The sequence below is a fragment of the Heptranchias perlo genome, chromosome 4 (genome assembly GCF_035084215.1).
Source record: "Heptranchias perlo isolate sHepPer1 chromosome 4, sHepPer1.hap1, whole genome shotgun sequence".
Classification (NCBI taxonomy): Eukaryota; Metazoa; Chordata; class Chondrichthyes; order Hexanchiformes; family Hexanchidae; genus Heptranchias; species Heptranchias perlo.
In genome coordinates, this window is record NC_090328.1 from 100,872,330 (window position 1) to 101,016,508 (window position 144,179).

The 144,179-nt window shown below is 44.8% G+C and overlaps 1 protein-coding gene across 2 annotated transcripts; it reads right to left on the minus strand.

Annotated features, from left to right (window-relative positions):
- Positions 1-9,690: 9,690 nt before the first annotated feature.
- On the minus strand, positions 9,691-94,893 carry npffr2a (neuropeptide FF receptor 2a). Of its 2 annotated transcripts, none has more exons than XM_067982250.1 (5): positions 94,778-94,893; positions 30,047-30,384; positions 16,801-16,900; positions 12,816-13,666; positions 9,691-10,078 (listed from the first exon to the last, which is right to left on the minus strand). In XM_067982250.1, exons 2-5 carry the CDS (start codon positions 30,372-30,374, stop codon positions 9,825-9,827), a joined length of 1,533 nt encoding a protein of 510 aa, XP_067838351.1. In that variant the 5' UTR covers positions 30,375-30,384; positions 94,778-94,893; the 3' UTR covers positions 9,691-9,824. The 2 variants fall into 2 exon arrangements, with proteins under 2 accessions (XP_067838351.1, XP_067838352.1); XM_067982251.1 differs by lacking the exon at positions 94,778-94,893 and adding an exon at positions 94,493-94,627.
- Positions 94,894-144,179: the final 49,286 nt, after the last annotated feature.

Sequence of the window (144,179 nt, forward strand, 5' to 3'; positions counted from 1 at the left end):
CCAGCCCAACATCTTTCACCTGCTTGCACATTCGGACCCTGGTTAGAAAGATATTAAGGAATAATACTACAAGGCCCTGCTCCCAGCATTGAGCCTAGTGGACAGGGACATGAGTCAGAGATAGGGCTAAGATGGCATAGGGCAAATTCTGCGACTTGTGCTCCTGTCTAATGAGGCTCTGAGTCGGGACGGTTCCTTCGAGAATTCCCCCTGTAGAATAATGGGCTCGAAATTGCTTAAAAAGGAACGGTGAGCTCAATAGTTGTCAGTGTCGAAATCGAGGAGCAAGTTCTGGCGTTCGCACATACACAATAAAGGGATATTGCCGTCTGCAATCAACAGAATAAATGGACCAGCGCCAACTTGCTCTTCTGCTCAGCTGGAAAGTAACTAATGTCGCCACAAAACAGGTACGCTTAAAAATACCAGGTCTAAACTAAGTTTTAACAGCGCAAATCTTAATGGCTGCCAAGAAACCAAAAATTAACTTTTAAAAATGTGGCCTCTCATTACTCCTTATTATAATAGTTTTTGGAAATTAAAAAACAATTTTTAAAAAAGCATTAAACATTTTAAAATATGTTTTTACTTTTTCCTTCCGTCTTTTATTTAATTCTATTATTTCTTACCTCTTTTCGCTGTCTACAACAGTTTTTACAAATTATTTTAGTGTTGTACCTTTCATTTCCTGGATTTTATGTTCCAGCTTGCAGTAACTGTTTGCAATGTGTCAAAAGTGCTGCAATCTGATTGGTCGAAGGGAGAGAATGATCCTCTTGCTTCTCCCATGGGGTCCTAGCTTCGCTGGAGCTAATGCTGGGCTTTTCTCCGCTTCCTAATTAGAGGAAGTGCACCCAGAAAAGACTGTGGTAAGTTAGTGGGTTAGTATAAATCTATGGAGCGGAGAGCACTGTCGGTTCGCCACTCCGAGCAATTTCTGGGCCACCTCACACACTGCAATTAAATGTTGTACTTTAACTTCTTTCCGAATTTGTTCACCTCTGAACTAGGTAGGTAAAATGATTCAAATTGTGCCCACATAGATGCAGAAAGTTTTTTTTAGCGTGGGAATAATCTTTTCACATAGCCTTCCCCTCCGAGGGAACCTCATTACCTTGGGAATAGCAAAGGTATTTATTGTTGCATCCAATTAATGAGAAGTACAGTGCATGATATAATACAATGAGCTGAGAGTATTTTATAAACACAAACAGCACAATCAAACTCCATTATTCAAACTGGTGGAGACTGACGAAGTGACTCTTTTGGGAGGGTTTGAGTTTGTGCTTCTTTGCAAACAGAAGACCCCTTACAAGGAAACCATTTAAAATAAAATCTTGTGTTAAAATATGGAGTTAGATCACAGATCAGCCATGATCTTATCAAACGGTGGAGCAGGCACGAGGGGCTGAATGGCCTACTCCTGTTCCTATGTTCTTATGTTAACAGTTTGTAATATTGAGGTCTACTTTACATTCATTGGCCATTGCCAAAATGAATATAATGCAGCATGACTAGGTAGCTCGCAATGCTCTCCTAATTCATGCAGAAATACCTTTTAAAAATGCAATAACCTTGCGAAAGAACAGAACAGGCATTATTTATGGTCATGTCACGTTTGGTGTTGGAACAGGTCCATGCAGTGAGTCTTTCTAAGATGCCATTGGATGCTGCACACTTCAAGATTTGATGTCCCTGTTTCTTCAGAGTTCTCACTGACATAATTAGTGAATTTATGATCAAAATGTTTGGCATGATGTAGTAATGGAGATTGTTCTGTTTTTTACAAGACATTCACATTTTTTAACTGGAATATTTGAGGTAAATAAAATATGAGATGGCACAGAGGGAATAAATCCAGAATATCACTTCAAATGTAAACAGAAAATAATGACCAGAAGGCATCATTTTAAATTACTGAAAAGTTCATCTTAATAGGTATTAGGAAAAAGTTCTTCACTCAATTTTTTTTTCCAGGCCAAGGAGCAGAGAGAAACAAGGAACATTCAAAATACAGCCAGATGTGACAATGCAAGAATGACATACTGGAGGGATGAGTTTTGATGGGAGATTTCGGGTACTGGAAGGATGGGGCTTCACTGGGAGAGGTAGGGTACCAGAGGAATGAGCTTTGATGGGTGCGAGGCTACTGGAAGGATAGGCTTCGATGGAGTACTAGAATGATGAGCTTGATTTAAAACTTATTAACTGTTTGAAAAGGAATTTAATTTCCGATTTTCTTACTAAAGCGCCATTACTCATGTTTCGGCAATTGCTTTATGACAATGAGTTAGAAACAATTTGTTGGAATTTGTACAGTTTTTTTCTCCAAAGAGGTAGAATTTACAAACCTGTACACCTGGCCCAGAGACTTACATGACTGGAGAGCATATCAGGGATGAATAGTAAATCCTATGGCCCATACTGACCTCCGTACTCAAATTCTCATCCCGTACTTCCTTCATGTGAAGCTTTCTGCTAGGAGTGCTAATTCGTAACCTCTACCTCAGTATTTATTTTACATAAAACGTAAATTCTGGCATTTCACAAACCAATTATTAAATAGCAGAAGTTATAAGTCACAGAACAAGGTGATCAAGTGTGACCACGGATTGGAACTCTGACCGTGCACCTTTAAGACCACATATCCATCCCAAAGACAACACATGATGGTCTCTTTCATATTACTTTGTAAAGGCTTTAAGGTGAACTTGCTTCGAGTAGCCTTCAATCTAGTTCCCAAAGAATATTAATTCCTTCACAAAACCAGTACACAGTTTGATCACAGGAAAGATATTGTAAATATATTAGGGCCAATATCGCAATCTGTAGTGCCAGCAGGGAGCCACTCTCATTCAGAGCGTTGGTAAGAGAATTTGGACTGTAATGTTTAAGTCCTATCTTTGACTCACGTTCCTTTGATTGCACCTTGCATGCTCGGAGCATGGAAGTACACATGCGATATTAACTTTAGTTTTGAAAGCAGAGGCAATCTGAGAGCATTTGGGGTGAGGTTAAGGATAAGTAGTGAAAGGGAGCACAATCTATAACAGTAAGCTTAAGGAGGAGAGAATATGGAACAACATATCTTAAGGCAGCTAGAAGAGAGGTTAAGATGAAGGATTGTGACGGAAAGGAATAGGGAAAAGCAAATTGAGGGGTAGGGAGAGTGTCAGGGTTGCTTATAGTGTTAATTCTGTGATCGTGACAATCAGTGATACAGTGTTGTAGTCCTATCTGTAATCTGCATCCTAAGGGAGCATGGCTTCCCTCCTGGGAGTACAAGATGCAGATTTAACCTTTTTATGCAAATATGGAAAACATTAAAAATAAAGTTAGGGAACTAGAGGCATTAACTGGATTGGAGGGACATGATAGAATTGTAACCTTTCAGAACAGACTCACAAGAATGACACCAGAGCTTAAAGAGTTAAATTATGAGGACAAGTTACGTAAACTTGGTTTGTATTCCCTTGAGTTTAGAATATCGAGGTGCAATCTAATCGAGATGTTTAAAATGATAAAAGGATTCAATAGGGTAGATACAGAGAAACTATTTCCTCTGGTGGGGGAATCCAGAACAATGGGGCACAAGCTAAAAATTAGAGCTAGGCCGTTCAGGAGTGAAATCAGGAAGCATTTCTTCTAAACAAAGGGTAGTGGAAATCTGGAATTCTCACATCCAATAGCTGTGGATGCTAAGCCAAGTAATATTTTCAAGACTGAGAGGTAAGGTTGGGTGAAGGCTTCAAGGGAAATGGAGAAAAGGTGGGTAAATGGAGTTGAAGAACAGATCAGCCACAATCTAATAGAATGGCGGAACAGGCTCGAGGGGCTGAAAGGCCTATTCCTTTTCCTATGTTCCTTGACAGAAATGTTGCTTCAGTTAGGGCAAGATTATGAACTAAATATTTCCAGCTATAACGTTTTCAGTAGAGATAGAAAAAGAAAAAGGGAGGAAGATTGGCCTTATTAATGAAAGACACAATTACAGCCATAGAAAGGATTTTTTTTATTGATGGTGATGCTCAGTAGGAGTCTGTCTGGGTTAAGAAGTAATAAGGGATCTGTTACCATTTTGAGAGTATTTTATAGATCAAACAGTAGGAAATAAATTAAGAGTGAGGCAATTTAGAGAGGTCTGTACTAGTAATTGTGGGGGATTTTAATTACCTTATCGTAGACTGGAATAAGAGAAATGTCTGTGGAAAAGGTTTTTAGAATGCATCTCGGACGATTATTTTGCATATCTAACAGGAATCATGAAGTGCTAGATCTGATAATGAAGCAGGATCAGAAAATTACCTAAGATAGGAGAAATGAAGGGGGTCTTCATTTTCCCCTACCCAATCTTTTTCTTTGTGCTCCACTCATGGAATGCTTTTTGCCCAACTGATAAAGAGGAAAATCTGCCCCTAGACTCCATTATACAGGATGGAATTAGTGAAGATTTGGAAAGGCAGGAGCTAATCAGGGGCAGTCAGCCCCATCGTGTCAATCACGGAAAAGGCCATCTCTGATCACTTCCTTATATTCCTCTCTACCCGTATCCCCCTTCCCCCTCCTGATCCTACTTCCTTCAGTGTTCGCCCTGGAAAAAACTCTCCCCCAAGTCACTTACAACGGCACTTTCAAATTCCCAACTGTCTAGCCTTTGGCCCTCCATTCACCACGACATTTCTGCAGCTACCGATCTGCTCAATCACCTCCATCTTTGATGCCCGTGTCCCGTGTCCCCATTAAAACCATTACTCTCTCTCACCATGGTCGTTCCCTCTGGTACGGCCCTTATCTCCACTCCCTTAAGTCCAAGGGTCGCAGACTTGAACATTTATGGCGGAAAACTGGTTTAGCCATTCATCGCCAGGTGTGGCTGGATCACATAAAGCACTATCGGGTCCTGCTCTCTGCCAAAACTGCTCACTATTCCAGGATCATCCTGGAATACAAAGATAACCCCCGGCTTCTCTTCTCCATTACAAACCAACTTCTTAAACACCTCTTCCCTGCCTCCTGCATCTTCGCCTCCAACATCAAATGCGAGGAGCTCATGGACTTTGTCACTAAGATTGAGACCATCTGTTCAGCTGCCTCTGCCGCTTCCCTCCCTTCCCATAGCCCATCAAGCCAAACTTCCCCTAAGGTTCCCCCCTGCCCTAGTCCTGAACTCACAAGTTTCTCCAGTTTCTCTACGATCTCCCCTCATGTCCTCTCAGAGCTTGACCATGAGACCCATCTCCTGCTCCCTCGACCCTATTCCTACCAAACTGCTGACCACCCATCTTCCCCTCCTGGCCCCCATGTTAACTAATATTGTTAATGGTTCCCTCTCCTCAGGTACTGTCCACCTCCCCTTTCGATGTGCCATCATCACCCACCTCCTCAAAAAACTCACCCTTGATCCCACTGTCCTTGCAAACCTCCCTTTCCTCTCCAAAGTCCTTGAACGTGTTGTCGCTTCCCAAATCCATGCCCACGTTTGAATCCCTCCAATCAGGTTTCCGCCCCTGCCACAATACTGAAACAGCCCTTATCAAAGTCACGAATGACATCCTATGTGACTGACCACAGTAAGCTATCCCTCCTCATCCTTCTTAACTTGTCAGCAGCCTTTGACACGGTTGACCACACCATCCTCCTCCAACGTCTCTCCTCTGTCCGTCCAGCTGGGTGAGACAGCATTCGCCTGGTTCTATTCTTATCCATCCAGTCATAGCCAGAGAATCACTGAAATGGCTTCTCTTCCCACTCCCGCACAATTACCTCTGGAGGCCCCCAAGGATCTATCCTTGGCCCCCTCCTACGTCTCATTTACATGTTGCCCCTCGGTGAGATCATCCGAAAACACATCAGTTTCCACACGTAGGCTGACGACACCCAGCTGTACCTCACCACCATCTCTCTCGACCCCTACACTATCTCTGATTTGTCTCGCTGCTTGTCCGACATCCAGTACTGGATGAGCAAAAATTTCCTCCAACTAAATATTGGGAAGATCGAAGCCATTGTCTTCGGTCCCCACTGCAAACTCCATTCCCTAGCCACCGATTCCATCCCTCTCCCTGGCCACTGTCTGAGGCTGAACCAGACGGTTCGCAACCTTGCCGTCCTATCTGACCCTAAGATGAGCTTCCGACCTCATATCGGATCCCTCACCAAGACCGTCTAATTCCATCTCCATAACATCGTGTGTGTCCGCCCCTGCCTCAGCTCATCTGCTGCTGAAAACCTCATTCATGCCTTTGTTACCTCTAGACTTGACTATTCCAATTCTCTACAGGCCGGTCTCCCATCTTTCACCCTCAATACACTTGAGCTCATCCAAAACTCTGCTGCCCATATCATAACACGCAGCAAGTCTTGTTCACCCATTGCCCCTATGCTCGTTGACCTACATTGGTTCCCAGTCCACCAAAACCTTGGCCCCGATATTACCAGGGAGGCGGGATGGCAGCGGGGAGGGGCGACTGGGTGCGTGGATAACCCGCCCAGTGAAATCCGTCCATTCCCCACGCGATTGCGGGTAAATTGAAGTCACTTACCGTGGTTTCCGGGTTTCCCGTTGGAAACCTGCGCAGCGGGCAGACTGCATACCCGCATCACAGGCTGTCAACTGGAGGAGCCCTATTTAAAGGGGCAGTCCTCCAATGCTACTCCTGCAGCAACCAACCAAAAGTGCAGCACGGAGCAGACCAGGGGAAAGGCTGCCCCCAGGTTTAATGATGCCTCACTCCAGTTCCGACTGGATGGGGTGAGGAGGAGGAGCGAGATCTTCTACCCGGCGGACGGGAGGAAGTGGCCTGCCTCTGCCACCAAGAAGGTGTGGCTCGAGGTGGCAGAGGAGGTCAGCAGCAGCAGCAGCAGCAGCAGCAATGTCTCCTGCAATTGGGTACAGTGCAGGAAGCGCTTCAATGACTTAAGTAGGTCAGCCAAAGTGAGTACACTTACTCATTCTCCTACACTCCGTCTTCCACATCACCGCCCCCACCCTACAACTCATTCTGCACTGCCAACACTACTCTATCACATCACTCCTCACACCCAATCAAACCTCATCCTCAACTTACCTGCACTTACACACCTCCCCAGTACTCATCCCACCATTACCACTCAACCCAATCCTCATACAATGTCATGGCTCTGTCTCATACTCACCCTCTAATGTATTTCTTTCACGGTCAGCCTCACCCAAACCAATGCATTCAGCAGTTGGCCACGTCACCCTCCCTCACTCACGCCTCTCTACTTTCTCCCCTTATAGGAGAAGAGAGCTCAGAATGCACGGGAGAGGGCGAAGACCGGAGGGGGGGCCGCAACATCAGGTCATCCTCATGGACGCGGAGCAGGAGGCTCTTGAAGTGAGCTGCAACCTCGAGTGCCTGTCCGTCGGGGATTCCGAGACTGCCACCCGACAAACAGCTGGTGACAGAACTTTAACATTCAGCACTCACAATAGCAAATGATGTTAACATGCCTTGCCATCTTCAGCACCTCAACATCTGTCATCATGCTTGATATTGCCTTCTGTTCTCTTACAGGGCCTTCAGCGACTGCTGTGACAGCGGAGGGCGATTCCTCAGAGGACCTGTCGGCCTCTAAGGGGGCACCGTCACATCTGAGCGAGCCATCCACCAGCGCAGATACACACACCTCGGTGGGTCCCCGTCCTCAGTTAGTTGGGGTCGCACATGGTGAGTCACCACACACATGTGAGCACGAGCAGACACTGGTGGCAGGGGCAGCTGTGGAGAGTCTGCGTCAGTGGGAGCACTCTTCTCCAGGCTCTGCTCAGCTGAACACAGATGCTGAACCCTGGGGGCCATCCATGAAAAGGAGAATGATCGAGGGGCAGCAGCACATTTGCGAGGTGCTGGAACAGGTGCCATGCGCACTCTCCACAATCGCGCAGAGGATGGAGGAGTCCAACTCCTGCATGAGTGGAATGGTGGCACAGGTACAGGAGGGAATCCCTGAGATACTGTCACAGGGACGTGAGGGCATCTCTGAGAAAGTGTCATGGGTAAGTGCGGGAATGTCTGCGATGGAGGAAAGGCTGGCCTCCATCGAGCTTCAAGCACGGCTCACCAATGAGTCCATTGAGGCCCTGACAACGGCCCTTCGGACTCAGGGTGAGCAACTTTCTGCCACCTTAAACAGGCAGGTAGATACACTAGCACTGGCCATACAAGGCTTCACACATGTCCTCCAAATTGTCATCCAGCAGGGTGGTAGGAGTGATGTGGACTTGGCCCAGGAGAGGGATGATGACGAAAGGGGACATTGAAGTGGGGACGCCACTCAAAGCGCTCTCACGGCTCACCCATTGCCCCCCTCTCAACCAGTACTCGCAATGCTGCCTCCTCTCCAGGTGGTCGAGTCTGCCCCTACACAGGTGCAGGTGGAGCAGTCTTTGGAGGGGCCCTCATGGGCACCGAAACCCAGAGGGCGTCGGCCCAAAGCATCTCATCGGTCAGGGCATGAACAAGAGCAACCTACCACTACCTCTGCTGCAGCCACAGGGGCAGCATCAATGTAGGAGTAGTCGGAAGCGTAAGGCAAATGTTTTGTGAGCACGAAGGGGATGCACAAAGGTGTTTGATGGTTTGTCATGTTTTTTATTTATATTTGATTTTTGTTAATGGCACATTAAATATTATTATTGTCACCACTACTGCCACGTCTTGGCCATTCTTGGCTAATGTAATAAGGCCCTTTCATGAGGTTCACCATGAACGGCGACACTTGATGCCACCCATTGGGTCACTTTACAGCGGGTGTATGTGTAGTTGCACGACTATTTTGTGTAGGGGGCGGGGGAGGGGCTGGTGTGGCCGCTCCTGAATCCAGGTGGTGAGGAATGGACTCTTCACACTGTCTGATGTTAGGAGAACTGTTCATATATCAGTGACTCCCTGGCCTCACGAGCAGCCAGGTGAGCCGCTGTTCTGCCCATGGGTTGCTCCTCCTCCTCTGCCTCCTCCTCTTCAATGTGGGTGGCAGATGTGGATGGGGCTTCCTCCAGCGGCAGGTCACAACACATGACTATAATGCGTCCCACTCTGTCTGGTGCATATTAAAGCGCTCTCCCAGAACGATCAAGGCACCTGAAGCGCATCTTGAGCAGCCCTATAGCATGCTCAGTTTTAGACCTGGTGGCGATGTGGCTGTCATTATATCGACGCTGTGGCTCGGTGGTGGGGTTCCTCAAAGGTGTCATGAGCCACGTGTGTAGGGGGTATCCCTTGTCCCCGAGGAGCCAGCCCTTAAGGGTATTCGGTGTGTGGAAGAGGGGCGGGATGTTGGACTCCCGGAGGATGAAGGAATCGTGGCAGCTGCCAGGGTATCTGGCGCACACGTGAAGGAATCTCTTGTGGTGGTCACAGATGAGCTGAGTGTTGATGGAGTGATAGCCCTTCCTATTGATGAACAGTCCTGGCTCGTGTGGAGGTGCTCGTATTGCTATATGGGTGCAATCGATTACACCCTGTACCCGTGGGAAGCCAGCCACAGCGTGGAATCCCACTGCCCTCTCCGTCTGGCTGAGGTCATCCAAGGGGAAGTTGATATAGTGCGAGGCCCTGCAGAACAAGCTGTCGGTGACCTGCCTTATGAACTTGCGTGCAGACGACTGAGACACCCCGGCGATGTCCCTGGTGGCACCCTGGAACGATCCGGAGGCGAAGAAGTTGAGGGCAGTGGTGACTTTGACAGTGACAGGTAAGAAGATACTGCTCGGGCCAGCCGGGAGCAGCTCGGCATGAAGGAGGCTGCAGGTGTCTGCGACTACCTGGCGACTGACTCTGAGCCTCCGTACGCACTGCTCCTCAGAGAGGTCCAGGAAGCTGGGCCTTGGTCTGTAGACCCTGTGGTGAGGGTAGTGCCTCCTGCAACGTCGTTCTCTCTGTTGTTGCCCTCCATGCTGTTGTGCAGGTGCCTGTGGCGCAGCACTGTGTTGTGGAGCTCCACATGGTGGAGGTGGTTGGCATGTCTGGTGAGGCTGGTGATGTTGCTCGTCCTCGGATGAAGTGATGAATGCAGCCATGGCGCCCCCCATCCTGACGGTGTGAGTTTGAGGGGTCTGCAAAGTAGGTAAATGTGTTTGCACAGCTGAGTTTAGGGTATAAATTAAGAATTTTGAGTGGAAAGACAAAGGTGTTGCAGCCAAAACTTTGTCTGAAGTGACAGAGTGCCCTGCTGCAATAAATGAGGTATTCTCCCCACCTGTCAAATAAGCATTTGCTTCTCCCACTGGCTGCTGGCTGAAACACGTCTGCTCCAACAGGGAGTGTTTCCCAAGGCACGGGATACACGCTGAGGATCCTTCAAAATTGAACCCCTGCCAAAATCTCCACTCAATGAGGTCTGTCAAGTAACTCAACTCCCTAAATAACTATCTAAATTATCATCCCGCCGGCTTTAATTGCCGGTTGGAGTCCCGCATGTGGGAGCTGCGCGTGCACCCGAACGCGTCATTGGGGAACCCAAAAGTGAGCGAGCTGGAGCTGGGCTCCGAACCTGCTCTGGGATTCCGCCATTTTTGGAGGCCCCCCGCCTCCAACGCACCCGCTCGGCCATCCGAAAATCGGCCCCCTTGATTTTAAAATTCTTATCTTCATGTTGAAATCCCTCCATGACTTCAAACCTTCTTATCTGAACTCAGAAGAGTCAGTCCTGTGCATTTTCTGAACTCGGCAGTGTTAGCGCTATGCATTCTCTGAAGTCGGCAGTGTTAACGCTGTCTATTCTCTAAACTCGGTACTTTTAGAACTGTCTGTTCTCTGAACTCATGATGTGGAGATGCCGGTGATGGACTGGGGTTGACAATTGTAAACAATTTTACAACACCAAGTTATAGTCCAGCAATTTAATTTTAAATTCACAAGCTTTCGGAGGCTTCCTCCTTCGTCAGGTGAACGATGTGATACCTGACGAAGGAGGAAGCCTCCGAAAGCTTGTGAATTTAAAATAAAATTGCTGGACTATAACTTGGTGTTGTAAAATTGTTTACAGTTCTCTGAACTCAGTCGTGTTAGCGCTGTGCCTTGTCTGAACTCTGTAGTCTGCCTGACAATGACTGGATCAAATGGCACATTCCAGACAAAGGGTTGGATGAGTATTGTCCTCCCACATCCTGTCAGTGGCAATACCAGAATGTGCTACTGCCACCATAGTGGTGGCAGTAGATGCAACCGTATTGTTGTACCATGCAACTACCAGGATGGTAGACAGCGAACCAGATGGACATTAGTCCTTTTTTTGTCTAGCAATTCCTATATTCCTAGATGTACAGAAGAGGAGACGAAGGAAAGGAGAAACTTACAAAAAGAATGTGAAAAAAAGTTGAAGACAGATATAGGAAGGACAATAGAAAATGTATGAGAGTCAAATGGAGAAAGAAAGAAAAGTAGGGGGACAAAGAAGAGAGAAAAAGAAACAGAGTAGGAGGTAAGAATAGGAAAAGAGAGAGGCTTTTTTGTTATCATCTATGAGCAATGTTGCAAGAAACCAACTAGCAGTTTATAAATCATTGACCAAATCATCTTCAGAATCTCTGAATGTGCTTTTCCTCACACTGGGCACTACAAAGACAATTAATAAAAACATTATAGTGGCATTTTATCCACATTTAGTCTTATCATCTCTCAATTTTCTCCCACATGATTAAAACTGTTTAGCTTTGTTGGTCAAGAGGGTGGAGAGTAAGGGTGGGCGGGGGAAGGATGACAAGGGACTGCAGTCTCATTAAGTAAGCAAGTGCCAACATCTAGTTCAGCATGCATTTGAGCAAAGCCTCAACAACTGAATATCTAACAGTTGTTGAGATCTTTAGATCTGCAAATTGTAACAATAATCAAATCCTCATGAATCCAGTTGTGAAATATATTAAAGCATCGCTATTTATTTATGCTTAATTCAATGGCCCGGAAATTGCACTGAGTGGTGAACAAACCTCGCCCGCCACTCGTTAGTTATAAATTCACCCACAAACTATTCACGGGCTTCTGGCCACCAACTTGCTCCAATGATGAACTGCAAAAAATGCAGCGTTCTCTCCCGGGCTTCTGTCAGCAGTGAGAGCGGAGAAAGGATCTCTCTCTCCCCTCATCCAATCAGCTAGCAGAATCCTTGACAAGCCATGCAGTCAGAACCAGGAAGTGAAAGCTACAACAGTGAATTCAATTTTAAAATCAGTTAGAGACAGCAAAATAAAGAGAGGGTAAGAAATATCGAATTAAAAGACAGAGATAAAAGAGACAGAAAAAGTTAAAAAAAATTAATAAAAAAATTTTTTTTTTATAAATGGCCAACACCAATTAAAATCAGAAGTAATGAGCCTCCACATTTTTAAAAGTTAATTTTCAGTGCCAGAGAGGTTGTTTGGTGATCATTAAGACTTATCACGCTGTTATGGGTTAATTTAGACCTAAAAAACTCTGCAAACCTTTTTTATGCAGAGATTAGTTAATTTCCAGCTGGGCATGAGAGCAAGTTTGCGCCGGTCCATTTATTCAGCTGGCAAGCTGTCCTTCCCGTGCAGCTTACAAATGAGCAGGGCAAACGGTAGAGCAATTTCCGGATTTCTGCGTTTGACTGCGCATGTGCGCTCGCCGGAACTTGCTCTTCCGTTTGCCCTGAAATAACAGTGAGCCCTGCTAGCCTCACCGTTACTTAATAAGCAATTTTCAGACCATTGTGCACATTTACAAGTGGTGCTTTTTTTGCCTTGCAGGGCTTATTTTGTTTAATACAGCGCAAAGAGCATTATATACTCTTAGCAATGATACTCAACTTTGTACAATTAGTTTAGAGCGCACCTTTATGAACACCATTCTTCATTCTTTTGTCCAACTCTTCAAGAACAAAGTTTTCACTCTGCTTACAGGTATTTTTGTTGGCTCTACTTGTGCTGCAATAGTCTATAGCCTCCGAGTTTGTAGTTACAGGATCTTGACCGATTTTGTTCTGTGCTGTCAAAATTAATTTGTTCGATTTCCGATGAGAATAGGTCTCTTCGTGCTTGACTTCAGAAGAGCACAGCTGAAACTTGAAGGCAGCCTGAAACCCTCGCTGAAAATTCTCGTTGAAATAGCCGTAGATGATGGGGTTGACACTGCTGTTGCAGAAGGCTAACCAATGGGCAAAGGGGTAGATGTAGAAATTGATTATTCTCAACTGACTGTGTGAGAGCCTTGCATAGTCGGACAACATCATCAGAGTCCAAAGCGGGAGCCATGACAAAGTGAAGAGCAGGGCTACAATGGCCAACATCTTAATCACCCTTCGCCTTTTTTTAGACACGGTATTGGCATGACATTCCTGGCGAGGCACTTCGCCAACAGGTATGCTGATTTTAAACAGCGTAATTCCTATCCTTGCATACATAATAACTATGAGTGATAGAGGGGCCAAGTAAATGTTGGAAAATAAAACAGTGGTGTAAATCTTTCTCATTTTCTGGTTTGGCCATGCCTCGTAACATTGATAGTAAGCATACATTTTCTTATTACTTCGGACAACCCTTACATTGTCATGCAGTTTGGTTACTTGCAGCATGATTGCAGAAGGACACATTATCGCGACAGCAAGAACCCATATCACAACGATAATGATGGTTGCAATAGATATGTTAAGTTTTTGTTTGAAAGGGTAGACGATGCACCGGAACCTGCAAAATAAATGATTAAAAAAGGGATACATTTGTTTTATATTTAAATGATTTCCACGATTTGTATATTTATTTGGGGTATACATTGACATAAGAACTTAGGAACGTATAGGGCTGGCAGATCAATCCATATGGCTAGTTCTAGGGCTGGACTGGGTCCCCCGGAAAGGGTGAGGGATTCTCACACATACAATGCTATGGAACCATTCACGGAGCCATATGGCCAGTCTGCCCCTGGCTGGTAGCAAAAACTAACATCTTGGCCAAGTCCCTCATATAAAGGCCTTGATGCTGTCCTGTTAGTGACTTCTTGACCTAGAGATGATGCAGGAATTCTTACGCTTAGTATTTTTCAGTGGTGGGATCCATTTCTTGAACAATGTTCGAAATCATTTAAAAAAAATACTGTGGTAATAGTGAAATGCATCATGGTCGTAGATCTGATTCCAAAGTAAATAGCCCTGACAATTTAAGGGAGTAGTCATGTTAATGAGCTCAATTAAAAATAAAAATGAAAGTCAACCTTTCAGAAGGGAGTGCTTATCAGGAGTCTGAGCGTGGAGGTCATCCAATCACAGATAACCCCGACAGGACTCTGCTGACCTCTGAGCCTGAATTCCCAACATGTACCTGTACCAAGCTCTGCACTAGGAGCACGGATTGGTAGAATCTATCCTTTACTGTCCTGAAGCGTAAATGATCAGAACTGGAATTGTTCTTGTCACGGAGGCAGCTCTTTTACAAGGAACTGTATAAGCTGTGGTGCCAAAATGGTTTTATATTTCAGGATAGCAGTCATACACCAGCAATCACAGGGCACTTTGAGATAGCTGAAAGAATTGGAAGTGTGGCTTTTAGGCATAATGAATAATGAGGTCTTAAATTGAGTTGGGTAGAAGAATGAAAATAGATTAGCATTTGCAACATTGAGTATTGGAAGCACAGCTCTATTATTCTCATGTGCTTTTCATGGTTGGATGCTAACCTGCACATAATTTAAAAACCTTACTATTGAGAGATAAAATTTAACACTCCATTTATTTTACAGAGCTGCCATCAACAACAGGCCCAACTACAGTGGTAGGTTGATGAAGTAAACAAGGCGGTGCTGCCTTTTCTGAAGCCGCTTTTATGTTGCGCTAGCTCCTTGCGAGTCCTGCTGTGCAGGTCTGGTTCCAGTGCCCAGATTCTCTAAGGACCAGTGGCCAGGAAGACCCATTAGAAAAAGAAAAACAGGAGCCTTTGAGCAATGACTCACTGCTTGAAATCTTCCATAGAGCAGATCCACTATTGGGCCAGTTTCTAGGATTTTTTACTATAGCTGGTTTCGCAATGCTGGTTTACAAGCTGCTGGGACTGCCTCAGGCGGATTGCTGTGCGTGAATGGACGGTAGGGGCTGTGCTCACTGGATATCTCATGAATATTATTTACAAAAGCTCGCTGCACAATTAGTGCCTTAGGGATAAGGTACCGGGGTCATGTGATCTTACAGCGGCTAATCAAAATTAAAGGGATGCAGTCACTAAAAGGAAAATGGATGCTTACGGGGATAAAAAATGTTGGAGCATTCCTGGCATATCAGGGCACGGAGGGAGTAAGGAAAGGTGTACCTTCCTCCAAGCTCAGCCTATTACTGTCCCGCTCTTATGTCTTATCCCCCAAGTCACTCACTCACACACAGATGTCTACAGAACTACATGAATATGACACACAGTATCTTGCAATGTAAGCTCTGTTTGAAGGCATGCCTTGGAGTCAGTATTTGTCCCTTTTCTGTCATTTTATAGGCACAAAGAGCAGCCCGTTCAAATTTGCCCTTGGCCCAGAGCAAGGCAGCATCATGTAACCCTCTCATGACAGTTTGCAAGCACCAACACAGCTACACGCACCCTATAGAGGAAAGTTTGTTCAGCTAGTGAACACGAGGAGGTACCACTGATTGAAGCAGAGCGAACAAGTGAGAAGGAGCAAGTGATGGTGGCAAAGGAAGAGTAGAAGCCTGCTAGCCAGGTGGCCATGTGGGTGCCATCTACAATGTCCTGCACTTTTAGGAATGCTGTCAACCAGTAAAAATTCTTGTTATGCTGATGGCTCCTTTCTTTAGGAAAAGCAACGAATGTGTTGGCCCATGTAAACAAGGCCTCGGTCACTTGCTTGATACATCTGTGGACAGCTGATTGACTAATTTGGCATACATTGCTGGTGGTGGCTTGGAAGGATCCAATTACAAAAACAGGTAAACTTGACAGCCATGGGAGGAGCTATCTCTGTGATAGAAGTTCTCTGCACATCAGCCTCAAGGAGATGGTACAGTGCAGTGACAGCTTCCATAGTGAACCTGACACAGTGAAGATATGCCTCCTCTGAGATGCCCAGGGAGGATGATCTGGGTCTGTAAATGTGAGTCCTGAGGTAAGGATGAAAGAAAACTTGTATTTATACAGTGCCTTTCATGACCTCAGGAGTCCCAAAGCACTTTACAGCCAATTAAGTACTTTTGTTTAGTAAACTGAAGTGACAGTCTCGACAGTCTCTGGAATGGGGCTTGAACTTACAACCTTCTGACTCGGAGACAAGAGTGCTACCACTGAGCCACAGTAACCAACAAAGCCAATAGGATGTTGAACTACATAGCCAAAGCAGTAGAATACAAGTCAGACGAGGTAGTGATCAGATTGTACAGTGTTCTGGTCCGACTGCACCTTGGACCCTGTGCCCAGTTCTGGTCACTGAGATACAAGAGAGACATTCAAACACTGGAGACAGTGCAGAGAAAAGCCATGGGATAGCACATTCACATCTGAGTCCTGGCCAACATTTTAACCTCGACCAACATTAAAGCAGATTATCTGGTTATTATCTCGTTGCTGTTTGTGGGACCTTGCTGTGCGAAAATTGGCTGCTGTGTTTCCTACATTACAACAGTGACTATACTTCAATACTTGGTTGTAAAGCGCTTTGGGACGTCCTGAAGTTGTGAAAGGCACTAAATCAAAGCAAGTCTTCCTTTCTTCTTTAGGCCCCAATCCTATGTTGTGTAGTCTATTCTGAATGACACCACAATACTAATACCGGTGGTGGGTCATGGATGTAAAGTGACCTGAGTGCACCAAATTCTTCCTGTTCAGCTTACCTGTCCACTGCGATTGCAACTAGGGTAAAAACTGAGGCTGAAACAGAGATTCCTTGAACCAAGCCACTCATCTTGCATACAAAGCTTCCAAAGGGCCAGCCTGTAAAACAGAGTACACTTCATGTCATTCATTCCAGGGAGAAAAAATAGCAGAAATGTTTGTTGTGGGATTATTTCTGTACAAAATTAATCAACAGCTGCAACAATCTTTTCACCCCAAACCTTACCACATACTGGGGATAGACACCAAACTAGTTCATTAAAATATTGAATTCTAATTTGTGCAGGGTAACTCCAGATGGTCCAGCTCTGCAGAGTAAGTGATCCCAATTAGGGAGCTGACACCCAGGGCTCGATTTTAGGGTCGGGTTACCTGCGGGTTTCCAGCGGGGGGGCCCCGAAAATCCCAATCTCCGATCACGTGACCGGATTCGGACGAAATCCCGGCCACTTCCGGGTACCGCGCTGACGTGCGGGGCTACGCGCGAAAGCCACGCTGGTGGGAATCCCGCAGGCAATTAAAGCCAGCGGGGTTCCACTTGAGAGTACTTACCTTGCTCGTTGTGGTCAGTTAATGAGCTGAAGCAGCTGTCAAAAGAGGAAGTGTGGGATTTTACGTTCAAGGCAGTCAGTTTCCCACACTGGGGGAAACAGGACCCTTCAAACCAGGCGTGTTGCAGCCAGCAGCCTGTGGCAGGTGCCAAGGTGCGCTCCACGGGGGAGAGCCCTCACCCACGCAGGAGGCCACCGCGTCACATAGGGCAACCCCTGCCCCCCACCAACCCCCGGCCAAGCCAGAGGACAGACCGACACGAAACCGCAGCCCCAGTCCGAGGACCCACACACCTACCCTGCACAACCCCTCAGACCAACACCTGCCAGTTGGGTGGTGTGTGGACACCCTCGGAGGACGAAGAGCATGACCAGCACCAGCAGCCTCGCAGTCCACGCCGTCCGCCGCAGAGACGTGGATCCCCCCAACACGGTGTGGTTGCACGCCCACCTGCACAGCAGGAGGGAGGGCTACCGCAGAGAGAGACGCGTCGCAGAGGGCACTACCCTCGCCACAGGGTCCACAGACCGAGGCGCAGCTCCCCGGACCTCTCTGAGCAGCAGTGCACAGGGAGGCGCAGATTCGCTCGACATGTAGTCGTGGAGATCTGCAGCCTCTTTCATGCCAAGCTGCTCCTGGCTGGCCCCAGCACCAACTGCTTACCTGTCGCTGGCAAAGTCACCACTGTCCTCCACACCTTCTCCTCCGCATCCTTCCAGGGTGCAGCCGGCTACACCGCCGATGTCTCTCAGTCGTCTGCACGGACGAGCCCTGCAAATACACCTGCACCTACTCTGCAGTAACACGATGGGTGGCATCAGTGGTGGGTCCTCATAGTGATACCCAGGAGCGGGCATTATTGGACACAATGGACAGGATTCGCGGAGACATGGCAGTGGTGGTGTCAATATAATGTGTGCTGTTTGTGGCTCTGAAATTCAATATGGGTAACACCCATGACAAACCCTCAGACACCCTTGTGCACCCCCTTCATGCTGACGAGACGTTTGCCTTACCCTGCCTACTGCACATATGTGATGCATGCCCTGTGGCTGCAGCACAGGTGGTGGCAGGTTGAGTGAGGCTGGCCGTGAGGGAGATGCACGAGAGGGTGAGTATGGGATGGAGCCATGAGATTGTATGAGGATTGGGTCGCGTGTTAGTGGCAGGATGAGTACTGGCGAGGTGAGTAGGTGGAGGTAAGATGAGGATGGGGTGTGAGTGGGCATGAAGGGTGATGTGACAGAATAGTGTTGGCGGTGCCGAAGGAGATTTGGGGTGGGGGCAGTGTTGTGGCAGACGGAGTGTAGGGGAAAGACTTCGTGTTCTCACTGCGGCTGACCTACTGCGGTCATTGCAGCGCCTCCTGCACTGTATGCAGGTGGGCCATATGTTGGTGGCGCAGGTGACCCCCTCTGCCACCTCGGGCCAGGCCTTCTTGGTGGCAGAGGCAGGCCGCTTCCTCCCGCCCGCCGGGGGGAAGATCTGTGTCCTCCCCCTCCTCCTCACCCCATCTGATGATACCTGGGGTGAGGCATCATTAAACTGGGAGCAGCCTTCCCCCTGGGCTGCTCCATGCTGTAATTTGTCCCATTGGTTGCAGCATCTGTCAGTGGAGGACTGCCCCTTTAACGAGAGAGCCTCCAGCTGACAGATCGTACTGCGCATGCGCAGCCCGACCGACGCGCAGGCCAGTGCCGTGGACCCCGGAGGAGCAGGTAATTGGATCCTATTAGTGGATTGCCTGCTACGATCGCGTGGGCAACCCACTAATTTCGCCGTTCGCGTTTTCGACGCTCCCGGAGGACCACCCGCTGGGAACCCGCAGGCCTGCTAAATTCGAGCCCCCAGTGTCATGGGACAGTCGTGGGATACAAATGCCTTTAAATTGCTCTTATGAAGTGAAAAATGTGCAGAATCTCTTCCCAAGTGACATTTTTTCATGTCCCCTCCATCCAATCTTTCAGATGCATTTGCTCATGTATTTCCAGTGCCAACTTAGCTAATACTACAGGAATTGAGAGCAGCCAAACTGTGCAAGGTTGCACCTTAACTATCTGTTAATCTAACAGTGAGCTGGTTTCTTTTGGCATTTATGCTGAACATTTCAGCTGAGGACTGAGGAATATTGCTTCCCAACGGCAGGCACCAGCAAAAAGTGCAAGGGATACTAATTGGAGTAAACCCTCCAGTCACTTGTAACAGCTACATGGGGCCAGAATGGACATTTTAGAGGCTCTAGGTCCGAAGAAAATGCGACAAAGTGGAAAGCTATGACTGAGAGGGATAGATTTTGAGGCCACCCATCCCACGGAAACAGGGTGGTAGCACCCCAAAAATTACCTACTGCCCCATTCCCACTGAGACAGTGGCCACCATAAACTCCCCCACCCCCGGCCTACCGCTGGGCGGCCGGAGAGCCTATTTGGATCAGGCAGTAGGCCCATTTAAAAAACAAATCAGGGTACTTTGATGTACCCGTTTGCTAGGTTATGACAGTACTGATGGAGCGTGCGCCTTGCATGCTCCGCCCAGTATCAACTGGCGCAGTCCTGCCGAAGAGTTGCTGCTCCGGGCTCCACAAAACCAGCCTGGGCCACCACCACACCAGTTCCCCCCATCCTCCCCCCCAATCATCCCCACAGAACTACCTTCTTCTTGTCCAGAAGCCAGCTTGTTGGGCGGCCTGATATTGCTATCAACTCATTTTCTGCCCACCAGCCAAATGCAATAGAGGCCCAGCCCTGAAAATGGACTGGGCCTCCCACCAGGGCTATTGCACGGTTGGCCGGCCAAAGTCCACACCCGGGGAAAAACTATCCCACAGAGTCAACGCAGCGCCCAGTACTCTTCTAGCTAGGAAAATGTGTCTACATACTGGAGATGGCATTGGGCAACAGCAGCCACTTGTTCGGAACTTTTAATGGACATTCTAAGAACTGAGGCCTTGGATGCATTGGGCGATGAGAATTTGGAGACAGAGCAGAGCCCCTGATTTTGATGGTTTTGTGCACACATTGTAATGTACATTTGCAATTGGGAATTTGTTGCAGACACACTTATCGAGAGCACAAGTTGTGATGATTGCACCTTCTTTAAGCTGCGGACATTTAGATAATCACGTGTATGTACTCATTTCTTTTCTTTACACAGAGGCACCAGAGCCTAGGAGGCTTTAGTAGGAGCTTCCACTGGTGAATCAGCACCATATCACACAACAACCACACTGCAACATCAATATAGACACACCATGGAGGCTTTAGATAGCGATATTAAGGTCGGATCACCAGATGGTGCAACATATGTAAGTGGGGCATGGGAAGTTTTACATAGAAACATAGAAAATAGGAGCAGGAGTAGGCCATTTGGCCCTTTGAGCCTGCACCGCCATTCAATATGATCATGGCTGATCCTTTATCTCAATTGGAGGCTGTGGCAAGGCCAGGTTTCATGATTCAAAGGTACCGTCTGGTGACTGGCAGAACAGAGGAGCTTCAGGATTTCGACCTCATGGGAACTTCTTTCAAAAGGCGAACGTTGCCACAGACCAACCATTCACTTGCACTAAACATTGCAGCTAGTCTGGATAGAGCGGAAGAGTCTGCCACTTAGAACTGGACAACCATAAACAGTGCGAGTGGTGTGTAGAAAGACCAATTGTCTACCCTGAAAAGCATCATTGATCGTCTCTCAATTATTTGGCAGCATTTCCCATTAATGCTGCCTCTGCTGTTTATGATGTACTGGAGGACACTCCAAGACATGTAGTGGCTGCTTTAGTGAACTTGGAAAAAAGTTGTAGACAACTATTTTCCAGAGACACAGAAACCTTGTGCAAGTGCTTGCGCAGAACATGGGGCAATGTGAGGACTCAGGATTGGGCAGTGCCAAGTTTGCAGCAGCACCAGGACAGGCATTTATCCCTCATGTCAACATGAGGCCTATACTAGGCTTTGAATAAGTGAACAAGGTGCTCCTGGGCCAACAGCAAAGTTCTGGCATATTTTCTGGGACTTTAATGGCAGAAGGTAGAGGTTAGATGCCAGAAGAACCCTAAAGCCATACACAGGTCATGTTGCAATCAACCTCTATACTTACTCCTCATAATGATACATTGAAAAGTAGCTCATTACACAGAACAATTGATAGACCATCACATTACAGATGGTAATGTCATAATACTGCATCACAGTTACAAACACTGTAAATACAGCTACGCACACTATAGACACTAACCATTACTGCTAATAAACACTCATGACCGAATCATTTTAGTAGTATCTTTATTTAAGGCTTGTATGTACATTGTGAATGTCTGCACCGGGATGAGTGGCTATGCTATGGTGAAAATAAAAAGCTAAACAGAAGATTATTACAGACTCTAAAACTGGACCACTGCTGGGACCCTGTCGTGGTCTACAGCAAAAAAGTGAATGAGTTCATGACACACCAGTCTCCCATGCGGCAGTGGCTGCGGAGCTGCTGCTTCATTGAATGCACATTCCTTCTCTTCATCTGCCTGCTGCTCCTCATTCAAGTCCATGTGTAAGGCCTCGAGGACCATTAGGTTGATCAAGCAGCATACCTGAATGATTTTGCAAACTGTTTGAGCCCTACTGCCAGCCCCCTACCTGAGTGGACTAAACATTAATATACCAAGGTTCTCTTCAATGATATTCCAGTCCTCACATGTGCCTTGTTTGCAGCTGGTCTCTGCTGAGTTTTAGGGATTGTGCTGAGGTGTAGGTAATCATCTTGCAGCAGGTAAGCCAGACACCCCAACAGCCCAACCCTCCAACCTTTATTCTCCCTCAGAGTCCTGGCATACATAGCAGTCACAGGATGAATGCATTATGTGAACATCTTCCTGTTCATGCACATGACGCTCACATGAACATTGCAAACAATTTGATCGTTCAGTGAAAAGGATCCCCTTTTCTTCATGTAGCCCATTACAGGGTGGGCGGGCACATAGAGGGCAACATGGGTACAGCTGATCACATCTTGTACCCTGGGGAAGCCGCCAAAGGGAAAAATGGCTTTATGCTGCTGCTGTTGCAGTTGTAGGACTGGTAAAAGAAATTGGGTGTAGGTGGCTGCATGTTTAAAAAAGGGCATCTGTTACATCCTCAATAACAAATTGGCTCAGGACACTATATCAAGAAAGAAAGAACTTGCATTTATATAGTACCTTAGCATATCTCAAAGTGCTTCACAGCCAATAAAGTATAGAGCCTTGGTTAAACCAAACTTGGGAGTACCATGAACAGTTCTGGTCTCCATATTATAAAAAGGATGTCGAGGCACTGGAGAAGGTGCAAAAAAGATTTACTAGGATGCTACCAGAACTGAGAGGTTATACCTATCAGGAAAGAGTGAACAGGCTGGGGCTCTTTTCTCTGGAAAAGAGAAGACTGAGGGGTGACTTGATAGAGGTTTTTAAGATTATGAAAGGGTTAGATGTAGAGAAGATGTTTCCACTTGCGGGGGAGACCAAAACTAGGGGCCATCAATATAAGATAGTCACTAATAAATCCAATAAGGAATTCAGGAGAAACCTCTTAACCCAGAGAGTGGTTAGAATGTGGAACTCGCTACCACAAGGAGTCGTTGAGGTGACTAGCACAGATAAATTTAAGGGGAAGATAGATAAACACATGAGGGAGAAAGGAATTGAAGGATATGTTGATGGGGTTAAATGAAGAAGGGTGGGAGGAGGTTCATGTGGAGCATAAACACCAGCATGGACCTGTTGGGCCGAATGGCCTGTTTCTGTGCTGTACATTCCATGTAATTCGATGCAAAAAGGTTAAAATAACCCCCTTTGTCTTTTTGTATAAAAAATGGCTATGCTGCATCAGAATTTGTTGCTGAAAATGGCTGCAGTTCATGGTGGAGGCTGTGTTCAGTAAAGTGCTGAGACACCCCATCCTCCTTCGGTGATATGGCTTTTTAAAAATTCGTTCATGGGAGGTGGGCGTCGCTGGCGAGGCCAGTATTTATTGCCCATCCCTAATTGCCCTTGAGAAGGTGGTGGTGAGCTGCCTTCTTGAACCACTGCAGTCCGTGTGGTGAAGGTTCTCCCACAGTGCTGTTAGGAAGGGAGTTCCAGGATTTTGACCCAGTGACGATGAAGCAACGGCAATATATTTCCAAATTAGGATGGTGTGTGACTTGGAGGGGAGCGTGCAGGTGGTGTTGTTCCCATGTGCCTGCTGCTCTTGTCCTTCTTGGTGGTAGAGGTCGCGGGTTTGGGAGGTGCTGCCGAAGAAGCCTTGGTGAGTTGCTGCAGTGCATCCTGTGGATGGTACACACTGCAGCCACAGTGCGCCGGTGGTGAAGAGAGTGGATGTTTAGGGTGGTGGATGGGGTGCCAATCAAGCGGGATGCTTTGTCCTGGATGGTGTCGAGCTTCTTGAGTGTTGTTGGAGCTGCACTCATCCAGGCAAGTAGAGAGTATTCCATCATACTCCTGACTTGTGCCTTGTAGATGGTGGAAAGGCTTTGGGGAGTCAGGAGGTGAGTCAGTCGCCACAGAATACCCAGCCTCTGACCTACTCTTGTAGCCACAGTATTTATATGGCTGGTCCAGTTAAGTTTCTGGTCAATGGTGATCCCCAGGATGTTGATGGTAGGGTATTCGGCGATGGTAATGCCACTGAATGTCAAGGGGAGGTGGCTAGACTCGTCTTGGAGATGGACATTTCCTGGCACTTGTCTGGCGTGAATGTTACTTGCCACTTATCAGCCCAAGCCTGGATGTTGTCCAGCTCTTGCTGCATGCGGGCACGGACTGCTTCATTATCTGAGGATTATTTGGAGGCAGACAAGGGCAAGCAAACAGAAGCCTCAGTGACAGCTGGAGAGATTTGCTATTGATTCTTAATCACCCTCTGAAATGACCTAGCAGGTCACTCATTTGTACAATCTCGCTTCAGAAAGTCACAATATGAATAAAACTGGATGGACCACCCGGCATCGGACCACTAGGCACCGGACACAACAAAGGCAAACCAAGCCCAGTCGACCCTGCCAAGTCCTCCTCACTAACATCTGGGGACTTGTACCAAAATTGGGAGAGCTGTCCCACAGAATACTCTAGCAACAGCCTGACATAGCCATAGTCACAGAATCATACCTTTCAGCCAACGTCCCAGACTCCTCCATCATCATTCCTGGGTATGTCCTGTCCCAGCAGCAGGACAGACCCACCAGAGGTGGCGGTACAGTGGTATACAGTCAGGAGGGAGTGGTCCTGGGAGTCCTCAACATTGACTCCGGACCCCATGAAATCTTATAGCATCAGGTCAAACATGGGCAAGGAAACCTCCTGCTGATTACCACCTACTGCCCTCCCTCAGCTGATGAATCAGTGCTCCTCCATGTTAAGCACCAATTGGAGGAAGCACTGAGGGTAGCAATGGCAGAAAACGTACTCTGGGTGGAGGACTTCAATGTCCATCACCAAGAGTGGCTCGGTAGCACCATTACTGACCGAACTGGCCGAGTCCTGAAGGAGATAGTGGCCAGACTGGGCCTGCGGCAGGTGGTGAGCGAACCAACACGAGGGAAAAACCTACTTGACCTTGTCCTCACCAATCTACCTGTTGCAGATGCATCTGTCCATGACAGTGTTGGTAGGAGTGACCACCGCATAGTCCTTGTGGAGACGAAGTCCCGTCTTCACACTGAGGACACCATCCAACGTGTTGTGTGGCACTACCACCGTGCTAAATGGGATAGATTCAGAACAGATTTAGCAGCTCAAAGCTGGGAATCCATGAGACGCTGTGGGCCATCAGCAGCAGAATTGTATTCCAGCACAATCTATAACCTCATGGCCCGGCATATTCCTCACTCTACCATTATCAACAAGCCAGGGGATCAACCCTGGATGAATGAGGAGTGTAGAAGAGCATGCCAGGAGCAGCACCAGGCGTACCTAAAAATGAGGTGCCAACCTGGTGAAGCTACAACTCAGGACTACATGCATGCTAAACAGCGGAAGCAACATGCTATAGACAGAGCTAAGCGATTCCACAACCAACAGATCAGATCAAAGCTCTGCAGTCCTGCCACATCCAGTTGTGAATGGTGGTGGGCAATTAAACGAATGGGAGGAGGAGGCTATGCAAACATCCCCATCCTCAATGATGGCAGCGTCCAGCATGTGAGTGCAAAAGACAAGGCTGAACCATTTGCAACCATCTTCAGCCAGAAGTGCCGAGTGGATGATCTATCTCGGCCTCCACCCGATATCCCCACCATCACAGAAGCAAGTCTTCAGCCAATTTGACTCACTCCACGTGATATCAAGAAACAGCTGAGTGCAGTGGATGCAGCAAAGGCTATGGGCCCCGGCAACATCCTGTCTGTACTGCTGAAGACTTGTGCTCCAGAACTAGCTGCGCCTCTAGCCAAGCTGTTCCAGTACAGCTACAACACTGGCATCTACCCAACAATGTGGAAAATTGCCCAGTTATGTCCTGTCCACAAAAAGCAGGACAAATCCAATCCGGCCAATTACCGCCCCATCAACCTACTCCCATTCATCAGCAAAGTGATGGAAGGTGTTGTCGACAGTGCTATCAAGTGGCACTTACTCACCAATAACCTGCTCACCGATGCTCAGTTTGGGTTCCGCCAGGACCACTCGGCTCCAGACCTCATTACAGCCTTCGTCCAAACATGGACAAAAGAGCTGAATTCCAGAGGTGAGATGAGAGTGACAGCCCTTGACATCAAGGCAGCATTTGACTGAGTGTGGCACCAAGGAGCCCTAGTAAAATTGAAGTCAATGGGAATCAGGGGGAAAACTCTCCAGTGGCTGGAGTCATACCTAGCACAAAGGATGATGGTAGTGGTTGTTGGAGACCAATCATCTCAGCCCAGGACATTGCTGCAGGAGTTCCTCAGGGCAGTGTCCTAGGCCCAACCATCTTCAGCTGCTTCATCAATGACCTTCCCTCCATTATAAGGTCAGAAATGGGGATGTTCGCTGATGATTGCACAGTGTTCAGTTCCATTCGCAACCCCTTGGATAATGAAGCAGTCTGTGCCCGCATACAGCAAGACCTGGACAACATCCTAACTCGGGCTGATAAGTAGCAAGCAACATTCGTGCCAGACAAGTGCCAGGCAATGACTATCTCCGAAAAGAGAGTCTAACCATCTCCCCTTGACATTCGACGGCATTACCATCATCGAATCCCCCACCATCAACATCCTGGGGGTCACCATTGACCAGAAACTTAACTGGACCAGCCACATAAATACTGTGGCTACAGGAGCAGGTCAGAGGCTGGGTATTCTGCAGCAAGTGACCACCTCCTGACTCTCCAAAGCCTTTCCACCATCTACAAGGCACAAGTCAGGAGTGTGATGGAATACTTGCCACTTGCCTGGAACACTAAAGCTCCAACAACACTCAAGAAGCTCGACACCATCCAGGACAAAGCAGCCCACTTGATTGGCACCCCATTCACTCCCTCCACCAGTGGCACACTGTGGTGCAGTGTGTACTATCCACAGGATGCACTGCAGCAACTCGCCAAGGCTTCTTCGACAGCACCTCCCAAACACGCGACCTCTACCACCTAGAAGGACAAGGGCAGCAGGCACATTGGAACAACACCACCTGCACGTTCCCCTCCAAGTCACACACCATTCTGACTTGGAAATATATCGCCGTTCCTTCATCATCGCTGGGTCAAAATCCTGGAACTCCCTGCCTAACAGCACTGTGGGAGAACCTTCACCACACGGACTGCAGCGGTTCAAGAAGGCCGCTCACCACCACCTTCTCAAGGGCAATTAGGAATGGGCAATAAATGTTGGCCTTGCCAGTGACGCCCACATCCCATGAACGAATAAAAAAAACCTCTTAAACCACCACGCAATATTTCCCTGCCACTGAGCAAAAATCCTCCCCACCCCAATCATACAATTACTTAATTCCACTTTGAATAAAATGAAAAGCCTCCCATTCAATGCAGCATTTTCCTGTTGCCATACCATCATTCTTCACTCTGACACTTGCTCTCCCTGTTTCTCCACCTATTGCTCATCACCACAGTACTCCTCTTTTACCACTCACTCCAAGACAGACTGCAGGGGTGCCTCGACTTCACCTTTCCCTACTCCCTCAGTGCTCTTGTATTCAAGAATATGTGAAGGATTTTCCTCCCATTTTCCTAAGGGATTATAATTTCTGAGGCCTCATCCGGTTTAGGTCTGTTCCTTTGTATTAGGACCATCTTGTTCTGAAATCAAAGAAATATTCTTGCAATGTTGTAAGTTGAAGGAGCACATACACAGCCACAGCCCATCCTCGGTGTCAGTAAGTGGCCATGCATCATGCAGCTAGGTTGTGTTACAATAATTTTAGATGTGTCAAGGGTTTCAGTTGTAAGTTGCAGCTTGAATACGTGCCCAGTTGGAGTGTGCACATGCGTGGTAAGCAACGAAGAAGGTGTAAGGGTGCATGATGACGACGTGGGCCATCAGTAAATGTGGAACAAACAACACTTTGTGGCATGCATACTTGGACCGCCTTCCTGGTAAATAACATTGTTTGGCAGTCTTACTTTGGTAGTTCTATTAAAATGTGCCACCTTCTTCCACTTCCGTGCTTAATCCTGCTGGTACTATCTTTCATGTTGATCATGGCTATCAACTCATACCGGCTTGATGCACTGCTGTCCCTTGGGAAGAGTGGCTTGGAGGGTCGATTATGGCAAATCCCCTTGCATCCATCTTGTGCAGCAACACTTTAATTTCTCCAGCCATCAAATGGAGGGTGGGGTACTGCCCTACTCCATCATTTGCCCACAGAATTTGCTTCCTACCTCCACATTTCTTTTGCCTTCCCTTGATTTGTACTAGTCACTTCTTCTCCTCCTCCCTCCATAACCTTCGAAAAGGCTGAAAAATAAATTTGATGTCTTTGCAGCCTTTAGAAAGACGGAAGTGCATTTTGTTCCCATATGCAGCGATTTACCTTTAAGCGGCCCGCATCCTTTTAATTGTTCGCTACAGCCCTTTAAGGACTGCTGACACATTATTTCTTGCCCCTCCACTGACTTCAGCAAACCCCTGCCTGCAGGTCCAAATTGGTTTGGGACGCCTGATTTGATGGAAAATCTGACTTAGTCACAGCCCTTTCTAACTTGTGTGACTGCAAATCTCATCATGCTGTGCTCCAACTGCCTCAGTGCCAGGTCTGGCCAACTCTCTTTTATAGTGGGAATATTTTCTTCAGGAGTCCCACTGTCTGGCAACATTACAGTTTCCTAAGCTTCATGTTTTGGTGTCACTATGATAAAAGAGTCCTTAGAAAACAGATATTTTCCCTTCAGATCCCAATGTTAGGTGTAGTATGGTACTGTTCATAAATAGCCAGGTCACCACCTTTGTGATCTCCACTCTGCAGCTCTCCTGGGGACAGGAAAAATTCCTGACTACACTCTCCCTCACTTAGCAGCAACTGCAGAGTTATTTAGAATGAAGAAAGGGGGCAGCTCTGTAATTTGTCAAACCACACAGTGAAACCGATGAGTCTATCGGTAAGAATTTTTATTACGCTCAGTAGGTTATCTCTGCATCAGTTCTCTGGCTTTGAATGAGTCATCACCACTGTGTACAATCCAGAAATAACTCTCGCCCCTGAGTCAGAAGGTTGTGGGTTCAAGGCCCCCTCCAGAGACTTGAGCACGTAACCTAGGCCGGTACTTCGGTGCAGTACTGAGGGAGTGATGCACAGTCAGAGGCACCGTCTTTCAGATAAGACGTTAAACCGGGGCACCGTCTGCCCTCTCAGGTGGAGTTTTTTTTAACTGCATGATGAAACATGCTGTACCTGAAAGAATTATTGATGAAATTTGTTCAGAAAGCTTACTGATCTTATCAGATCTTCCATGGATTCATATTTAGAACATAACCTACTGTAAATTTAGCTCCAGTTCAGCACTCACTGCTCCAAGAATCTTTAGAGCGGCAAATTAAAGAGTGGGGACTAGTTGAGAACACCGTCCCAACACCTCTGGGAGTTGAGTTTACATCCATCTCAGAATGAGGTAGTGAAGTCTTCCCCTCTCCAATGGCTATAGGTGATAAGTGGAATGAATTTGGCCAGTCACATCACTATAGTTTGTTGCTAAAGTTGTCAGTGTTCCTTGGATAGTTTACATAGATTATTGGTGTGTTAAATTAAAATTCACGCTGAAGCAAATAAAGTGTGCTCCAGTTTGGGTTAAGGCTCACTGGGGTAGATCTTGAATTTATGCAATCTCTCCGATTGACTTCAATGGAAATAAAAATCGGGAGAGATGTAAAACGGGCTGCCGACTCGCTATCATCCGTTTTACACTGTCACACAAAGTCAAGATCTACCCCATTGTGGGGGCAAAGCGCAGGAAGTCGTACCTTACATTACAATATCACTACATAAATGAGTTTCCTAGAACCTCTAGCCCTCATTTTGATGAACACATTTTTTTTCTCCCAAAAGAAACAGCGCAATTCAATCAGAAATTGTGGAGTTTTCTTCCAAAGCTGGAATTTAGATGCGCTGCCTGAATGACACTGGAGAGGCCACTTCTGACTCATAATACATGTATCCTTTCTTCCCAGGAGTGCTCAGGATGATGCTCACAATTAGCTTATTGAAAAAATAATCAGTGTTCCCGCACTTACCTGTCAGGATATTGTCCACGAGAGTTGTAGGCATACAGAATATCCCAACAAGGAGGTCGCTAATGGCAAGGTTAAGGATGAAGAGGTTGGTGACTGTCCGCATGTGTCGGTTCCTCACCACAATAAAACAAACCAATCCATTACCCAGCATACAGAGTAGGAAGATTAGAAGGTACGAGATTATGAAGACTGTGGCAACAGAAGGTGTGTGCTGGTAGAAGGGAAGATATGTAACGTTGTTCTGAAGGTGAAAATATGAAGATGATCCATTTAAAAAGAATGAGTAATACTCGTGGGCTGAAACATTCTGATCCATTTCTTCATTCATTGCTGTGACTCTACATTAAGTAGAAAGGCAACACAGTTACTGATATTAATTAGCACATCACAGCTACATTAATACATCGACAATAATTTCAGCATTCTCTCTCCATTATTTATTTATATATAGTACAAGTTGTGTGCATTTCCTATCTATCATGTCACACTTCTGATGTCACATCTTGGCATCATACTTGTGTATATGCAAATTTCTCGGAGTCGACTGACTCAAATTTCACAACTGCAGCAAATCAGAACTTAGCAGTGAGAACAATCTACCAATAAAAGGACTGAAACTGTCAAACAAGTCAAAATATTTATTCAAACATTTTTTTGGAGTCACTATTCTTCATCTAGTCCCCTAGGAAAAAACGATGAAAGTAACGTCTATAGCACAATAAGGATAAAAATGAGATATTTCACAATAACTTAATTAAACCATTCTCTCTACCTTGAGTACCTTGATTAACATTTGACTTTACAGGCCTTAACCTCTCCGAGGAGCTTAGTGCTGCAGTTGATACCCTTCCCAGAACTATCACTTTGTCAGGGTTTTGAAAGAGGTGGCTATAGAGATAATGGATACATTGGTTGTCATCTTCCAAAATTCTATAGATTCTGGAATGGTTCCTGCAGATTGGAGGGTAGAAAATGTAACCCCACTATTTAAGAAAGGAGGGAGAGAGAAAACAGGGAACCATAGACCTGTTAGCCTGACATTAGTTGTAGGGAAAATGCTAGAATCTATTATAAAGGATGTGATGACAGGACACTTAGAAAATATTAATAGGATTTGGCAGAGTCAGATTTATGAAAGGGAAATCAAGTATTGACAAACCTATTGGAGTTCTTTGAGGGTCTTTTTCAGGTTGGCAGACTGTGACTAGTGGGGTACTGCAGGGATCGGTGCTTGGGCCCCAGCTATTCACAATCTATATCAATGATTTGGATGAGGGGACCAAATGTAATATTTCCAAGTTTGCTGATGACACAAAACTAGGTGGGAATGTGAGTTGTGAGGAGGATGCAAAGAGGCTTCAAGGGGCTATAGACAGGCTAAGTGAGTGGGCAAAAGCATGGCAGATGGAATATAATGTGGAAAAATGTGAAGTTATCCATTTTGGTAGGAAAAACAGAAATGCAGAGTATTTTTTAAATGGTAAGAGATTGGGAAATGTTGATGTTCAAAGGGACCTGGGTGTCCTTGTACATGGGCCACTGAAAGCTAACATGCAGGTGCAGCAAGCAATTAGGAAGGCAAATGGTTTGTTGGCGTTTGATACAAGACGATTTGAGTGCAGGAGTAAAGATATAGGGCCTGGTGAGACCACACCTGGAGTATTGTGTACAATTTTGGTCTCCTTATCTAAGAAAGGATATACTTGCCATAAAGGGAGGGCAACGAAGGTTCACCAGACTGATTCCTGGAATGGTGAGGTTGTCGTATGAGGAGAGATTGAGTGGATTAGACCTGTATTCTCTAGAGTTTAGAAAAATGAGAAGTGATCTCATTGAAACATTCAAAATTCTTACAGGGCTCGACAAGGTAGATGCAGGGAGGATATATAGCACCCACTGCAACATTAACCTGTCCACTAAAGGGACAGTATATAACATCCACAACAACACTACACTTTCCCTTGAAGGGACAGTATATAACATCCACAACAACACTACCCTTTCCATTAAAGGGACAATATATAACATCCACAACAACACTACCCTTTCCATGAAAAGGACAGTCTATAGCAACCACAACATCACTATCTTTTTCATTAAAGGGAGAGTTTGTAGCATCTATTGCAACACAAATCTGTCTATTTGTTATTCTTGTTTATAGTGCTCAATGTTAACATTAGTTGACGTGAGTAAATCATCACATCACTAATTGTGTCTGCTTACCCAGTGTACTGTTCTGCAAGACCACGTCTTTTTAGCATTAATTTGCTTATTTATTTATTGATTTTATTTAAAATATTTTTGGAAAATTTTTGTGCTCACCAAAGTAAGAGGCACCTTGGAAAAGTAAACATTTTTTTCACTCGTTTATAGGGGTGGATTTTATGAATTTGTGCTATTGGTGCAGATTTCGGGAATTCATCCATGAGGGTTTTTTTGGATGAAAAACCGATGACCTCTGCTCCTGAGTTGTCGCTATCTATTCCTGGTTTGTTGGTTGAGACTGGTATGTTAATTGAGGCTTGTATGTTGCTTGAGACTGGTATGCTGATTGAGGCTGGTATGCTGATTGAGACTGGTATGCTGATTGAGGCTGGTATGCTGATTGTGACTGGTATGCTGATTGAGACTGGTATGTTAATTGTGACTGGTATGTTAATTGAGGCTGGTATGTTAATTGAGGCTGGTATGTTAATTGAGACTGGTATGTTAATTGAGGCTGGTCTGCTGATTGAGACTGGTATTTTAATTGTGACTGGTCTGCTGATTGTGACTGGTATGCTGATTGAGGCTGGTATGTTAATTGAGACTGGTATGCTGATTGAGACTGGTATGTTAATTGAGACTGGTATTTTAATTGTGACTGGTATGTTAATTGAGACTGGTATGCTGATTGAGGCTGGTATGCTGATTGAGACTGGTATGTTAATTGAGACTGGTATGCTGATTGAGGCTGGTATGCTGATTGAGGCTGGTATGCTGATTGAGACTGGTATGCTGATTGAGACTGGTATGCTGATTGAGACTGGTATGTTAATTGAGACTGGTATGCTGATTGAGGCTGGTATGCTGATTGAGGCTGGTATGCTGATTGAGACTGGTATGTTAATTGAGACTGGTATGCTGATTGAGACTGGTATGTTAATTGAGACTGGTATGCTGATTGAGACTGGTATGTTAATTGAGACTGGTATGCTGATTGAGACTGGTATGCTGATTGAGACTGGTATGTTAATTGAGACTGGTATGCTGATTGAGACTGGTATGTTAATTGAGACTGGTATGCTGATTGAGACTGGTATGTTAATTGAGACTGGTATGTTAATTGAGACTGGTATGCTGATTGAGACTGGTATGTTAATTGAGACTGGTATGTTAATTGAGACTGGTATGTTGATTGAGACTGGTATGTTAATTGAGACTGGTATGTTGATTGAGACTGGTATGTTAATTGAGACTGGTATGTTGATTGAGACTGGTATGTTAATTGAGACTGGTATGCTGATTGAGACTGGTATGTTAATTGAGACTGGTATGCTGATTGAGACTGGTATGCTGATTGAGACTGGTATGTTAATTGAGACTGGTATGCTGATTGAGACTGGTATGTTAATTGAGACTGGTATGTTGATTGAGACTGGTATGTTAATTGAGACTGGTATGTTGATTGAGACTGGTATGCTGATTGAGACTGGTATGTTAATTGAGACTGGTATGTTGATTGAGACTGGTATGCTGATTGAGACTGGTATGCTGATTGAGACTGGTATGTTGATTGAGACTGGTATGTTGATTGAGACTGGTATGTTGATTGAGACTGGTATGCTGATTGAGACTGGTATGTTGATTGAGACTGGTATGCTGATTGAGACTGGTATGTTGATTGAGACTGGTATGCTGATTGAGACTGGTATGTTAATTGAGACTGGTATGTTGATTGAGACTGGTATGCTGATTGAGACTGGTATGCTGATTGAGACTGGTATGTTAATTGAGACTGGTATGCTGATTGAGACTGGTATGCTGATTGAGACTGGTATGTTGATTGAGACTGGTATGCTGATTGAGACTGGTATGCTGATTGAGACTGGTATGTTAATTGAGACTGGTATGCTGATTGAGTCTGGTATGTTAATTGAGACTGGTATGTTAATTGAGGCTGGTATGTTGATTGAGACTGGTATGCTGATTGAGACTGGTATGCTGATTGAGGCTGGTATGTTGATTGAGACTGGTATGCTGATTGAGACTGGTATGTTGATTGAGACTGGTATGCTGATTGAGACTGGTATGCTGATTGAGACTGGTATGCTGATTGAGACTGGTATGTTGATTGAGGCTGGTATGCTGATTGAGACTGGTATGTTGATTGAGACTGGTATGCTGATTGAGACTGGTATGTTGATTGAGGCTGGTATGTTGATTGAGACTGGTATGCTGATTGAGACTGGTATGCTGATTGAGACTGGTATGTTGATTGAGACTGGTATGTTGATTGAGACTGGTATGTTAATTGAGACTGGTATGCTGATTGAGGCTGGTAAGTTGGTTGGGTATCCAAACTCATTTGAAATTGGCCAGCAGAGAGAGGAGGCTTTCATAGCATGAAAACCAAACCAATGCTGAAAACGCAGTTGGGTACAATTTCCAACTAGCAGGAATGATCCCACAATTCATCCAAGAAATGGTGAGATGTCCAATTTCACCAGCTTCCCATTGGATTACCACGTGTGATTTTCTGGATTGCCAAGACTGGTGTATAGTGCACAAGCTAAAAATGTACAAGAGCTGCACATTAACGTAGGCAACTCAAAGTTAAGAACATCACCTGGAGAGCAGGTCCCAAAAACTAATACCTCTCAATCGCCCACTCCCTCAAATATCTTTCCAATTCTCCGTCAATTTTTTCCACAATATCTGCTTCCACTGATAATCCTTGGTTGGCTAGTTCCACATATTCACCACCCTCTGCATAAAGTAGTTAAATCAAAACGGTCTCTACAATTCCCTCTTCTACTTGTCCCATTACCACCCTCCTTGCCTTGAACCATCATCCCTTTTGTCATTTAATCAGTCCTGCCCTCTACCCTATCACAGACCTTTCCTTTTGTTCTTTCCTCATTCCCATCCCTCCCCCCTTTCCCTGGCTCTGTATTTGCTTAAAATCTGTTAAATCTTTAACAACTTCTAGTTCTGACGAAAAGTCATCGACCTGAAACGTTAACTCTGTTTCTTTCACCACAGATGCTGCCTGACCTGCTGAGTATTTCCAGCATTTTCAGTTTCTATTCCTTCTTCTAACCTTGAGCCCTAGTTCCCTGGTTCTAGAGTTTGTGGAAATTTCAAACCTATTGTCAGGGTTCAATTTATTGATTTGCTTATGAATTTTCTATAATATCCCTTCACTTCTCCAGAGTAAACAATCCCAGGGTTTTTCACCCTCTCCTCATAGCTCAGATACCTTAAGTTTGGTTGCCTGTTCTGCAATGCCTCCAGTGCCTGGATATTCTTGCTGTAGTACAGTGACCAGAATTGCTAACAGTACTCCAGGTGTGGCCATAACAGTGCCTTGCACAGTTTCATCACCTTGTGTTCTATTCATAGATCCAGTTTGCTTTCCTCACTGTTGCTGCAGACTGCACTGTTAATTTTGTGAGCTATTCATCAGCATCTTCAGATTCCTCTACTGCATTGCAGTGTAGAGCCATTAGGTTAATGTTCTCACTGTTCGTTTCCTTTCCTTAGTCTCATTACCTTCCATTTGTCTACATTAGGTGGTTTATGAGACCCCACTTATTTACCTCCCAGTAAATGCCATTTCTCACTATTCAGCCAAACTATCTAAATCCTACCGTATGTTTTTTATTTGTTCCCGGGGTGTTGGCTATGCTGGTAAGGCCAGTATTTATTTCCCATCTCTAGTTGCTCCAAGAAGGCGACTGGAGTGAGGGACTGGAGTCACTTGTACTCAGACTAGGGAGGGGAGGCAAGTTGCCTTCTCTGAAAGACATTCGTGAACCATTTGTGTCCTTGTTATAATCCAGCCACTTTCAAATCTTTGGATTTGGTTTGTCTGTCCCCTGTTGTGTAACGCCCAATTTGATGACATCTGTAAACTTAGCTTTATTTATGTCCCCATCTCCAAATGATTCATGTACACTGTAAATGACAATGATCCCAGCACCGATCCCTGTGGCAATCCAATAGGTGGCACCTTGCCATGTCAATTCAGCTCTTTGCTTTCTCTGGTTAACTAATTTTCAGTCCACCTCAGAAGCTTGTCTCCTACTCCATGAGTTTCTATCTTGTGGACTAATCACTTGTGTGGCACGGTATCAAAAGCTTTGCGGAAATCTAAATATATCACATCCACAAAATTTCTACTTTTAACAAGGACCACCTAATGAGCATTTGTTTACTTTCCTAAGTTTCATGCATGGATTGTGCTGTGCGTTTAGCCTGCCCATTTAAAATTAACATTTGTAAGTCAAGTTCTGGCCTTTCAGGAAGTAATCTCTTAAATTGAATGGCTGGAATTTTGATTGCTGCAAAATTGTGTAAAGGGGTATTGCATACAGTGTTCCCCTATCCCTGAGTCTTTTTGGAGGAAGAAGGGGATGAATGAAGGATAACAAAGACTTTGTCTGCACCAAGAGTGCACCTGCCCTTCTCCACTGAACCCTTCCACAGACCCAGGTGCATTGATCTGGGTCGGTCAGAAGAGAACTACCTTTGCAGGTATTGTGCCACCTGCTGCAAGCTGTCCTGCAAAGAACCTCGACCATAAGTTCAGAACTCTCAGTGTTAGTCAAGGTCACAACAGTCCTGAATAATAGGCCAGAATGAAAAGGGTCAAAAGCAAAATACTATGGATGCTGGAAATCTGAAATTAAAACAGAAAATGCTAGAAACACACAGCAGGTCAGGCAGCATCTGTGGAGAGAAACAGAGTTAACGGCCTCGATGTTGATGGGGAGGTGGTGAGGGATGTGTCGAGACTGGGAAACCCAGAAATATAGGTTTCCCGGAGATCCTGCCGAAGTTAACGGCGGGACTTGATTTCAATTTTTGGACTTCGTCTCCCGGCCGCAGCCGGCCAGATTGAGAGGTTGACTGGCTGTTGGACGGGAAGGTCTGCGGTACCAGGCCGCAGCCGGGGAGAGGAGGAAGGGAGACCGTGGGTCGGGGGGGGGGGAACATCGGGGGGGGGGGGGGGGTGGAGGGCGTGAATAGATCGGTGGGGGGGGGGGGGGGGTGACCGTAGACACTGGGGGGGCCGGAGACATCATGGGGTGGGCCGGAGACATTGGGGGGGGGCCGGAGACATCGGAGGGGCGGGGAGGGACATCGGGTTGGGAGGCCTGGAGCCATCGGTCGGGGGAGACATTGAGAGGGAGGAAACATTAGGCGAGGGGGCCAGGAGAGATTGATCGGAGGCTGGAGAGGTGGGTCGCCAGTTGGAGAGATCACGGGGGTTGGGGACATATCGTAGGGGTCCAATTGTGGGGAGGTTAACGGGTTTGCTTGGTGGGCTGGGGGAAAGCACTCCTGCTAGTCCTGGCCCACAAACAGCGCTGGAAAGGCACTTACCTGTTGGATCGACCATTCTCGCCTCCCTTCAGCTGCCAGATGTCCCGGGCAGCATTAACTCTGAAACAAAGCTAAAATTTGAAGCAAGCAGCTTAATTTAAATATTTAAATGAGGGACCCGCTTCTGGGCGAGCAGGTTATTCGCCTGCCCCCCGCAACCTGCATCCGTTAAACTGAAAGTGGCCGCAATGGAGGCAGGTTGGGGACGGGTTCCCCATTTTTGAAATTTTAACCTCCCCCTGCTTCCCCCCACCCCCCTGCCTAAGATGGAGGTCAATAAACCTTTGAACTGAAATTGAACCCTACACCAATGACCACTTTAATTGGGTTCCTTGTATGAGCTAAACACCTAATTGAGGATGAACTTTGATGGTGTAGGTACGAGGATTTTTAATTTGATCATATCGGTGTAAACTAATTCCCCAGTTTAGATTAAAACTGATGTACTAAAATACAGAATTGTGGTAGTAATTGTTTTTCTCAAGTGAATCGGTAGCTTGAGTTTGGCTGAGGCAAAATAACTACTTTATTTTTAAATTAAATCATTGAACTGTTAGATTTATCATCACCATCAGTAAAGTAAATGGTGGAAATAAAAGCATATCAGTGGATTTAGGCAAGGACACATCTGCCTCTCCAAGATTTATGAATTTGTATCATTAAAATCTCAGCCGCTAAGACAGTCTTCCCCTCCAACCCCATCTTTCAGCAGTTCCCCTTTATCAGACCCTTCACTATTTGTCATGAAGTCATAATAATTGTGTAGTTGTAACAAAATCACTGATAAATCAGCATTTTTCTTCAAACTGCAGAGTGCAACTCCAGCATTATGTGTATTAATTATTTGTTGAGGTTTCTAATTCCTTCTCTCTTGCTCTCTCTCTCTCCCACTATCTCTGGATTCTATTTCAAAGAGTGGGCTTATTGGGCTAAGTTACTTCAGCTCAGTTTGTTCTCGATGGTCTTACTTTACAAACTCACCTTTTCCTTTCCTTACTCCTCCAAATGAAACAAAAAGGGAAGTGCCCAGGAGTGTAGTGTGCTGCTACTCTGACATACTGTACAATACCTTGCTACTTTACTGTACTATGGGATCCAGATGGAACAGGTGGTCCCCTGCATCAGCACACCTGTAGAACCCACCATGATGCAGCATCTGATGATCGATGTCACAGCTTCCATTGCAGCACAAACGTCTGTCATCCAAGGTCTGACTGCTGCTTTGGAAGCTCAGACTGCTGCTATTGTGGTTCCGGGTTTCACTGTGGAGCGGGGCATCCAGGGCATCACAGCACTCCAGCAATCTGTTCTCTAGCAGATCACCTGGACTGCTGAGGCTCCATCCTGGGAGAGTTGCACTGGAGCCATGGAAGATAAACCTGCTGTCTTCTCTCAGGATGACAACATTCCTTCTCCAACCCCTACCACTCTGCCAGTGCCCTTGCTGATGCCTGGCAGCCAGCCAACCCAGACTGCTGTAGCCCAGGTCGAGATGGTGCAGTCTGAAACCGGGCCCTCCCGGCTGCTTCAACTCAGCATTGCACACTGATTTACGTCATAATCTCCCTGCTCTACATGCTGCCGCCGTTCGTTAGGCGCGTGTGCGCAACCACCTTCACCAAGATGGCGTCCTGTGCACGTCACCCCAGAAGTGTGCACGGGCATCTCAGACGCTTTTTTCAGGGCTTAGGTGTCTGCTTAGCACCTACAAAATGGGCACAACGCTGCCCAATTTCACCCCCATGGAATCATGCAGCACAGAAGGAGGCCATTCAGCCATCGTGCTTGTGCTGGCTCTTTGAAACAGCTATCCAATTAGTCCCACTCCCTTGCTTTTTCTCCTTAGCCCTGCAAATTTTTCATTTTCATCTATACATTCAATTTCCTTTTGAAAGTTACTATTAAATCTGCTTCCACCACCCTTTCAGGCAGTGCATTCCAGATCATAACAACTTGCTGCATAAAAAGAACTTCTCCTCATCCCCCCTTTGGTTCTTTTGCCAATTACCTTAAATCTTTATCCTCTGGCACCAACCCACCTGCCAGTGGAAACAGTTTCTCCTTATTTACTCTATCAAAACCCCTCAATTAAATCACCCCTTAACATTCTCTGCTCTAAGGAGAACAATCCCAGCTTCTCTAGTTCAGAGAACATTGAATCTCTCACAAGACTGGATTGTCTCCTAACATTGTGATGCTGCATTTATTCAATGTTATTGTGGAACATTTATTCCAACACAAATCTTAGTGAAATTACTTGGCTTGCAATGTTGGAATAAATGTTCCACAATAACAGAGAATAAATGCAGCATCACAATGTTAGGAGACATTCTCCAGTCTTGTTAGAGATTCAATGTTCTCTGGACTAGATATAGTGAGTGCAGACTACATGTTTCCCAGAAACAGTGGCTTCTGGTTTTGCATCATTTTCTATGGTAGATTAAACTCAGTGTAATGATCAGTACCAAATGGACAGGCTGAAATTCTTTCTGCTTTTGAGAGTTTTCTACTCTTTTCACACTTAAGTCAGCCTGCTCTCTTATCTTGAGATTGCCTCACAAAACTTAATAATTCAAAGCAAAAAAAAAGTAATTTAAAATACAAAGCAAGTGATATTGTTTGTGCTGTGAAAATACCTGTATGAACTATGGCCCCCAGGTTCCTTTAACTCTGAGAACCATCCATCCATATCACCTCAGTAACAAAGAGCACCTCGGTGAGCATGGGTAACTTTGATGAATCACTGAGGACTTTAGATTTGTAGATTGGCACTGTGTCCAAATTGATATAAACTGTTTCAAAATACTTTTGATAGGTAAAGTGATTTATATCCTCAACTAATGGAACACTTGCCAAATGCGTCTGGTGCTGATCCCTATACACCAGGAGGTTCCAGGTTTGATCCTGGTGCATGCTGATTAGGGTGATCTCAACCAGGGCACAGTTTGGGCCTTACAATTTGCATTAGCGTCTTGTGGAAGAGAAAAATTCTCAGGTTCCCATTCCTGATTGTTGCCAAGAAAGCGGAAGCTAGAAATGTGTATCAATGCATGGTAGGTGATGGCGGGGGCTTGCTGGCTGCCTCATAGGTGACTAGTCCACAATTCCCGCATAGAAATGGCCACTTGAATAAGAACTTGGAACCAGGGGACATATGCACAGGTTTAGAAGAGGGAAGGCGCACTCTCAGTTTGCGCTTAACTATTTTATGGAGAGGATGGTGACTGTGTGGAATAGACTTCTCAAGGAGGCAGATAGTATGGAGTATTTAAGGGAGAATTGGATAGATATTTGAGGGAGTGAGCAATGAGAGCTATTAGGTTTTGGACTGTCCAGACGTCTTTTATGGTTCTGTACTTTCATAAAACCATAGAAGTTTACAGCTTAGGAGGAGGCCATTTGGCCGACAGTTTCTGTACTGGTTCTTTGCGAAGGCAATCTAAACCTAATCCCACTGACCTGCACTCTCCCTATTGCCCTGTATCTGTTTCTGCTTTACATACTTATCCACTTTTCTCTTATAAGATGCAATGTTCTGTTCCTCAACCACTCCATCCGACAACTGCCTGCATAAAGAAATTTCCCGTCCTTTCCTCACTCACTGTGAGACAATTTTTAATTGATGACCCTTCGTCACTGACTCCTCAACCAGAGGAAATAGTCTTTCTTGTTATTAATGGCACTAATCAAAAGAAGGAGCAAGGATCTCCCTGGTGTCCTGGTCAATAGACCTCCCTTAATTCGCTGCTGCAAAACAATAGTGGCATGCTCTTCAAAGATAATTCATTGGCTGTGAAATGCTTTGGACACCTTGAGGATGTGATGATGTACTATATAAATGTAAGTTCTTTCTTTTTATTATATTATGCCAAAACTGTTGGACATGAGTTCTCCTTGGTGTCCTGGCCAACATTGATCCCTCAACCAACATCAATAAAACAGATTTTCTGTTCATTAACACATTGCTGTTTGTGGAACCTTCCTGTGCGCAAATTGGCTGTCACATTTCCTACATTACAACAGTGACTACGTTTCAAAAGCACTTCATTGGCTGTAAAGTTCTTTGGGATGTACTGAGGTCGTGAAAGGCACAGTATAAATGCAAATTCTTTCTTTCTTTTAGCATTGTGATTGGTTCATCTTTCTGGTTCATCTTCCTGATCTTCCTCAGGTTCAGGCTTTGGCTGATTCAATGCTGATCACTGCTGACCTAATAACAAGCTTCAGGCCAGAATTTTCACTCACATCTCTCAAATTTCTCTCCATTCTCCCCACTTCCAACATTTGACTTGTCAACTAACTGCACTTCATTCGTCAGTATAAAGGTTCCTAAGGAATGGCACATGATCCCAACTAAATGTTCAGCATACTGGTTCTAATCTTTCTTATTGAATGACTGTACTAAATAATCCCTTCATGCACCCGTTTCCTCCCCATATTACACCCAGTCTTTTAAGTTCTATTTATAATTAACTATCTCCCAAAGATGCTTTTATTTTTTTCCCAGTTACAAATGCAAACCTCTCACCTCACCAGACTTATGGACAAATTTGGCTCTGCCCCTCACCTATCTTCCACTTCTGCATCATTTGGCATTCTTACCCCCACCACCTCCCCAAAAGAACAATCTATTGGATTTTCATTTTCACTTTCCATTGTTTCTTAAGGACTTAAAAGGACAGAAAGCAGAGAGTAGGAATAAATGGATCATTTTCAGGTTGGCGGGCTGTAACTAGTGGAGTGCCGCAAGGATCAGTGCTTGGGCCTCAGCTATTTACAATCTATATTAATGACATAGATGAGGGGACCGAGTGTAATGTATCCAAGTTTGCTGACGATACAAAGCTAGGTGGGAAAGTAAGCTGTGAGGACACAAAGAGTCTGCAAAGGGATATAGACAGGTTAGGTTAGTGGGCAAGAAGGTGGCAGATGGAGTATAATGTGAGGAAATGTGAGATTATTCACTTTGGTAGGAAGATTAGAAAAACAGAATATTTTTTAAATGGTGAGAAACTATTAAATTTTGGAGTTCAGAGAGATTTGGGTGTCCTCGAACAAGAAACACAAAAAGTTAGCATGCAGGTACATCAAGCAATTAGGAAGGCAAATGGTATGTTGGCCTTTAATGCAAGGGGGTTGGAATACAAGAGTAAGGATGAGGAAGTCTTATTAAAATTTGGTGAGACCTCACCTGGAGTACTGTGTTTTGGTCTCCTTACCTAAGGAAGGATATACTTGCCATAGAGGCTGTGGAATGAAGGTTCACTAGATTGATTCCTGGGATGAGAGGGTTGACCTATGAGGAGAGATTGAGTAGAATGGGCCTATACTCTCTGGAGTTTAGAAGAATGAGAGGTGATTTCATTGAAACATATAAGGTTCTGAGGGGGCTTGTCAGGGTAAATGCTGAGAGGTTGTTTCCCTGGCTGGAGAATCTAGAACTAGGGGGCATAGTCTCAGGATAAAGGGTTGGCCATTTAATACTGAGATGAGGAGGAATTTCTTCACTCAGAGGCTTGTGAATCTTTGGAATTCTCTACCCCAGACGGCTGTGGATGCTGAGTCGTTCAATATGTTCAAGGCTGAAATAGGTAGATTTTTGGACTCTAGGGGATTCAAGGGATATGGGGATCGGGCGGGAAAGTGGAGTTCAGGTCGAAGATCAGCCATGATCTTATTGAATGGTGGAGCAGGCTCGAGGGGCCATATGGTCTACTCCTGTTCATATTTCTTATGTTCTTATGTTCTTAAACAATTCAGCACAACCCTGCAACACCTCCTGTAGTACCCCAGCTATATCCCACCTTGGATGAACTGGCCTTCTCCCTTAAATAAAAAGGTAAAGTTCTCATCATCTCCTTCCAATCCTTTCCCAGATCCCTCACACTCGTCAGGCAGCAGATGACTTTTGTCAGTCACTGAACATCAACGTCAGCTGCTCATTCATGAGTTTTTCTCAACTAAAAGTGACATTTCTGAACAAATGACTGAAGGCTTAATCCTTCCTTTCCCTGTTACCATTCCATCTGTGCCACCCTCACTGTAGGCATATGGTTCTGCGCAATCTAACTACATACCCTGTTTTCCCAAAGCTTAGCTTTCATCCAAGTACAGTCTATTCTGTGCTCACTGGTAGCACTCTCACCTCTGAATCAGAAGGTTGTGGGTTCAAGTCCGACTGCAGAGATTTGAGCACATAATCCAGGCTGACAATCCAGTGAAGTACTGAGGAAGTACTGCATTGTCGGAGGTGCCAACATTTGGATGACATGTTAAACTGAGACCTGGTCTGCCCTTTCAGGTGCATGTAAAAGATCCCATGGCACTTTTCAAAGAAGACCAGGGGAGTTCTCCCAATATTTATCCCTCAGCCAACATCACTAAAAACTGATTATCTGGTCATTTATTGTGTTGCTGTTTGTGAGACCTTGCTATGTGCAAATTCGTTGCTCTGTTTCCTACATCACAACAGTGACTACACTTCAAAAGTACTTCATTGGCTGTAAAGTGTTTTGAGACCTCCTAATGTTGTGAAAGGCAACACATAAGTTCTTTCTTCCTTTTTGACTCTAGGTGAGAGTGCTACCACTGAACTAAGGCTGACACAGAAAAATCCTGATTAAAAGAAAATGTATACACCAATTTCATGTTAATTTACACAAAAAAATCATTGGGAATCCATTAAAGATAAAATTTCACACCTGTGGGCAAGACCCACAGATTTTGTTCCGTTTCTCTTTCCACGGAGCATATGTTCCATATTTATTAACTTATCATTGTTTATTGTCTAGATATGATACCCAGTGCTGTAAAGCAGAGTCTGACAGCAGGTATCAACCCGGAGGGTAAATTTTAAAGTAGCACAGAATATTTTATGGGCAGATTGGCTGTGTTTCTTTTTGTATCATGGCAACATTGTAGAGTCAAGCTGTACAGAACTGTTCCCGGGCTCGAGTAAAGGAGCCAAGCATCTAGACACCACTTCAACCAGACAGATCCGGCGAGGATCAAAAACAGCCACAAAAATGAGAGCTTCTTTTAAGTACCTGACTGGTTTAATTGATTAACCTTTGTGAACCGTTTCAAGACTCCAGACACCTTGCCTCTACTTCTGTCTCTACAAATAACTCTATCGGTGGAAAAGATCTGTTTTATTGTTTAACCTACTTTGAGAAGTGTTTACATCTGGCATGGCTATTATAGGTCTTCTGAAGTGATGCAAGACGTAGTGAAATCCAAAGTATTATCCGGTCGCAAGTTTACACTAAATGGGAGGATTGTTCACTTGCTGGCATGTTACACTAGTCTAAACTCATCTTTGGAAACTGTAATTTGTAGTGAGGAGGACAAAAAGTACTGGGAACAAGTTGAATCATAACATCGATAAATAATATTAAAATGGCAAATCTTTGTTCCAGTAGCTCTAGCGACTGATGGCACTCGCTTGCCCACCAATCACCATGACAGCAGAGATTTAATAGCTGAATGTAGAAATTAATGCTGCATTTGCACAGCTGGGTATTTGGTCTCTTTATGGACATACATTAATTTTTAAAGAGTGAAACACAAACATCCAAACCCAAGCGTCTAAATTAGGCTAATTAGTCATCTTGTCTTTGGAACAAAGATTTGCCATTTTAATATTATTTATCGATGTTATGATTCAACTCGTTCCCAGTACTTTTTGTCCTCCTCACTACAAATTACAGTTTCCAAAGATGAGCTTAGACTAGTGTCTTTGGGGAAGATGGTGTGTGAACTTGCACCATCTAATAGATGAGGACAAGGGCCATTGATAGGCCTGATTTCTTTGGTCACCTATCTTTTTGTATGTTGTAACCTGGTGCAATGTACATCCCTAGCAATCATTGTCTTCAGGATATAGTTAAAAATATCTGCCTCTACATGAAACACAGAATCACACAGCATAGAAGGAGGCCATTCGGCCCATCGTGCATATGCTGGCTCTTTGAAAGAGCTCGCGAATTATTCCCACTCCCCCCGTCTTTCCCCATAGCCCTGCAAATGTTTCCTTTTCGAGTATATATCCAATTCCCTTTTGAAAGTTCCTATTGAATCTGCTTCCACCACCCTTTCAGGCAGTGTATTCCAGATCCAAAAACTGCACAAGTTGCCAATGTGCAGAAGAAATCAGATCCATTTCCAATCACAAAGCCCCAATTTATCTTTCTACCATTTAACATTTTATCACCTTCCCAGAGAGATCTGCATTATTAAAATTGATCCTTCAATTAATTGAAATTTGCAACAATTTCATATATACAGCCCTGTGTTAATTCCAAAGAGTACTGTCTTGCCACAAAACATGGTGCATTACAGATTAATATTTTACAAAGGCAGAAGAAAGTAAAAATAATTTTAAAAGTGGACTTAAATTTCTGGTTAAATGTAAGGGGAGTAGGGAAAAACCGGGGAACTACAGGCCAGTGAGCCTAACATCAGTGGTAGGAAAATTATTGGAAAAAATTCTGAAGGACAAAATTAGTCTCCACTTGGAGAAGCAAGGATTAATCAGGGATAGTCAACATGGCTTTGTCAAGGGAAGATCATGTCTGACTAATTTGATTGAATTTTTTGAGGGGGTGACGAGGTGTGTGGATGAGGGTAACGCAGTGGATGTGGTATACATGGATTTCAGTAAGGCCTTCGATAAAGTCCCCCACAGGAGACTGGTCAAGAAGGTACGAGCCCATGGAATCCAGGGTGCCTTGGCACTTTGGATACAAAACTGGCTTAGTGGCAGAAGGCAGAGGGTGATGGTCGAAGGTTGTTTTTGTGACTGGAAGCCTGTGGCCAGTGGGGTACCACAGGGATCGGTGCTGGGTCCCTTGCTGTTTGTGGTCTACATTAATGACTTGGATATGAATGTAAAAGGTATGATCAGTAAGTTCGCTGATGATACAAAAATTGGTAGGGTGGTAAATAGCGAGGAGGATAGCCTCAGTCTGCAGGACGATATAGATGGGTTGGTCAGATGGGCGGAACAGTGGCAAATGGAATTTAACCCGGAAAAGTGCGAGGTGATGCACTTTGGAGGGACTAACAAGGCAAGGGAATACACAATGAATGGGAGGACCCTAGGCAAGACAGAGGGTCAGAGGGATCTTGGTGTGCAAGTTCACAGATCCCTGAAGGCGGCGGAACAGGTAGATAAGGTGGTAAAGAAGGCATATGGGATACTTGCCTTTATTAGCCGAGGCATAGAATATAAGAGCAAGGAGGTGATGATGGAGCTGTATAAAACACTGGTTAGGCCACAGCTGGAGTACTGTGTGCAGTTCTGGTCGTCACACTACAGGAAGGATGTGATCGCTTTGGAGAGGGTGCAGAGGAGATTCACCAGGATGTTACCAGGGCTGGAGCGCTTCAGCTATGAAGAGAGACTGGGAAGATTGGGTTTGTTTTCCTTGGAGCAGAGGAGGCTGAGGGGGGACATGATTGAGGTGTACAAAATTATGAGGGGCACAGATAGGATGGATACTGAGGAGCTTTTTCCCTTCGTTGAGGGTACTATAACAAGGGGACATAGATTCAAGGTAAAAGGCGGGAGGTTTAGAGGGGATTTGAGAAAGAACTTTTTCACCCAGAGGGTGGTTGGAGTCTGGAACTCACTGCCTGAAAGGGTTGTGGAGGCAGGAACCCTCACAACATTCAAGAAGCATTTGGATGAGCACTTGAAATGCCATAGCATACAAGGCTACGGACCAAATGCTGGAATATGGGATTAGAGTAGACAGGGCTGATGGCCGGCGCGGACACGATGGGCCGAAGGGCCTCTATCCGTGCTGTATAACTCTATGACTCTATGACTCTAACTCACAGTCAGGATCTGTAACTCATAGAATGATACAGCACAGAAACAGGTCATTTGGCCCATCGTGCCTGTGCCAGGTCTTTGAAAGAGCTCTCTAGTTAGTCCCATTCCCCATAGCCCTGCAATTTTTTCCCTTTTCAAGTAATAGGAAATTCAGGAGAAACTTCTTTACCCAGAGAGTGGTGAGAATGTGGAACTTTTTACCACATGGAGTGGTTGAGGCAAATAGCAGAGATGCATTTAAGGGGAATCTAGATAAGTATATGATGGAGAAAGGAATGGAAGGATATGTTGATAGGGTTAGATGAAGTATGGTGGGAGGAGGCTTGTGCGGAGCATAAACATTGGCATAGATCTGTTGGGCCGAACGGCCTGTTTCTGTGCTGTAATTCTATGTATGTCCGACGTCCCGGAATTGGCCCTCATTATGCCCATTTTACGGCCATAAAACAGGTATAAGGTCCAATTTTTACATCTTTCAGTACAGATCAGTGGAAAATTCAATTCTTACTCTTTTTAAAGCAGCAGAGTGATCGATCTGTGTAAATTGACCATGCACACATTATTGATCCATAAAGCATGGGAATCCCCAATGGCAACAGTTTAAAAGGAGCAGCAGCAGAGAGCAGCAGTTGATAAGAAGAATGGGAAAAGCTCAGAAAAGATTATCATTGTTAACACAGAGTGAGGAGTGGCAGAGCCTGAGGAATTAGAGCTAAGCTCTTATTTTATCGTTTATCTTAAGTATTAAGAGGATGATATCCTTTCGGTAAACAAATGGGAGTAAGAGGCTAAATAACCTAAATTGATTTAAGGGGATCAAATAAACTAAGTGGAGGAAACCAATATTAAAGGAATCCAATTTGCTTTAAATAAGTATCTGCTATACATTAATAAATAATAAATAATCAGAGTAATTAATTACTAATTAATTTGAAATCAAACTAATCCATCAATGAATTAATACTGGACCTCAAATGATTCCATTAGCTCTGGAAAGAAATTACTGCTAACAATAAATAAATAAATAAAAACTAGAAATGGCAGCATAGGCAATGTGTCAGGACTGCAATATGTGGGAGTATATCCCAGTTTGTCACATCTACAGGAAATGTCTCTATCTTGAGACACTCCAGCTCAGAGTCATTGAACTAGACTGCGAGTTAGGGACACTTTGACACATAAGGGAGGGGGAGGAAAATTTGGATAGTTTTCTCCATAGTACAATCACACCTCAGAGGAAAGCACAGGTTCAAGAAGGGGAGAGTATGACTGCCAGTCAGCAGGATAAGGGGGAACCAAGGCAAGGTAGAGAAGAAGGTCCCACAGACATTGGTCCTATCCAACAGGTTCAATGTACTTGCTACCTGTAAGGGTAAGGATGAAGGCTGCAGGGATGATGGCCAAAATGCTAACCATGGCACTGTGGAGCAGAAGGCAGTCCAAGGGTGGGGTGGATCAGAATAGAAAGGTTGTGGTCTTGGGGGATTCAATAATTAAGGGGATAGATGGAGTCCTCTGCAATCATGACCGAGAGTCCAGGAGAGTGTGCTGCCTACCTGATGCAAAGGTAAAGGAGCAACTGGAGAGGAACCTGGAAAGGGAGGAAGAAGATCTAGTTGTTGTGGTCCACATTGGGACCAATGACCTGGGTAAGAAAAGGGAGGAGCACCTGTTAAGGGAATATCAGAAGCTAGGAATTAAATTAAAAAAACAGGACCTCATGGGTGATATTCTCAGAATTACTTCCCGAGCTATATGTTAATTGGTATAGGGATAGACAGATCAGGAAGGTAAATGCGTGGCTGAAAGACTGGTGTGGGATGGAGGGGTTCCGTTTTATGGTACACAGGCAACAGTATTGGGACAGGAAGGAGCTGTACAGCGGGCTGCACCTAAACCGGAATGGGACCAGAGTCCTCGCGGAATGGATAAATAGGGCTGTGGATAAGACTTCAAACTAAGAAGACGGGGGGAGGGATTCAGTGAAAATATCATAAGCCTGAAGGTAAAAGAAATAGGAGATGAGAATAAAGGTCAGACCAAGGTAAGGAATAAAGGTAACATAAACGGTCAAGGAACAGATACAGTTATAGAATATAAGTATAAAATCACTGTTGATAATAAAGTGAGCTAAACGATTAATTAAAAACAAATGAAAATGCCTGAACAGCGAAGTGCACAGCATTCAAAACAAAACAGAAGAACTGGAGGCAATAATATGTAATGAGGAGCCAGATGTAGTAGGAATAACTGAAACTCAAAAAAGATATAAAAACATTTAAGATAGAAAGGGGAAAAGTAATTGATAAACTGATCAAACTTAGAGAGGATAAAACCCCTGGCCCAGAAGGATTGCATTTGTGCATATTAAAAGAAGTTTGAAAAGAGATAGCAGTGGCACTATTATACATATATAAAAATTCATTACAAAAGGGAATAGTGCTAGAGGACTGGCGGAGAGCTAATGTCATTCCTATATTTTAAAAGGGAGATAGAACAAGTCCATAGAGCTATAGACCAGTTAGCATAATGTCGGTCGTAGGACAGATGATGGAATCCTTACTCAAAGATGCCATAGCAAAACATCCAGAAACCGAAAATATAATAAAGAATCGTCAGCACAGACTTCAGAAGGGAAAGTCATGCTTGACCAACCTTATTGAATTCTTTGAAGAAGCAACAGAAAGAGTAGATAAGGGTAATGTACTAGATGTAATATATTTGGATTTTCAAAAGGACTTTAATAAGGTAGCCTCATGATTCAGATCAGAGCATGTGGAGTCAGGGGACAAGTAACAGAATGGATAGCAAGCTGGCTACAAAATAGAAAAGAGAGTAGGGGTTAAGGGTAGTTATTCAGACTGGCAAACGTTGGAAAGTGGTGTTCCACAAGGATCAGTGCTGGGACTACTGTTTACTGTTTACATAAAAATTTGGACTCGGGAATTGGAAGTACAATTTCAAAATTTGCGAATGACACCAAATTGGGGGTATAGTTAATACTGAGGAGGACTGCAACAAAATACAAAAAGATATTAATAAACTTGCAGAATGGGCGTGTAATTAGCAAATGAATTTCAATATAGATAAGTGTGAGGTGGTGCATTTTGGTAGGAAGAATATGGAAGCCACATACTGCTTGGAAAACAAGAGTCTACATGGGGTAGAACAGCAAAGAGGTCTAGGAGTACAGTTACATAAATCACTAAAAGTAGTGACACAGGCTATAAAAAAGCAAACAAAGTACTGGAATTCATTTCTAAAATGATAGAATTGAAAATCAGAGAAGTTATGTTAAACTTGTATAGAACCTTGATTAGACCACACTTGGAGTACTGTGAACAGTTCTGGTCTCTATATTATAAAAAGGATATAGAGGCACTGGAGAAGGTGCAAGAAAGATTTACAAGGATGATACCAGAACTGCGAGGTTATACCTATCAGGAAAGATTGAACAGGCGGAGGCTGTTTTCTTTAGAAAAGAGAAATCTGAGTGGTGACCTGATAGAGGTCTTTAAGATTATGAAAAGATTGGATAGGGTTTCCACTTGTGGGTGAGATCAAACCTAGGGTCCATAAATATAAGATAGTCACTAATAAATCCAATAGGGTTTTCAGGAGAAACTTCTTTACCCAGAGAGTATTTAGAATGTGGAACTTGCTATAAGGAGTAGTTACCATAGATGCACTTAAGGGGAAGCTAGATAAACACATGAGGGATAAAGGAATAGAAGGATATGCTGATAGGTTTAGATGAAGAGGGGTGGGAGGTTTAGATGAAGAGGGGTGGGAGGTTCAGATGAAGAGGGGTTGGAGGTTTAGATGAAGAGGGGTGAGAGCAGGCTGGTGTGGAGCAGGTGGGACAATTGGCTCGTTGCTGTGCTGTACACTTTATGTAATTCTGTGTAATAAAATGTGAAATAGAAACAGATTGCTTCACTGGAGTGTCATTAAATTGTCATTATGACCTTTTTTCAAATGTATTTCTTGTCACATTCTTCATTAATATATTAATAACCAAAACAAAGGAAATAATGTTATGAAATAAAGGTTCTGATAGTACAAAATTACCAAATGGATGCCTTCCAACATCTGGAATGCTGCTCAGGCACGTAAGCTGCATCATGGACAGGACCTTAATTTATATGAAATGTGTCCTTTACAAGCCTTGTGCACAGTTAATGTGTAGATTCCGTGCATTCTAAGCAGTTCCTGTCTACATTGCCTTGGATATCCTCTTGGGTACAGCACTGCTGGTCACTCCCATAAGCGTTCTGAGCATTTTATGTTCATGGGTGTGCCCATACTGCCCAATATCTAACTAGCCAATAGTGTGACTCCGGGATTTAACAACAGTAGCTCAGATTGGCTCCATGCAAAGCCTATGAACAATACAGAAGTAGAGTAGTTTCAGGCATCATAGGATTGGCAAAATGTCTCCGCCAGGCAGAGGAAAACAGCTGAGTTTGGGCTTGCTGAAGTCGGCTTGTAATCCATCGTGGATCACCTCTTCTGTAAAGATAATTCAAATTAAGTAACTTTGAATTAAGAGGGCTAAACTGTAAGTAGGCCTGTTAAGGCACCTTTGATTATTTTCAAACAGGCTACCTGCTTATTGGTTGATTTTTGGCTACTAACAGAAGTGGCACAAGGATCAATTTCTGTGGCAGTCAACCAGGTTCACACTAGCAGCCAATCATTTTAATTACTGGGTGCTGCATGCACTTAGCTCCAGAAATAAGGGCGGTGAGGCTGTTACAGTGATGTGCGACACCTGCAGCGCAACTGTGCATCCGGTGCAGACAACCCTTATCATTTAACGCTGAGGTCTACTGTGTGTCCATGGTGCCAAGGGCCAATGTGCACCAGGTGTGCGCTGAGCTCGCTAAAGCCTCAAAAAATGTTAATGAGGTCCTTTCTCCATGATGGCTGTGAATTTCCTTGGAGCTGCTCCCGCTCGGCCACCGTAACTCCGCGGAAGTGCGTCGGAAACCCCTCTTATGCGCGTAAACTGGGTTTCCGCTGCACTTCTGGCAAAGTTACGGTGGAAATACCCGACCAACGTGTGGTGTCAGTGCCTCAGTGGTACTGCTGGAGCTCAGTACCCATTCAGTCTCTTCCTTAAGGAGGAGTCTGCTGAGTAGTTGCTTTAAGCCGATGTACCAGAAAGACGTTAAAAAAATCATATTCCTGGCCCTAAGCTTGGGGGCGGGGGGAGGGAGGCCTCTCCCCTCCCCCTCTGCCACTCCCTTGATTCCCTCCCATCTGCAGCTCTCCCTCCTCTGAAAAAAATTGTATACTAATCCTGGTGTACACTAATCAAGGTCAAATTTCGGAAGTATTTTCTTCCCTTTTCTAGTTGCTACATACTATAAACCATAGCTAGCCATAAGCCCAAAAGATAAACATGTTTCTAGGTTTCTGCCTATTTCTCTTTGAATCCAAGTGTTAGGTGCAATAGCCTAGGATAATACTCCCTTCAAGTTTCACTCCACACGGAGAAGCCTCCTAGACTCCCCATCACAGCAGAGTCGAGCTTGGCAATTCACCACGTGAGGGATTGTGGGCTTAAAACTACATTCCACTGTGCGACGTAGTGAGTTGGATTCCAATAGTCTGCAGCACCATATTATGTGTCAGCCATGGCTCAGTGGTAGCACTCTTGTCTCTGAGTCAGAAGGGTAGTGGGTTTAAGTCCCACTCCAAAGGCTTAAGCACATAATCTGGACTGACATTACATAACTGAGAGAGTGCTGCACTGATTGGAGGTGCTGTCTTTCAGATTAAATCAAAATCCTGTTTTCCCCCATCAGGTGGCTGTAAAAGGTACTATTCATGTCTTATTACCTAGCAGAATAGTCTGTCAGGAGGGGATCAAGCAATGCCCATGTGCTAGAAGCAAAGTATCAGAGACAAATGCCTTTTTAATGGAATATTTACATGAATTTTATTTTTATATCCTAACTGGGAGAGGCATTCATCTCTATCAATGCTGTGATGCTGCTTTGCATGACCTCTGCTTCAGCAATCCTTTCTGGCCTAATGGTTATTTGCTTTGATCTTTGTCAGTCTGTTGAGTGAGCGATTGTGGCAGTACCTCTTACAGTTCAAGTAGGACTTTATCTGACCAAACAGTGTATTTTTGATCACCTTCACTTTGTTAGGGGTGTAACCATGTGTTATGAATTTGGGTCTGCCATAGATACCTTTTGAAGTCAGTGGTGTCAATTGTTCCCGTAAGCAGTCTGAGCATCTTACCTTAATGGGGGTTGACTCACAATGCCTTGTATCTATTTGTATAATAGCAGGACTCTACGGCGTAACAATGAAACCCCTTGTGGCCTGAACCAGATATCTGTGTCTTCTGCACGTGTGTTCCTTCAGACTCTTTGGAGGTGAAACGGCTTAACACTGGATGTAATGCGGCTTGGTTTCGAATCATTACCAGCTTTATTCCACAGTTCGATGAACGCACAGAGCACTGGTTATGGTCAGGGTCATTTATCTCTGCATTATAACATAATAATGAACATGCTGCACTATCCCCTTTTGATGGGTAACCTTGCTTGATTTAAACAGACTAACTGCTCAGCATTATGCCCTTCAGCTCAGGGTAGGACCTCTCTCCCTTTAGTTTCCTGTATCTTTTTGAACTTCTTGCAATATTTTTGTTACCTGACTGCCTTTTAGTGCCTGTGTTCTATTTTTAAAAGTCTAGGTCTGTCAAATAGTCTGTCCCTCTTCTACTTCCCCCTCCCCTCACAGACAGACAGAAATCAAAGGGTTTTTTAAACACAAAGTGAGAAATGTCTTTCCAATTACCCAGACAGGCGAACAAATCATTTATTTTTTAGTCTCTGGGAGAAAGATCTCCCATCCCCCAGTTACCTTTCATCACGGCTATTTTTAGATTTGTGAGAAGTTTTATAAAAAAACAGCATTAAAAGTGACTCTTTTGCCAAATCCCTTCTGTGGAAAAATGATCAAAACATCCAGGAACATTATGATATATATAAACCCCTGTGCTTGCTGACCGACATTGGCTCCTGGTTGACCAATGCCTCGATTTTAAAATTCTCATCGTCATGTTCAATTTGCTCCATGGCCTCGCCCCTCCCTATTTCTGTAACTCCTCCAGTCCTAAAACCCTCCAAGAACTCTGCACTCCTCCAACTCTGGTCTCTCGTGCACCCCCCACTTCCTTCACCTCACCATCGGCGGCCATGCCTTTAGCTGTCTTGGCTCTAAGCTCTGGAATTCCCTCCCTAAACCTCTCTGCATCTCCACCTCTCTCTCTTCCTTTAAGATGCTCCTTAAAAACCAACCTCTTTGACCAAGCTTTTTGGTCACCTGTCTTAATGTCTCCTTCTTTGGCTTGGTGTCAATTTTTGTCTGATTACACTCCTGTGAAGTGCCTTAGGATGTTTTACTATGTTAAAGGAGATACATAAATGCAAGTTGTTGTTCTTGTCTATTTTCTGATTTTTTTTCAGCAGGTTTTCATAGGGCCTAAGCTATTAAGCCTTGCCTGGAGCTTCAGGATTCACAAATAAGGACATTTTAGGATTCCTTAAGACAACGATCAAACCTCAAGGAACCCTGAAGCTCCTCCCTTGTTGACTGGTGGAATTGGACTGTGCATCTGGAAAGCAATGTTCCTCTGGCTTTCCCTCCAAACTGCCCTTTGTGGTGTAAGCCAATCATGTGCATACCTGCAAGTTGTGCATGAACACATTTTACACACACTAACTAGAACTAAAACAATGCCATGATATTCAATTCAAATGTATAGGTGCAAGCTTCTAACTGTATGGTGTAAAGCAGTGAAGGTTCTTGTCCCAGTTGAATATACCTTTGTTCACTCACCCAGATCCTGGTTTATCCTTACGATTACTTCAGGGAAAGTTTCATCTGCAAGTTGATGATTTTTTTAATATCTCATTGCCAATTGACTGATAGACTTGTTTTTTTATAAATCCGTGAATTCAGTCAGTGCAGCCTTATAAGGAAGATCTGGGGGAGGGGCGGATTTGTAATAGACTCAAAACAGGCTCTGTGAGGATCAAACTTTAAATTAGGCATCTTGCTCATTTTGAATTTCTGTCCCTGACATTCAAGAAAGAATTTGCATTTATATTGCACCTTTCATGACCTCAGGATGTCCTAAAACGTGCTTTACAACCAATGAAGTACTTTTGAAATGTAATCACTGTTGTAAAGTAGGAAACGCGGCAGCCAAATTGTGCACAGCAATTTCCCACAAACAGCCATGAGATAAATGACCAAATAATCTTTTTTATGTGTTGGTTGAGGGATAAATATTGCCCATGGCACTGGGGAGAGCTCCCTTGCTCTTCTTTGAAATCATGACATGGAATCTTTTACATCCTCCTGAGAGAGCAGACAGGACCTTGGTTTAATAACTCATCTGAAAAATGGCACCTCCAATATGCAGCACTCCCTCAGTACTGCACCAAAGATATCAGCGTAGATTTTGTACTCAAGTCTCCGAAGTGGTGCTTTGAACCCACAACCTTCTAACTCAGAAGTGAGAGTGCTACCGACTGAGCTAAGACTGACACCTTTTGCCTGTTCCAGTGCATCAGCTGAATGTTAAAGATTCCATGGCACTATTCGAAGAGCAGGGAATTCTCCTGGTGTCCTAGCCAACAATCATCTTTCAACCAAATATTACCAAAAACAGATTGCTCTCACATATGGTTGTCTGTGGGATGTTGCTGATGCAGGATGGCTGTTAAGTTTGCCCACGCTTTAGAATTCTATCCCTCTAGAAATGACTCCAGTGCTTTGTTTGCTTTATTTATGGTTTTACTAACCTGCTACTTTTAGTGATTTGTGTATCTGTACCCCTGGATTCCTTTGATCCGCTACCCCATATAGACTCTTATTTTCCAAGCAGTATATGGCCTCCTTATTCTTCCTACCAAAATGTAACACCTCACACTTATCTATAACCGTTGCTTGTATTTAAGCTGATAATCTATCAAGCCACATACTTTACCACCTATTCCACTGCATCCTTACCTTAGCTGTTAATCACCCACGTGGAACCATATCAAAAGCTTTCTGAACATTCAGGTATACAGTTCCAACTAGATTTCCTGCCCATCAAGCTAGTAATGCCTTCAAAAAAAGCTCCAGCAGATTAACTGAACCTGACCTTGCTTTCTGTGCTGACTCTTCTTTAATAAGTCATGCTTTTCCAAGGGTTTACTCACAAGGACTCTAAAGATCATTTCAAAGTCTTTCCCGACAGCAGCTGCTAAACTGATTGTCAGGCAGTCTCCAGTGTGTCTCTCAATCCTGGTGGAGTTCATTGCCTCAGAATGTGGCTAATTTAGGAAAATGTCAGTGACAGTTTAGCTACTTACAGAGCCCCATCTCCTGGATGCAGCTTGTCTAGACCATTTAATTTGTCTGCTTTAAGAGCATCAAACCTTTTTATAACCTTTCGTTATTTGCTTATTATTGTCGAAGTACAAGTATGCTAGCCTTACACAGGTTGGGAACTGTATTAACCCACCTCCCTCCAACAGTAATCAATGTAAACAATTTTACAACACCAAGTTATAGTCCAGCAATTTTATTTTAAATTCACAAGCTTTCGGAGATTTTCTCCTTCCTCAGGTAAATGTTTCAAGATCTTGAAACATTTACCTGAGGAAGGAGAAAATCTCCGAAAGCTTGTGAATTTAAAATAAAATTGCTGGACTATAACTTGGTGTTGTAAAATTGTTTACAATTGTCAACCCCAGTCCATCACCGGCATCTCCACATCATGACTAGTAATCAATGTAACAGCTGATGCAGCAACAAACAGATCTCTGCTTTTAGGGAAATTTGATACCTGACTTTTCTTTCCCTTCCTGAGGAAAGAGACGATTTTACCATGAAAACCTAGTTCTAGCCTGGGACCAGCGTTCAGATTTGGATGGGGTTCAATTATTGCTGTAGCTCTGGGTTCATGTTCACCTTAACACAAAAGGGACAGTTGTCTGAATGTGGGCTCCTGGTGGGGAGCTTCATCCGCCAGTAAATCAGTCCAACGCTGTGAAATTAAAGACAGAATTGGGCTTTGAAAGCTATTTTTAAAGAGGTGCTGCTTTCTGTGATATAAATCTACATATAGTAATTGTGGGAAGTGACAGAAGCAAGTAAAGGTCATGATTATAAACTACCCTGCAAAAAGTATTGAAGTACAAAGATCACACAAGTATAAAATGTTAAGTAACTACTACAGACTTTTCTTTTGCGATACGGATGCCTACTTATCAATACATCCCTTTTCAAAAAGTATTACATCTGTGATATTAGTAACAAAATGCTTAAATTACTCCTATGACATTCCACTGGCCACTATTCCAACACAGGTGTTTAAATGGGTTAACAGGGTAGATTTTCAACTTGCCGCCCGGGCACGGGTTGCAGATCGGCCGCCCATTATAGAAACCACGCGATTTTCATTTCCATTGAGATCAATAGTTTTATGCTGGGGCAACTCTGTTCTAGCAGACAGCAGACGTGTTTGCTTACTCATATCACAAAGAGTAATCTCTAGGCTATAATCTCATCAAATAATGATTAAATGAAGCTGAAAGAGTAAGATCTATTCCCAGCAGCAGTCAGATGTCATGGTGCTATCACTCGAAGCATAATCAACTGGACAATTGCTGCAGTGGTCAAAGGCCAAAAAACCTTTGCAACTGTAATGACTGTGATCGACAGCAGGGAAAAGAGTTGCAGCAACAAACAGATCTCTGCCTGGTAAGTTGTGAATAGATGAAAATTAGACACATCTGTTCAGAGATGATTTCAGACGTCACTAACTGGAGTAGGATAATAAGCTTGGAACTTTCCCAGTTATTTTCTAAATTTGTAGCCCGTGTTAATAACGATGCAAATGCAACAACATTATCCCTTAAAAACAGAGAATATCAATATGAAAACAAAATATGACGCAATTAAAAAAAAACTTACAAAATACAGAAACAATAACTTGCCTTCAAGATAATAAAACATCCAAGGCAAAAAATAACTAGACATTAAGAAATGGAGGGAGAAGGTTAAAGGGAAGTGTTCAAAAGCAAGATCAAAGAGGTGGGTTTTGAGGGGGCTTTTGAAGGAGAGGAAAGAGGTATCAAGGAGAGATTGCATAGGGAGACAATCCCAGGGTGCAGGCCTGAAGACACTGCAGCTAAGAGTGGAGTGAAGAGGAGGGGGTGAGACTGCAAAGGAAGTCAAAATAGGAAGGTTGGAGGGCACGTACAGGAACTCAGGGCTGAATGAGGCTGCAGAGGTAGAGAGAGGCAAAGAGGTGACTTGTAGGTGAGGATTTTAAAATTTATTCATAGATGAATAGGGAGCCAGTGAAGGTTGGCAAGTTTTTTTTTATTCGTTCATGGAATGCGGGCGTTGCTGGCAAGGCCAGCATTTATTGCCCATCCCTAATTGCTCTTGAGAAGGTGGTGATGAGCCGCTTCCTTGAACCGCTGCAGTCCGTGTGGTGACGGTTCTCCCACAGTGCTGTTAGGAAGGGAGTTCCAGGATTTTAACCCAGTGACGATGAAGGAACGGTGATATATTTTCAAGTCGGGATGGTGTGTGACTTGGAGGGGAACGTGCAGGTGGTGTTGTTCCCATGTGCCTGTTGCCCTTCTAGATGGTAGAGGTCGCAGGTTTGGGAGGTGCTGTCGAAGAAGCCTTGGCGAGTTGCTGCAGTGCATCCTGTGGATGGTACACACTGCAGCCACAGTGCGCTGGTGGTGAGTACAGAGGAAATAGAGAAACGGGACTTAGCATAGGATTCGGTGTGGACAACACAGTTCTAAATGAGTCACAATTTGTAAAAGGCAGAACTCGGGAGGCTAGCAAGGAGAATGTTAGAGGAATAGACTCTGGAAGTGACAAAGGCTTGGATAAGAGTTTAGCACTAGTGAAAGTGAGGTAATGGCGGAGGCAAGTGATGTTACAGGTGGAAATAAGTAGTCTTGGATGTAGGGTTTGAAGTTCAGCTCTGGGTTGAACTCCAGGCTCAATCTGAGGCTACTTCCAGAGAGAAGGCGAGGGAGTCAGGTGCTAAGGCGGTAATGGCTTTGATGCTGATGTGAAAGCATTTCTTGCCCAACCAAAGACTTGATATCATCCAAGCAATCAGACATCACTATGGTGGTTGAGGTGGCAAGAGCGGTGGCAGAGAGGTAGAGCTGGGTGTTACCAGCATACTTTTGAAAACTGACCCCATGTCTAAGGGTAATGTTGCCAATTTGTAGCATGTAGACAAGGAAAATAAGGGAGCCGAGGATGGAGCTTTGGGGTAAGCATTACCCTTAGACATGGGGTCAGTTTTCAAAAGTATGCTGGTAACACCCGGCTCTACCTCTCTGCCACCGCTCATGCCACCTCAACCACCATAGTGATGCCTGAGGTGGGAGAATAAATCATTTACAGGAGATGTGCTGGCTGCTTTGGGGGTAGAATCAGACAAGGGCAGTACCAAAGAGGTTTTTTTTTATTCGTTCACAGGATGTGGGCGTCGCTGGCAAGGCCGGCATTTATTGCCCATCCCTAATTGCCCTCGAGAAGGTGGTGGTGAGCCGCCTTCTTGAACCGCTGCAGTCCGTGTGGTGACGGTTCTCCCACAGTGCTGTTAGGAAGGGAGTTCCAGGATTTTGACCCAGCGACAATGAAGGAACGGCGATATATTTCCAAGTCAGGATGGTGTGTGACTTGGAGGGGAACGTGCAGGTGGTGTTGTTCCCAGGCGCCTGCTGCTCTTGTCCTTCTAGGTGGTAGAGGTCGCGGGTTTGGGAGGTGCTGTCGAAGAAGCCTTGGCGAGTTGCTGCAGTGCATCCTATGGATGGTGCACACTGCAGCCACAGTGCACCGGTGGTGAAGGGAGTGAATGTTTAGGGTGGTGGAATGGGTGCCAATCAAGCGGGCTGCTTTATCTTGGATGGTGTCGAGCTTCTTGAGTGTTGTTGGAGCTGCACTCATCCAGGCAAGTGGAGAGTACTCCATCACACTCCTGACTTGTGCCTTGTAGATGGTGGAAAGGCTTTGGGGAGTCAGGAGGTGAGTCAGTGGTTTTCTCTCTTCTGGTAGACCACGGAGGAAAGAGTGTGGTGAAGGATGGAATGACTGACTGTCAAATGCAACAGAGGGGGTCAAGGCAGATGAGAGGGGATGACATACTGTGGTCACAACCATAAAGCTTATCATTGGTGAGTTTGACGAGGGCAATCTCAGAGCAATGTGCAGGACCGAAACCAGACTGAAGGGCTTCAAAGTCAGAATGGTGGGAGATGTGGCTATTGACTTGGGGAAAAGTCACCTTTGAGGACTTGAGAGAGGAGGGGATGTTGGAGAGAGCAGAGGGATCGAGGAAGAGTTTTTTTCTGAGGAGAGGGATGGTGACCACAATCTTGAAACTTGTGGAGACAAAGCCAGAAGAGAGAAAACCACTGAATTTGTCATCAAGCAAAGGGCACAGCAGTGGTAGATGTGCAATGAGGAGTTGAGTTGGAAAGAAGTCGAGGGTACCAGAGGTGGATGTCAGGGACAGATGAGCTTGATGACGGCCAGAGAGAAATGGAAGAGAAGCTGTAGAATGATATAGGCTTGAGGCAATGGCTTAGAGGGGGAAGATCGTCTTTAAGATCTTTAAGATGAAGACATTCAAGAGCACCTCACATTTGATATCTGAGATGAGCAAAGAACATGGTTCAGAGGAGACAGTTTATCATTGGAAAGAGAAGCATAGGGAAATTCTCACTCTCCAGAATAATCCAGAAGTATTAAGAGGATTTGGATGGACTAATAAAAGAATAAAAGAGAGACATGCATTTCTATATTGCCTTTCATGACCTCAGGACGCTCTAAAGTGTTTTAAGCCAATGAAGTAATTTTGAAGTGTCGTCACTGTTGTAATGTAGGAAATGCAGCCACCAATTTGTGCACAGCAAGGTCCCATAAATTGTAATGAGATAAATGACAAGATAATCTGTTTCGATGGCGTTGCAATGTCGTAGATGCCACCTTCCTACCCGTCTGGCTGGATTAATGGATGTAATTGGCCACTGAGACTATTTGTAGAGTATGGAGTTCTCCCAGTGTCCGACCAACATTCCTCCTTCAGCTAACATGATAGCAAACAGATCATCTGGTCATTTATTCATTTCCTGTTTGGATGACCTTGCAGTGCGCAACCTGGCTGCCATATTTGCCTGCAAACAGTGAGTGTACTTCAAAGATAAGTTACTCGATATCGGATAAGGTGCTAAATCAGTTCTATCTTATTATTTGCAATTTAAACTCTGTCCGAAAACATTTTGACGACAGTTTGAGGTTTGAGTTTTTTTTTCCGATCAGGTTTAAAACAGCAGTTAAATTCCCCTAACAGATCAGTTTGTGGGTTAGGGATCTGACGATTACCCTGACAGATCAGTATGTGGGTTAGGGATCTGACGATTACCCTGACAGATCAGTATGTGGGTTAGGGATCTGACGATTACCCTGACAGATCAGTATGTGGGTTAGGGATCTGACGATTACCCTGACAGATCAGTCCGTGGGTTAGGGATCGAATGATTACCCTGACAGATCAGTCCATGGGTTAGGATCTGTTGATTATCCTGACAGATCACTCCATGGGTTAGGATCTGATGATTACCCTGACAGATCAGTCCATGGGTTAGGGATCTGACGATTACCCTCACAGATCAGTCCATGGGTTAGGGATCTGATGATTATCCTGACAGATCAGTCCATGGGTTAGGGATCTGACGATTATCCTGACAGATCATTCCATGGGTTAGGGATCTGACGATTATCCTGACAGATCATTCCATGGGTTAGGGATCTGACGATTATCCTGACAGATCAGTCCATGGGTTAGGGATCTGACGATTATCCTGACAGATCAGTCCGTGGGTTAGGGATCTGTTGATTACCCTGACAGATCATTCCATGGGTTAGGGATCTGACGATTACCTTGACAGATCAGTCCATGGGTTAGGGATCTGACCATTACCCTGACAGATCAGTCCATGGGTTAGGGATCTGACGATTATCCTGACAGATCAGTCCGTGGGTTAGGGATCTGACGATTATCCTGACAGATCAGTCCATGGGTTAGGGATCTGACGATTATCCTGACAGATCAGTCCATGGGTTAGGGATCTGACGATTACCCTGACAGATCAGTCCATGGGTTAGGGATCTGACGATTACCCTGACAGATCACTCCATGGGTTAGGGATCTGATGATTACCCTAACAGATCAGTCCATGGGTTAGGGATCTGACGATTACCCTGACAGATCAGTCCATGGGTTAGGGATCTGATGATTATCCTGACAGATCAGTCCATGGGTTAGGGATCTGACGATTACCCTGACAGATCAGTCCATGGGTTAGGGATCTGACGATTACCCTGACAGATCAGTCCATGGGTTAGGGATCTGATGATTATCCTGACAGATCAGTCCATGGGTTAGGATCTGTTGATTACCCTGACAGATCAGTCCATGGGTTAGGATCTGTTGATTACCCTGACAGATCAGTCCATGGGTTACGATCTGTTGATTACCCTGACAGATCAGTCCATGGGTTAGGGATCTGACGATTACCCTGACAGATCAGTCCATGGGTTAGGGATCTGTTGATTACCCTGACAGATCAGTCCATGGGTTAGGGATCTGATGATTACCCCAACAGATCAGTCCATGGGTTAGGGATCTGACGATTACCCTGACAGATCAGTCCATGGGTTAGGGATCTGTTGATTACCCTGACAGATCAGTCCATGGGTTAGGATCTGTTGATTACCCTGACAGATCAGTCCATGGGTTAGGGATCTGACGATTACCCTGACAGATCAGTCCATGGGTTAGGGATCTGTTGATTACCCTGACAGATCAGTCCATGGGTTAGGGATCTGATGATTACCCTGACAGATCAGTCCATGCGTTAGGGATCTGACAATAACAATGTTATATTCGGTGACCTGTGTTGATAAGGGTTTAACCGCACTTGAAGCCTAACTAGTAACTCGTAACTATCATGGTAAAACCCAACGCACATCCATCATTGGTTGATTATAAAAGGTCAATAATAGAGGACTTAACATTCAATAGAAAAATAGAAAATGGAAATACCTAGCACATCTGTGATCATCTGCAAAGAGAAAAGGCAGGTTCACATTTCAGGTGTGTGGCCCTTTTTTCAAAACTCAGGAGTTTTGGGTAAGGGGTTACAGCTGGAACATTAACCTGTCTTTCCTCTTTACAGATACTAATGGACCAGCTTGGGGAAGGAGGGAACAAGTATAGTTACACTGAAAAGAGGAAAGATCCTCTCTCTGCCATCAGTAAGTGCGTTTGGGTAGAATCAACACAGTTCTCAGCAAAAAAGCTGCTCACTATCCTTCACAAGTTGGCAGCTCTCACTCAGAGAGCCCATAGGACAGCTGGTATGGTAAAGAAAAAAATCTCACACTGGCATAAAATGTAATGCTCTTTTGAGACTGGGGGATAATGTCTGCGGTCTAGTGAGTGAAGAGAGTTTCAGTCTGCATCCGTCCTATGTTGTGCATGGCAGTGATCCCAAATCTTTATCATACTTTTGCCAAAAAGGGTTTGTGCAGCTTTGAAATGCTTCCTATGTGCTTGCCTGTGTAATGATGTGTGAAAACATTGCAAATATGGTGCTGTTTTGCTAAATAATAAATATAATCTATCATGTGTTAATATACAGAAGTAAGTTTGTTTATCAATGTGTAAGACATCACACCTGGTAGCTCTCTCGCCTCTGAAGTCGTAGGATTGTGGGTTCAAGTCCCACTCCAGAGACTTGAATACATAATCCAGGCTGACACTTCAGCGCAGTACTGAGGGAGTGCTGCACTGTTGGAGGTACCATCTCTAGGATGACCCATTAAACCAAGGCCCCATCTGCCCTCTGAGGTAGATGTAAAAGATCCCACGGCACTATAGAAAGAAGAGCAGGGGAGATCCCCGGTGTCCCGGCCAATATTTATCCCTCCATGAATGCCACCAAAAGCAAATTATCTGGTCAATTATCTCATTGCTGTTTACGGGATCTTGCTGTGTGCAAATTGGCTGCTGAATTTCCTACATTACAACAGTGACTACGTTTCAAAAGTACTTTGTTAGCTGTGAATTGTTTTAGGACGTCCTGAGGTCGTGAAAGATGCTACCTAAATGCAAGTTCTTTCTTTTCTTCTTTATTACACAAGACGTATGGGGCAGAAATTGTTTGGAGCGGCGAACCAACAGATTTGTACTAATCCACTAACTTATCGCGGACTTTACTTTGGCCACTACCTCGAATAGGAAGTGGAGAAGAGCCCAGCGTCAGTTCAAGCGAAGCTAGGACCCATGGGAGAAGCAAGAGGAGCGATCTCTCCCCTCGACCAATCAGATTGCAGCATTTTTGACATGCTGCATCAACTGTCTCTGCAGGCTCGGAACGTGAAAACCAGGAGGTGAAAGGTACAACATTATAATCATTGTAAAAACAGTTATAGACAGCGACAAAAAGAGAGGGCAAGAAATAATTGAATTAAATAAAAGAGACAGAAGGGAAAAGTAAAAAAAATGTTTTAATTGTTAAAATGTTTTTTTAATGATCAAAAACTATTAAAATAAGGAGTAATGAGACGCCATATTTTTTAGTTGTTCGGCAGTCATTAAGACTTAACGTGTTATTAAAACTTAGTTTAGACCTAGTGGGCTAGAAATTGGGGCATTGTTTCGGCACTATGCGGCCACTTGAAGTGCCAAAATGGTGTCTTGGCTGAGCATGCACGTTTCTAGCTTGACGTGGACAGGACGCCATCTTGGTATAGGATTTAGCGCTTGCGCCTGGCATTCACTTTATCCCCCGTTGCCTTTTGGGCATATGTCTGGAGGGCCTTGCGCCCCACTCTGCGGATATAGGATGTCCCTCCTTCTGTCCACCTCTTGCACCAAGGCCTCTATTGCATCAGCAGAGAACCTTGGCGCACGCACTCTCGCAGGCCTGGTACAAATTCAGATCGGCAGATTGGTGAGGTCTGGCATGCAGATTGGAGGATGTGAGATTTAGTGGTGCGCAACCTTTATTCAATCTGTTAACATAACTCATCAGTTTGTAAACATAGGACTGGACCTGTATTTCTGTTTTATGTGCGATATCTGATCTCCGTTCAGACTCCGAGCACCAAGCACACTGTTATTTTTAGCAAATAACAGGTACCGGCTACGTTTAAGAGATTTTAAGAACATCCTCCCTTTAAGAGATTGGGGCTCCCCCTGCTGGTGGAAAGTGCGCATTTATTTGAATCCTCATGTCAGGCTGATCACGATACCCGTGCCCGGTTTTGGGTGTTATCCAATTTAAACCCCATTATTTTTAAGCGTTTCTGTTTTGTGGCGATATTAGTTACTTCCCAGCTGGGCAGATAAGCAAGTTGGTGCTGGTTCAATGATTTCTCTGATTGCAGCAGGTGACATAACTTTAATTCGAAGCTGTGATATCGCCGGCGAACCAGTAGAAGCAAGTTCCAGATTTCCACATTTCACTGCGCATATCCAAATGTCGGAACTTGCACCTCCATTTCGCCACTAACAACGATGAGTGCTGTTGAGCTCACCATTATTTTGCAAGCAATTTCTACCCCATTAGCGTAAAAATATATAGGTTAGCGATCTGGGTGTAGACCTTCCCATGTCAGGAATTTGGGCATGGACAAACATGTAGATTGTAAATTGGGCATCCTATCTGTGTACCCAAATTGCCAATATTCACTTCCATTACATGAAGATCTGTGCGGGGTTTGATAAACCTACACCATTTTGCATTTATCACTCTCAGGCACAGCTTTCCATGACATTTTACCATGAGATGGGCTGGCTGTCTATAAAGAAAGGATTTTTGAAGTCACTTATGCACATGTGTGCAAATTGGCTGCTGCATTTCCTACATGATGAAGTGACTACACCTCAAAAGCATTCAATTGACTGTAAAGTGCTTTAGGACATCCTGAGGTTATGAAAGATGCAATATAAATGCAAGTTCGTTCTTTCTTTCTTCACTCTGGTATCACCATGGATGGGAAAGGGTCCTGGAGCAGTTTCACAGGAAACAGCAGAAGGTTATGACTATGAACCAGCCCGAGAGTTGCAGGACCCCAGGAAAGAATACGATGTACTGAGTATGCACCATTTGTGTGGGTACTGTAGCTGCAGACTGCCTCTTGGGCTGGTTTGAAGTTATGTCCTCCAGACCACTCCTGCTTTTCTCTATGGAACTGTTCCAGGCCGTTCCCCATCAGTGATGTCAGTGAAGTGGCCCAGAGAAGGGAGGGGGGCTGATCCAGCTCGAGGGTTGATTTCATACATCAAAAACAAAGCCCTCTGCTCGTACTATGATTTTCTTCTATAAAATGAAGTGCTTTATCCCTGGTTCCATTCCTAACTATCCAGTCATAGCCAGAGAATCACCTGCAATGGCTCCTCTTCCAGCTCCCACACCGTTACCTCTGCAGTCCCCCAAAGATCTATCCTTGGCCCCTTCCTATTTCTCATTTACATGCTGCCCCTCGGTGAGATCATCCAAAAACACAATGTTAGGTTCCACATGTACATTGACGACACCCAGTTTTACCTCACCCCCACCTCTCTCGACCCCTCCGCAGACTCTGATTTGTCACACTGCTTGTCTGACATCCAGTACTGGATGAGCAGAAATTTCCTCCAACTAAATGTTGGGAAGACAGAAGCCATTGTTTTCTGTCCTGGCCACCAACTCCATCCCTCTCCCTTGTCACTGTCTGAGGCTGAACCAGACCTTTCTCAACCTTGGCGTCCTATTTGACCCTGAGATGAGCTTCCGACTCCATATCTGCTCCATTACCAAGACCGCCTACTTCCACCTCCGTAACATCGTCCATCTCCGCCCCTGCCTCAGCTCATCTGCTGCTGAAATCCTTATCCATGCCTTTCTACCCCCATCGTGTTAATCACTGATAAGGCCATCTCTGATCACTTCCTTGTATCCCTCTCCACCCACATCACCCTTCCCCCTCCCAACTCCACTTCCTTCTTAGTCCACCTCTGGAAAAAACTCTCCTCCAAGTCACTTACAACCGCAGTTTCAAATTCCCAACTGTCTAGCCTTTGGCCCTCCATTCACCATAACATTTCTGCAGCTACCGATCTGCTCAATCACACCTTCAGCTCCGCTTTTGATGCTCTTGTCCCCATTAAAACCATTTCTCTCTCACCCTAGTCGTTCCCCCTGGTATGGCCCTCATCTCCACTCCCTTAAGAACAAGGAAGACAGAGTTGAATGTTTATTGCAGACAATTGGTTTAGCCATTCATCGCCAGGCCTGGCTGGACCACTTAAAGCACTATCGGGTCCTGCTCTCCTCTACCAAAACTGCTCACTATTCCAGAATCATCTGGAATGCAAAGATAACCCCGGGCTTCTCTTCTCCACTACAAACCATCATCTTAAACCCCTCTCCCCTGCCTCCTCCACCTCAACCTACAAGTGCGAGCAGCTCATGGATTAATTGTCACGAAGACTGTGACCATCTGCTCTGCTGCCTCTGCCGCTGCCCACCCTTCCCATAGCCAAGCCAAACTTCCTCTGAGGTTCCCCCCTGCCCTAGTCCTGAACTCACATCTTTTTCTAGTTTCGCTGCTATCTCCCCTCATGCCCTCTGTGAGCTCATCTTGACCATGAGACCCACCTCCTGCTCCCTCGACCCTATTCCGACCAAACTGCTGACCACCCAACTTCTCTTCTTGGCCCCCTGTTAGCCGATATTGTTAACGGTTCCTTCTCCTCAGGTACTGTCCCCCTCCCCTTTAAATCTGCCGTCATCATCTCCCTCCTCAAAAAACCTACCCTTGACCCCTCTGACCTTGCAATCCTTCGCCCCATCTCCAATCTCCCTTCCTTTCCTCTCCAAAGTCCTTGAATGTGTTGTCGCCTCCCAAATTCATGCCCATCTTTTCCGCATGTTTGAATCCCTCCAATCAGGTTTCCGCCCCTGTCACAGTTCTGAAACGGCCCTTATCAAAATCACAAATGACATCCTATATGGCTGCGACCGTGGTAAACGATCCCTCCTCATCCTTCTCAGCCTGTCTGCAGGCTTTGACATGGTTGACCACACCATCCTCCTCCAACGCCTCTCCTCTGTTGTCCAGTTTGGTGAGACTGCCCTCACCAGGTTCCATGCCTATCTATCCAGTCATAGCCAGAGAATCATCTGCAATGGCTCTTCTTCCTGCTCCTGCACTGTTACCTCTGGTGCCCCAAAGTATCTATCCTTGGCCCCCTCCTAGGTCTCATCTACATGCTGCCACTCAGTGAGATCATCCGAAAACACATCAGGTTCCACATGTACGCTGGTGACACCCAGCTCTTCCACACCACCACTTCTCCCAACCCCTCCGCTGTCTCTGATTTGTCACGCTGTTTGTCGGACATCCAGTACTGGATGAGCAGAAATTTCCCCCAAATAAATATTGGGAAGACCAAAGCCATTGTCTTTGGTCCCCGCTACAAACTCCGTTCCCTATCCACTGACTCCATCCCTCTCCCTGGCCACTGCCTGAGGCTGAACCACAGAGTTTGCAACCTTGGCGTTATATTTGATCCTGAGATGAGCTTCCGACCACATATCCACTCCATCACTAAGACTGCCTATTTCCACCTCTGTAACATCGCCCGTCTCTGCTCCTGCCTCATCTCATCTGCGGCTGAAACCCTCATCCATGGCTTTGTTACCTCTAGACTTGACTATTCCAATGCTCTCCTGGCCAGCATGCCATCTTCCACCCTCCATAAACTTGAGCTCATCCAAAACTTTGCTGCCCTTATCCTAACTCGCACTAAGTTCCGTTCACTCATCACCCCTGTGCTCGTTGACCTACATTGGTTCCCGGTCCGGCAGCACCTCAAATCCCTCCATGTCCTCGCCCCTCCCTATCTCTGAAACCTCCTCCAGCCCTACAACCCTCTGAGATCTCTGCGCTCCTCCAATTCTGTGCATCCCCAATTTTAATCGCTCCACCGTTGGCGGTTGTGCCTTCAGCTGCCTAGGCCCTAAGCTCTGGAATTCCCTCCCTAAACCTCTCCGCCTCTCTACCCTCCTTTAAAACCCTCCTTAAAACTTATCTCTTTGACCAAGCGTTTGGTCACCTGTCCTAATATCTTCTTATATGGCTCAGTGTCAAATTTTGATTGACAACGCTCCTGTGAAGTGCCTTGGGATGTTTTACTACGCAAAACGCTATATAAATGCAAGTTTTTGTTGTTGTTGTGAACAGAAATAACTCTCCCCCTAAAACTAGCCTTTACCTTTAAGTTCCCTAATCTTTCTTCAAAGCCAATTCACGTTTCACTTGGGATCAATCTTGTTGTTCTTGTAAGGAAATGGTTCATTCTTAACTTTTAGCTTTTGCCTGCTAATTGAATTTCTGTTCGAAGGCTGGAAATATCAGTTTTGTTTCCTGTGACATGTTCAGTGGGAATGAAAGGGTACCAGGCACAGACTTTAGCTGATAAGCATTCAGGTACAAGCTTTTTTTGTCCCAGCCTCATGTACATTTCAGCAGTCCTCCTGGGGATTAATTCCTCCAAGGACACCACGATAGAGTGTGGGGAGTGATTTCTGTTAAAACTGAAGTTATTGCAGTTAATTGGTTGAGGTAATACTTTGAAACGTGGATTCTCACATAGCTAGAGTGAAAGAAAGGTATAAAAAGAGGGGTGTTAGAATAGATGAATTCAAAAAGGCTTGGCCAGCTGATCATCTCGAGCTCGAGAGCTGTAAACATGTGAATTCTCTGGTAATTCGTATTATCATAAGTGTAATCTTAAGTATATGTGTAATTATTATTAATAATAGTTATCATTGTATGCTTAATTCCTATGAAACCCAATAAATGCCTTTGAACCCTATTATCTTGTGGAATAACTTATAAACTTGTAAGTAAAAATATCCATTCCCTAACGCTCTGTTCTGGGCCCTTTAATGTAAATATAATTTTTTTGCAATGCTGGTGATCAAAAGTGAATATTGTGGAATCTGATCATTGTGTTGTGCAGCCTCAGCTTAACCCTGGAGACTTGTACATGAGTGTCCTGGCTAAGTATCCCAGATTTCTATTGCATCACTGTGTTACATGACCGATGAATGGTCCACCATCACTCCCAGATCTTCGAGTCTCCCTGTGTTAATCTTGTCCCATTCATCGAGCCCTTGATCTGTTCAATGTGTAATACTTCATATTTGTCAGTGTTAAATTTTTTTTCAATGTTTCTACACAGTTCTAGAACCTGACCCTTTTTGCTGTACTGTCTTTCTCTACTACTGTCATTGTTTTTGTCTCTTCCTCTCCAAATCTCTCTCCTCCTTTAAGATGCTGCTTAAAACTTTGACAAAGCATTTGGTCACCCGTCTTAATGTTTCCTTTGGCTCGGTGTCAATTTTTGTTTGATTACACTCCTGCAAAGCACCTTGGGATGTTTTATTATGTTAAAGGCTCTTTATAAATCCAAGTTGCTATTGCGTCAGAAGCAAATATTACAAACTTAATTTCAATATCCAGATTATTTAAGTAGATCAGAAATGTCACAGGTTCAACATTGATCCTAGTGGGACTCCACTCAACACCTCCCCCTCCAGTCTGACATTACACCTCCTACCAGCACTGACCCTAGTGGGACTCCACTCAACACCTCCCCCTCCAATCAGACATTACACCTCCTACCAGCACTGACCCTAGTGGGACTCCACTCAACACCTCCCCCTCCAATCAGACTTTACACCTCCTACCAGCACTGATCCTAGTGGGACTCCACTCAACACCTCCCCCTCCAATCAGACTTCACACCTCCTACCAGCACTGATCCTAGTGGGACTCCACTCAACACCTCCCCCTCCAATCAGACTTTACACCTCCTACCAGCACTGACCCTAGTGGGACTCCACTCAACACCTCCCCCTCCAGTCAGACATTACACCTCCTACCAGCACTGATCCTAGTGGGACTCCACTCAACACCTCCCCCTCCAGTCTGACATTACACCTCCTACCAGCACTGACCCTAGTGGGACTCCACTCAACACCTCCCCCTCCAGTCTGACATTACACCTCCTACCAGCACTGACCCTAGTGGGACTCCACTCAACACCTCCCCCTCCAGTCTGACATTACACCTCCTACCAGCACTGACCCTAGTGGGACTCCACTCAACACCTCCCCCTCCAGTCTGACATTACACCTCCTACCAGCACTGACCCTAGTGGGACTCCACTCAACACCTCCCCCTCCAGTCTGACATTACACCTCCTACCAGCACTGACCCTAGTGGGACTCCACTCAACACCTCCCCCTCCAGTCAGACATTACACCTCCTACCAGCACTGACCCTAGTGGGACTCCACTCAACACCTCCCTCTCCAATCAGACATTACACCTCCTACCAGCACTGACCCTAGTGGGACTCCACTCAACACCTCCCCCTCCAGTCTGACATTACACCTCCTACCAGCATTATCTACATCCTAAGTTTTTGGTGTTGCTAATTTTTTCTGCTCTACTCCTGTAGGGGCGCTCTTTGCTGGGGCACAGTTTCATTGGTGCTAATCGCTTTCCTGTATGTTGCCCATGTCAGCAGATCCTTGAACCACACAGAGCACTACCCAATGACCATACGTGAACATCTCCAATAGGGATCACTGCTTAGTGACCAGATATGGCTAATTTCTTTCTCCTAACCCAGGCCATTGCCACTCAAGTTCAGATCAATTAATTCAGATCAGTGATTGTACCTGGGAACATCCTCGGATCTGTGTGGATAATCTGCCAGTTGTTGGATAAGCTCACTTAGCTGCTAGGGAGCCTAGATTCCCAGTTTTTAAATCAGAGTCTTATCCAATCCCATGTTGTATTCTGGATTCCAGTTTAATTAGAAGTCTTTCATCTGGAACGAGGCCGAAAGATTTCTGAGACAAGGGGGTGTGAACTTCCTTGGGACTTCTCTAGGTCTGCCATTGTAACTTTGGCGGAAACCACGTTTATACCTGAAACAGGGTTTCCACTGAATTCCACCAAAGTTATGGCAGTGGAGTCGAAGAAGACCCAAGGAAATTCACCTCTGGGGACTCACACCTAAGCACAATACTGTCCTCACCACGCACACACACACACACACACACACACACACTCTAGTAGGGTCATTGGATAATAACCAGGAGTGGGAATCTTGGCTGATTTTTTTCCATTCCTTGGATTAAAGTCACTGAGGCCAATTGTTGCGATCCCATCACTGACCAAAGATGAGATCGTATAACTCAGCATTGACCCGAGATCATAGAATCATAGAATCTTACAGCACAGAAGGAGGCCATTCAGCCCATCATGCCTGTGCATGTTCTTTGAAAGAGCTGTCCAATCTCGTCCCACATCCCAGTTTTTTCCCCATAACCATGCAAATTAATCCTCTTCAAGTACATGTCCAATTGCCTTTTGAAAGTTCCTTTGGAATCTGCTTCCACCATTCTTTCAGGTAGTGCATTCCAGATCTTAACCCTGTATGTAAGAACATTTCTCCTCATTTCCCCTTTAGTTCTTGTGCCAATTATTTTAAATCTGTGACCTCTGGCTACCAACCCACTTGCCAGAGGAAACATTGCTTTGTAAAGGTTTAGCATGATTTCCTTGTTTTTGTATTCAATGCCCCTATTTACAAAACTAAGTACCCCATACACTTTCTTAACCGCCTTATCAACTTGCCCTGCTATCTTCAAAGATTTGTGAATATGCACCCCCAGGTCCCTCTGCTCTTGCACCCCCCTCAAAATAGTACCATTTAGATTACACAGCCTCTCCATGTTGTTCCTCCCAAAGTGCATCACTTTACACTTTTCCGCATGAAATTGCATCTCCCACGTGTCTGCCCATTTCACCAGTCTGTCTACAGCTTCCCGAAGCCTGCTACTATCCTCCTCGCTATTTACTATGTTGCCAAGTTTTGTATCAATTGCAAACTTTAAAATTGTACTCCCTAAAGTCCAGGTTGTTTATATATAGCAAGAAAAGCAATGGTCCTAATACCGACCCCTGGGGGACCTCACTGCATACTTCTCTCCAGTCAGAAAAACATCCATTCACCACTTCTCTCTGCCTCCTATCCCTTAGCCAATTATGTACCCAAGTTACACCGTCCCTTTAATCCCATAAGCTTCTATTTTCCGAATAAGTCTATTATGTGGTATTTTATCAAATGCCTTTTGAAAGTCCATATATATACACATCTACTGCACTACCTTCATCAACCCTCTCCGTTACTTCATCAAAGAACTGAATCAGGTGAGTCAGACACAATTTGACTATAACAAATCCATGCTGGCTGTCCCTTATTAACCCATGCTTCTCCAAGTGAGAATTAATTTTGTCCTTGACAATGGTCTCGAGAAGATTTCCCACCACTGACGTTAGACTGAATGGCCTGTAGTCACCAGGTTTATCCCTCGCCCCTTTTTTGAACAGTGTAACATTTGCAATCCTCTAGTCCTCTGGCACCACTCCCATATCCAAGGAGGATTGAAAGATTGTGGTCAGAGCTTCTGCTATCTCAACCCTTGCTTCCCTCAGCAACCTAGAATGCATATCATCTGGACCGGGTGATTTGTTAACTTTGAGTGATGCCAACCTATTTAGCACCTCCTTTCTATCTATTTTTATCCTATCAAATATCTCAACTCCCCCCTCCTCATTAACTTCATCCTCTCCTTTTGTGAAGACAGATGCAACGTATTCATTCAATGCCTCAGTCGTGCCCTCTGTCTCCACGAGAAGATTTCCTTTTTTGTCCCTAATCGGCCCCACCATTCCTTTAACTGTCCTTTTACTTTTTATACGTTTATAAAAGATTTTTGGGCTCCCTTATATGTTACCAGCTAATCTTTTTTCATACTCTCTCTTTGCCCTACTTATATTCTTTTTCTATTTCCTCCAACACTATCTGTATTCTGCCTGATTTTCTATTGTATTTTGTAACCGACATTTGTCATAAATCTCCTTTTTCAGTTTTATTTTAAACTCTATTTCCTTTGTCATCCAGGGAGTTCTGGCTTTGGATGCCCCATCTTTCCTCCTTATGGGAATATGCTTGATTTGTACCCAAACCTGGCAATTTTCTTGTTTCGTATGTCTGATACCATACCAGGCAACGCATTACCCACCGAGTCATCAGACAAGCTGGTGCTGATTAACCACCTGTACTGTGAAATGAGCTTTTGGCTTTGTGGTTGCATTCATGCTTCTGAATCAGAAGGTGCAGGGTTTGAACCATGCTCCAGACAGTACTGGCAAGCATTTCTTACCTCACACAGCAGTCAGAGCAGATCAGGCTAATTCTGTATCTCCTCTGTAGAGTGGAACAAATTTACCACACAAGTCAAAATTTAACAGAAAACCCATGAAATGTAATTGACTGCCTGCTGTGTACAGTGAATTTGATGAAGGTCTTAATACAGTAAATTTCAACTCATGGGGAGCCAATTATATAGAAATCATGGATTTTAGCAAGGCTTTTGACAAGGTTGCCACATAGCAGACTGATCAAAAAAATAAAAGCTGATGGGATCCGAGGGAAAATGGCTAGTTGGATCCAAAATTGACTCAGTGGCAGGAAGCAAAGGATTGATGGGTGTTTTTGCAACTGGAAGGTTGTTTCCAGAAGGGTCCTGCAAGGCTCAGTACTAGGTCCCTTGCTTTTTGCGGTATATACTAATGATTTGGACTTGAATGTGGAGGGTTTGATCAGGAAGTTTGCAGATGATACAAAAATTGGCCGTGTGGTTGATAATGAGGAGGAAAGCTATAGACTGCAGGAAGATATCAATGGGCTGTTCAGGCGGGCAGAAAAGTGGCAAATGGAATTCAATCCAGAGAAGTGTGAGGTAATGCATTTGGGGAGGGCAAACAAGGCCGAGGATACTGTGAGGTGTAGAGGAACAAAGGGACCTTGGAGTGCATATCCATAGATCCATGAAGGTAGATAAGGTGGTTAAAAAGGCATACGGGATACTTTACTTTATTAGCTGAGGCCTAGAATATAAGAGCAGGGAGGTTATGCTAGAACTGTATAAAACATTGCTTAGGCCACAGTTTGAGTATTGCGTACAGTTCTGGTCACCACATTAGAGGAAAGATGTGATTGCACTAGAGAGGGTACAGAGGAGATTTACGAGGATGTTGCCAGAGCTGGAGAATTTTAGCTAGGAGAAAAGATTGGATGGGCTGGGGTTATTTTCTTTGGAACAAAGGAGGCTGAGGAGAGATTTAATTGAGGTATATAAAATTATGACAGGACTAGATAGAGTGGATAAGGAGGACCTATTTCCCTTAGCAGAATGGTCAGTGACCAGGGGGCATAGATTTAAAGTAATTGGTAGAAGGATTAGACGGGAGCTGAGGAGAATTTTTTCACCCAGAGTGTGGTGGGGGTCTGGAACTCACTGCCTGAAAGGGTGGTAGAGGCAGAAACCCTCAACTCATTTAAAAAGTATTTGGATGTGCACTTGAAGTGCCGTAACCTACAGGGCTATGGACCAAGTGTTGCAAAGTGGGATTAAGCAGGATTGCTTTTTATCGGCCGGCACGGACACGATGAGCCGAATGGCCTCCTTCTGTGCCGTAACTTTCTATGATTCTATGAATCTATGAAATATGAGGCAACTTTATGATTTTGCACACCTGCCATGGTGCCTTGACTGCCAGGCGCCAATATCAGTCATTCATAGGCACGCTCCACAATTTTTAATCCTGTAAAATAAATGGATGGAAATTAATTTGGAGCGAGTGTCCAGATTTCAGGCACTGTAACAAATTTAAAAAAAATCATTCTCAGGATGTGGGCGTGGCTGGCAAGGCTGGCATTTATTGCCTGTCACTAGTTCCCTTGAGAAGGTGGTGCAATTTTGATACAACTGAGCGGCTTGGTAGAGCACTTCAGAGGGCAGTTGAGAGTCAACTATGTTGGTGTGGTTCTGGAGTCAGACCAGACCAGGTAAGGACGGCAGATTTCCTTCCAAAAAGGACATTAGTGAACCAGCTTGGCTTTTACAACAATCCGACAGCTTCATGGTCATAAAAACTTATGCAAAAAGTCGTAAAATTTCCCCAATAAAGCAAATTCTAAATTGACAGTGGAAATTTTTTTGATTTACAGTTTAGTATTAATTCTGATTTTGCAAAATATGCTAGCTCTATGCGAGACCTTGCAGGCAGCAAGGGGCTCTGCAAAATTTACCTTATAATTGAAGTCTTTCAATCTTATAACAAACACTTTACATCATTAAAAATTAAGTAAAATAATTGTTGGAGCTGATTGGAATAGGCTGGGGACAATACACATCTTTGTATATAGCGAGTCACTGTCTGTAACTCGAAATAATTGGTGACAGCTACCCTGATCCACAATGGCTCACATTTCATGTAACAGACGATCTGGAGCTAACAATAAGAAATTGTTGCTCAGGAGGACATCCTTGTAACTGCTTTCTACCTGCTGAGGAGATCAAACCCAAACAAGTGCTTGTCAATTATCTAAGAACCAAAAAGTAACATCCTTAGTCCCATCTCAAAATCTTCCGCAACCCTTCTTAAAAGGTAGGTCACATACTTTGTTGGCCTTCTTCACCTTGCTGGGTGCCTCCCTCAGGCCACTCAATCTGTGGCTTGTCCAGATGCAAACTCCAACACCATCTTCTTCAGGCGCCCCTGATAATGGGTGCCCAACTAACAAAAGCACAGGAATTTGAGGCGTGCCCCTTTGCAGCTGATTTAAGTGAGAACGTTAGGCTTGCATCTACAGCAGGTGCAGGGAATGCTCTGCCACTTGGGGAAGGTCTAGAAATGCCAGGACAAATTGAAAGGTGCAGATACCTGACATCAAGGATTCCCCACTCCCTTTTTCCTGGCTATTGTTCCTCTAAATAACGCCTTAGGAAAATCGACCCGAGAGAGAGAGAGAGAGAGAGAGAGTGTTAAAGATAGAACGATGGTGAGAAGGAGAGTGAGATGAGATGATTAGCGTGATGGAGAGAGCATGATAGAGGGAGATAGAGAAAGATAGGGAGTGAAACAGATGGTGAGACAGAGTGAGAGAGATTGAATAACAGAGATTGACCTGTCTGCTTTATACAGGGAAAAGAGTAACTGCAGATTGGGAAATTCCAAATACACTCAATGTATCAAGAGGCAATGTATCCAATATTTCAGAACCAAGTCATGGAGAGACACTGAAATAGGAAAGAGTTGTCTTAGTTCTAATCGGTGAGTCATCGATGTAATCAATGTGCCACCACAAACTGGGCAATGACAACAGTTAACATATTAAAGGAAACTTAAACAAGATGTAAAGTGAAAGAGAAAGAGAGATAAGCAAAAATAAATGGGGAAAATGGAAGAATAAAAAAACAAAGCAAACAAGGATGGGAAAAGCAAACAAAATTGTCCATCTTTTAGGCACTGAATCAAAATATCGTGAATATCATTAGCCTTGAAATTGCTGTAAGTGACGTTACTGGATGAGTGACTACCACTTCTCTTTCTCCTATTCAATGGAGGCATCAAACCATTTATTTCAAACTGCTTAACACTTCCACTAAAATAGCACAGAAATGTCATATGGACATGTTAAATGTCTAACGGCTGATAATTCTAATTGCAACATGTATTTACATTAATAGTGTGTATTTATGGCAAAATGTACAACATCAAGAGGCAGAGAAAAGTAAATACTGTGATTTATAAATAACAGGACAGAAAGAATGCTGGAGGTTGCTGGTTTTCAGGCTGCATTAACACCTCCCACTCCCTATTCTAAAATGGTAACATAGGAAAATTCTGGCAGCTTTGAATTGTTATTTGTTTGATCTTTGAAAGCAAATAATTAGGTGGAGGATGTTCCAAAATGTTTCGTATCGATTTGATTCCATGGTGTAAATTATGTCAACTCTGGAGAGATTTGATTTGCATGTCCAAAGTTATCAGTTTTCATTTTTTCTTATTACTCATTCATGGGATGTGGGCGTCGCTGGCAAGGCCAGCATTTATTGCCCATCCCCAGTTGCCCTTAAGAAGGTGGTGGTGAGCCGCCTTCTTCAACCGCTGCAGTCCATGAGGTGAAGGTTCTCCCACAATGCTGTTAGGAAGGGAGTTCCAGGATTTTGACCCAGTGACGATGAAGGAACGGCGACATATTTCCAAGTCGGGATGGTGTGTGACTTGGAGGGGAACGTGCAGGTGGTGTTCCCATGTGCCTGCTGCCCTTGTCCTTCTAGGTGGTAGAGGTCGTGGGTTTGGGAGGTGCTGTCGAAGAAGCCTTGGCGAGTTGCTGCAGTTCATCCTGCAGATCTGTGGATGGTACATACTGCTGCCACCGTGTGCCGGCGGTGAAGGGAGTGAATGTTTAGGATGGTGGATGGAGTGTCAATCAAGTGGGCTGCTTTGTCCTGGATGGTGTTGAGCTTCTTGAGGCAAGTGGAGAGTATTCCATCACACTCCTGGCTTGTGTCTTGTAGATGGTGGAAAGGCTTTGGGCAGTCAGGAGGTGAGTCACTCACTGCAGAATACCCAGCCTCTGACCTGCTCTTGTAGACACAGCTTTTATGTGGCTGGTCCAATGAATGTCAAGGGGAGGTGGTTAGACTCTCTCTTGTTAGAGATGGTCATTGCCTGGCACTTGTCTGGCACGAATGTTACTTGCCACTTATCAGCCCAAGCCTGGATGTTGTCCAGGTCTTGCTGCATGCGGGCACAGACTGTTTCATTATCTGAAGGGTTGCGAATGGAACTGAACACTGTGCAATCATCAGCGAACATCCGCATTTCTGACCTTATGATGGAGGGAAGGTCATTGATGAAGCAGCTGAAGATGGTTGGGGCTAGGACACTGCCCTGAGGAACTCCTGCAGCGATGTCCTGGGGCTAGGATGATTGGCCTCCAACAACCACTACCATCTTCCTTTGTGCTAGGTATGACTCCAGCTACTGGAGAGTTTTCCCCCCGATTCCCATTGACTTCAATTTCACTAGGGCTCCTTGGTGCCACACTCAGTCAAATGCTGCCTGATGTCAAGGGCAGTCACTCTCACCTCTTCTGTCCATGTTAGGATCAAGGTTGCAATGAGATCTGGAGCCGAGTGGTCCTGGCGGAACCCAAACTGAGCATCATGAGCAGGTTATTAGTGAGTAAGTGCTGCTTGATAACACTGTCGACGACTGCTTCCATCACTTTGAGAGTAGACTGATGGGGCGGTAATTGGCCGGATTGGATTTGTCCTGCTTTTTGTGGACAGGACATACCTGGGCAATTTTCCACATTGTCAGGTAGATGTCAGTGTTGTAGCTATACTGGAACAGCTTGATTAGAGGCAAGATTAGTTCTGGAGCACAAGTCTTCAGCACTACAGCCGGAATGTTATCGGGGCCCATAGCCTTTGCTGTATCCAGTGCACTCAGCTGTTTCTTGATATCACATGGAGTGAATCGAATTGGCTGAAGACTGGCTTCTGTGATGGTGTGGATATCGGGAGGAGGTCGAGATGCATTATCCACTCGGCACTTCTTGCTGAAGATGGTTGCAAACGCTTCAGCCTTGTCTTTTTAACTCACGTGCTGGACTCCACTATCATTGAAGATGGGGATGTTCACGGAGCCTCCTCCTCCCGTTAGTTGTTTAATTGTCCACCACCATTCATGACTGGATGTGGCAGGACTGCAGAGCTTTGATCTGATCCGTTGGTTGTGGAATCGCTTAGCTCTGTCTATAGCATGTTGCTTCCGCTGTTTAGCATGCATGTAGTCCTGTGTTGTAGCTTCACCAGGTTGGCACCTCATTTTTAGGTACACCTGGTGCTGGTCCTGGCATGCTCTTCTACACTCCTCATTGAACCAGGGTTGATCCCCTGGCTTGTTGGTAATGGTAGAGTGAGGAATATGCCGGGCCATGAGGTTACAGATTGTGCTGGAATACAATTCTGCTGCTGCTGATGGCCCACAGCACCTCATGGATGCCCAGTTTTGAGCTGCTAGATCTGTTCTGAATCTATCCCATTTAGCACGGTGGTAGTGCCACACAACACGCTGGATGGTGTCCTCCATGGATGGGACTTCGTCTCCACAAGAACTGTGCGGTGGTCACTCCTACCAATACTGTCATGGACAGATGCATCTGCAACAGGTAGGTTGGTGAGGACGACGTCAAGTAGGTTTCTCCCTCGTGTTGGTTTGCTTACCACCTGCCGCAGGCCCAGTCTAGCAACTATTTCCTTCAGGACTCGGCCAGCTCGGTCAGTCGTGGTGCTACCGAGCCACTCTTGGTGATGGACATTGAAGTCCCCCACCCAGAGTACATTCTGTGTCTTTGTTACCCTTAGTGCTTCCTCCAAGTGGTGCTCAACATGGAGGAGGACTGATTCATCAGCTGAGGGAAGGCGGTCGGTGGTAATCAGCAGGAGGTTTCCGTGCCCATGTTTGACCTGATGCCATGAGATTTCATGGGATCCGGAGTCAATGTCGAGGACTCCAGGGCCACTCCCTCCTGACTGTATACCACTGTACTGCCACCTCTGGTGGGTCTGTCCTGCCGGTGGGACAGGACATAACCAGTGATGGTGATGGAAGAGTCTGGGACGTTGGCTGAAAGGTATGATTCTGTGAGTATGGCTATGCCAGGCTGTTGCTTGACCAGTCTATGGGAGAGATCTCCCAATTTTGGCACAAGTCCCCAGATGTTAGTGAGGAGGACTTTAAAGGGTCGACTGGGCTTGGTTTGCCTTTGTCATGTCCGGTGCCTAGTGGTCCGATGCCGGGTGGTCCGTCCAGTTTTATTTTTATTTTGACTTTCTGTAGCGAGATTGTACAACTGAGTGGCTTGCTAAGCCATTTCAGAGGGCAATTAAGAATCAACCACATTGCTGTTGGTCTGGAGTCACATATTGGCCAGACTGGGTAAGGACGGCAGGTTTCCAATCGTTTCATGGCCACCTTTACTGATCCTAGTTTTTTTTCCGAGATTTTATTTAATTAATTGAATTTAAATTCCCAGCTGCCATGGTGGGATTTGAACTCATGACTCCAGATTATTAGTCCAGGCCTCACTCCTCATTCATTCCTCACTTGTAGTAATTAGTGCTGCTTGTTTTAGCAAATACCAAAATTCACATACACTCACACTCAATACCAACACTAATATGAACTTTCACATTCACACCCCATATTCACATTAATACCAACTCCACAAAGTAATCCCCAATACCCACATTAGTATCTTCAGCTGCTTCATCAATGACCTTCACTCCATCATAAGGTCAGAAGAGCAGCTGTTCGCTGATGATTGCGCAGTGTTCAGCTCTATTCGCAATTCCTCAGAAAATGAAGCAGTCCATGCCTGCAAGCAATAAGATCTGGACTACATCTAGGCTTGGGCTGATAAGTGGTAAGTACGTTCTGTGCCACACAAAGCCAGGCAATGACCGTCTCCAACAAGAAAGAATCTAACTCCCCCCCATGACATTCGATGGCATTGCCATTGCTGAATCCCCCATCCTCAACATGCTCGGGTGTCATCATTGACCAGAAACTCAACTGGATCAACCACATAAATGCCGTGACTACTAGAGCAGGTCAGAGGCCAGGTATTCTGCAGCAAGTGGCTCACCTCCTGGCTCCCCGAAGTCTCCACCACCTACAAAGCAAAAGTCAGGAGTGTGATGAAATGCTCTCCACTTGCCTGGATGGGTGTACCTGCAAAACTCAAGAAGCTCGACACCATCTAGGACAAAGCAGTCTGCTTGACCACTACCTTAACCATCTACTCTCCACCACTGGTGCATAGTGGCTGCAGTGTGTACTATCCACAAGATGCACTTCAGCAATGCGCCAAGGCTTCTTCGACAGCAACCTCCACAAACTAAAAGGATAAAGGCAAGGAGCATGGAAACATCATCACCTCCAAGTACCCCTCCAAGTCACACACCATCCTGACTTGGAAATATATCGCCATTCCTTCATTGTCAGTGGGTCAAAATCCTGGAACTCCCCACATAACAGCATTGTGGGAGTACATTCACCAAATGGACTGCAGCGGTTCATAAAGAAGGCCCACCACCACCTTCTCAAGTGCAACTAGGATCGGCAATAAATGCCGGCCTAGCCAGCGAAGCCCATATACCGAGAATGATAAAAAAGCAAGAGGGACAATACCTGAGGAGAGGAAAATTTACTACATCAGTTAGCAGGGGGGCCAGAAAGGGAAGTTGGGTGGTCAGCAGTTTGGTGGGATTGGGGTCAAGGGAGTAGGAAGTACGTCTAATGGACAAGATGAGCTTGGAGAGGACACAAGGGCAGATAGGACAGAGACTGGAGAAAGATGCGGATTTAGAGCTACAGCAGGGGCAGCCTGGGGGTAGGTTTGGCTTGGTTCATAAGGAGAGAGGGGAAAACAACAGAGTCAGCTGAACAGATAGTCTCAATCTTTGTGATAAAGAAGTCCACAAGCTCTTCACACCTGTTGTTGGAGGTAAGGGTGGAGAGAGCAGGGGAAAGGAGTTTAAGGAGATGGTTGGTAGTGGAGATGAGAAGTGAGACTCACAATAATAAGAGCTCCACACACCAATACCCAGTACTCACACCAATACCAGCTCCACACACCAATACCCAGTACTCACACCAATAGCAGCTCCACACATTAATACCCAGTACTCACACCAATAGCAGCTCCACACATTAATACCCAGTACTCACATCAATAGCAGCTCCACACACCAATACCCAGTACTCACATCAATAGCAGCTCCACATATTAATACCCAGTACTCGCACCAATAGCAGCTCCACACATTAATACCCAGTACTCACACCAATAGCAGCTCCACACATTAATACCCAGTACTCACACCAATAGCAGCTCCACACATTAATACCCAGTACTCACACCAATAGCAGCTCCACATACCAATACCCAGTACTCACACCAATAGCAGCTCCACACACCAATACCCAGTACTCACACCAATAGCAGCTCCACACATTAATACCCAGTACTCACACCAATAGCAGCTCCACATATTAATACCCAGTACTCACACCAATAGCAGCTCCACACACCAATACCCAGTACTCACACCAATAGCAGCTCCACACATTAATACCCAGTACTCACATCAATACCAGCTCCACACATTAATACCCAGTACTCACACCAATAGCAGCTCCACATATTAATACCCAGTACTCACACCAATAGCAGCTCCACACACCAATACCCAGTACTCACATCAATAGCAGCTCCACACATTAATACCCAGTACTCACACCAATAGCAGCTCCACATACCAATACCCAGTACTCACACCAATAGCAGCTCCACACACCAATACCCAGTACTCACATCAATAGCAGCTCCACACATTAATACCCAGTACTCACACCAATAGCAGCTCCACATATTAATACCCAGTACTCACATCAATAGCAGCTCCACATACCAATACCCAGTACTCACATCAATAGCAGCTCCACATACCAATACCCAGTACTCACACCAATAGCAGCTCCACACACCAATACCCAGTACTCACACCAATAGCAGCTCCACACATTAATACCCAGTACTCACACCAATAGCAGCTCCACATATTAATACCCAGTACTCACATCAATAGCAGCTCCACATACCAATACCCAGTACTCACACCAATAGCAGCTCCACACACCAATACCCAGTACTCACACCAATAGCAGCTCCACACATTAATACCCAGTACTCACACCAATAGCAGCTCCACACATTAATACCCAGTACTCACACCAATAGCAGCTCCACATACCAATACCCAGTACTCACACCAATAGCAGCTCCACACACCAATACCCAGTACTCACACCAATAGCAGCTCCACACACCAATACCCAGTACTCACACCAATAGCAGCTCCACATATTAATACCCAGTACTCACATCAATAGCAGCTCCACACACCAATACCCAGTACTCACACCAATAGCAGCTCCACACACCAATACCCAGTACTCACACCAATAGCAGCTCCACACACCAATACCCAGTACTCACACCAATAGCAGCTCCACACATTAATACCCAGTACTCACACCAATAGCAGCTCCACACATTAATACCCAGTACTCACACCAATAGCAGCTCCACATACCAATACCCAGTACTCACACCAATAGCAGCTCCACATACCAATACCCAGTACTCACACCAATAGCAGCTCCACACACCAATACCCAGTACTCACACCAATAGCAGCTCCACACATTAATACCCAGTACTCACACCAATACCAGCTCCACACACCAATACCCAGTACTCACACCAATAGCAGCTCCACACATTAATACCCAGTACTCACACCAATAGCAGCTCCACACATTAATACCCAGTACTCACATCAATAGCAGCTCCACACACCAATACCCAGTACTCACACCAATAGCAGCTCCACATACCAATACCCAGTACTCACACCAATAGCAGCTCCACACACCAATACCCAGTACTCACACCAATAGCAGCTCCACATACCAATACCCAGTACTCACATCAATAGCAGCTCCACACACCAATACCCAGTACTCACACCAATAGCAGCTCCACATACCAATACCCAGTACTCACACCAATAGCAGCTCCACATACCAATACTCAGTACTCACACCAATAGCAGCTCCACACACCAATACCCAGTACTCACACCAATAGCAGCTCCACACATTAATACCCAGTACTCACACCAATAGCAGCTCCACACATTAATACCCAGTACTCACACCAATAGCAGCTCCACATACCAATACCCAGTACTCACATCAATAGCAGCTCCACACATTAATACCCAGTACTCACATCAATACCAGCTCCACACATTCATGCCCAGTACTCACACCAATAGCAGCTCCACACATTAATACCCAGTACTCACACCAATAGCAGCTCCACACATTAATACCCAGTACTCACACCAATAGCAGCTCCACACATTAATACCCAGTACTCACACCAATAGCAGCTCCACACATTAATACCCAGTACTCACACCAATAGCAGCTCCACACATTAATACCCAGTACTCACACCAATAGCAGCTCCACACATTAATACCCAGTACTCACACCAATAGCAGCTCCACACATTAATACCCAGTACTCACACCAATAGCAGCTCCACACACCAATACCCAGTACTCACACCAATAGCAGCTCCACACACCAATACCCAGTACTCACACCAATAGCAGCTCCACACACCAATACCCAGTACTCACACCAATAGCAGCTCCACACATTAATACCCAGTACTCACACCAATAGCAGCTCCACACATTAATACCCAGTACTCACACCAATAGCAGCTCCACACACCAATACCCAGTACTCACACCAATAGCAGCTCCACACATTAATACCCAGTACTCACACCAATAGCAGCTCCACACATTAATACCCAGTACTCACACCAATACCAGCTCCACACACCAATACCCAGTACTCACACCAATAGCAGCTCCACACATTAATACCCAGTACTCACACCAATAGCAGCTCCACACATTAATACCCAGTACTCACATCAATAGCAGCTCCACACACCAATACCCAGTACTCACACCAATAGCAGCTCCACATACCAATACCCAGTACTCACACCAATAGCAGCTCCACACACCAATACCCAGTACTCACACCAATAGCAGCTCCACACATTAATACCCAGTACTCACACCAATACCAGCTCCACACACCAATACCCAGTACTCACATCAATAGCAGCTTCACACATTAATACCCAGTACTCACACCAATAGCAGCTCCACACATTAATACCCAGTACTCACACCAATAGCAGCTCCACATACCAATACCCAGTACTCACACCAATAGCAGCTCCACACACCAATACCCAGTACTCACACCAATAGCAGCTCCACATACCAATACCCAGTACTCACACCAATAGCAGCTCCACACACCAATACCCAGTACTCACACCAATAGCAGCTCCACACATTAATACCCAGTACTCACACCAATACCAGCTCCACACACCAATACCCAGTACTCACATCAATAGCAGCTTCACACATTAATACCCAGTACTCACACCAATAGCAGCTTCACACATTAATACCCAGTACTCACATCAATAGCAGCTCCACACATTAATACCCAGTACTCACATCAATACCAGCTCCACACATTCATGCCCAGTACTCACACCAATAGCAGCTCCACACATTAATACCCAGTACTCACACCAATAGCAGCTCCACACATTAATACCCAGTACTCACACCAATAGCAGCTCCACACATTAATACCCAGTACTCACACCAATAGCAGCTCCACACATTAATACCCAGTACTCACACCAATAGCAGCTCCACACATTAATACCCAGTACTCACACCAATAGCAGCTCCACACATTAATACCCAGTACTCACATCAATACCAGCTCCACACATTCATGCCCAATACCAACATTAATACTAGCTCCACACATTCATATGCAGTACCCACACTAATGCCAACACCACACTCATGAGTTACAGGGAAGGTTTACCAGGGAATGGGTTACAAGGCTGGTTTACTTTAGGGACCAATTTCCTTAATTTCTTTGAGGAAGTGATAACCCAAGTGGACTGTTGGAAGCCCTATGATGCGGTGCACCCAGACTTCCAAAAGTTTCTCTTCCACATGAAAGGTTATTATTTAAACTCAAAGCTATGGGGATTCAGGATAAATCATGAAATGGGCGAGAAACTGGCTGAAGGTTTGGAAACAATGAGTACTTGTCAGTGGAGTCTTTTAGAGTGCAAAGAGGGACTGCGTTGGATGCTCCAGGACACAATATTGGGACCACAATTGTTTCTAATTTGCACAAATGACCAGGATTCAGAAAGTCAGAAACTCAATGCAAAGTGATCAAATTTACTAATGATACTAAACTAGGAGGGGCAGTGGAATCAGAAGAGGCAGCTTGGAAATAGCAGAATGAGTTGGACACAATATATAAGTGTACAGAACAATGAAACGGATGAAATTTAATTCAGATAAGTGTAAAGTGCTCGACATAGGAATGAAAAATAGAGAACACAGGTTAGAATCACAGAATCATGCAGCACAGAAGGAGGTCATTTGGTGCGTCGTGCCTGTGCCGGCTCTCGAAAGAGCTACCAATTATTCCCACTCCCCTGCTCTTTCCCCATAGCCCTGCAATTTTTTCCTTTTTAAGTAGAGATCGAATTCCCTTTTGAAAGTTACCATTGAATCTGCCTCCACCCCCCTTTCAGGCAGTGCATTCCAGATCATAATAGCCGCTGAGTAAAAAAAAAATTCTCCTCATCTCCCCCCTGGCTTTTTTGCCAATTACTTTAAATCTGTGTCCTCGGTTACTGACCTTCTTGCCAGTGGAAACAGTTTCTCCCTCATCCCTGTACCATTCTAGTAAATCTCCTCTGCACCCACTCCAATGCCTTGACATCCTTTCTAAAGTGTGATGCCCAGATTTGGTCATAATACTCTAGCTGAGGTCTAACCAGTGATTTTTAAAAATTCATTCATGGGGTGTGAGCGTCGCTGGCAAGGCCAGCATTTATTGCCCATCCTTAATTGCTCTTGAGAAGGTGGTGGTGAGCCACCTTCTTGAACCGCTGCAGTCGATGTGGTGAAGGTTCTCCCACAGTGCTGTTAGGAAGGGAGTTCCAGGATTTTGACCCAGTGACGATGAAGGAACGGCGATATATTTCCAATTCAGGATGATGTGTGACTTGGAGGGGAACGTGCAGGTGGTGTTTTTCCGAAGTACCTGCAGCCCTTGTCCTTCTAGGTGGTAGAGGTCGTGGGTTTGGGAGGTGCTGTCAAAGAAGCCTTGGCGAGTTGATGCAGTGCATCCTGTGGATGGTACACACTGCAGCCACAGTGCGCCGGTGATGGAGGGAGTGAATATTTAAGGTGGTGGATGGGGTGCCAATCAAGTGGGCTGCTTTGTCCTGGATTGATAAAGATTTAGCATAATTTTCTTGCTTTTATACTCTATGCCTTTATTTATAAAGCCAAGGATCCCGTATGCTTTTTAACAGCTTTACCAACTTGTCCCACCACCTTCAAAGATTTGTGTATGTGAACCGCCAACTCTCTCGATTCCTGCACCCCCTTTAAAACTGTACCATTTGGTTTATATTGCCTCTCCTCATTCTTCCTTCCAAAATGCATCACTTCACACTTCTCTGCATTAAATTTCATCTGTCATGTGTCTGCTCATTTCACTAGTCTGTCTATATTCTCCTGAAGTCTGTTACCATCCTCCTCACTGTTTACTACATTTCCAACCTCTGCGTCATCTGCAAACTTTGAAATTATGCCCTGTATACCCAAGTCTAGGTCATTAATACATATCAAAAACAGAAGTGGTCCTAATATCGACCCCTGGGGGTCAGCACTGTATACTTCACTCCAGTCTGAAGAACAACCGTTCACCACTAATCACTGTTTTCTGTCTCGCAGCCAATTTTGTAACCATGCTGCCTATGCACCTTTAATCCCATGGGCTTCAATTTTGCTAACAAGTCTATTCTGTGGCACTTTATCAAACGCCTTTTGAAAGTCCATATACACAACATCAACTGCACTACCCTCATCAACCCTCTTGGTTATTTCAGCGAAGAACTCAATCAAGTCAATTTATTCACTGATGTTCTTCCAAGTAACAATTAATTTTGTCCCGGATTATGGTCTGTGGACGTTTCCCCATCTCCGACTTTAGGCTGACTGGCCTGTAGTTACCTGGTTTATCTCACTGCCCTTTTTGAACAGGGGTGTAAAATTTTCAACCCTCCAGTCCTCTGGCACCACTCCCATATCCAAGGAGGATTGAAAGATTGTGGCCAAAGCCTCCGCTATTTCCACCCCTTCTCCCCTCAGAAATCTGGGATGCATCCCGTCTGGTGACTTTTCTATTTTGAGCACTGCCCATCATTTAAGTACCTCCTCTTTATCTATTTTTATCCTATCCAATTGCTCTATCCCCTCCTCCTTTAGTGTAATATTGGCAGCATCCTCTTCTTTAGTGAAGGCAAATACAACATATTCATTAGGTACCCCAGCCGTGCCCTCTGCCTCCATAAGATGATTTCTTTTTAGGTCCTTAATTGGCCCCACCTTTCCTTTGACTATCCTTTTACTCTTTATATATTTATAAAAAACTTCAGAGTTCCCTGCTAATCTTTTCTCATACATTCTCTTTGACTCTCTTATTTCCTTTTTCAGTTTTCCTCTGCGCATTCTGTATTCTGCTTGATTCTCTACCATATCATTAACCTGACATTTATCGTAAGCCTCCTTTTTCTGTTTCATTTTAATCTCTATTTATTAGTCATCTAGGGAGCTCTAGCTTTGGATGCCCTTCCTTTCCCCCACATAGGAATGTGTCTAGTGTGTACCTGAGCTATCTCCTCCTTGAAGGCCTCCCACTTCTCATTTACTGTTTTACCTGCCAATCGACCTGGGCCAGATCCCTTTTCAACTCACTGAAATTAGCTCTCTTCCAATTGAATATCTTCACTGTTGATTTTTCCTTGTCCTTTTCCCTAACTATTCTAAACCTAATGATATTGTGATCACTGTTTCCCAAATGCTCTCCCATTGAAACATGCTCCACTTGCCCCACTTAATTCCCCAAAACTAGATCCAGTACTGCTTACTTCCTCATTGGGCTGGAAACATACTGATCAAGAAAGTTTTTCTAAACACATTTCAGGAATTCCTCCCCCTCCTTGCCCTTTGCACTGTTATTTTCCCAGTGTATATTAGGATAATTGAAGTCCCCCATTATCACTACTCTATGTTTTTACATCCTTCTGAAATTTGCTTGCAAATTTGATCCTCCATCTCGTTCCCACTATTTGGTGGTCTATAGTATACACCCAGCAGCGTAACAGCTCCTCTTCTGCTCCTTAACTCTAAACAAATAGACTGTGTCTTTGCACATCATCCCTTTCCAGGGCTGTAACAGTATCTTTGATCAATACTGCCACCCACCTCCCCCTCCTTTTTTTCCTTGCCTATTACTCCTGAATACATTGTAGCCAGGAATGTTAAGTTCCCATTCCTGCCCCTATTTGAGCCAGGTCTCCATTATTGCTACTATATCATAACCCCATGTGGCAACTTGTGCCTGCAGCTCACTAGCCTTTTCCATGAATAGTGTTGAAATAGCGAGGGGTGAAGCTGAAAGAGACCAAGGGATCTTAATAGACTTGACACTAAACATGTCCAACCGATGTAAAGCAGCAATCAACAAATCAACAAGGATTTTGAACTACATTGCTAAAACATTAGGATACAAGTCAGCTGTGGTCATGATCAAACTTTATATTGCTGTGATCAGACTGCACCCTGAAAATTGGGTCCAGTTCTGAATACCAAAAATCAGAGACATTCAAGCATTGGAGGCAGTGTAGATTCACAAAGCTGATTTCTACCGTTATGAGAAAAGACTGAGCATCTGAGAGGTGATCTTATTGAGGCATACAAGATTGTTAAGGACATAGCAAAAGTTAACCTGGAATATTACTTTATATTAAACTGTGGAAGGTAAACTAGGGGACAGAGGTTCAAATGTGAAGTGTGATTTAAGATTGATCAGAGTAAATTTCTCTTCACACAAAGAGTGATCAACAAAAAAACTTGCAGATTGATTAGTGAAGGTCAAAATCCTGGAATCATTTAAGAAGCAATAGTATAATGGGGGAACATTACGATCTCTCTAGATGGATGGGCCAAATGGCCTCCGCATCAGTAATTATCTGTATTCTTGTGAATGAGTTGCAAGGCAGGATAACAAGGAAGGAGTTACAGGGTGGATTTCCCCAGAAATGGGTTACAGGGTGAGTTTAGCAGCGATTAGGTTATAGGGTGGGTTTAATAGGGAATGGGTTATAGGGTGAGTTTACCAGGGAATGGTAATAGGGTGAGTTTACCAGGGAATGGATTATAGAGTGGATTTAATAGGGAATGGGGTATAGGGTGGGTTTACCAGGGAATGGGTTATAGAATGAATTTACCAGGGAATGGGTTATAGAGTGGATTTACTAGGGAATGAGATATAGGGTGGGTTTACCAGGGAATGGGTTATAGAATGAATTTACCAGGGAATGGGTTATAGAGTGGATTTACTAGGGAATGGGTTACAGGGTAAGTTTGCTGGGAAATGGGTTACAGGGTGGGTTTACCAGGGAATGGGTTACAGGTGGGTTACCAGGGAATGGGTTACAGGGTGGGTTTACCATGTAATGGGTTACAGAGTGAGTTTACCATGTAATGGGTTACAGAGTGTTTATCAAGGAATGAGTTACAGGGTTACAGGGTGTTTATCAAGGAATGAGTTACAGGGTGAGTTTACCAGAGAATGGGTTACAGGGTGTTTATCAGGGGATGAGCTACAAGGTGAGTTTACCAGAAAATGGGCTACAGGGTGTGTTTACCAGGGAATGGGTTACAGGGTAAGTTTGCTGGGAAATGGGTTACAGGGTGGGTTAACCAGGGAATGGGTTACAGGGTGGGTTAACCAGGGAATGGGTTACAGGGTGGGTTGACCAGGGAATGGTAATAGGGTGAGTTTACCAGGGAATGGATTATAGAGTGGATTTAATAGGGAATGGGGTATAGGGTGGGTTAACCAGGGAATGGTTATAGGGTGAGTTTACCAGGGAATGGGTTAGAGAGTGGGTTTACCAGGGAATGGGTTATAGAGTGGATTTACCAGGGAATGAGGTATAGGGTGGGTTTACCAGGGAATGGGTTACAGAGTGAGTTTACCAGGGAATGGGTTACAGGGTGAGTTTACCAGGGAATGGGTTACAGGGTGAGTTTACCAGGGAATGGGTTACAGAGTGAGTTTACCAGAGAATGGGTTACAGGGTGTTTATCAGGGAATGGGTTACAGGGTGAGTTTTCCAGGGAATGGGTTACAGAATGAGTTTACCAGGGAATGGGTTACAGGGTGAGTTTACCAGGGAATGCGTTACAGGGTGGGTTGACCAGGGAACGGGTTACAGGGTGTTTATCAGGGAATGGGTTACAGGGTGTTTATCAGGGAATGAGGTATAGGGTGAGTTTACCAGGGAATGGGTTACAGAGTGAGTTTACCAGAGAATGGGTTACAGAGTGAGTTTACCAGGGAATGGGTTACAGGGTGTTTATCAGGGAATGGGTTACAGGGTGAGTTTTCCAGGGAATGGGTTACAGAATGAGTTTACCAGGGAATGGGTTACAGGGTGAGTTTACCAGGGAATGCGTTACAGGGTGGGTTGACCAGGGAACGGGTTACAGGGTGTTTATCAGGGAATGGGTTACAGGGTGTTTATCAGGGAATGAGGTATAGGGTGAGTTTACCAGGGAATGGGTTACAGAGTGAGTTTACCAGAGAATGGGTTACAGAGTGAGTTTACCAGGGAATGGGTTACAGGGTGTTTATCAGGGAATGGGTTACAGGGTGAGTTTTCCAGGGAATGGGTTACAGAATGAGTTTACCAGGGAATGGGTTACAGGGTGAGTTTACCAGGGAATGCGTTACAGGGTGGGTTTACCAGGGAATGGGTTACAGGGTGTTTATCAGGGAATGGGTTACAGGGTGTTTATCAGGGAATGGGTTACAGGGTGAGTTTACCAGGGAATGGGTTACAGAGTGAGTTTACCAGGGAATGGGTTACAGAGTGAGTTTACCAGGGAATGGGTTACAGGGTGTTTATCAGGGAATGGGTTACAGGGTGTTTATCAGGGAATGGGTTACAGGGTGAGTTTACCAGGGAATGGGTTACAAAGTGAGTTTACCAGGGAATGGGTTACAGAGTGAGTTTACCAGGGAATGGGTTACAGAGTGAGTTTACCAGGGAATGGGTTACAGAGTGAGTTTACCAGGGAATGGGTTACAGAGTGAGTTTACCAGGGAATGGGTTACAGAGTGAGTTTACCAGGGAATGGGTTACAGAGTGAGTTTACCACGGAATGGGTTACAGAGTGAGTTTACCAGGGAATGGGTTACAGAGTGAGTTTACCAGGGAATGGGTTACAGGGTGAGTTTACCAGGGAATGGGTTACAGAGTGAGTTTACCAGGGAATGGGTTACAGAGTGAGTTTACCAGGGAATGGGTTACAAAGCAGGTTTACCATGCGGGGCGGTGGGGGTGGGGTGGAGGTTGTAAGTTACAGAGTGCGTCTACTAAGGGAATGAGTTACAAGATAGCCTCACATGATAGAGTAATAAAAAAACCTGCTTTTATCTGAAATGAAGCAGGAATTGCTGTAAAAACACAGCAGGTCAGACATCAAGTGAAAGAGAAAAGGGATGTTAACAATTCAGGAGCAGAGCCTTTGTCAAACCCAATTTGTGGGGAGGGTCTCCACTACACATTAGCCTGTCTTTTCCAGACGCCTAATCTGTATTCCAGTACTTTCTGTTGTTATTTCTGATTGTAGGCAAACAGTCAGCGGTCCTGCTTGTTTTAGCGCAGTTTAAAACCTCCAGTCGAAATAAGAGTTATTTAATGCAAATCGGTTGAAGTGACTGAAAACTGCAGTAACCCGATGGCAGAAAAATCTAAAGAACAGTTTGAATGGAAGTGAATCTGACTTCAAATAAAACTGACCAATTGTCTTATGTATATGATTAGGTAACAGACTCTTGTTTGGACAAAGTCATTTCCATTAAACAGAAATAAAATGCAGATTTAAATAAATGATTTAACTTTAAAGCTGTAACTTGAAACACATCATACTTCAGTTACTCCTGCCAGGTTAAACCGCTGAAAATAATAATTATTGGAGGGTTCGGTGACCCTCCAAGTTCAGGAAAGATCAGAGGAAGTGAGTTCCTTACCTTTGGCTGGCTGCACACTGATGAAGCAAAAACTCCTCAGATTCCCCTTGTTGAATAAGCTGAATGCTAACGCCTGTTCTCTGCTTCTAACGGTGAGGGAATTAGGCTGGAATTGTACTCCGCAGTGAATTCCATTAAAACATCTAACTCCTAACATCACATCGATCACAACTAATCGCCAACACTCATTTCTAGTCTAATATCACACCTAGCTCCTCACATCACAGCTAACTACTGTACCAGCAGTCACATCTAACACAACTAACCACAAACACTCATACCTACCTGTTAAGATCGCATCTAACTCCGAATATTGCGTCTAATTACTAACACTCGCAACTTGTGCGCTGCCAGAGCAGGGAGCCTGGGAGAGAGGTACTGCCCGCCCATCAGTGGGTCTCAGCAGCTCCTGCAGCAACAGAAGCAGCGACTCCCACAGCATGTGGGGATAATAATGGGGATCGCACGTCACCGAGGGGTTGTACCATCCTCGCCCTGGCACTTCGAGAGAAAGAGTCAGAGAAAAGGAAAAGGCAGAGAACAAAAAATAGAAAAAAGGACAGAATAAGAGAAGGGCAGGCACTGGAATGGGAGAGAGCGAGGGAGAAAGGCAAGAATATATAGAGAGAGAGGGAGAAAGGAAAGGGCAGAAAGAGAGATAGAAATGGGCAGATAGAGAGTGTGAAGAATGGGTAGAAAGATGGAAAGGAAGGTGCAGAAAAAGCGACAGGAAAGGGCAGAGAGAGAGACAGGAATGGTCACAGAGAGAGTGAAGAAAGTGTAAAAAGAGAGAACAGAAAGAGAAAGGAAATGACAGACTGAGGGAGAAAAAGCAAGGGGAAAGAAAGAGGACAGAAAGAAAAACAGGAAAGGAGAGAAGGGCAGAAAGAGACAGGGAGCAGGAAGAGAGAGAAACAACTAAGTAGAGAAAAAGAAAAGGCAGAGGATCAGGGATAAAGAGAAAGGGGGAAGAGAAGAGAGGGGTAAATAAGAGAGAAAAAGAGAAGGCCGGGTTAAAAGAAAAATGAGCAGGAGGAGAGAAAAAAAGGCAGGCAGACAGCGAAAGAAGCAGAGGAAAAGAAAAGTGGGAGGAGGGCAGCAAAAAAAAAGAGAAAAGAATTATAGAGAATAAATGGGGGCAGGAAGAAAAAAATCAGTTAGGAATAGAGAGAAAAAGGGGGCAGTAGGAGGAAAAAAGGTGCAAGAAAAGAGAGAAGATGGAAAAAGAGAGAGAAAAAGAAGCAGAGTAAAACAAAAGGTCCAGAGAAAGAGAGAGAAAAAAGGAGCAGGGAAAGAGAAACAAGTATAGAGAGAAAAAGAGGGAGAGGGTCAGAGAGGGAAAGGCAGAGAAAGAGGCAAGGAGAGAGGAGCAAAGGAAAAGAGAGAAAAGATGGAGAGGCTGAGTAGAGGAAAGAGAGAGAGAAGAGAAAGAGTGGGAAGAGATACTAATGGGAGAAGAAGCAATGTTGTTGTAATCTATTCAGAACATATCTTCAAGTCTTACAATTTTCTCTCATACTCACTTCTGTTTGACACCAGAATCGAGCCACTTCAATTTCTCTAATAATATACACCATAATGCTTGCAATCACTTCTACTGAGATTTCCTATCCCCCAATCACTATGAGGTCATCTCAGCTAGAAGTTGTCCTTGGATAAATACTGTGGAAACATGGAGCCGAATGAACGATTTGCTGTGGTTATTGTGCACGTGTGTAACTTGCAAATAAGATCATGAAACAGATAAATATCATCGTGTCAAAGTTTTCCTGATTTCTTTCACTCCATTGAAATAAAAACTACATAAGAATACTGTTTATGGAGGCCCTCAAACTCCTCAGTGACAATGCCAATGCTCTCCTGGCCAGCCTCCCTTCTTCCACCCTCCATAAACTTGAGCTCATCCAAAACTCTGCTGCCCATATCCTAACTCGCACCAAGTCCCGTTCACCCATCACCCTTGTGCTCGCTGACCTACATTGGCTCCTGGTCCACCAGCATTTCAAATGTATAATTCTCATAGTTGTGTTTAAATCCTTCCATGGCATCACCCCTCCCTATGTAACCTCCTCCAGCCCTACAACCTCCAAGAACTCTGCATTCCTCCAATTCTGGCCTCTTGTGCATCCCCAATTTCCTTTGCCCCACCATTGGCGGCTGTGCCTTCAGCTGTCTAGACCCTAAGCTCTGGAATTTCCCCCTTAAACCTCTCAGCTTCCTATCCTTTAAGACTCTCCTTAATGCCTACCTCTTTGACCAAGCTTTTGGTTACTTGTTCTAATGTCTCCTTCTTTGGCTTAGTGTCAATTTTTTATCTGATTAAACTCCTGTGAAGCACCCTGGAATGCTTTACTGTGTTAAAGGCACTATATGAATGCAAGTTGTTGCTGTTGTAAATGTACTGCCTGGTGTGGTACTGAACCATTCGAGACAGAAAGTTTTGGGTTCAATTCTGGTCAATGCCGAGTTAATTAATACCAGTCAGGTGGAGGTACTACATTGGCCTCAGTGACATGAGAGGGAAGCAATTAGCCAGGATTCCTGATTCTGATCACTAAAGAGTGACCCCTACTGAAAAGTGTACACATGTAGGGGTTTGTGTCAGGATGGGAATTGGCTCAGCTGTTATGCACCCTATAGTCAAATAGCTGGCCAGCACTCATCAACTGGGCTCACACATGAAAAATAACCATTTAGGCAAGAGTCAGAGGGTTGTCCAACTATACAAATGCAACATTAACACTTACATTCATTGAGACGAAGGAGCACAAAGTGGTGGCAGGAACGGAGGTCCTGCTTGCAAACGTGCACATTTTTTATTTAATGAAAAATTAATTTGATTAGTGACACTTTAAAAAGCATGGAATTAATGTTTCATGTCAGCTTATATGAGCTTAAAAATTGAGTATGTAACCAGCTTTCGGCATTACCTTAATGCTGAACTATTCATCGGAAAGTTTCCACAATTTTGTCAGCATTATATTGAAGCTGAGCAAATTATCTAACCTTTGCCACCAACTCAAAGTGAATCGAATTGATTAGATTTTTAAAAAGCTATGACAGATACACTGGAAAAAAGTTGTTTCCTGGCTTGTCTGTGTTGAAAGGGAACTGCTGTGAGGCAGTTAGCTGTGTGCCTTGTACAGAGGATGCCAGCAGGAGATGCTGTGGAGCAACAGCACAAGCCATGGAACAGAAAATCGCATGTTAATCTGAACTGTGCTCTGATTTCTCCGACCATGGTTCTGAAGTACATGCATACTTGTGTAGTAATTATGTTGCTGGACTAGTAATCCAGAGGCCTGGACTAATTATCCAGAGGACATCCCACCATGGCAGTTTGAGAATTTGAATACAGTTTAAAAAATCTGGAAATGAAAAGCTGATATCAGCTGTCAGATTGTTGTAAAAATCCAATAGGTTCACTAATGTCCTTTAGGGAAGGAAACCCGTTGTCCTTACTTGTCTGGCCTGTACGTGACTCTGGTCCCATACCAACGTGGTTGATTCTTAACTGTCCTCTGAAGTGACTTGACATTCAGTTGTATCTCAGGTTCAAAAAGGTGGCTGTACCACTTTCTCAGGGCAACGAGGATGGGCAATGTAGGGAAATCCTGATTTTCCAGTGATTCTTGAACCTGGACAATAGTCAGTCAAAGAATGTCACACTGACGGTGGTTTCGTTAATCAAAAGTAATTATTTAATGATGTTATAATTCACACAAACATGAAGCAAAAATCAAACAATCCATATGACCTTACTTTACTTGTTATATACTTGGTGGTTCACAACGGGATTATTTAATGATTTAAGCAATTCATACAAACATCAGGCAAATTGCGCAATACATACAGTCATGGAAACCAAGGGTTTTTGCATCAAGACAGTTAGAGTGATCAGCACCTCGGCACTTGAGGTCTTTTCTTATTGGACGTCCGTCCTGTAGGCAAGCTTTGTTAGGCTTCACCTGACTGCATTTTTATACAACCTTCCTCTAAGCAGAGCTTTCTTTCGAGCTCTTTCGACTGCAGTGTCTGCTTTCATCATGGTGTCTCCTTTTTATATTGTTTTTGACCAATGGGACGTAGGGTTGGAGAAAGTGTCATTTTTGTCCTATCATTCCTCTATTGCTAGGCATTGTTCATCACCAGGTCTCCATCGTGTACCTCGGTTCAAACCAGGTGCAATTATCTCAGACCATTAGAATGCATAGGCCCTTTCTTATCTGTGGGCAGATCCTCTCCTGCAGAGATCAGAATGGGTGTGCCCTTCTTATCTGTGGGAAGGCACTCTTCTTCAAGTCACAGAAATGTGTAGGGCCTCTCATATCGGTGTGTAAACTCTTCTATGGCCTTGGTGTCTCCTCAATTATTTACTTCTTCCCTTTCTTATCAGTTGGTTTTATAAACCAAAGGCCTGTTAGAAACTTCTAAAAGCTTTTCCAATTTCTGCAGTTGCTGTGACTGCAGCTTTCAAATGTACTGTTTAAAAGGGGCACAGTTAACCCTTTCCTTCAAATGTAACACTGTTCAATGGGTTTTAACCCCACAGCAATAAATGCCAACCCTGGCCAAGTGACACCCACATTCCAAGATTGAATTTTTAAAAAGTTAGCTGATTTTGACAATTGTAAATGTCTTCAGTCAGCCTATGAATAACTTCAAATCACCGAGACATTCATTCATTCTGTTTTAAAATAGGAGCTTCTTTTGATGCATGTTACATGGGTTTACAAACTCACACTTCATACAATCATAAGCATCGCTCTTAATATTTCCTCAGTGTCGAAAGCCAATTTCTAGGTCAGCAAGTTAGCATGGACACTCATTGTAAAAGGAATTTAAATCTCAGCACTTCTACATTTCCAGTGCTGGTATCTCTGTTGACATGGTGCCCTCTCCAAATGTGACAGGTGAGGCACATACTACTAGTATTAAGTTCCTTAATGTTGACTTATTGGAGGGGAAGGGCATGTGAGACCTTAATATCAAGACACCATCACAAAAAAAATCCACAAATTCCAATACTGGAAACACCAGCAAAATGAGCAGTGGCTACTTTAGGCCTGATGTGGAGATGCCGGTGATGGACTGGGGTTGACAATTGTAAACAATTTTACAACACCAAGTTATAGTCCAACGATTTTATTTGAAATTTAGGCCTGACAGCACAGTGTTTGCATTGAGTGCAGCAACTATCCTGTTTGTAAAAGGGGCAGAAAGAAAGGGGAGTGTAGGCTTACTCAAGGAGAGCACAAGAAGAACTGCTATATTTGGAGGGTGCTGTACTTAAACAGAGATGCCAAAATTAAAAATTCAAAAATACAGAGATTTAGACCCCAATAAAAATCTGGGTCCAGGGGTCCTTGGGAGGCAGTATCTCCACTGGCCACATAGCCTCGAAGGGAAGACACTGGGGTACAAAGCAAAGACCCTAAAGAATTTGTAGTTTTGGTTACTGAAGGTACCAAAGCTGCAGAGTGAGGCAGATGTCACATTTTAAATCTTTTCTTGCAATTCTAAGAGCTGATTTCACCCCCTCCCCCAAACGTCTGGCCACTGGACAGGCACTCTGGGGAGGGGGTGAGGGGTGAGGAAAAGACCACATCATTGGCTTGGCCTGATCACAACCTGGCAGGGTCTTGCACTAGAAAAGGGGATCAGGAACAGGAGAGGGCTGCAGCCGGGGGCTTGGCCGCCAGCCAAGGGGCCTATTAGCTGCTGCTGGAGATCAGAAGGCCCCCAGGGCCCAAATTTCTGCTGGAGCTGAAAAATAACAATCTCACTCACCTCGGCGCTCCTCTTCCACTTGCATCTCTGATCTGAAGAGGGTCTCAACTCAAGCCCCACTTGGGACACCACTGCATCTGGGTGCCCCATGGACATATCTCCATGAAATTGATAGGCTAGAAGCAACCCCTCTTCTTCATTACCCTATCAATAATTGGCCTGTGCCTTTTCCAGGTGCAGGCTCTGCTCCACCCAATTGGGAAAGCTCTGGAAATCTAGTTTTTTTTTAAATTCTTAATATTTTGTATGGGCCCTAGCGACAATCCAATTGTTGCAATCCACAGTACACAGATGGAGGTACAGGCTCTGGCCATTAATCTGCTTGTATACATCAAGAGTATACACATGGAGGTACACACCCTGACAACAGTCTGATTGTGTACATCATAGCACAGGCCACAGTCATCAATCTGATTATATACATACAGTTCCATTGCATACATCAAGTTTTAATAAACATTTTAACTCCTATGTTGCAAGTTTCAGGTCTGCCTTTGATATTTTCCTGGGTACAGCAGTTCTGGTCGCTCTTTTAAGTGGTCTGAATGTTCAGTTGGGTTTTACAACAATCCGACAGCTGATACAAGCTTTTTATTTCCAGATTTTTAAAACTGCATTCAAATTGTCAAACTGCCAGAGTGGGATGGAGAGTTATTCTCTTGATTATTAGTCCAGGCCTCTGGATTTCTAGTCAACAGTTTGCTCCTGCAGCCCAATATCCAATTATATGGACTGTCACCAAGGGATATAGAAATAGGCCCCCCTTGTAGTCTGAAATGTATATCATGGAGGTGAATTTCTTTGCCAAGTTGCCACTGGCCTCATTTGCATATGTCAGGGTAAGAGTCAATGGCTTAGCAGCTTTGAGTTTTTGGGTTTGCACTGCTACTGAGAAAATAATGGGACTTAAGACTGACAAATTTCTAGGACCCACTGGCTTCCGCCCCAGGGTTTTAAAAGAAATAGGTGAGGAAATAGCAGATGCATTAAACACAATTTTCCAAAGCATTCTTGATTTGGGAATTGGGCTATTGGATTGGAGAATTACAAATGTCACTGCATTATTTAAGAAGGGAGGGAGAAAGAAAGTTACAGGCCTGTCAGTCTAATGTCAGTGGAATCTGTCATCAGGAACAGGCTGATGGAGATCTTGGACAAATATGAACAGATCAGAAAGAGTCAGCATCGATTTGTAACAGGTAGGTCAGGTTTAACTAATCAAGTTGAATTTTTTGAGGAGGTCAATAACATTGTGAACAAGGGAGTCTCTATGGATGTTGTCTATATGGACTTCCAGAAGATATTTACTGAGGTTCTGTACTAGAGATTATTAGTAAAAATGAAAGTGCACATAATTGGAGGCAACCTTGGAAATTGATTGGGAGGTAGGATTAGAAAGTAGGCAAAACGGGAACATACACTGACTGGCGGGATGTGGTGTTCCCCAGGAATCTGTACTGTGCTTCAGCTTTTCATCATACATATCAATGACTTGGATGAAGGAATAGAGTGTTCTATATCTAAGTATTCAGATGACTCTAAGTTTGGAGGCACAGTAAGTTGTGCAGATGGGAGCAGGAAGTTACAAAGGGACGTAAACAGATTAAGTGAGTGGGCAAAACTCTGGCAAATGGAGTTCAATGTGGGGAAGTGTGAGGTCATCTGCTTTGGATCCAAGAAAGACAAATTGGAATATTCTCTTCATGGTGAGAGACTAGGAACTGTGGAGGAGCAAAGAAATTTATGGGGCATGATTTTAAAAGGGAAAAACGGATGGGTTGGGGGCAGGGGGGGGCATTCAAAATCGCAACCATTTCGGACCCGCCCCCAACCCGCCGCCAACCCGTCCATTTCCGGTTTTCATCGGGGCGGGACGAGGAGGCGGGCGACCAACCCACTCCCAGGAGTCAGGTTGGTGATTAAAACCTTTCTGCACTTTCCGATTTCAACCCCGGGATCTGGGATTCCCGACCTTCTCTTTCACACCACATGAAATGAGGCAAGAAGGCCCAAAACTAACAGGTAAGTGCCTAGAAAGGCACAGCTTCTGGACCTGGAGGAGCAGGAGTGCTTCCTCCAGGCCCAACAGTCTATCTGCAGCAACCCCCCCCAATGATCATGGACCCCCACGATGACCCCCGATCCTCCCCACGGTCATGGATCCCTGCCCCCTCCAACAATCGCGGACCCCCGCGATGAACTCTGACCCCCCCAACAATCACGGACCCCCCGCCCCCGATCCCCGACATCCCCCCAACGATTGCAGACCCCATCCCCCGAACCCCAACAACCCCCGCCAATGATCGCGGACCCCCACGATGACCCCCCAATCCTGACAACCCCCCGTGACTGACCCATGATCCCTCACCCTATGACTGACTCCCCTGTGACCCCTATGCCAACCCATGTCCTGTGCCAACCCATGCCCCATGTCAACCCATGCCCCCAAGCCCCTGTGCCCACACATGCCCCCCATGCCTCCCCCCCCACCCCCATCCATACAAACAAAGACTTACCTGAAGACTTACCTGAACACGCCCTCTCCCTGCCTGCTCTCCCATCCAACTGAGACCAACCTGTCAATCAGGCCGATCAGTTGGATGGCAAACTGACAAAAAAAAAATAAAAGACGTCCTTACATCAAAATCGTAAGGATGTCTGGGAAACCCGTACTTCTGGGTTCCTGGCTCAGGTTCAAAATCATGCCCATGGTCTCCAGTTATACAAATCATTAAAAGCTAGCGCACAGGTGCAAAAAGGAATATTAGCCTTTATCTCAAGTGGGCTGGAATACAAGAGGAAGGAAGTTATCCTTTAGTTGTACAAAGCCCCATCTGGAGTACTACGTTCAGTTCTGGGCACCGCAGGAAGAATATGTTGGCATTGGAGGGGGTACAGCGCAGATTCACCAGAACGATACCGGGGCCTTAAGGGTTAAATTAAGAGGACCGGTTGCAGAAACTTGAATTTAGAAAGTTGAGAGGTGATCTGATCGAGGTGTTTAAAATGTTAAAAGGGTAGATGCAGAGAAACTATTTCCTCTGTTGGGAGAATCCAGAACAAGAAGGCACAATCTTAAAATTAGTACTAGGCCATTCAGGAGTGAAATCAGGAAACACTTTTTCACACAAAGGGCAGAGGAAATACGGAACTCTCTCCCTTAAAAAGGCTGTCAATGCTGGGTCAATTGATGGTTTCTGTTAGGTAAGGGTTTCAAGGGATATGGAAGAAAGGTAGGTAAATGGAGTTGAGGTACAGATTAGTCATGAACTAACTGAATGGCAGAGTAAGCTCGAGGGATAAATGGCCTATTCCTGATCCTGTTACTGGGTAACTTAGACTGAGATAAATGAGGTGCAGCAGCTGCCAAGATCATTTGATTGAGGCAAAAGTGAGATATTCGTTAGCTCAAAATGTCTGGAAATGTTATATAATGATTTCTGCAGCTTGGTAACACTTTATGAGCACTTTTTTTTGTTGCAATTTTTCTTTACAAAGACCTGCACTTGATTCTGACTGCTTCTCACAGGATCAACCCTCCCTCCTCCACCTACAGTCAGGACATGACAGGAGCAGGTAGAAAATTTCTTTATCATAGAATCATAGAATCATAAAATGGTTACAGCATGGAAGGAGACCATTCGGCCCATCGAGTCTGTGCCGGCTCTCTGGAAGAGCAATCCAGCTAGTCCCACTCCCCCACCCTTTCCCCGTAGCCCTGTAATTTTTTTCCTTTCAAGTACTTAGCCAATTCCCTTTTGAAAGCCACGATTGAATCTGCCTCCACCACCCCCTCTAGCAGTGCATTCCAGATCATAATCACTCACTGAGTAAAAATGTTTTTCCTCATTTCACCTTTGGTTCTTTTGCCAATCACCTTAAATCTACGTCCTCTGGTTGTTCTTGATCCTTCCTCCAATGGGAACAGTTTCTCTCTATCTACTCTGTCTAGACCCTTCATGATTTTGAATACCTCTATCAAATCTCCTCTCAACCTTCTGCTCTAAGGAGAACAACCCCAGCATCTCCAGTCTATCCATGTAACTGAAACCACCCTGGAACCATTCTAGTAAATCTTTTCTGCACCCTCTCTAAGGCCTTCATATCCTTCCTAAAGTGTGGTGCCCAGAATTGGACACTGTACTCCAGTTGTGGCCGAACCAGTGTTTTATATAAAGGTTCATCATAACTTCCTTATGATAGAGAATGAGGAAGAGGAGCATAGGATGGAGCTAAGAAGAGTCTGGCACCATTCAAGGAGGGTGCAGCTCAACATGTATTGCCCGCCAAAGAATATACAGTAGCACAGGTCATATCATACCTCTGAGGAACTCTGCATAAGAAGACTGCGCTTTACCAAAGAGGCAATCGGGCACCTCAGTGACCTGCTGCATAAAGACTTGCGGCCACAGTCATCTACCTACACCGCTCTCTCAGTGGCTATGAAGGTGACCACCGCCCTCAACTTTTAGGGCACATGTCATTTCAGGCAGGCACGGGGCATCTCTGCAACTTCAGTCAGGGAGCAGCACAGTATGAATTCATCGGATCATTATCACCCTTTACAGCAGAGCAGCCCAGGGTGTAAGCTTTGGCATGACAACAAAGCACTGCATAAACACAGTATTATGGCATTGCTGGCTTCCCCAAGGACCAGGATGCAATAAATAGCACCCACCTGGCTTTGAGGCTACCCATAGAACACCCACTCATCTACATCAATAGAAAGGGTTTTCACTCCTTCAATGTCCAGAGAGTGTGTGACAACAATCAGAGGCTCCTTCATGTCAATGCCCGATATACAGGAAATTGCCATGATACGTACAATTTCACCAGCAGCCAGAAGAAATAATCCAGCAACTAACCTGTAAGTACTTAATGATCCCTTTAATTAGCGCTGGTGGGGGGGTCCTTCATGCCAATTAAGTCCTGTTCAGCTGTGTGAGGTTAAGACAGGGTGTTGGCTGGAGCATGGAGTTCCAAAATGTCCCCGGCTGCTGCATCATCTCCCTACTCTACATGCTGCTGGTGATCGTTAGGTGTCACTTGCAAACCTCTTTACTGAGATGGTGTCCTGCGCACTTCATGTCAGCAGTGTGTGCGCACATCTTGGATGCCATTTTAGGGACTTATGTGTCCGCATAGCGCCTAAAAAAACGTGCGCTGCATGGCCCAATTTCGCCCACACGGTATCCATACTTCTATAAATCACCAGTTCTTCAACATAACTTGGAAGCTCGCGACTTTGAATCCGCAGCTACCTGGATTGCGAATTACTTCCTTGAAGTCTATCGTTGAATAAGATGAGATCTGATTACTGGCGCTCTGCATATACCAACATTGTATGTGCTGTAACCTTTTTTTAACAGAAATTTACGATACACCTGCTCTCCTCCCCAATTAGAAACTTTTATCAATCCAAAAGCCAGAGCCAACAGAAATAGTCAAGATAAAATGTCCACAATTTTTGAAGTAATAAATGAAAATTAGAGGTAACGTTTTATGCTTGGATATTCCAGCAGAGAGGTCCACTCCAACATGGCAGATCATGTGGCCTGTGATGTGTATTTGGAACACCCTATAGGCCAGACCAGGCAAGGATGACAGGTTTCCTTCCCAAAAGGATTTACTGAACCAGTTGGGTTTTTACAACAATCCAACAGCTTCATGATCACTGTTACTGGAACCAGATTTTTATTTTCAGATTTATTTTTTAAACTGAATTCAAATTCTCAAACTGCCATGGTGGGATTTGTACTCATGGGAATAGAATTGACTTTGTGCGATAGTTTAAAACAGATGATGGTGAGTCAGCCGCCTGTTTTACATCTCCTGATTTTTATTTCCATTACAATCGGGAGTGATGTAAAACAGGCTGCCAACTCGCTATCACCCGTTTTACACTACTGCACAGTCAAGATCTACCACAAATTCTCTGGAGTACTAATCCTGCAACATTACCACTATACTACCACACCCAATTATTGCAGCAATACATAAGGGAGGGTACTTGATGCCGAGTTACTGAAACTGTAGTTACATGATATGTTGCTTAAGTATAATTATGAACAACATACGAATTAAGAACATACAAATTAAGGGAAAGGAGTAGGCCATTCAGCCCTTCGATGCCAATGATAATTATGTGAAGCATTTTAATTGTGTTATACACTTTAAAACACTTTATTTGTCCAACTAAGAGTGACTGACCTTTACTAATGCATACCAATCATTCCACTGATTAGGCAGTTTATTACCTTTGTTTGAATTTCCACTTGTATTCTTGTTATTGAGGTTCAATTTAATTGGTAGGTTTGTTATGTAACCACTAGATTGCCATTGTTCCATGGTATGAGCTCATAGTTATAATGGGCTCGATATTGCCAGGGCTGCGGGTTCGCGGCGGGGGGGGGCTATTGGGCGCGTGGGTAACGCGCCCGGCGAAATCAGTCTGCCCCGTGCGTGACCGCAGCCTAATTGGATCCACTTACCTGGTCTTCCGGGTTCCCCGCTGCTGAGCTGCGCGTCGGGCGGACTGCGCATGCGCAGTAAGGTCTGTCAGCTGGAGGAGCTCTATTTAAAGGGGCAGTCCTCCACTGACAGATGTTGCAACAAATAGGAAAAATTACAGCACGGAGCAGCCCAGGGGGAAGGCTGCTCCCAGTTTAATGATGCCTCACTCCAGGTATCATTAGATGGGGTGAGGAGGAGGGGGAGGACAGAGATCTTCCCCCCGGCGGGCGGGAGGAAGCGGCCTGCCTCTGCCACCAGGAAGGCCTGGCTCGAGGTGGCAGAGGAGGTCACCTGCACCACCAACATATCGCGCACCTGCATACAGTGCAGGAGGGGCTGCAATGCCCGAAGTAGGTCAGCCAAAGTGAGTACACTTACTCATTCCCCTACACTCCGTCTGCCACATCACCGCCCCCACCCCACATCTCCTTCTGAACTGCCAATACTACTCTGTCACATCACCCCTCACACCCACTCAAACCTCATCCTCATCTTACGTGCTCTTACTCACCTCACCAGTACTCATCCAGCCACAACCACTCAACCCAATCCTCATACAATCTCATGGCTCTATCTCATACTTACCCTCAGATGCATCTCTTTCACGGTCAACCTCACTCAACCTGCCACTACCTGTGCTGCAGCCACAGGGCATGCACTATGGAGAAGGACGATGTAGACATAGAAATATGGCAGGGGGACTGTGATATACTCGAACATATTAACATCGAGCGGGAGGAGGTATTGGCGGTTTTAGCAGGCCTAAAAATGGATAAATCCCCAGGCCCGGACGAAATGTATCCCAGGCTACTGTGTGAGGCAAAGGAGGAGATTGCGGGGGCTCTGACACATATATTCAGAACCTCTCTGGCCACAGGGGATGTGCCAGAGGACTGGAGAACCGCTAATGTAATACCATTATTCAAGAAGGGGAGTAGGGAAAAACCGGGGAACTACAGGCCAGTGAGCCTAACACCAGTGGTAGGAAAATTATTGGAAAAAATTCTGAAGGACAAAATTAGTCTCCACTTGGAGAAGCAAGGATTAATCAGGGATAGTCAACATGGCTTTGTCAAGGGAAGATCATGTCTGACTAATTTGATTGAATTTTTTGAGGGGGTGACTAGGCGTGTGGATGAGGGTAACGCAGTGGATGTGGTATACATGGATTTCAGTAAGGCCTTCGATAAAGTCCCCCACAGGAGACTGGTCAAGAAGGTACGAGCCCATCGAATCCAGGGTGCCTTGGCACTTTGGATACAAAACTGGCTTAGTGGCAGAAGGCAGAGGGTGATAGTCGAAGGTTGTTTTTGTGACTGGAAGCCTGTGGCCAGTGGGGTACCACAGGGATCGGTGCTGGGTCCCTTGCTGTTTGTGGTCTACATTAATGACTTGGATATGAATGTAAAAGGTATGATCAGTAAGTTCGCTGATGATACAAAAATTGGTAGGGTGGTAAATAGTGAGGAGGATAGCCTCAGTCTGCAGGACGATATAGATGGGTTGGTCAGATGGGCGGAACAGTGGCAAATGGAATTTAACCCGGAAAAGTGCGAGGTGATGCACTTTGGAGGGACTAACAAGGCAAGGGAATACACAATGAATGGGAGGACCCTAGGCAAGACAGAGGGTCAGAGGGATCTTGGTGTGCAAGTTCACAGATCCCTGAAGGTGGCGGAACAGGTAGATAAGGTGGTAAAGAAGGCATATGGGATACTTGCCTTTATTAGCCGAGGCATAGAATATAAGAGCAAGGAGGTTATGATGGAGCTGTATAAAACACTGGTTAGGCCACAGCTGGAGTACTGTGTGCAGTTCTGGTCGCCACACTACAGGAAGGATGTGATCGCTTTGGAGAGGGTGCAGAGGAGATTCACCAGGATGTTACCAGGGCTGGAGCGCTTCAGCTATGAAGAGAGACTGGGAAGATTGGGTTTGTTTTCCTTGGAGCAGAGGAGGCTGAGGGGGGACATGATTGAGGTGTACAAAATTATGAGGGGCACAGATAGGATGGATACTGAGGAGCTTTTTCCCTTCGTTGAGGGTACTATAACAAGGGGGCATAGATTCAAGGTAAAAGGCGGGAGGTTTAGAGGGGATTTGAGAAAGAACTTTTTCACCCAGAGGGTGGTTGGAGTCTGGAACTCACTGCCTGAAAGGGTTGTGGAGGCAGGAACCCTCACAACATTCAAGAAGCATTTGGATGAGCACTTGAAATGCCATAGCATACAAGGCTACGGACCAAATGCTGGAATATGGGATTAGAGTAGACAGGGCTGATGGCCGGCGCGGACACGATGGGCCGAAGGGCCTCTATCCGTGCTGTATAACTCTATGACTATGACTCTATGACTATCACATATGTGCAGTAGGAAGCATAAGGCAAACATGTTGTGAGCATGAAGGGGATGCACAAGGGTGTTTGAGGGTTTGTCATGGTTTTTACTGCTACTTAATTTCTGACCAACTCACATCACATATTATATTGGCACCACTACTGCCATGTCTTTGCGAATCTTGTCTGGTTTGTGCAATAATGCCCTATCCTGAGGATCACAATCAAGACCCACACCTGATGCCACCCATTGTGTCACTGCAAAGTGAGTGTAGGTGTATTTGCAGGGCTCTTTTGTGCAGACGACTGAGAGACGTTGGCGATGTCCCCGGTGGCACCCTGGAAGGATGCGGAGGAGAAGTTGTTGAGGGCAGTGGTGACGTTGACAGTGACAGGTAAGAAGATGGTGCTCGGGCCAGCTGGGAGCAGCTCGGCATGAAGGAGGCTGCAGATGTCCACGACTGAATGTCGATTGACTCTGAGCCTCCGTGTGCACTGCTGCTCAGAGAGGTCCAGCAAGCTGAGCCTCGGTCTGTGGACCCTGTGGCGAGGGTAGTGCCCCCTGCGACGCATCTCTCTCTGCGGTTGCCCTCCCTCCTGCTGTGCAGGTGGATGTGTCACAGCACTGTGTTGTGGAGCTCCATGTGTCAGAGGTGGACGGCGTGGCCGGCGAGGCTGGTGATGCTGTTCGCCCTCCGAGGAGGTCATGACTGCAGCTACGGCGGCCCCCATCCGGAAGATGTACATCTGAGGGGGTCCACAAGGTAGGTACATGTGTCTGGACCCCGGGGTAAGTGTGCAAGTTGGTGCATTTGATTGTCAGGAGGAGGGTGGTGGAGGCCTAACTTTGTCCCAAGTGACAGAGTGGCCTCCTGCAATGAGTGAGGGTCTCCCCCCTCCACCTGTCAAATGGACCTTTGCAGCTGCCACAGGCTGATAGCTGCAACACGTCCGTTTCAACTGGGAGTGTTTCCCCCAGTATGGGAAACAGTCCCAGTTGTTTCTAAAATCCCACCCCTCATGACATATTCCCTTAATCAGGTCTGATAATGACCTGAAATACCAGTATAAATACTGTTAAGTGGCACCCCGCTGGCTTTAATTGCCTGCGGGAGTCCCACATGCGGGGGCTGCGCACGCACATCGGCGCGTCTGTGGGGAACCCGGAAGTGGGCGGGTTGGAGCCGGGCTCCCGACCCACTCCGGGATTCCCCGATTTTTGGAGCCCCTCCGCCAGGAACACACCCGATAGCGGGTGCTAAAATGGAGGCCAATGTTACTGTTTGTTGTACTGTCTCATGTGATTCCATTAAGTTAATTTATTTTGTAACTGCCAGTTTTGCTATAATGTATACTATCGGCACCAAATAGTGGGAAGGTGATAAATAGGCGAGGGGGCAAATGGAGAATCTAGAATTAGGGGTCATAGTCTCAAGAGGGGAGGGGAGAGTGACTGCCCTTGACATCAAGGCAGCATTTGACCGAATGTGGCATCAAGGAGCCCCAGTAAAATTGAAGTCAATGAGAATGAGGAGTAAAACTCTCCAGTGGCTGGAGTGATACCTAGCATAAAGGAAGATGGCAGTGGTTGTTGGAGGCCAATCATCTCAGCCCCAGGACATTGCTGCAGGAGTTCCTCAGGGCAGTGTCCTAGGCCCAACCATCTTCAGCTGCTTCATCAATGACCTTCCTTTCATCGTAACGTCGGAAGTGGGGATGTTCGCTGATGATTGCACAGTGTTCAGTTCCATTTGCAACCCCTCAGATAATGAAACAGTCTGTGCCCGCATGCAGCAAGATCTGGACAACATCCAGGCTTGGGCTGACAAGTGGTAACATTTGCACCAGACAAGTGCCAGGAAATGTCCATCTCCAACAAGAGAGTCTAACCACCTCCCCTTGACATTCAACTGCATTACCATCGCCGAAACCCCACCATCAACATCTTGGGGGTTGCCATTGACCAGAAACTAAACTGGGCAGCCACATAAATACTGTGGCTACAAGAGTAAGTCAGAGGCTGGATAATCTGCGACGAGTGACTCACCTTCTGACTTTCCACCATCAACAAGGCACAAGTCAGGAGTGTGGGAATACTCTCCACTTGCCTGGATGAGTGCAGCTCCAACAACACTCAAGAAGCTTGACACCATCCAGGTTAAAGCAGTCCGCTTGATCTGCACCCATCCACCACCATAAACATTCAGTCCTTCCACCACCAGTGCACCGTGGCTGCAGTGTGTACCATCTACAGGATGCACTACAGTAACTTGCCAAGGCTTCTTCGACAGCACCTCCCAAACCCGCAACCTCTATAACCCAGAAGGACAAGGGCAGCAGGCACGTGGAACACCACCATCTGCACGTTCCCCTCCAAGTCACACACCATCCTGACCTGGAAATATATCGTCACTCCTTCATTGTCATTGGGTCAAAATCCTGGAACTCCATACCTAACAGCACTGTGGGAGAACCTTCACCACACGGACTGCAGCGGTTCAGGAAGGCGGCTCACCACCACCTTCTCAAAGGCAATTCGGGATGGGCAATAAATGCTGGCCTTGCCAGTGACACCCACATCCCATGATTGAATTAAAAAAAAGATAAAGGGTCGGCCATTTAGGTCCAAGATGAGGAAAAATGGCTTCACTCAGAGGGTTGTGAATCTTTGGAATTCTCTACCCCAGAGGGCTGTGGATGCTCAGTCGTTGAGTATATTCAAGGCTGAGATCGCTAGATTTTTGGACACTAAGGGAATCAAGGGCTATGGGAATAGGGTGGGTAAGTGGAGTTGAGGTCGAAGATCATCCATGATCTTATTGAATGGCAGAGCAGGCTCATGGGGCCTTATAGCCTACCTCTCCTATTTCTTATGTTTCTTATGTTTTTTATATAGGAGCTTGGTTAGACCACACTTGGGGTTACTGTGTGCAGTTCTAGTCTCCACACTAAGAAAAGGATATCGAAGCATTGGAGAAAAGATTTACAAGGATGTTACCAGAATTGAGAGGATGCAACTATCAGGAAAGATTGAGCAGGCTGGGACTCTTTTCCTTGGAACAGAGAAGACTGGGAGGTGTCCTGATAGAGGTCTTTAAAATTACAAAGTGGTTCCATAGAATTACATAGAATGAACAGAATAGAAACAGGCCATTTGGCCCAACTGGTTCATGCTGGTGTTTTTGCTCCACATGAGCCTCCTCCCACCCCTCGTCGTCTAACCCTATCAGCATAACTTTCTATTCCTTTCTCCCTCGTGTATATCTAGTTTCCCCTTAAATGGTACCAACTATACTATGGTATTAATAACATTCGCTGAAACTTTCTTTCGGTAATTTTTAAGTCTGTGTGCGTTATTCAGCGATGCCTTGCTTTCTGTTATGATCTGAGTTTTGTATCTAGAAAATGGAACACTTTGAGCTGATAAACTTTTAGGCGTAAAGCTTCCAAATCCTTTACGTAACCATGGATTCGATCTATTAAACTCCTGGTACAAGAATCACATTCTGAGCAGAAAGCTGTGATATCCTTCATACAGCTGTTGAACCATAATGACTTAGATTAAAGTGTCACCCTCAATATATTCATTTTAAAATCATTTGACAAGATGTATTTTCAAGTTCTTGAGTAGTAGTGAGTGTTGATGACATCCTTTGGGGAATTGACAGTGTAAAAGCCTTGCAACAACTTTTACCACTACTTTAGAAATGAATAATGTTTAGGTGTAATTGATGCAAAACTTACACTTTCCACCTCAAATTTACTGTAGAACAGTGCATTGCCTCAGTAAGATCAAACATTTATTATTACGGGATGAAGGCTTGATAGGGCAGATGTGGAGAAACTATTTCCGCTTGTGAGAGAGTCCAGAGCAAAGGGGTATAAATATAAGATAGCCACTAACTGATCAAATAAAGAATTTAGGCGGAATTTCTTTACACAGAGAGTGGTAAGAATTTGGAACGCGCTGCCACGTGGAGTGGTTGAAGCAGATAGCATCAATACATTTAAGGGGATGCTTGATGCATACATGAGGGAGAAGGGAATAGATGGATATGGAGGCAGAGTAGGAAGAGATAATTAGAATGGGAGGAGGCTTGTGTGAAGCATAAACAACGGCATAGAGCAGTTGGGCTGAATGGCCTGTTTCTGTGCTATAAGATTCTATATAATTCTAGGAGCAAATTTGCAGAAAAATTGCTGAAAGATGCATGAACTTTAGAGTAGTGATAATGAGGGACTTCAATTCTCCTAATATAGACTGGGAAAATAACCCAAGGGCAAAGTGGCGGGGGGGGGGGGGGGGAGGAATTCCTGAAATGCGTACCAGAGAACCTTCTTGATCAGTATGTTTTTAGCCCAATGAGAAAGGAAGCAGTGTTGGATCTGATTCTGGGGAATGAAGTAGGACAAGTGGAGCATATTTCAGTGGGGGAGCATTTGGGAAACAGTGATCACAATATCATTAGGTTTAGAGTAATTATGGAAAGGGATAAGAAGAAATCAAATGTGAAAATACTCACTGGGAGGAGGGCTAATGTCAATGAGTTCAATGGGTCTGGCCCAGGTGGATTGGAATCAAAAATTGGCAGGCAAAAAAGTAAATGAGCAGTGGGAGGCCTTCAAAGAGGAGATGGTTCGGGTACAGACTAGACATAGTCCCACGAGAGGGAAAAGAAGGGTATCCAAAGCTAGAGCTCCCTGGATGACAGAAGATATAGAGATGAAAATGAAACAGAAAAAGAAGTCTTATGATGAATGTTAGCTTCATAATATGGAGATGCCGGTGATGGACTGGGGTTGACAATTGTAAACAATTTTACAACACCAAGTTATAGTCCAGCAATTTTATTTTAAATTCAATAAATAAATAAAATAAAATTGCTGGACTATAACTTGGTGTTGTAAAATTGTTTACAAGCTTCATAATACAATGGAGAGCCAAGCTGAACACAAAGTACAGACAAGAACTAAAGAAGGAAATAAGAGGGGCAAAGAGAATGTATGAGAATAGATTAGTGGATAACATAAAAGGGAACCCAAAAGTCTTTTATAAACATATAAATATTAAAAGGGTAGTCACAAGAAGGGTGGGGCTGATTAGGGACCAAAAAGGAGATCTTCTTGTGGAGGCAGAGTATTTTGCATCTGTTTTCACTAAAGAAGAGGATATTGCCAATGTCACAGTAAAGGAGGTGATATTAGAGTTCGAGGGCTATGAGGAAGGAACAGGGTAGTGGGTCTAATTGGAGAGCTCTTTCAAAGAGCCTGCACTTGCATAATGTGCCAAATGGCCTCCATCTGTGCTGTATCATTCTATGATTCTATGATTTTATTATATTTGTATGAATCATATCATATCCTTATGAGGAATAATAATCTGACTAACTAAAATTTGTAATTTTTAATCGGTATATTAAGTAATTTTTGGAATAAGATGAAGGCCCCAAAATTGCGCAGCTGTTCTGGCGGACTTGTGCCATAAATCAAGCAGGAACCTGCCACAACAGCTGCAAACTCAGCCGGGGCTCAGGTACACCAGACCTTGCCTTGCAATCTCCAGGATTGCCCGATGGACAGAATTTTCACCTGCCCCAACAAGGACATCGACATAAGGGGCACAGAGACTTTCTAAGTATTAAGGGGATTAGCATCTTTGAAAGTAGATAAATTGCCAGGCCCAGATGAAATGTATCCCAAGCTGTTAAGAGAAGCAAGGGAGAAAATAGAGGAGGCTCTGACCATCATTTTCCAATCCTCTCTGGCTACAGGCGTCATGCCGGAGGGTTGGAGCCACGTCGTACCGTGGCTTAAAAAGGGGGAAAGGGATAAACCGAGCAATTACAGGCCAGTCAGCCTAACCTCGTTGGTGGGCAAATTATTGGAAACAATTCTGAGGGACAGTATTAATCGTCATTTAAAAAGGCACAGATCAATCAAGGACAGTCAGCATGGATTTGTCAAGGGAAGGTCGTGTCTGACTAATTTGATTGAATTTTTTGAGGAGATAACAAGAAGGGTCGATGAGGGTAACGCGTTTGATGTAGTGTATGTGGATTTTAGCAAGGCTTTTGACAAGGTCCCACATGGCAGACTGGTCTGGAAAGTAAAAGCCCATGGGATCCAAGGGAAAATGGCAAGTTGGATCCAGAATTGGCTCAGTGGCAGGAAGCAAAGGGCAATGGTCGACAGGGAAGGACTGTGACTGGAAGGCTGTTTCCAGTGGGGTTCTGCAGGGCTCAGTACTATATCCTTTTTGTGGTATATATCAATGATTTAGACTTAAATGTAGGGGGCATGATTAAGGAGTTTGCAAATGATACAAAAATTGGCTGTGTGGTTGATAGTGAGGAGGAAAGCTGTAGACTGCAGGAAAATATCAATGGACTGGTCAGGTGGGCAGAAAAGTGGCAAATGGAATTCAATCCAGAGAAGTGTGAGGGATTTGGGGAGGGCAAACAAGGCAAGGGAGTACACAATAAATGGGAGGATACTGAGAGGTGTAGACGAACAGAGGGATCTTGGAGTGCATGTCCACAGATCCCTGAAGGTAGCAGGACAGGTAGATAAGGTGGTTAAGAAGGCATATGGGATACCTTCCTTTATTAGAATATAAGAGCAGGGAGATTATGCTAGACCTGTATAAAACACTAGTTAGGCCACAGTTTGAGTACTGCATACAGTTCTGGTCACCACATTAGAGGAAAGATGTGATTGCTCTAGAGAGGGTACAAGAGGAGATTTATTAGGATGTTGCCAGGGCTGAAGAATTCTCGCTATGAGGAAAGATTGGATAGGCTGGGATTGTTTTCTTTGGAACAGAGGAGGCTGAGGGGAGATTTAATTGAGGTGTATAAAATTATGAGGGGTCTAGATAGAGTGGATAGGAAGGACCTATTTCCCTTAGCAGAGAGGTCAATAATCAGGGGGCATAGATTTAAAGCAATTGGTAGAAGGATTAGAGCGGAGTTGAGGAGAAATTTTTTCATCCAGAGGGTGGTGGGGTCTGGAACTCACTGCCTGAAAGGGTGGTAGAGGGAGAAACCCTCATCCCATTTAAAAAGTGCTCGGATGTGCACTTGAAGTGCCGTAACCTACAAGACTATGGACCAAGTGTTGGAAAGTGGGATTAGGCTGGACAGCTCTTCATCGGCTGGCACAGACACGATGGGCAGAATGGCCTCCTTCTGTGCCTTAAATTTCTACGATTCTATGATTGTAAGTCGGGAGTTCGTGCTCCTTCATTTGGGATCTGATGTCTGATTGACGCAGGTCAATCTGGTCTCACTAGGCATACCTGCCTGATCCCAGCAGATGTCGGACCCAACTGGATGTTCAGGCCGGGGTCGAGCAATATCAGAGGGCAAGAAAACTTTTTTGTAGGGGGAAGTTGAAGCTGCTTTCTTTGCATGGGTGCTGTGGGGCCACTCAAATTACTGTTCCAGTGGGGAGGGGAGGGGAGGGGAGGGGATGAATCTCAGCCCTACCCGGTGCCTACCAGCTACCATCAAGATTTCTGGGGTCTTTGGTGCAGGGCTCTGCCATAGACGTGGCCTCATGCTGCTCAAAGCCCACTCATTGTGGATCCCCCACCGCCCCCCCCCTCCATGAACTTTAGCAGCGAGGGAGGATTTAAATTAATATGTCATGGCGTAAAGGGGTGGGTAACATTTAGGTTTGAGACTGCAGAAGGGGAGCAGAATTAATCAAGCTGTTGGAATAGAAACAGAAGGCTTTGCGGAATGAAATAGTGAGAAAATAAAGAACTCTATTCTACGATGGTGCTCCATGGTAATGAAGAGTCAAAGATAAGTGGGAAAGGGCAAATTTCAGGGAGATAAGAAGGGAGCGGGCCTAAATAAACTGGGGAGAAAACAGGTCGACGAATCAGCAGTGGGAAATCGGCAAATATTAAATGGATAGAATACAGAATAGCTATACTCCTACCAGGTGAAAAGGGGTGTCATCAAAGAATAGAGTTCCATGGATAAATAGAGAGATTAAAACTAAACAAACTTAAAAGGGAGGCACATGATAAAATTAGGGCTAACAATACTAATCAGCATAGTAAGTCAAAAAGGAGATTAAGTGGGACATAAAGAAATATGATAAAAGACTAGTAGATAATAGGTAACAGAGTCGTTGAAGAGAGGGTAGGACCACTCAGGGATGTAGGTGTACTAGAGGAGGGTATAGAACAATTGATAAAGATAACTGTAGAAAAAAAATGATTCTGTAAAAAAGAAAGTAGGACTCAAGGTGTATAAATCAAACTCAGAGCGGAGATTTCAGAGGCTCGACCAGAATTTTTCAATCCTTAAACGTACAAATTGTGCCATTGGACTGGAGAGTAGCCAGTATATCACCATTGTGCAAGAAGGGAGCAAAGGATAAACTATGGAGCTAACAGCCTGACTTGGACATATAATGCCTTTTCTTCATCCTGGGAGTACCATCATCACAAAGATTATTGTGGTTCAAGGAGAAGGCCCAACATCACCTTCACAGGGCAAGTACAGATGATTCAATAGAAGCTTTTAATATCAGTGATTTTGATAGTGAATAGGGTAAGACGGTTAGGGAGTCAGTGATGAAGGGGTCATCATTTAAAATCACTAAGAAAGTGAGGAACGAGGTTAGGATACATTTCTTTATCAATCAGGTTGTGGATCATGGGATGCTTTGCCTCATGGATTGATTACGAGAGACCGTTGCATCTTTTAAAAGGAAAATTGGATAAATATTTTGAACAGAGGAAGATACAGGGCTATAGGGAGAGCGCAGTGTAGTGTGATTAGTTTTGGATTGTTCTAGTAAAAAACCAGCACAGACATAATTGTCCAAGTAGCCTCCTTCTGTGTTGTTCTAGGCTACTTAAATTTGGTGGGCATCATTTGGGATTTAATGTTCACTTTCCAACTCTGTCTGTATACTGCCCATAGAAACATCAAATGTTAGAGGAGACAGGAAGGCTGATTTTCCTCCCTCAACCTATGCTTGGCTGCCAGGTAAGCAGAGTACATCGGATGTGCACTCTGCCTGCAATGGCCTGAACCCACCTGTATTTCTAGGTTCAGGTCATTATCATGTTCTCGACACAGGCCTGTCCTCTGGCAGGGCTTTGTGCTAAGAAACGGGGTGGAAATAGAGCTGCCGCTTCGAGACCCCTAGGAGAAATGCCCTCTAACTGCCTGAAATGTGCCTAAAATGGAGTGCAGCTTAAGAACTGCCCACAAAATGGAGTTCAGCTGTTGAACTGAAAGCTGGAAACTGACTGTATAAAGCAAAGTTAATTCAGAGCATGGACGTTCCAAGGTAATCAAGCCATAAAACCTCTAAGTTGATTACACCAGGAAGATTTGTATATATACAAGGCATGCCTTAATGGTGTCATAAAACCACTTCAAAAACTCAAAGAACAAACACTTAAATGGATCATAAAGGTGTCACATGTCCCCATTTGTGTGAGAGAAAATCTCGAGAAACCTTGATGGATCAGCTGGAAATGAGACACAAAGTTTGTCAAGCTCCCAGTAAAGTCAGACTTCCATAGCTCAATGACATTCACAAGACTCCACATTTATCAACGCTGAACTACGCTGCGCTCTCTCTATAGCCCTGTATCTTCCTCTGTTCAATCAGATTGGTCCAGGAAATGTAGGAGACTCCCCGTTAAAATTTAGATATAAAAATAGAGGGCCTTGCACCTCTCCAGACAATCTGTAGTAGTGTCTGTGTTAGTGGCTCTCTGTCTTTGTGGAAGTAATAATAGAAACTGAGTCTTTCTTTGTCTTTCTCAGATTCTGTAAGCTTCTCTGTGTTAGTTAGGAGGAGACTCTTTTGTTTCCTCCCATAAGTAACTTGTACCTAGCAGATGTAAAGGTAGTACTTTTACAAGTACAAAATATATCAAGATAAAAAGGAAGAAGTTATGACATTAGTCAGTTATGAGTAGAGATAAGTTTTTCACTAACTGTACAACTGTCTGAGATCAAGAAAATTGAGAGTGAAGCCAGTTCAGATATCATCACTCATCTGAAGACCCAAGTGGAACGATTAACCCCACTGCTGAAAGGTGGCTCATCGACTCAACACTCCAAAATCTATCGCCTGCATCCCGGGGAAGGAAGGGGATTGATTCAACCATGCTAGTCAAATGGACGAGGTCATGTAAGCTCTGAAACATTGCTAGCCACCAGTACTTAGACAATAATCTGTCCAATAGGCTGGCTATTCAAAGCTGCTAACTTGTCAGCTGTCTAGGGATTCAACTCTAAATTAACCTCATCGATTGTAATTGTGGCAGACTCTGATCACTGTTACTACTCAGTGTTTGTTATTGCTGATTTACAATTATACACTTTATTGCTTATGTAACCTCAGCTATTCATTCGATAAGTAACTTTATCCATATAGACGTGTCATTCCACTGCAAGATAACTCAGACTACATTTATTCACATCTACTAAAGGTTTGTGTACCCAACTTTAACTATAACCAATAAATAGCCGTTAGTCTGTTATCAGTGGTCTGACTCTTGATTTGTCACGAAAGAGCTTGTGGGCATCCTGATCGAGAATTCAAAATGAAAACTTAAATTTCATCCAAAGTGGTTGATGTTGCTGAGTTAGCTCAGACACCACTCACTCCTAGACCTAAACTGGGCGACAAAATCCTAGACGGTTCTTTAATGAGGAGTTAGGTGAGGGGGTAAAGGATTTGTCTAGTTCCTTGGCATATATTTGTTGGACCACCGAAACCCATTGTTCTTACATTGTCAGTTCAAGCCCCACTCCAGGGACTTGAGCACATAATCCAGGCTGACACTCCAGTGCAGTACTAAGGGGGTGCTGCACTGTCAGAGGTGCCGTCTTTCAGATAAGACATTAAAGGGGGGAGATAATTGATAAACTAAGCAAACTTATAGAGGATAAAACGCCTGGGCCGGGTAGATTGCATCTGTAAATATTAAAAGAAGCTGGGAGGAGGTAGCAGAGGCACTATTACAAATATATAAAAATTCATTTGAAAAGGGAATAGTGCCAGAGGATTGGCGGACAGCTAATGTGATTCCTATATTTAAAAAGGGCGATAGAACCAGTCCAGGGAACTATAGATCAGTTAGTTTAATGTCGTTGGTAGGAAAGATAATGGAATCTTTACTCAAAGATGTAATAGAAAAACATCTAGAGAATGAGAATATAATAAAGAATAGTCAGCACGGATTTCAGAAGGGAAAGTCATGCTTGACCAACCTTATTGAATTCTTTGTAGAAGTAACAGAAAGGGTAGACAATGGTAATGCAGTAGATGTAATATATTTTAATTTTCAATAGGTCTTCGATAAGTATCTGCATAGTAGACTCATGACTAAGGACAGAGCACGTGGAGTCAGGAGCAGAATAGATAGCAAGCTGGCTACAAAACAGAAAACAGAGAGTTGGGGTTAAGGGTAGCTACTCAGGCTGGCAAAAAGTGGGAAGTGGTGTTCCACAAGGATCGGTACTGGGACCACTGTTGTTCACAATTTACATCAACGATTTGGATTCGGGAATTGCAAGAACAATTTCGAAATTTGCAGACGACATCATATTATGGGTTGTACTTAATATAATGGAAGAATGCATCAAGAGGACATTAATAAACTTGCAGAATGGGCACGTAATTGGCAAATAAATTTTGATACAGATCAGTGTGAGGTGGTGCATTTTGGAAGGAAGAATTAGGATGCCTCATACTGCTTGGATAATAAGAGTCTAAATGGGATAGACGAGCAAAGGGATCTAGGGGTACTGATGCACAAATCATGAAAAGTAGCGACGCAGGTTAATAAGGCTCCATAAAAAAGGCAAATCAAGCACAGGGATTCATTTCTAAAGGGATAGAATTGAAAAGCAGAGATGCTATGTTAAACTTGTATGGAACCTTGGTTAGACCACACATGGAGTACTGTGCACAGTTCTGGTCTCCATATTATAGAAAGGATATTGAGGCATTGGAGAGAGTGCAAAAAAGATTTCACAAGGATGATACCAGAACTGAGAGGATATACTTATCAGGAAAGGCTGAACTGGCTGGGCTCTTTTCTCTAGAAAAGAAAGGTCTTTAAGATAATGAAGGGGTTTGATAGACTTGATCTGGAGAAAACATTTCCACTTGTGAGAGATTCCAAAACTAGAGGTCATAAATCTAAAATAGTCGCTAATAAATCCAATAGGGAATTCAGGAGAAACTTCTTTACCCAAAGAGTGATAAGAATGTGGAACTCACTACCACAAGGAGTAGTTGAGGCAAATAGCATAGATGCATTTAAGGGGAAGCTAGATAAGCACATGAGGGAGAAAGGAATAGAAGGGTATACTGATAGGTTTACTTGAAATAGGGAGGGAGCAGGCTTGTGTAGAGCATAAATGCCAGCATAGGCCAGTTGGGCCGAATGGCCTGTTTCTGTGCTGTCGTTTCGATGTAACTTGATGTAAACTGAGACCCTTGCCTACCCTCGTAGGTGGACATAAAAGATCCTGTAAACACTATTTTGAAGAAGAGCAGAAGAGTTCTCCCCGGTATCCTAGCCAATATTTATCCTTCGACCACCACCACCAAAAACAAATTATCTGGTTGTTAACCTCCTTCCACTAAGGTTCACAATGCATGATTTGAGTAAGTATAAGACACTTAACAGTGAAGTAAAAGGAACAGACTTTATTCATATACAATACAGATGATCAATCTATATTGTACACAGGAGTGGCTTTGGGTTTCTCCCAATCTTTTGAGCTATCCCAACGAACTCTGGAAAAAAACATTCTTCTTATACATCCTCATTTTGGCTACTTCAAAAGGTACATTTCACAGATAAGACTTCATGATTTAGCTGTCTCCAGATGTTCCCAAGGACAGCTTGTTTACCCAAACTGTAACAGACATCGATTCTGTACTATGGTTAATTGATTCCTCTGCCTATGTTTATTACACGAGTCACTAAAGTTCTAAAGTTATACATTAATCACTCGTGGTCGATGCTTGTTCCAGTCATGTATTTCCTTGTGTCGGCATTTCTTGCAGATCTTAATCATTTGAAGTAGACCAAATAATCCATCCTTCCACTCCTAGAAACCCTACTGGTTTCTTGTTTATCTTAGAAAGCCTGTTGCTCCATTACTAATTGTGGCTATACAGGTTAGTTTGATTATTAATCCTTAACTCTCCAACATGTCCAACAGTGGTGATTTATCTCATTGCAGTTTGTGGGACCTTGCTATGTGTAAATTGGCTGCTGCGTTTCCTACATTACAACAGTATTTAATTGACTGTGAATTACTTTGGGACGTTCTGAGGTTCTGAAAGGCTCTATAGAAATGCAAGTTTTGCTTATGTTAGTGGAGATGTTACCCATTTAAATAAACTGGTTATTTCCAGTGTTAAAATAGTGAGCAGCGGAAATCTGTATGTGCATAGTGTTTACTCACTAATATCACAAATAGTAATATTTTGGCTATGGCCATCGTAGTACAATTATAACAACAAAAACTTGCATTTATATCGCGCCTTTAACATTATAAAACGTCCCAAAGCACTTCAGAAGAGCAAAATTTGACACTGAGCCACATAAAGAGATATTAGGACAGGTGACCAAAAGCTTGGTCAATAGGGTAGGTTTTAAGGCACATGTTAAAGAAGGTGAGAGAGGTAGAGAGGGGGAGAGGTTTAGGGAGGGAATTCCAGAGCTTAGGGCCTAGGCAGCTGAAGGTACTGCCGCCAACGGTGGAGCGATTAAAATGCCTAAGAGGCAAGAATTGGAGGAGTGCCGAGGTCTCGGAGGGTTGTAGGGCTGGAGGAGCTTTCAGAGACAGGGAGGGGCGAGGCCATAGAGGGATTTGAAAACAAGGATGAGAATTTTAAAATCGAGGCATTCCTGGACCAGGAACCAATGTAAGTCACCGAGCGCAGGGGTGATGGGTGAACAGGACTTGGTGCGAGTTAGGATACAGGCAGCAGAGTCTTGAATGAGCTCAAGTTTATGGAGGGTGGAAGATGGGAGGTCAGCTAGGAGAGCATTGGAATAATTAAGTCTAGAGGTAACAAAGGCATGGATGAGGGATTCAGTAGCACATGAGCTGAGGCAGGAACGGAGACGGGTGATGTTACAGAGGTGGATGTAGGTGGTCTTGGTGATGGAGCGGATATGTGGTCGGAAGCTCATCTCAGGGTCAAATAGGACGGCAAGGCAGCAAACGATTTGTGTCAATCTCAAACAGTCGCCAGGGAGAGGGATGGAGTCGGTGGCTAGGGAATGGAGTTTGTGGCAGGGAAGGAAGACAATGACTTCGGTTTTCCCAATATTTTGTTGGAAGAAATTTCTGCTCATCCAGTACTGGATGTCAGACAAGGACTGTGAAAAATCAGAGACAGTGGAGAGGTCAAGGCAGGTGGCGGTGAGGTAGAGCTGGGTGTCGTCAGCGTACACGTGGAATCTGATGTTGTGTTTTCGGACAATCGCACCAAGGAGCAGCATGTAGATGAGAAATAAGAGGGGGCCAAGGATGGATCCTCAGGGGACTCCAGGGGTAATGGTGTGGGAGTGGGAAGAGAAGCCATTGCAGATGATTCTCTGGCTATGACTGGATAGATAAAGAATGGAACCAGAAGAGCGCAGTCCCATCCAGCTGGACGATGGAGGAGAGGCGTTGGAGGAGGACGGTGTGGTCAACCGTGACAAAGGCTGCAGACTGGTCGAGAAGGGTGAGAAGGGATAGTTTATCACCGTTACAGTCACATAGGATGTCATTTGTGACTTAGATAAGGGTCATTTCAGTACTGTGGCAGGGACTGAAATCCGATTGGAGGGATTCAAACGTGGAATTGCAGGTAAGTTGGGCATGGATTTGGGAGGCAATAACACGTTCAAGGATTTTGGAGAAGAAAGGGAGGTTGGAGATTTGGCATTAGTTTGCAAGAACAGAGGGGTCAAGAGTGGGTTTTTTGAGGAGGAGGGTGATGATGGCAGATTTGAAGGGGAGGGGGACAGCACCTGAGGAGAGGGAACTGTTAACAATATCAGTTAACCTAGGGGCCAGGAAGAGAAGTTAGGTGGTCATCAGTTTAGTGGTAATATGGTTGAGGGAGCTGGAGGTGGGTCTCATGGTCTAGATGAGCTCGGAGAGGGCATGAAGAGAGATAGGAGAGAAACTAGAGAAAGATGCGAGTTCAGGGGTAGGGCAGGGGGAACCTTAGGGACATTTGGCTTGGTGGGCTAGGGGAAGGCAGGGAAGCAGCAGAGGTAGCTGAACAGATGGTCTCAATCTTAGCGATAAAGATGTCCATGAGCTTTTGTTGTTGCACATGAGGGTGGAGGAGGCAGGGGAGAGGGGTTTAAAAAGATGGTATTTATACAGTATTTATGTGGTTACCTCTATACTATTACAGTGCAATAAAATTATTCAATGCAGTGATATTACTACCTTGATCACAATTGGCCACAGGGTTAACTTGTGATTCTACTTGGACAGACAAGTTGACAAATTAATTGTGGAAATAAATCAGATTATTTACTCGCTACGACTGAAGTCTATTTCTGGCTGTGCCCATGTACCAGCTCTCTCATCCTGTTGAATTTCTCTTGATATCAGCATAATCCCAGAATAGTATCACCAAGGATCACTTCTAGCCTAAATGTCCTGCAGAACGAGTCATCATAGCGACCCCTATCGCCATAAGATAGTGGCCTGCAGCCAATAAACTGCAATGAGCAAATATCACAATTAAACGCATCTGATGCACAGCTTTACACCGTGGGAGCGGATATCATAAACTTGGGCGTGAAAGTCAGTGCTCTTGATTTGCAAGTTCGTGATGTTAACTGATTGAAAACTGTGCAAACTGCAAATTGGGAGTCCTGATCCCTGCACTCGAATTCTCAATCTGCACTGGGAGTGTTAAGTCGTATGTTTTAACCCTCTGATTATGCTCTGATCAGCACAGTATAGCATACAATGCACTTTTGTACCAACACTTGGTGCAAATAAAGAACAAATTATAAATAGCAACGTGCTACCTCCAAATTGAGGTTTCTCATCAAGACAAAAATCTATGTATGACACTCACAGTAAAGTTTCAAAGTGTAATCATTGATTTATATGAATGTTTTTGTAGTTTTATAAATAAATTTGTTGTAGCTCGCCTCGGTCGTCACAACATTGGAATTTAATGTTCTGTGTACTGATATTGTCCAGCAGGCAGGGGGATGAAATTCCTCTCAATACACAGATTGTGCATTAAACCCACCAAAAATGATAAGGGTTATATTGGATAACTCCTGGAAACGGGTGCTAGGATTGAGGTGCTTGAAATCATCAGGCAGCATGTAACATTCGTGCTGCCTGATGATTTCAATGATTGCTGCCAGCGCTATCTGCTGTTCATTGGCTGCACGCATCAGCAGGGAGCCCCGATATCGGGAGTGGCAGGAAAAAATTAAAGGCAGCATGCACCTCTTAAAGGGGAGGTGCACTGTGGCTGCAGGAAGTGTTGTGAGAAGTGATTCCTGGGCTTTGATAGTTGGAAGAATGGCAGTGCCTGTGAGAGAGCGTGCACCAAGTTTCTCTGATGATGTACTAGAAGCGTTGGTGAAGAGGTGGACAGAAGGAGAGGCATCCAAAATCCACAGAGGGGCTGGAGGGCCTCCAGAAATATGCTTAAGAGGCAGTGGCAGGAAGTAGCAGACGAGGTCAATGCCAGGAACATAGTGCCAAAAACACGGATGCAGTGCAGGAAGAAGATCAATGATTTGACACGAGTGGTCAAGGTGAGTGAGTTCAACTTTCAAGTGGCATATCCTACCAACTGCACCACTAGCTGCATCCACTGCTCAATGCACTACACCCCCTGTCACCCACCCAGCAATAAACTCTTTCAATCAGTACTCAACCCTTCAAACCAGATGCTTCATCTCATCCTCAAATATTACGGTTGCTGCAAGCCGCACACCCTCAACTCACAGGTCTCACACACACGGGCAGCTATTCAACCATATCAGCCATATCACCCAAACATCTTTCAGGATACTCACCGATATACTTCCCTCTTTCTTGCAGGAGAAGGTGGCACATAACATTAGCCAGTAAGAACAAGGACAGGTGCGCCGACATGTCCTAACTCCCATGGAGGAGACAATGCTGGCCATCATTGAAGGGCCATCACTGAGGCCGTGGTCACTGGCAGCACTGGAAGATCAAAGATGAGGGTTTCTGCATACCGAATCCTCCTTCTCGATTCCCACTTCTCCCTCATCCCATAATCTTTTCTGACTCACGTGCTGCAGATGGTGTAAGCACGCACGACTTACTTTCTCCTCTCCTTGGACCACAACCCAACCCGTGTCCCTTTGTCATTTCAGATATCCAAGAACTGGAACCTGCCTAGTCAGAGGAGGCAGAGGACGGTGACAGTGATGATGAAGACACACCGTCACTCGATCTTACATTTGCAGCCACCAGCTCAGAGACTGACACTGCGTGTAGTTTAGAGGCTGGGTTAGAGGAGGGATCAGCATGTGGTGAGATACCGGGCACAAGTGCACAGGAGCCAGCTCACCGGAGGGCGAGGTCGCTCACTAGTTCTGCTGCAGAGGAGTCGGATGATGACCTCAATGGGCCAGGCTATAGAAGAAGATTGATGGACATACACAACCATAAGATCATAAGAGACCATAAGACCATAAGAGATAGGAGCAGGAGTAGGCCATTCGGCCCCTCGAGCCTGCTCCGCCATTCAATGAGATCATGGCTGATCTAATTTTTACCTCAACTCCACTTTCCCGCCCTTTCCCCATATCCTTTGACTCCCTTGCTGATCAAAAATTTGTCTAACTCAGCCTTGAATGTATTCAATGACTCAGCCTCCACAGCTTTTTGGGATAAAGAATTCCAAAGATTCATGACCTTCTGGGAGAAGAAATTCCTCCTCATTTCCATCTTAAACGGGCGACCCCTTATTCTGAGACTATGCCCCCTAGTTTTAGATTCCCCCATGAGGGGTAACATCCTCTCAGCATCTACCCTATCGAGTCCCCTCAGAATCTTGTACGTTTCAATAAGATCTCCTCTCATTCTTCTAAACTCCAATGAGTATAGACCCAACCTGTTCAATCTTTCCTCATAAGACAACCCTTCCATACCCGGAATCAACCTAGTGAACCTTCTCTGAACTGCCTCCAATGCAAGTATGTCCTTCCTTAAATAAGGGCACCAGAACTGTACGCAGTACTCCAGGTGTGGTCTTACCAGCACCCTGTACAGTTGTAGCATGACTTCCCTGCTATTATACTCCATCCCCCTAGAAATAAAGGCCAAATGCATGATGCACTGGAAAGCCTGCCAGAAGGCCTGCGCACAATGTCAAGGAGCATGGAGGAGTCCAGATCCAACTTGGCGCAGGGCTTTGCGCAGAGCTTGGAGCCCGTCTTTTCCCACATGGGACGGGTGGTCACCTCTATCAGCACACCTGTGGAACCCACAATGATGCAGCGTCTGATGACTGATGTCACATCTTACATTGCAGCACAAACATCTGCCATCCAAGGTCTGACTGCTGTCTTTGAAGCTCAGACTGCTGCTTTCGTGGCTCTGGGGACCACTGTGGAACAGGGCTTCCAGAGCGGCACAACCGTCCAGCAATCCGTTCTCCAGCTGATGACCAGGATTGCTGAGACTCCGCCCTGGGAGAGTGGCAGTGGCGCCATGTCAGTCGGACCTGCTGTCCTCTCTCAGGATGACAGCATTCCTGCTCCCACCCCTGCCACTCTGCCAGTGCCCTTGCTGTTGCCTGTCAGCCAGCTAGCCCAGACTGCTGCAGCCCAGGCCGAGATGGTGCAGTCTGAAGCCAGGTCGTCTCGGCCCAGAGCTGCTCGAGGTCGCCTTCAAAGGCCATCTGTACTCTCCTCAACTGAAGGTCAGTAGCCTCCCACCACCTATGCTGCAGCCAATGGAGATGCACCTTTTTTTTTTATTTGTTCATGGGATGTGGGCGTTGCTGGCAAGGCCAGCATTTATTGCCCATCCCTAATTGCCCTTGAGAAGGTGGTGGTGAGCCGCCTTCTTGAGCCGCTGCAGTCCGTGTGGTGACGGTTCTCCCACAGTGCTGTTAGGAAGGGAGTTCCAGGATTTTGACCCAGCGACGATGAAGGAACGGCGATAAATTTCCAAGTCGGGATGGTGTGTGACTTGGAGGGGAACATACAGATGGTGTTGTTCCCATGTGCCTGCTGCTCTTGTCCTTCTAGGTGGTAGAGGTCGTGGGTTTGGGAGGTGCTGTTGAAGAATCCTTGGCGAGTTGCTGCATTGCATCCTGTGGATCGTAAACAATGCAGCCACGGTGCGCCGGTGGTGAAGGGAGTGAATGTTTAGAGTGGTAGATGGGGTGCCAATCAAGCGGGCTGCTTTGTCCTGGATGGTGTCGAGCTTCTTGAGTGTTGTTGGAGCTGCACTCATCCAGGTTAGTGGAGAGTATTCCATTACCTCGTGGGAGCAATAGGAAAGGTAAAGGCACACGAATGACAAGTACTGAGGGAATGCACAAGGGTGAATCATCTCATTTTGTTTGCATTATTTTGTGTGTTAATTTATAAATGTGGTTATGAATTTGCATTTGGTGGTGGTTTTTATTTCTGCGATGAGCTGAGAGAGGAAGCAATGTGTAATCATAAGGAGGACGATTTGATGGTCATGTGAGAGAGGAAAGGTAAGGAGTGTGGGACTGTTGGTGAATGGGGAGGTGTCATTGAGGTTACTGATATCGCTCATTAATAATCTGATCACGCAGAGCCCTGGCAGACAGGACCAGTCTACCTTGTAGCCTCCCTGCCTCTTCCTCCACTTCCTGCTGCACTTCCTCCTCTTCCTCCTCCTCCGTCTCTTTCTCCTCCTCATCCTCGCTTCTTCATTCTCTCCCTCTGTCTCTCCCTCTCGCTAGGTGCGTGCACAAACCCCTTTACTAAGATGGCGTCCTACGCACTTCACGTTGGAAGTGTGCGCGCACATCTCAGATGCCATTTTTGGGGCTTAGGTGTCCTTGTAGCGCCTACAAAATGGGCACTACACGGCCTAATTTCACCCCCTTTGTGTTCCTCTAACTCTGCCCTCTTGTGTGTCCCCCATTTCCTTCGGCCCACCACTGAATCTAAATAAAGGAAATTACGAAAGTATGGGGTGTGAGTTGGTTAGGATAGATTGGGGAACTTTACTGAAAGGGATGATGGTGGACAGGCAATGGCTAATATTTAAAGAACATGTACAGGAATTACAACAATTATTCATTCCTGTCTGGCACAAAAATAAAACAGGAAAGGTGGCTCAACCGTGGCTTACAGAAGAAATCAGGAATAGTATTAGATCCAAAGAGGAAACATATAAAATTTCCAGAAAAAGCAGCAAGACTGAGGATTGGGAGCAGTTTAGAATTCAGCAAAGGAGAACAAAGAGCTTGATTAAGAAGGGAAAAATAGAGTATGAGAGTAAACTAGCAGGGAACATAAAAACCAACTGTAAAAACTTCTATAAATATGTCAAGAGAAAAAGATTAGTGAAGACAAATGTAGGTCCCTTACAGTCAGAAATGGGGGAAATTATAATGGGGAACAAAGAAATGGCAGAACAATTAAACACATACTTTGGTTCTGTCTTCACAAAGGAGGACGCAAATAACTTCCCGGAAATGTTAGGGAACCAAGGGTCAAGTGAGAGGGAGGAACTGAGGAATTGAGGAACTTTCCAGAGCGAGATTAGAAAATGTTTCTACACACAAAGGGTGGTAGAAGTTTGGAACTCTCTTCCGCAAATGGCAATTGATACTAGCTCAATTGCTAAATTTAAATCTGAGATAGATAGCTTTTTGGCAACCAAAGGTATTAAGGGATATGGGCCAAAGGCGGGTATATGGAGTTAGAAGAATGAGAGGTGTTCTCATCAAAACATGTAAAATTCTAACAGGACTAGACAGACTAGATGCAGGGAGGATGTTCCCGATGGACGGGGAATCCATAACCAGGGGTCACAGTCTCAGGATACGGGGTATGCCATTTAAAACCGAGATGAGAAGAAATTTCTTCATTCAGAGGGTGGTGAACCTGTGGAATTCTCTACCACAGAAGGCAGTGGTGGCCAATTCATTAAATATATTCAAGAAGGAGATAGATATATTTTTTAATGCTAAAGGGATCAAGGGATATGGGGAAAAAGCAGGAACAGGGTACTGAGTTCGACGATCAGCCATGATCATCTTGAATGGCGGAGCAGGCCCGAAGGGCCAAATGGCCTAGTCTTGCTCCTATTTTCTATGATTTTCTATGATTGGCGGTCGTGCCATCAGCTGTCTAGGTCCTAAGCTCTGCAATTCCTTCCCTAAACCTCTCCACCTCTCCACCTCTCTCTCCTCCTTTAAGATGCTCCTTAAAATCCAGCTCTTTGACGAAGCTTTTGTTGATCTATTTTAATGTCACCTTCTTTGGCACATTATCAATTTTTTTTGATTACAATTCTATGAAGCGCCGTGGGACGTTTTACTATGTTAAAGGCTCTATATAAATGCAAGTTGTTGTTGTTGAAAATAGCAATTGATGTTTCTTTGCTCGTGTTTTAGCACACTTCTGCAAACGCAGATTTACTCTCTGCACTTTCTCGGAGCTTGGATGTATTAAGGTGCCCATTAAGCTGAGGCCTAGTACAAAAACACCCGCAATAATGCTGTTTAACCAGGAAGATAGTTACTTAAATAACTGGGCCGATACAGCTGTGGAGTGTGCAATTTCTAGAACAGGCAGCACAATCAAGTCATAATTGGGCAGGGAGAGCTACTCAGTGTAGTGCAGAGATGCAACCCAATAATAACCAGCAGGGAGACCATCACCTCAGCACAAAGTCATGAAACCCACAGAAAATAAAGGGTTATGTAGAAGACGTGTCTGACTTGAAGACAAGTACTAAGGTGAGAAATGAGGATGATTGTGAAAAAAAAATGCTTGCCGTTTATGGCAGTTACCATATATGTCGTTAGCTATAAATGGCAATGTCCACTTCAGGTATCAGGTGAGTTTTCTTGAGTACTTTAGTATACTTAACCAAAATTGATCCAATAAACCGGTGCAATCATAACAAAGAAAAGTCATAAAGATAGTTCAGAACTACAACAGCAAGGAAAAGCTAGATAACCCAGAAAAGAGCAAGCTGTGAAAGATTGATGATTGACTTATTATTCACACACATTTAAAGTGGTTCATTGTATATCAGTCACTTAGAGATCATCAAGAGAAATGCAACAAGGTGCTATATAGACGCAAATATTTCTTTGTTTTGGAGTTGGGCCACACTCTGACATAATTGAGCTGCGCAAACTATTTGAGTCAGAAGCTGACTGCGTGAGTTTGTGCTGAGACAAGGTATGGGTGAGTTAATTATCACGTTGAGTTCTGTAGAAGATAAATTCACATATAACAGAACTGCAGGAGTCTGGCTGATAGATGCTGTCAGTGTGAGTTTGTGCTGAAAGAAGCGAGAGACAGAGTTTGGCCTGAATAAGAGTATGACGTTGAGATGGAGTGGCCTTGAATCGTAAGGTGTCAGCCATGGCTCAGTGGTAGCAATCTTGCCTCTGAGTCAGAAGGTTGTGGTAGCTCTGAACTACCTTTGTGTCTTCAAGTCCCACTCCAGAGACTTGAGCACAAAATCTAGGCTGACACTCCAGTGCAGTACTGAAGGAGTGCTGCAATGTCAGAGGTGCCATTTTTTGGATGAGTCGTTAAACCGAGGCCCTGTCTGCCTCCTCAGGTTGACATAAAAGATCCCATGACACTATTTCAACAACAATAACAACAACTTGCATTTATATGGCACCTTTAATGTATTAAAATGCTCCAAGGCTCTTTTGAAGAAGAGCAGGGGAGTTCTCTAATATTTACCCCATAACCAACTTCACTAAAACACATTAATTGGCTGCCACGTTTCCTACATTGCAACGGTGATTACACTTCAAATGTACTTTATTGGCTGTAAAGCGCTTCGGGATATCCAGAAGTCGTAAAAGGTGTGATGTGTATGCAAGTCAGTCTGTCCTCTCTCTCTCTTTCTCGTGTCATGCATGTAGTGGGATATTCTGGATCTGCAAAGTATGAGGAAGAGTAAACATAGTTAGAGTAAGAGTAAACATAGTAAGAGTAAGAGGGTTACTCAAGCAGAGGAATATTGAACTCAAGGAATACATAGCTACATTCTGCAACATGTGCAAAGAGTGAAGATGATCACCGCTGATTGAAAGGAATTATATATCAGGGAAAAGAGTAACACTATCCATGAGAACAGGTACATGTTATTAATAGGGGATTCCATAACTAGATGAAAGGACAGCCTGATTTACAGTCACAATTTGGAATCCTGAATGGACCCATCACTTCTGTGCTCACTGACCTACATCGGCAACACAACGATTTTAAAACTCTCATCCTTGTTTACAAAACCCTCCATAGCCTCACCCCTCCCTATCTCTGTAACCTCTTACAGCCTTACAACCCTCCGAGATCTCTGGGCTCCTTCAATTCTGGCCTGTTACGCATCCCCGATTTTCATTGCTCCACCATTGGTGGGCGTGCTTTTAGCTGCCTATGCCCTAAGCTCTGGAATTCCCTCTCTAAACCTCTCCACCTCTCTACCTCTCCTCCTTTTAAGACACTCCTTAAAACCTACCTCTTTGACCAAGCTTTTGGGCACTGTCCTAATATTTCCTTATATGGCTTGGTGTTAAATTTAGTTTGATAATGCTTCTGTGAAGCGCCTTGGGACATTTTACCATATTTAAGGCGCTATATAAATGCAAGTTGTTGTTTTTGTTGTTGTTATATGTTGCCTCCTTGGTGCTAATTTAAGAGATTCAATGGAACAGGTTTCTGGAAAGGAAGGGTGAACAGCCAGAAGTCATGGTCTGAGTAGGGTTCAAATGGCAATCAAAGAGTAGGATGAAAATCTTGCAGAAGTAGTTTGTGCAGTTAGGTTCTGAATAAAAGGGAAAGACTTTGAGGGGAATAATAACACAATTGTTCTCGGTGCCTTGTGCTGAATCAGTTAGCGAGAAGCGGATCAGATACTTCAATATGTGGCTGGAGAAATGGTACCAGAAAGATTTGGGAATTCTAGGTCATTGGGACAAGTTCTGGAGCAGGGACAGCTGTTTCAGATGGGACAGACTTCATCTAAATTAGACTCGTGCCAAATATCTTGCCAACAAGATATACGGGACAATGAGGGAGGATTTAAACTAGTGATGCACGGGAAGGGGCGAACAAAATAGACCAAAAATATAGCAGAATAATCAAATACAAGAAGCTTCAACGATAAAGTAACTGGAGTTAGAGGGATCTGCAACCAGTGAGAATATTGCTGTTACTGGTATTTTAGAAACACGGCTGACAATGGGGGACAGCTAAAAGTGAGATCTGTGAGGGTATAAAATGTTTCACAAAGAAAGGCCTAGGTACAGAGGTAAGACAGTTGTTTTATTGCTGTAACAGCTATAGAAAGGTTGTGGATAGCAGTAGAAGGGGAGAATGTTGAAACAATATTTATAATATTGAATAGCGATAAAAGGACAAATTATTAATTGGTAATTGCTGTCGACCACGAGCATAAGGTGAGCAGGTGGACAAGGAGTTGTTTGGGCAAATAAGGGGCCAATTGATGCAAATTCAGCAGAATGCAAAAAAAGAAAAAACAGGTTCAAGTCTCAGCTGGAGACCTTTCACCAGAGCTGAAAATTGAAAGATTGGTAGACCCGTCAATAGGATAGAACAAAATGGAAGAAAACAGCAGATATCCTGATTGCAGAAAGAGAATGAATGGGTTGAATCCCTGAAAACTGCTTATCAAGAAAAGCAAGAAAATGGGAGCTGATAGAGGATCCTCTAAGTGAGGCCATGGTAAGACATTACAAGAACAAAAAAGAGTGTGAAAATAACCATGGTGGTGAAAAGGCCCCAGAAAGATACACTAAATAAAGGGCAAGAACATGGTGCAAAGTAGAAAGAGAATTGTAGATGCAGAGGTCTGAAATGAAAATAGAAATTGTTGGAGACATACACCAGATCCCTCAGGATGTAAAAAGAGAAAAGACAGGCCAATACTCTGCATTGAACCCTGCTCCCTTTCATCACTAAAACAGTGCTCTGACAAAGGACCTAAACCCAAAATGTCACCCACCTTCTCTCCACATGGACATTAACAGACCAACACTACATTCCCAACACCTTATGCTTCAAAGGATGCCAGGCTAAGTTCTGAAGTTTCTAATGTTGGTGCTCAGATCGGAGAGCTGCAGAGTACTCAGAAGAAAGATGAAATTCTAATCCCGATTTTGTGAGCACCCACTAGCAATGCAGGGCCTTCCAGGCAATGGGTATGGGTTGGAAAATTTGGTGCCTGGCCTCATGCAATCAACTTGCACAATACTCAATTTTCTGATCAATTAATGATGCCAGTGTATAAAGTCTCATTTAACTTTTAAATATTATCTTTGGGCAAGGGTGCTCCCATAAAATATTGAATGCATGACAACCCTGGGACTTGGTCCACTAAAAACAGGCTTCTTAAAGGGAGAAGCTGGGTAATTGTTCTTTTTCCATTTCTATATACCGTTGGGTGCATTCTGCTCCAACCATTAGTTAGCTTTGCTGGATAGTCTTCCATTTTTTGCATTTTTTCCACCATTAATAATTTGCCCCATTATTCTTAATTTTTGCTAGCTTTGTCATTGAACCGCAAAACAGGTGAGAATGTGGATTCTTTGGGGGTGGGGGCTTCCAATGCACTGCACTAATGAAGTGAGGAAGAGCAGTTTTTGAGGGATCAATAGACACAGGTGCAAAGACCCCTGAGATGTTTCAGCCACATGCATCACTACCGTAGGACCTGATCTCTCCACGTGTACTTGGACCTGTCAGAGGAATCCCATCTTCCCAGACTTAAGCTTCACATGAGTCCCGTCTTCCCTGACTCTAGTTCACAAGATACATGTTGTCTCATCTGCTGCGCAATGGCCTACACACAACATCTGGTTCAGGATTTGCTCTGTTATGTTTTTTGGGTTTTACGTTATACATCCTACTCAGGTTCAGCATCATCAACTACTCCTGTGAGAAGACCTTGTGTCCCCAAGACTATGCCTTTCCTGCCAAATATCTGCCAATAATTGTAAGACCCAAGGTCAAAGATAAAACCTTTACCACTGTACTGATGCCCAGGTTATAAACTAACAGACAATTTATTTACTATAGAACGGGTAATTGAACAATATTCAGTACAAAGAGTATTTACAATAGTTTACAACCTTTTCTATGCTCTATGGTATCGCAAAACTAGAGATGCTTCTCCTGTGCTTTCGCTCACCATTAAATTGATCCTTGAAATCTGGCCACTGCTCAAGATCCCGTAATATGTCAAAACAAAAGCCATTAATATACCGTCTTTTGTTAACTACGCAAGATCACTCGAACAAAGATTTAAAAAGATATACGGGATACTGGTCCACAATCTGAATTGTTACCAAACTATCTTGTCCCACCTAAATAGCAAAAAAGAAAAATCAGGATAGGAATAGGACCACTAAGGGATTCACACAATGAAGTCACAGGTAATGACAGTGAAATGGCAGAAATATTAAATAATTACTCTGCCTCAGTATTTACCAGGGAGAGTAACATGGCAGGCATGACAGTAGAAGAAGAGATCAAAAAAGATACAAAGACATTTAAGATAGAAAGGTGAGTGATAATTGATAAACGAATCAAACTTAGAGAGGATAAAACCGCTGGTCCGGATGGATTGCATCCACGCATTTTAAAAGAAGTTAAGGAAGAGATAGCAGAGGCACTATTACATATATATAAAAATTCATTAGAAAAGGGAATAGGGCCAGAGGACTGGTGGACAACTAATGTGATTCCTACATTTAAAAAGGAGATAGATCAAATCCAGGGAACTGTAGATCAATTAGCTTAACGTCAGTAGTAGGAAAAATAATGAAATCCTTACTCAAAGATGGAAAAGAAAGACATCTAGAAACCGAAAATATAATAAAGAATAGTCAGCACGGATTTCAAAAGGGAAGGTCGTGCTTGACCAACCTGATTGAATGCTTTGAAGAAGTAACAGAAAGGGTAGACAAGTGTGATGTAGTAGATGTAAGGTATTTGGATTTTCAAAAGGCCTTCGATAAGATACCGCATAGTAGACTCATGACTAAGGTCAGAGCATGTGGAGTCAGGGGGCAAGTAGTAGAATGGATAGCAAGCTGGCTACAAAACAGAAATCAGAGAGTGGGGGTTAAAGTTACTCAGACTGGCAAAAGTGGGAAGTGGTGTTCCGCAAGGATTGGTGCTGGGACCGATTTATCACCATTTACATAAACGATTTGGACTCGGGAATCGGAAGTACAATTTCAAAATTTGCGGACGACACCAAATTGGGGGTATTGTTAATACTGAGGAGGACTGCAACAAAATACAGGAAGACATTAAAACATTGCAGAATGGGCGTGTAATTAGCAAATTAATTTCAATATAGATAAGTGTGAGGTATTACATTTTAGTAGGAAGAATAAGGGGGCCACATACTGCTCGGATAATAAAAGCAGAGAATTTATGCTAAACTTTTATAGAACCTTGGTTAGACCACACTTGGAGTACTGTGAATGGTTCTGGTCTCCATACTATAAAAAGGATATAAAGGCACTGGAGAAGGTGCATAAAAGATTTACTAGGATGATACCAGAACTGAGAGGTTATATCTATCAGGAAAGATTGAGCAGGCAGGGACTCTTTTCTCTAGAAAAGAGAAGACTGAGGGATGACCTGATAGAGGTCTTTAAGATTATGAAAGGGTTTGATAGGGTAGACGTAGAGAAGATGTTTCCACTTGTGGGGGAGACCAGAACTAGGGGCCATAAATATAAGATAGTCACTAATAAATCCAATAGGGAATTCAGGAGAAACTTCTTTACCCAGAGAGTGGTTAGAATGTGGAACTCGCTACCACAAGGTTGAGTTCAGTTGAGGTGACCAGCATAGATTCATTTAAGAGAAAGCTAAACACATGAGGGAGCAAGGAATAGAAGGATATGCTGATAGGGCTAGATTAAGTAGGGAGGGAGGAGGCTCGTGTGGAGCATAAATTCCGGCTTGGACCTGTTGGGCCGAATGGCCTGTTTCTGTGCTGTACGTTCCATGTAATTGCTGCTGTAATAATCCAACAGTTACCTGGCTGCAACTGAATTATAGAAACAAATGGACCAGGTCATCCAGCACGGAATTACTGATTACACATGCATGTCCCATCAATGCGGATACAGGCAACCCACCTTGGTTGAGAGAAGCTGTGTATTGAAATGTTTAGATGTCAATCTACAATTTTGTTTAACCCTTCATTATGCTGTGGCCAAAAAGAAAGATGCCAAATAACTAATTTAACAACAAAAAATGCTTTATTTTTGTCAAAGGCATTCCTCATAAAAATCGCCATTACCACAACATGAAGATTTCATGCCACTAAGTCCTTCCAATCCACCCCAACAGTCTCCTGCCAGATCAGGTGGTCTGCAGCACACTCATCTAAGAAGCAAATGACAACCAGTATGTTTACAAGCGGCAACACCTTCATCACTTTTCCTGTGGAAACAAGTTATCAGCTGGACAGGAAACAGTGTGACTGGGTTCCCTCAAAAACAAAGCATTCCACATAGTTCCCATGCAGGAATCAAGGCTCTTCACATCAGCCCCATGTCCTTCAGGGTTGGAATACAAAGGGGAGGAAGTTATGCTGCTGCCTGGCTGGATTTTGCATTCCCCAGCCAAGCATGCTGCAGGCCAAGCTCTCTGCATAAGCCTGTCCTCTGTCAGAAGCCTATTCCAGTTAGGAGTGTGTCCCATTGAAAAACTCACCATGACTAACCTTCCCATACCCCGCCATGCACTACGAGTGCAGTTGTGCACATATTATGGGCATGTTCAGCCGCACTTTTTGCTGGGATCGAAATATCAGGGCAACTGTTCCTGAAGCTCGCATTCGACTTGGTTGGAGCAGTTTAAGAAATTAAAGATAATTGAGAGTGGGAATGGGAGGGCGAATCTCAATGGCTTTTCACAGGGTGGTCAAGGTTACACCTGTGAAGAGTACTCTCTGAAATAACTGCTGCTGTCAGAGTGACTGTAATACTGACTAGTGTCTGATCAGATTTTCTAATGCTGTCAGAGTAATAACAACTGCAACAGCAGCAACAACAGGAACAGCCTTCTCTCAGTGGTAGCATTCTCACCTCTGAGTCAGAAGGTTGTGGGTTTAAGCCCACCACAGAGACTTGAGCACATAATCAGGCTGACACCAGTGCAGTACTGAGGGAGTGCTGCACTGTCTGAGATTCTGTCTTTCGGATGAGGCGTTAAACCGAGGCCCCATCTGCCCTCTCAGTAGGATGTAAATTGTCCCATCAAACTATTCGAAGAAGAGCAAGGGAGTTCTCCCAGTATCCTGGCCAATATTTATCCCTCAACCAAAATGTGGGACCTTGCAGTGTGCAAGTTGGCTGCCTCATTTTCGACATCACAACAGTAATTACACTTCAAAAGTACTTCATTGGTTGTAAAGCGCTTTGGGATGTCCTGAGGTTGTGAAAGGCAAATCCAATCCAGCCAATTACCTCCCCATCAGTCTACTCTCAATCATCAGCAAAATGATGGAAGGTGTCATCAACAGTGCTATCAAGCGTCACTTACTCAACAATAACCTGCTCACCGATGCTCAGTTTGGGTTCCGCCAGGACCACTCGGCTCCAGACCTCACTACAGCCTTGGTCCAAACATGGACAAAAGAGCTGAATTCCAGAGGTGAGGTGAGAGTGACTGCTCTTGACATCAAGGCAGCATTTAACCAAGTATGGCACCAAGGAGCCCTAGTAAAATTGAAGTAAATGGGAATGAGGGGGAAAATTCTCCAGTGGCTGGAGTCTTACCTAGCACAAAGGAAGATGGTAGTGGTTGTAGGAGGCCAATCATCTCAGCCCCAGGACATTTCTGCAGGAGTTCCTCAGGGCAGTGTCCTAGGCCCAACCATCTTCAGCTGCTTCAATGACCTTCCCTCCATCATAAGGTCAGAAATGGGGATGTTCGCTGATAATTGCACAGTGTTCAGTTCCATTTGCAACCCCTTAGATAATGGAGCAGTCCGTGCCCGCATGCAGCAAGACCTGGACAACATCCAGGCTTGGGCTCATAAGTGACAAGTAACATTCGTGCCAGACAAGTGCCAGGAAATGACCAATTCCAACAAGAGAGAGTTTAACAACCTCCCCTTGACATTCAATGGCATTACCATCACCGAATCTCCCACCATCAACATCCTGGGGGTCACCATTGACCAGAAACTGAACTGGACCAGCCACATAAATACTGTGGCTACTAGAGCAGGTCAGAGGCTGGGTATTCTGCAGCAAGTGACTCACCTCCTGACACCCCAAAGCCTTTCCACCATCGACAAGGCACAAGTCAGGAGTGTGAAGGAATACTCTCTACTTGCCTGGATGAGTGCAGCTCCAACAACACTCAAGAATCTCAACACCATCCAGGACAAAGCAGCCCGCTTGATTGGCATCCCATCCACCACCCTATGCATTCATTCCCTTTACCACCGGCACACCATGGCTGCAGTGTGTACCATCCACAGGATGCACTGCAGCAACTCGCCAAGGCTTCTTCGACAGCACCTCCCAAACCCGCGACCTCTATCACCTAGAAGGACAAGGGCAGCAGGAACATGGGAACAACACCACCTGCACGTTCCCCTCAAGTCACACACCATCTCGACTTGGAAATATATCACCGTTCCTTCATCGTCACTGGGTCAAAATCCTGGAACTCCCTACCTAACAGCACTGTGGGAGAACCTTCACCACACGGACTGCAGCGGTTCAAGAAGGCGGCTCACCACCACCTTCTCAAGGGTAATTAGGGATGGGCAATAAATGCTGGTCTTGCCAGCGACGCCCACATCCCATGAACGAATAATAAAAAAATAAATGCAAGTTCGTTCCTTCAAACAGCACAGAATCATAGAAGTTTACAGCACAGAAGGAGATATTTTTGCCTATCATGTCAGTGCTGGCTCTTAGTAACAGCAATTCAAATCTGATTCTACTCTCTACCCATAGACTTCTTCCTCTGTTTCAAATATTCAACCTATTTTCCCTTAAAGGGAATGGTCTTTGCCTGAACCACTCCCTATGGCAAAGCTTTCCCCGATCCAAAAATCCTCTATGTAAAGAAATGTAAGTGTCAGTTTACTTTTAATCTCTATTTAACCATAGAACTCTGTACCTTGATGCACCTCCTCTTCGCCTGATAGGAATATATTTATTTTGCACTCCATACACCATGGGCACGATTTTAATAAGGCGGCAGGATGGCAGCGGGGGGGTCAATAGGTGCACGGCAAACACAAACAATAAAATCTTAACTGTTCCTCACGCGATCGCAACTTAATTGGTGGCCATTAATCTTGTTTCTGGGTTTGCCGTCCGAAAGCTGCGCAGCGGGCGGACTGCACACCCGCATGACAGGCTGTCAGCTGCAGTGTTTAGATTTAAAGGGCTATTACTCCAATGGATTTTGCTGGAGCAAGAAGACCCAATGGAGCAGTACAGGGGCAAGGCTGCTCCAAGATTCAGCGATGCCTCACTTCAGCTGCTGCTGGCTGGGGTGAGGAGGAGGGAACTATTTTACCCGGCCAACAGGAGGAAGTGCCCTGCCTCTGCCACCAAGAAGGCCTGGCTCGAGGTGGCAGAGGAGGTCACCAGCAGGAGCAACATATCCCGCACCTGGGTCCAGTGCAGAAAGCGTTTCAATGACCTAAAAGTGAGTACACGTACTGATTCTCCTGCATTCCGTTTCGCACATCACTCCCCCTCCCCCAACTCATTCTGCACTGCCAACTCTACTCCATCACATCACTCCTCACACCCACTTAAGGCTCCTCCTCAACTTACCTTCACTTCCTGAGCACTTCCTCACCTCCTCATTTGTGACCCCACCACTACCACTCACCCCAATCCTGATCCAATGTGATATCTCTGTCTGATACTCATCCTCTGATGCATCTCTTTCACGGTCAGCCTCACCCAAACCAATGCATTCATTGGCTGGCCACTTCACCATCACTCACTCACACGTCTGTACTTTCTCCCCTTCGAGGAGAAGAGAGCGCAAAATGCACGCGAGAGGGTATTGGAAGGGGGGCCACAACAAATAGTGGTCCTCACAGAGGCGGTGGAGGAGGCCCGGGAGATCAGCCGTACCCTCGAGCACCTGTCCATCGAGGACCCGAGACTGATACCACACAAACGTCTGGTGACACAACTTTAACATTCATCACACATAACATGAATTGATGTTAACAATGATTGGCATGTTGATTGGCTTAATATTGCCTTCTGTTCATTTACAGGCCCTTCAACGACCGCAGTGACGGCAGAGGGCAATTCCTCAGAGGAGCTGCTGGCCTCTGAGGGTGCACTGTCACAACTTAGAGAGCCATCCACCAGCACAGATACTCACACCTCAGTGGGTCATAGTAGTCAGTTAGTTGGGTTGGCACCTGGTGAGTCATCACACACAAGTGAGCACGAGCAGACACTGGTGGCAGGGGCAGCTGTGGAGAGTCCACGTTGGTGGGCGCACTCCTCTCCAGGCTCTGCTCAGCAGGACGCAGTTGCTGAACCCTGGGGGCCATCCTTTAAAAGGAGAATGATCGAGGGACAGCAGCACATTTGCGAGGTACTGGAACAGGTGTCATGCACACTCTCCACAATAGTGCAGAGGATGGAGGAGTTCAACTCCCGCATTAGTGGAATGGTGGCACAGGGACGTGAGGAAATATGTGAGATAGTGTCGTAGGTAACTGAGGAAATGTCTGAGTTAGTGTCGTGGGTAACTGAGGAAATGTGTGAGATAGTGTCGTAGGTAACTGAGGAAATGTCTGAGTTAGTGTCGTGGGTAACTGAGGAAATGTGTGAGATAGTGTCGTGGGTAACTGAGGAAATGTCTGAGATAGTGTCGCAGGTAACTGAGGAAATGTCTGAGATAGTGTCGTGGGTAACTGAGGAAATGTCTGAGATAGTGTCGCGGGTAACTGAGGAAATGTCTGAGATAGTGTCGCGGGTAACTGAGGAAATGTCTGAGATAGTGTCGCGGGTAACTGAGGAAATGTCTGAGATAGTGTCGCGGGTAACTGAGGAAATGTCTGAGATAGTGTCGCGGGTAACTGAGGAAATGTGTGAGATAGTGTCGTGGGTAACTGAGGAAATGTCTGAGATAGTGTCGTGGGTAACTGAGGAAATGTCTGAGATAGTGTCGTGGGTAACTGAGGAAATGTCTGAGATAGTGTCGTGGGTAACTGAGGAAATGTCTGAATTAGTGTCGTGGGTAACTGAGGAAATGTCTGAGATAGTGTCGTGGGTAACTGAGGAAATGTCTGAGATAGTGTCGTGGGTAACTGAGGAAATGTCTGAGTTAGTGTCGTGGGTAACTGAGGAAATGTCTGAGATAGTGTCGCGGGTAACTGAGGAAATGTGTGAGATAGTGTCGTGGGTAACTGAGGAAATGTCTGAGATAGTGTCGCGGGTAACTGAGGAAATGTCTGAGATAGTGTCGCGGGTAACTGAGGAAATGTCTGAGTTAGTGTCGTGGGGAACTGAGGAAATGTCTGAGATAGTGTCGCAGGTAACTGAGGAAATGTCTGAGATAGTGTCGTGGGTAACTGAGGAAATGTCTGAGATAGTGTCGTGGGTAACTGAGGAAATGTCTGAGATAGTGTCGTGGGTAACTGTGGAAATGTGTGAGATAGTGTCGTGGGTAACTGAGGAAATGTCTGAGATAGTGTCGTGGGTAACTGAGGAAATGTGTGAGATAGTGTCGTGGGTAACTGAGGAAATGTGTGAGATAGTGTCGTGGGTAACTGAGGAAATGTGTGAGATAGTGTCGTGGGTAACTGAGGAAATGTCTGAGATAGTGTCGTGGGTAACTGAGGAAATGTGTGAGATAGTGTCGCGGGTAACTGAGGAAATGTGTGAGATAGTGTCGCGGGTAACTGAGGAAATGTCTGAGATAGTGTCGCGGGGAACTGAGGAAATGTCTGAGATAGTGTCGTGGGTAGCTGAGGAAATGTCTGAGTTAGTGTCGCGGGTAACTGAGGAAATGTCTGAGTTAGTGTCGCGGGTAACTGAGGAAATGTGTGAGATAGTGTCGCGGGTAACTGAGGAAATGTCTGAGATAGTGTCGCGGGTAACTGAGGAAATGTGTGAGATAGTGTCGCGGGTAACTGAGGAAATGTCTGAGATAGAGTCGTGGGTAACTGAGGAAATGTCTGAGATAGTGTCGTGGGTAACTGAGGAAATGTCTGAGTTAGTGTCGCGGGTAACTGAGGAAATGTCTGAGATAGTGTCGCGGGTAACTGAGGAAATGTCTGAGATAGTGTCGCGGGTAACTGAGGAAATGTGTGAGATAGTGTCGCCGGTAACTAAGGAAATGTCTGAGATAGTGTCGCGGGTAACTGAGGAAATGTCTGAGATAGTGTCGCGGGTAACTGAGGAAATGTGTGAGATAGTGTCGTGGGTAACTGAGGAAATGTCTGAGATAGTGTCGTGGGTAACTGAGGAAATGTGTGAGATAGTGTCGTGGGTAACTGAGGAAATGTCTGAGATAGTGTCGTGGGTAACTGAGGAAATGTGTGAGATAGTGTCGTGGGTAACTGAGGAAATGTCTGAGTTAGTGTCGTGGGCAACTGAGGAAATGTCTGAGATAGTGTCGTGGGTAACTGAGGAAATGTCTGAGTTAGTGTCGTGGGTAACTGAGGAAATGTCTGAGTTAGTGTCGTGGGTAACTGAGGAAATGTCTGAGATAGTGTCGCGGGTAACTGAGGAAATGTCTGAGATAGTGTCGCGGGTAACTGAGGAAATGTCTGAGATAGTGTCGCG

Bases quoted from the DNA above. Each gene is read 5' to 3' on its own strand.
- npffr2a (XM_067982250.1), bottom strand. From the start codon at position 30,374: ATGAATGAAGAAATGGATCAGAATGTTTCAGCCCACGAGTATTACTCA. The intron at 16,901-30,046 runs GTAAGTGCGGGA...TCTGTTTTACAG, and splicing joins CGTGGACAATATCCTGACAG to GCTGGCCCTTTGGAAGCTTT. The intron at 13,667-16,800 runs GTAAGCTGAACA...TTTATTTTGCAG, and splicing joins GTTGCAATCGCAGTGGACAG to GTTCCGGTGCATCGTCTACC.